The sequence below is a fragment of the Mesoplodon bidens genome (assembly GCF_964165515.1).
Source record: "Mesoplodon bidens genome assembly, chromosome: 3".
Classification (NCBI taxonomy): domain Eukaryota; kingdom Metazoa; phylum Chordata; class Mammalia; order Artiodactyla; family Ziphiidae; genus Mesoplodon; species Mesoplodon bidens.
Window position 1 is genome coordinate 152,606,057 of NC_138178.1, and position 142,943 is coordinate 152,748,999.

A 142,943-nucleotide genomic window follows, 5' to 3' on the forward strand; every position below is an offset into this window, starting at 1 on the left:
TGCTTGCTGCTGATGCTGCTCAGAGAGGGCAGCTACCCCACGTTCATGTTCGCTCTCCCTGCTGACCAGAGACACACGAGGAACTCCCTGCAGTTGCTGAGACACCAGAGGGGGTGGAGTGGAATAGAAATAGTGCAATTCTCAGCCTGCCAGGGAGATGGATTGTGCCTGAGAAGCAAAGAAAGGGAGAGAGGGAGACAGGATGTGTTTGCTGACGCAAGTGCCCGCCAGGGAAGGCACCAGGCTAGCAGCTCTTCACACCAGCAGCTCTCGGCCCAGAGGGAAGCCGGCTGCTCAGTCCCCTGGGGTTCTCATGGGTCACTGGGCCCTGGGGAGGCGCCTAACCTGTCCCCTGGGCTACACCCCAGCCAGACCAATCGGAGGGCCACTGTGAGTTCTTAACTCACTATCCCATCCCATCACAGTTTTCAGGGAGAGGGGTGGTGGGTCCCCACGTTCACACATTCGCCTGAGGCAGAGATGGATCCGTTTGGGATGCGTGAGGCTGAAAGTGAGGCCTTTTGTGGGTCTGGATGTGGGTGCCTTGTGCAGGCCGCTCATCGGCAGACACCCCAGATGCCCCTGTGGACCACAGGGCTTGAGGGTGAGACGTGAGGGAGCCGCTTCTGGCATGGGAGCCCAGCAGGGTGCTCTGACCCTCTGGCTCCTTCCCGAGCCCTTTGGGGAGAAGGAAGCAGGACGAAGCCCCAACCCCTACTGCTGTCTTCCAGGGAGGGAGCCGACCACCCACAGCTGATAACCCCCTAGCACTCCCCCTTCCTCGCTCAGACCTCGGGCCTGTGGACACCCACAGGATACAGCGGTGCTTTTTAATTTAACAGTTTCACAGATGTAGCAACCCCTCCTCCCCTCCTGGGCGTGTTTACACAGGCTGTGCTCCCCAGGGCTGGCCTGGCTGCAGTTTCTGGGGAGGCAGAGGCAGGGACTTCAGGGCCTTAGTCACCATCCTCAGCATCACCTCATCTCAATTCCTGTGAGGGACCGGGCCTAGCTCCTCCCGACTCAGGACTGCCTTCCAGCTCTCAGCGTGGGTTCCTCGGGGGTAGGGGCTGCTGGCTGGGGAGGGGTCAAGGGGAGGGCAGAGAAAGCTGCTTGATGAAGGGGGGTCAGCAAGGGCGGGCAGTGATTGCTCCCCAAGGCCTGGCTGCCTTTGCTCTGTGCTGGGTGCCGGGTCGGAACACTGGGAAACTGGGTTTCAAGCCTTCCCACCCACCTACCTGCCAGTCCTCCCTCCCGTGGCCTCATTACAGTCATGGTCCCCTTGCCCATCTCGCCAGCCACCCCATCCTTCCTAGGCGTGGCCAAGTGGGGAGAGCGGCGCCCCCGGCCCCCAGGTGCCATGATGAAGCCTAGGGCCGGGGTTCTGAGCAGCAGAAGGAGCCTGGAGGTTGACCGTATCTGGTTTCTGGCCCGCTCTGTCATCTTATGCCCCCCACCGCTTCCAGCTCGGACTGGACTTCCCGGCCCAGGGACGGGGTCTAATTCTGGCTGGTGGCACCCAGAGGCCTGTGTGCCCGTGCGTGCCTCGGTCTCCTGCCTGGGTGGTTTCCGGCTTAGCTACAGCGGCTTCCCCAGGCACCGTCCCCCGGCGTCCGAGTACAGGGAGGTGTGAGCTGGGCCCGGCGTATCGACCGCGTTGTGTGTGCCAGAAGCGGGCTGTGTTGAAATCCCCATTTCCCTTGCTCCACTGAGAAACCAGTGTGAAGGGCAGGGAGGTCCTCTGGGGGAGCGTGGGGTGGGAGGGGAGGTCTGCCCCCGGCCGGGCAGCGCTGCCACGGTGCTAGCTCCAAGTCCATCAGTATTGACCCGCTCGCCCCATCTTGGTGCTCCAGAGTCCCAAGTTTCCCTTTTTCTTCAAGTTGGATGAGAGAAGAAATCGGGTGCGCTTGGCCTGGGGCCTAGTCATGGTGGACGGCCCCTCCCTCGAGCTCTGTGTTGGCTGCCATGTTGTACTGGACTTTGTTCCCCCTCTTCTTCTCATATCAGTGTTGCCCCTCCCCCTTTGACTTTTACACTGCGTCTCATTCCTGTTCTCACTTTTTCCTTGAAATGAATAAAGTCTCCCCAGCTCAGCTGTGTGGGCTGGGAGGAAGCCCCAGTTTGTAAACCTTGTCTTCTTCCCTCCGGGAGCTGAGGCTGGAGCTGCCCCACCCACCAGTGTCAGCCTCAGCAGCTCCGAGAGAACCTGCCCGGAGGTGAGCAGAGCCCCAAACAAGCCAACAGGACACCTCACAGCCCCTGCAGTTAAGATAAAACTTCTGGGGTCCCAGACTGTCACCCTCAGCCTGCTGAAGCCACTCAGCTCTTGCTAATCCTAATCTGGGAGATCTTTCCTGCTGGCTGTAAATGAACCCCCTCTCCCTCACACAGCCAGTTCAGCCCCCAGAGGTGCAGGATGCATTCCAGAGCCCTGCTCTTCCTGTCCTAGTCCCCAGCAGTCCATCGGGGACAGAAGAGGAAGGCTGGGTGTTCTCCTGGGAGATGAGGCTAGTTCAGAAAACCATAGCAACAGGGATCTGCAGTCCCTTCTCATCACAGTTGCCAGTGCAGAATCTATGGTGGTTAAAGCCACAGCTTTGGAAAACACCGCTGGCTCCACCCTTCGTCCTCTACACTGTCCCTCCAGCTCTGGACCTCTTCCCAATGCTTTAAGGCAAGTCCAAACAATTACAACCAGACCTGCACAGAAATATCTTTTAGACCCCGCAGCATTTTTCACCTTTAACCCTTCCTCCCTGTTTCTCTGGTCTCCTTTCATTCAGCTTGGGAGTAAAACCTAGACTTACAAGAGCAGGGAGTATATTTCCTACTTCTTATCCCAGCCAATCCCCATAAGGTCCTAACTAGAAGTGTCGCTTAGCACAGCAAGAGTCCCTCACTTTCAGTAGCGTGGTGGTGAGGCACGGCCACTGGGAAGAGGAGGGGTGGTCCGTTGGAATCCATGAACGTCTTAGACTGTACGCCATTAAAAAGAGGCAGTTATGTTAATTACAGGTTCATTTAAATCCAGCTTAAACGATAACGAAAAGGAGCCTTTCAATAAACTAGAGTTTGTGAATAACTTGGATTATACACCTTTACACAAAGGCAGTGTTGAAATTTACACATTCAAGTCCAGCTAAAGTACCAAGTAAAGGGCCCTGTGGGTGGACTTCAATGACATGGGCTCATACACAGTAGGCCCCTGGAGTGCCCTCGTGAAAGGAGGGCTGGGTTAAGTGCAGTGAGTCTGTATGAGTCAACCAGGCACACCATGGACACTGCCTGGCCACTTTCTTAGAATTGACGCAGAGGTAAGTGCCAACTGTGGACTCCCAAGAGGACCAGAACCCAACTTGCTGGGGGGATTACCGTATTTCCTTCTGCTCCCTTTCTTTCAAGCTCACAGCATGTGCCTGCCTAGTTTAGGCACATGACTAAAGTGGGTTGGACCTTTAAATGCAGGTGGCACTTCTCAGAGCCCTGGACATGAAGAGATTGAAGCTCTGCACCCACATCTGCCAGGATCTGACATCTTGACCACGACTGTGGAGGGCAGTGGTGACAGGAAGTGCTGGTCATACCAAAGACCAAGCCGACTGGGCCACATGCAGGCTGCCTGGTAACCCTTAGAGTGTTCGCCAAGGGGGTGAGGGGCCCGCTGAGGCCTGGCAGGTGGTTGGAGATGGGCCACCTCAGGTGGGCTGAGGGACAGCACTCTGAGCAGCCCACATGGGAATGTGCACTCCCTCCAACCCCCAGCCAGAAAGGACTTGGTCACGGGAGAGACAAAACCTCCAAGAATGTTAAGTGTGGAGATTCCACTCTTCTCTCCGCAGCTGTGTGAGGCCTCTGGCCTTACGGGCACAGGAACTGACTAGGGATGGGCAAGAAGGCAGAGTTCCCAATTCAGGTCACATTCTCCTAACCTGGGAGAGATCACCCTACCAGGTTCTCATCTGGCTGGCTGGCCCTTGCCTGGGACAGTTTTGTTTTGCTCGCTCTCCCCGGGTGGAAACTAGAGGAGGTGGGCCCCTCCTGCTCCCAGAAGACAGGAAGCCATGCTTTGCCTTATGTAACCAATCAGAAAACAATCCTCTAGTCCAGTAGCTCCACCAGGGCAAGAACTGGGGAGAAAAAACAGGGTTTAAAAACAAGCCAGCAGGGCTTCCCTGGTGGCACAGTGGTTGAGAGTCCGCCTGCCGATGCAGGGGACACGGGTTCGTGCCCCGGTCCGGGAAGATCCCACATGCCGTGGAGCGGCTGGGCCCGTGAGCCATGGCCGCTGAGCCTGCGCTTCCGGAGCCTGTGCTCCGCAACGGGAGAGGCCACAACAGGGAGAGGCCCGCGTACCGCAAAAAAAAAAAAAAAAAAAAAAAAAAAAAAAATTTAAAAACAAGCCAGCAGAGGGCTGGTTGGTCACTTCCCTTCTCCCAGCCCCAGCCCCATGTATCTGCCTTACAAGACAACCTGTCTCTTCTCCTCCCAGGAAAGGCTGTGTTCTGAGGAGTTGGGTGGCAAGAAATAAAGGAGATTCTCAGTTTACCTCTTTGGGATCTCTGTTTCCTTGGATATAAAGGTAAGATATGCACACCTGAACTGCCACCTTGTAGTGCAGCTGTCTACGGATCATGGAAGTGGAAGCACTCTGGAGACTGTGAATCAAAGTGCCGTGCAGATGCTACCTGACTCACCTCACCAGGGGGAAGCCCTCCAGGCCAGGAAAGGGGTCTCTGGGGACATACCTCAACGCTTAGGAGCTATAAAATAATTCCAAGCCCCCAGGGCCAATTGTCCAGGCTGACTAGGGAGAACTACCCACCCTCAATTCCAATTGTAACCAGTAATTACCAATTATTGTAATTACCAATAATACTCTGGGATTTCTAGCATCCCTTCAAATAACGTAATTTCAGATCTGAAAATTCCTCACACATGGAAAAGAATATTACTTTAATTTCTATTTCACCAAGATATGTGCAACATAGGGAGGGGTTAACTTACCCACAGTCACCAAGTGACCAGGCCAAGATGACAAGTGGTGTTCCTAATCCCTGGCTAAATCCCAACCCAGGTGGTTCAACTGGTACCCAGGTAGCTTTAAATAACCCAGATTCTCAGGTACTGATTCAGAGGTGTGGGGTCTGGGATTCTGTTCAGGTAAGGCAGAAAACCACACCTGTCTCAGGGCTTCTTCCCACGGGCACAGGGGCTGGTGGACCTGCTGCACAGGAAGGCCGGAGGAAGACGAAGTCCCAGCACAGTGAGGCCCGGGAAAGATGAGAAACCTTGCCAGCAACAGGTGGCTCACAGCTCAGCCCTGGCTCCTGAACACAGAAGAGATGATCAAAAATAGAAGCACAGCAAGAGCCATCTGCCACATGCATCATGCCTCATGCAGCTGCCATAGCTTTGACCAGGAAAACACTTCTCATCCTGCTTTCGCGACAGATCCTCCTCTTCTTGGACTAGGCGGAGGTACGGGAGGTACAGGGGCAGCAGATGGAATAAGAATGAGAGCAGCTGAAAGCAGTATTCTCCTCTAGCTTGGCGAGGACGGACAAGAGAGCTGCACCCCACGAAAGTCCGGGCAGGAGGCTGCGCCCAAGCCGTTCCTCCCAGGCCTCAGAATAGTGGGCATCTGCTCAGTTACCAGAGGGAGATGATAACGCTTTTCTCTGGTCTAGATCTCAGGTTTGAGGCCCCACCCCAGGATCAGTCTCTTCCTCTCTGCCCACCTCATTCCCCAGGCCTTCCCTCCCCCATGCCTTTCAGGATCCTAATAAAATAACCACCAGTAGGGGGGAAAGGTAAACCTTTATTTGGAAAAGAGAGTTAAAATGACCATTTAAAACCCCCTTTCATTTCCAAAACAGAAACAAATAAGAAAACAAGGAAAAGATCATCTATCAAGCTCCTGCCCTCTGCCATCTTTAGCCATTTTTAAACTACATTTCCTGGCAGAAAAAAACAGTGATGGGCCCTAGTCCTACAAACCAATAGGGCACTGTCTTGAGACCATCTCAGGAGATGCCCAGGGAGAGACAGAGTGGATGGTGGAGTGTGGACAGATAGGCCTGGGGCTCAGACAGGCACATGCCCAGTACCCAGGAAATAATGTTTAAAAATATACATGAATAGATAAATTCCCCAGAACCCAGGCATGGAAAGCTTATAACCATGAACGCAGCAGCAGAATTATTCAAGCTGGGTCTTTGGCTCTCAAAAAAAAAAAAAAAAGGAGAAAGCATTAACCTCTAGCTAACTGTCCCGAACTCCAGCCTCTCAGCTATATCCTCCAGTCCCATTCTGGAGGCCAAGTGGGCCAACAGCAAGTCAAGTCTGCAGGGCCAGCAGCTACACCCAGCAATGCAGGATTCAGGCATGCAGGTGACTCATGTGGGCAAGGGAGCACCCCCTGAAGGGGTCAGGGTGCCCCTGCACCAGGAGAGGGAAAGCAGAGGCCATGAGCCACCACCTCCAGTTCTTGGGCCAGTTTTGCCCAGGGCCACCTTTCTGCTGAGAAGTTCTGGCCTGAGCTAAATACCAGGCTTTTCTAGGGGAAAAAAGGAAGGGGATGGGGGAGGCAGCAAAGAGTAAAAAGCAGTGGGAGGAGAGGAACAGAGAACTGCAGCTTAGCTGTGCAGAGGGAAGGGGACAAGTCCCTGAGGTCTTGCGTCCCAGCTGGGGCAGCTGCAGAAGCTGCCGGCGCTCTCCCCCTGGGACTCGCACCCTCGCCGCAGTCCTCCAGTGAGATAGGAGTCTCCTGACAGTTCTTCCTCCTCATGCTTAAAGAGTTTGGCACCTCAATCCACTACCCCTGCCCACTGACCCCGCGCAGGGGTTCAAACTTTGGCCTCCCACAGGGCAGCCTGGGGAAAGGGATGAGCCCTAGAGGAAACATGCCAGGCCTGTGGGGAGCTCTGGGTCGAGGGCATCCCTGAATCCGCTGCTCCAGCTCGTGGGGCCCACTTGTTACCAGAGCCCGGACAATGAGGGTGCCCTGGTTGGCAGGATGGACACCTAACGAAACACAGATGATAAAAGGAGACGGGCCCACGCTCCTGCCGCTGGCAGCCAGGTGCCCATGTGCCTGGCAGCACACAGCTACCCGGTCACGCCCTCCACCTGCCCCTAGGCTGACAGCCCCAGTGTGGAAAGTGAGCTAGTCAGAGACAGGCATGGCTACGCAGAGCAGTCCCACCCCGAGAGGATGCACACACAACACACATCTCACGTGTGTGTGTCTGGCAAGAGGGCTGGGCCCAGGGGTCTCAGGCAGGGAGAAGGTCAGGTCAGAAGGCACCCCACCATGAAACGGCCTGAAAACAAATAACCAATGAGATCAATAGCTCCCGCAACCCTGGTAATTAAAATCAAGGGAGAGCACTGGATACATGGAAGGAAGGGGGAACCCCCCCTTCTGCCTCTCCCAGGGCCACCCAGTATGTGGCACAGGTTTAGGAAGAGGCTGGGGCGGGGCAGGGACCACAGGCAGAGAATGTGGACAGGCCTGGAGGAAATGTAGCCATGGGAGAAAGGGAACGGGGAGGGGAGGGGAGGGGACGTAAGTTTCTTGGATCTAAGTTTCCAGAAGCATGGGATATTTCCACAGTCTCTGATCCAGGTGGCTCTTCTGGAAGAGAAGTTCTCTTCCCCTGGGAGACCGTCATAGGGCAGTGACTTCCATCTCAAAGCTGGCCAGTAGGCAGAGGTGGTCTGAAGAGCAGAAGGGGTTGGGTAAGCCACTGGCAGCCCAGAGAATCTCTTCAGAGAGGAGGGAGAGCCGGCCCAGGAGCTTGAGAGTTCCATCCCGACAAAGCCTGCGATCTGGAGCACAAAGCAGAGGCCGGTGGGTAAGGCAGCCGCAGCCACACTGCACGGGGTGGGGGAGCCCGTGGGAGCTACACCTTAGCAGCCTGTGTCTCCTCGACGGCCCTATCCTCCCTCACCTCCTGCCGCCTCTGGAGGAGGCCTCATTTTCTCAGATATGCCATGATATGTCAATGAACGAAGCCGGGTGGCTTCGGTGGGACTGCGGCAAACTAGAGTGCACGTCCAAGCCCAGCATTACAAGATCTTCTGATTTTCCAAGAGAAGCCGAAGTCCAGATTTGCTATATAAAATTTGATTTCTCAACAGAAAATCTAAACATTTTAAAAGACATGCTTTAAACAAAACAGGCATGGGGCTAATAGACTGCTATACTGTGACTGTTGTGAGGGGTGAGAAGACAGGAAATGGGGTTTCTAACCTAACCAAGTCCCTTACTAACCAGCTGCCACTGAACAAATCCAATAGAGCACCTCCTGGTGCTCTATTTTCATCTTTAAAATGGAGGGACGGGGCTTCCCTGGTGGCACAGTGGTTGAGAGTCTGCCTGCCGATGCAGGGGACACGGGTTCATGCCCTGGTCCGGGAGGATCCCACATGCCACGGAGAGGCTGGGCCTGTGAGCCATGGCTGCTGAGCCTGCGCGTCCGGAGCCTGTGCTCCGCAACGGGAGAGGCCACAACAGTGAGAGGCCCGCGTACTGCAAAAAAAACCAAAAAAAACAAAAAAAACGGAGGGACGGCTTGTTCTGCCCACATCTCTCTAATGCTACAAGGATAAAAAGAGAAGGCGGGCAAATGGCCTAAGGGAAGTATGATGAGGATGACCAGTGTCAGGTAGGTATGAGATCTGCTCCTTTGCTGGTCAGGTCCCAGCAGCCCAAGCCATGTGATCAAATGCCTGACCTACCATCAGTTCCCAGGGACTCTTGGGGGTGGCTTCTAGGAATCCAGGATCCACCAAGCTTACCAGTTCTGTTCCCATTCTCGCAGGACTCAGCTGAGAAGAAGATGTAATCTACTGTCATTCCAAGACCCAAGGGCATTGTGGTGACCTCTGGGCGGCCATGCTGGGGCAGGAAATGAGTATATACCGAGGTCAGGTGGAGGCAGTGCTGGATGGTGCCTACAGTCCTTTGGGGATGGAGGGGAAGATGTCAGTCAACAAACATTACTGAACTTTTCCCAAGGTCACTTCTCTGTGGGTTTTATCAAGTTTTTTAAGGGATGATCCCAAATAACTCAACCTCAGCAAATGCCTTCCCATGCTAATTACGAGGCTGAGAGTCTTAGCTAAAATTAGCCTAGAAACAGACACATTTATATACAGTCCTGCTGACATTTCTCACCCCCCACTCTCCTCTTGCTACCTGGTGAAGTATACCTAATGTACCCTTGTCCATGGGTCAGCAAGCTCTTCTGTGAGGCCTTACTCCCAAAGGAAAAGGGCAGGGGCTTTTCATCTGCAAGAACCTAGGTGGGTCACCTCTGGCCTCTGCACACCAGTTTGTTCCTCCATAAACTTAGCACACACAAGGGGAAGAGAGAGCTCAGCAAAATGTGTTCCCCCAAATCAGCCCCAGGAAAGCCAACAGGAATCTCTCGAATACACCTCGATGGGGCTGGAATGCAAGCAGAAGGGAACTGGAAGAAGATTACCTGGGGAAGTCAGGCTCAGGCTCAGATATGTCTTCCTCAATGACAGACTCGGCCCAGCCAGGAGGTCGCTCTGTAGAAGACCAGAGAGAAAGGGTTTTATCACAGACAGTGAAGCAGGGTTAGAACCTTGCACCCTGAAATCCCACTCAAATCCTTGACTAGATTGTTCCAGAAGGGAAAAGGGAAAGAGAAAAGGTGAGGAGAGGAAGAAAACAATGGACCAAAGTCAAGAACCTCAGGAAGCAGACAGACAGAGGTCTCTAACACAGACATCTCTTCCCTGGCTCAGCAACTTTTTAAAAAATTTAAATTCATTCTTTAGAATAGGTAATACAGTCACATGGTACAAAAATCAAAATGTAGAGAAAAATATCAGTGAAAAGGCTCCCTCCCACTCTGGGACCTTGCCACTCAATTCCTCTCTCCAGAGGCAACCAATGTTAACAAATTCCTGGTGTATTCCTCCAGAGATTTTCTATCACCCACCATCCATTGTGTGCATATATGTATCTGTGTATGTATGTGTATACATATGTATGCACACATACGTGTCCATACTTATACACACCTATACATGTACACACACATACACGAAGAAAAAAGACACACATTACCAATATCAGGAGAGAAAGAGGGAATATTATTACAGATCTTACTGACATTCATAGGTATTATGAACTGAATGTTTGTCTCTCCCCAAAATTATGTTGAAATCTTAACCCCCAGTGTGATGGCATTAGGAGGTGGGGCCTTTAGGAGGTAATTTGGCCTTGAGGGTGAAGCCCTCATGAACAGGATTAATGCCCTTATAAAAGGGATCCCAGAGAGCTGTCCTTTCTGCCATGTATGGATGCAACAGTAAGTTGGCAATCAGCAACCCAGAGGAGGGTCCTCACCGAAACTGGACCATGCTGGCACCCTGACCTCGAACTTCCAGCCTCCAGAACTGTGAGAAATAAATTTCTGTTGTTTATAAACTACTCAGGCTGTGGTGTTTTGTTATAACAACCCAAACTAAGAAAAAGGATAACAAGGATCAACAAAATTGACAAACCCTTAGCTAGACTGACCAAGAAAAAAAGAGAAAACTCAAATTGCTAAAACCAGGAATGAAAGAGGGGGCCATCACCACCAACCTTAAGAAATAAAATTATAGGGATACAATAAACAATTGTATACCAACAAATTAGATGACTTAGGTAAAATGGACAAATTCCTAAAAAGACAAAAACTACACAAACTGACTCAAAAAAAAGAAAATCTGAATAGTTCTATAACAATTAAAGAGACTGAATTAGCAATTTAAAAATTCTCACAAAGAAAAGCCCAGGCTCACATAGCTTTACTAGTGAATTCTGCTAAACATTAAAAAAAAAGTAATATGAATCCTTCACAAATACTTCCAAAATATAAAAGAGGGGACACTTACCAACTCATGCTACGAGGTATTACTCTGATATCAAAAGTAGACAAAAACATCACAAAGAATGAAAACTACAGACTAATATCGCCTATGAATGTAGATGCAAAATGCCTCAACAATTACAGTTCTGTGATTTATAAAAAATGTATATTTGGTCATTCAGATGACCAAATATATATATCTCATATATAGTCAGTCTTCATATACAGTCTTAGTCCACAGTTGCTGGTTCAAAGCTCTCCAAACCCTTAGAATTTCCTGAGCGTTGAGAGTGAGCAAGGTGCCTTTTGTTATGTTCATGAGGCAATTTTGGAAAATACCTAAGGTTGGGGGCTGGTTGCCAATGGAATCAACCATGTGATGAGAGGAACTTGCAGTCCCACCCTATGACCTCTGGGGAGCAGAGAGAGGTTGGAGGTGGAATCAGTCACCAATGACTAAGGATTTAATAAATCATGCCCATGTAAAGAAGCCTTCATAAAACCCAAAAAGGACAGGGTTTGGAAAGCTTCCAGGTTGGTGAACTTATGGAGATTCGAGGGAGAATGGTGCACCCAGAGAGGGCATGGAAGCTCCACATCCCTTCCTACATACCTTGCCCTATGCATCTCTTCTGTACAGCTGTTCCTGAGTTACACCCTTTTATAATAAACCAATGACCTAGCAAGTGAAATGTTTCTCTAAGTTCTGTGAACCACTCTAGCAAATTAATCTAACCCAAGGAAGGAGGGGATAGTGGGAACCTCTGATTTATAGCCAGTAGGTCAGAAGAAGCACAGGGAACAACCTGGTCTTTTGACAGGCACCTGAAGTGTTGGAGGGGTGGGTCTTGTAGAACTGAGCCCTTAACCTGTGGAATCTGATGCTATCGCTGGGGAGACAGTGCCAGAACTGAGTTGAATTGTTTGTTGGCATTGGGGGAAAACTCCTCCTCCCCCATGTTGGAAAATGAGTCTCAGAACAATATACTGGCAAACTAAATCCAGCAAAATAGAAAAATGACTATATACTATGACCAAATACGATTTATCCTAAAAATGTAAGGTTGGTTTAACATCTGAAAATCAATTAATATAATACATCATATTAATAGAATACTGAAGAACAAAAACCACATGATTATCTGAATAGTCACAGAAAAAATTTCTGACAGAATCCACTCCTTTATGACAAAAAACAAACCCACAACACTTAAAAAACAAGGAATAAAAGAGAACTTCCTCAATCTGGTGAAGGGAATCCACAAAACACAAACAAACAAAAAACAAACAAAAAAATCTCATGACTAACATCATACTCAATGCTAAAAGACTGAAAACTTTACCCCTAAGATCAGGAATAAGACAAGAATATTTGCTGTCACCACTCAACACTGTAATGAGAGTTCTAGCCAGGACAATTATGGAAGAAATAAAACGCATCCAAATTGGAATGGAAAAAAGTAATACTATTTCTATTCGCAAGATGACATGATCTTATATATAGAAAATCCTAAGAAATGTACTAAAAAACTACTAGAACTAATAAATGAGTTTGAGGGACTTCCCTGGTGGTGCAGTGGTTAAGAATCTGCCTGCCAATGCAGGGGACGTGGGTTCGAGCCCTGGTCGGGGAAGATCCCACATGCTGCGGAGCAACTAAGCCCGTGAGCCACAGCTACTGAGCCTGCGCTCTACAGCCCAAGAGCTGCAACTACTGAGCCCACGTGCTGCAACTACTGAGCCCACGTGCCACAACTACTGAGCCCGCGAGCCACAACTACTGAAGCCCGTGCGCCTAGAGTCCCTGCTCCACAACAAGAGAAGCCACCGCAATGAGAAGCCCGTGCGCCGCAACGAAGAGTAATCCCCACTCATCACAACTAGAGAAAGCCCACACACAGCAATGGAGACCCAACGCAGCCAAAAATAAATAAATAAATAAATAAATAAATTTATATAAAAAAATTGAGTTTGAAAGATTGCAAGATACAAGACTGATATACAAAAACTGCATCTCTATACACTAGCAATGAATAATCCAAAAATGAAATTCAGAAAATATTTCCATTTATAAAAGTAACAAAAGGAATTTTAAATAGTTACAAGTAAATTTAACAAAAGAAGTATAAGACACACTGAAAGCTATAAAACATGGAAAGAAATTAAAGATCTAAATAAATGGGAAAACTTCCATGTTCACTGATCATAAGCTAATACTGTTAAAATGGCAACATTTCCCAAACTGATCTACAGATCTGTAAATCCCTACCAAAATCCCAACTAACTTTTTTGCACAAATTGACATGGTGATCCTAAAATCCACATAGAAATGTATAAGAGACCCAGAATAGCCAAAATAATCTTGAAAAACAACAATGAAGTTACAAGATTTACACTTCTCTATTTCAAACTTATACAAAGCTAAAATAATCAAGGCAGAGTGGTACTGGCATAAGGATAGGCATATAGATGAATGGAATAGAACTGAGAGTCCAGAAACCCATACGTCCACTGTTGATTTTTTACAAGGGGAGGGATAAAGGGAAAATAACTGCTAATGAATATGGGATTCCTTTTGGGGGTGATGAAAATGTTGTAAAATTAGATTGTGATGATGGTTCCGCAACTCTGAATATACTAAAAGCCACTGATTTGTACACTTTAAATGGGTGAATTTTATGGTATGTGAATTCCACCTCAATAAAGTTATTTCTTAAAAAAGGTAAGAGAATGTTATGGACAACTTCATGCCAATAAATTTGTTAATTTATATGAAATGAAATATTCCTACATTTTCCCTGTTGTTTTCTCTTTTTGTTGCTATTATAAATAGGGTCTTCTTAAAATTACATCTTTTAACAAATATATCATTATTTTATTATATGAATACTATTGATTTCTGCATATTAATAGTCTACCCAGATACTTTCCAGAATTAACGCTAATAATAGCTGTTAGTTCACTCTCTTGGATAACCAGTTATATAACCATATTAACAGCTAGTAATAGTTTACCCCCTCCTTTCCATTGTTTACTTCTATTTTCTTGTCTATATTTCTATGTTCTATTTCTAAATCTGTGGCTGGTGTCTCTCACAGTTGAATGACAGTAGTCATCCCTATCTTGTTCCCAACTTTGACAGGAATGCCACTAGATTGTCTTCTTTAAGCAAGATGCTCATTTTTGGATTGAGATAAATGCTTTTGTTTTTTTTTTCTTTTTCAGGCACCTGGTGGCTCCACGCCCCTTCCTCCATGGTGCACCAAAGCACTGACTGACCAAGATAAATGTATTTTAAGGGTATAAGGGATTATCTATTTTTTCCTTAAGAAGGTTCTTTTTAAAAGAATCTGGAATAGATGTTGAATTTTAACAAATGTCTCTGACATCTACAGGATGACATACATTTCTATATTTTAATAGATTTCATATATTTATTAGCATGATAAATACATGAATAGATTTCCCAATATTGAACTACCTTCATATTTCTGATAAACTCCATTTGGCCATAGTATATTGCTCTTTCAGTGTGATGTTAGATTCTGTTTCCTGATCGTCTATGTACATTTTTTGCATCAATATTCATAAGTGGGGAATATGAAGGTCTGTAGTTTTCTTTTCCTGTGTAACTGTTGTCAGGTGTTGGTGTCAAATACTTCTTTTGTAAAAATAACTTGGCCCCCTTCTGCTGTGCTCTTTAACAATTTAAACAATAATGGAATTACAAGTTCTTTAAAGGTTTGATGATGTTCTCCTATCAACATGAACATGGTGTTTTTGTGGGACTGTATCTCAGAACTGTCGCTACTTTTTCACCCTGTGGTAATCTATTTATGTTATGTCTTTCACAATCAGTTTTAGTAAATTACATTTCCTAAAATTAACATAGGCCATCAAAGTTTTCAATTTCTTTTGCACTCGGTTGAGAAAAGGACCCCCTTATAATCCTCTTAATTCTTCTGCATCTGAATACTTTTACCTGCTCCTCCCCTGCCCCCTTAAATAGGTTAGCTAATCTGACAGCTGTTTTTCACTCAAAAAACCAACTGATTTTTAGAGCTTACTAGTCCTACTGTTTTTCTGTTCTCTAAATTATTTTCATTTTCATCTTCTGCTTTCTTTCAGCTTGTTCTCTTTTCTAACTTGGGGGATACTTAATTTACTTACTTTAATCTTTTCTTATCAGTATAATTCTCTGATTCAAGATATTCTATATAATTCTATGAATTTTTCACTGAAAGCTATTTTAGCTATATACCACAAATATATGGTATTTTCATTATTGTTATTTTCTACACACTCTGCAGTTTCAGTTTAAATTTCATCTTTGACCCAAAAGTTGTTTGAAATTTTTTAAATGTCCAGATGACAGCATTCTTTTAACTTCTATTTTTAATGCATGTGTGATCACGGAAAGTTGGCTATACTATTTCTACTGTTTGAAATTTACTGATTATTTTTGTGGTAGTCTAATATATGGCCAATTCTCAGGAACTTCCTGTGGATATTTTAAAAGATGTCTTTGCTCTGCTTTCAGTGTTCAGAGTTTGATATGTATCCATCAGATTTACCATACAACATGTTATTTAAGTCTTCTCAGTTATTTTTTATCTACTTGAACTATTGTGAACTGAGAAAGATGAATTAAAACCTTCAACCATTAGTTATTTTCTGACTATTATTCCTTGTTAAATACTGCAGTTTCACTTTGTGATGACTGATGTGATGTTATTTGGAACATAAATGTTCCTAACACTAATATCTTCATTTTGAATCAGAAAAATCACAGTGACCAGCAGGATATTGAAAATGGTTTTCTCTTCAGCAAGAGGCAAGCTAATTTAGGCTTCTGAATCACGTAAGAGGTCAGGAATCAGAGGTACCATTACTCCAGAAAAGAGGTGGGAGGTGAAAATCAAAACTGTCACAATGAACTCACCAGTCAATTAGAACCATCCCTTACAGAGCCATTACGTTTTCATGTCTCATTCCTAAATGTGAATGGACACCTGCTGGAATCTTTGGGAACAAACAGTGGGGTAGGAAGAAACTAACTCTCAATTAAAAGAACCTTGGAAGGAACAGATGGAATTTTAAAAATTATCATCCTCAGTAGTAGAAAGGCAATATTGCATTCATTAAAAAAAAAATGGGGGCCTCCCTGGTGGCGCAGTGGTTGAGAGTCCGCCTGCCGATGCAGGGGATACGGGTTCATGCCCCGGTCTGGGAGGATCCCATATGCCGCGGAGCGGCTGGGCCCGTGAGCCATGGCCGCTGGGCCTGCGCGTCCGGAGCCTGTGCTCCGCAACGGGAGAGGCCACAACAGTGAGAGGCCCGCATACCGCAAAAAGAGAAAAAAAAAAAAAAAAAAAAAAAAAAAAAAAAAAAAAAGGTATAAAAAAGAAGGAACTTTAAAAAAGAGATTTGGAAATTAAAAATATAATGGCAGGGCTTCCATGGTGGCGCAGTGGTTGAGAGTCCGCCTGCCGATGCAGGGGACACGGGTTTGTGCCCCAGTCCGGGAAGATCCCACTATGCCACGGAGCAACTAGGCCTGTGAGCCACACTACTGAGCCTGTGCGTCTGGAGCTTGTGCTCCGCAACAAGAGAGGCCGCGACAGTGAGAGATCCGCGCACTGTGATGAAGAGTGGCCCCCGCTTGCTGCAACTAGAGAAAGCCCTCGCACAGAAATGAAGACCCAACACAGCCAAAAATAAATAAATAAATATATATATATATATATAATGGCAGAAATTTAAAATCACTAGAAGGAATGAACAAGCTGAGAGCATCTCACAGATGGTAGATTCTAATATCCAATTAACAGTAATTCCAAAAAGAGAAAGCAGAAGGTAGGAAATTATTGAAGAAATATTACCAGCAAAATTATGTGACTCGAAATAAATTAGTTTCCATTTGAAAGGGCCGTGGAGTATCCAAAACAATGAATGAAACCAACACCCTGAGTAGGGTAAACCATCATGAGATTTCAGAAATCAAGAGATTAGAGATAAGAACCAGAAAGCCTCAGAGAGGCAAAATAGGTGATATACAAAGAAAGGATCAAGAATCAAAATGGCAGCAGACTTCTCATTAGCAATGCTGGAACCTGCAAGACAATGGACTGATTTCCAAACTAGATATTTACACTTCGCAAATTTTCATATTGGTGTGAGGATTAAAAAAATCAAGTCTTTTTTTAGTACATGAAAAGAAAAACAAAAAAGAAAGAAGACTGCTTCTCTCAACACCAGGTTCTACCCATGCAGCACTATGTACAAGCAGCACTGCTCCAGCAGTTACATGGGACTCAAGGCCTCTGCCTGTCCCACCAGGCCACATGAGCACATGGGCCACAACTGCCTCTACCTGAGCTGCAACATCTTCCTGGACCATTCAGCAATGGCAGCAGCCAAGCAAGTAAGTGCAAGTACTTGGGAAGAGGATAATAAGTTGTGCAGGGATGGGCCAGTGGAGGAGCTGGATTCAGAACTTTCCTGGTTCAAAAACTGATCAGATAGCCTTTCCTCTGTGGCCATCTGGTCGGTTTGTTAATAATAGTTTACGGAAGTCATTTATTAGCAACTGTTTTTTCCTAGAATGCACTTAATTGGGCACATGGTTTATTTTTACATGTTAAAAGACCTGAAGCTCCGGAGATAAATGGAAATGTGCAAGTGCTCATGAAAAAGAAAACAGAGTAACCCCTTTCAGTGTCTTTAAGAACCATACTGGAAAGAATAAACCACTAATAATTAAAAATATTTACAAGAGGGGGACTTAGGGCTTCCCTGGTGGTGCAGTGGTTGAGAGTCCACCTGCCGATGCAGGGGACACGGGTTCGTGCCCCGGTCTGGGAAGATCCCACCTGCCGCGGAGCGGCTGGGCCCGTGAGCCATGGTCGCTGAGCCTGTGCGTCCGGAGCCTGTGCTCTGCAACGGGAGAGGCCACAACAGTGAGAGGCCCGCGTACCGCAAAAAAAAAAAAAAATGAGGGGGACTTAAAATTTAGATTTCCATCTTATGAATTATTCCTTCACAAAGGGAGTTGGGGAGAGTGAGAATCACAATTTTTTTTTATTATACACCTTGTGTGATGTAGAACTCTCCAGCACAATGCAACGGCAACTTGTTGGAAAGTTAGACCATCACTCCCTGGCACTGTAGCTACTTTGGCAACTCAGATGCTTCCCATTAAAGTCAGTGTCACAGTCAACTTGGCAAGTTTGAATGTCTACAGTTGAGTTGGATGACTCTGGTATTGGACTGGAAATATTATTTGTTAGCACATCTAAACAAATCCTCTAGAAAAAAAGATCACACACTATGATCTCCTTGTACTGCACTTAAGTCTTTCTACTCATGGTCTAAAACTGGTGGTAGGTTTTTAGATCTGGAGTCCTTAAAAGAGATTCATCAGGACCCTATTCGGCCCTGGGTGGGGATACTAAGCAAACGGAAGGGTACGTTCACAGTATGTGGAGGATGGGTGTGTTTACCCAAATTTAATCTCAATTTTGAAAATACTGCTATTATTGGGTACTGTTAGTGAACTGGATATTTTCCCCCATATAATGATTCTACTTACAAAGTGATTGTCAGTGTATTTTTTTTTTTTTTTTTTTTTTTTTTTTTGCTGTACGCGGGCCTCTCACTGCTGTGGCCTCTCCCGTTGCGGAGCACAGGCTCCGGACACACAGGCTCCGCGGCCATGGCTCGCGGGCCCAGCCGCTCTGCGGCATGTGGGATCTTCCGGGATAGGGGCACGAACCCGTGTCCCCTGCATCGGCAGGCGGACTCTCAACCACTGCGCCACCAGGGAAGCCCTGTCAGTGTATTTTAAAGGTTCTTATTTTGTTATTAAATTGAAATGCTTATGTTATGTTTCAAGTACAGTACTGAGTTTTTAAAAATAACCTATTCTTAACATGGAATTACCTATGTGGGATCCTACTACTGTTTAACTTTAGGATTTTGTATTCTTAAAACATTGAGCCACTGCTTCCCTGCCTGAGCCCAACTGATCCAAGCACTTATCCCAGTTCCTAGCACACGCCAGTCGCTCTGTGCATGGTGGCCACCACTATTATTATTGCTATCACCACAGCTGTAATAACACATTAGCTTTGCAATTAAAAAAAAAAAAAAAACCAAGCCATTGAAATGTTCACTGCTCTGTGCAAAATGCCAATTCAAGTTAAATTCCTTCAAGAAAAAAATGAATTCATTGCTTACCACCAGTCCTTTTACTATAGTTTTTTCAGTCATTGCTTGGTTGTCTTAAGCTATTCTTCTAGCAGTTTCTTCATGAAAGGCTTTGGGTTGAGTATAAAATTTTTGACCACACCATCTTTCTTTGAAACCTTGCTCTCCTGTGTTCCAGAGTCGAATGTTAATGTTAAGAAATCTGAAGCTTACCTGATTATTTTTACCTTTAAAAATAGCCCAATATTTTTGGTTCTGCCCAAAGGATTCTTTTATCTTTGACTTTTGTTAACTTCACTAGGATGTCTTACTGTTGACTCTCCTGTGTCATTTTTTACTGAGACATGGTATATCCTTCTCAATGTGGAGAGTCAGGTTTCTTGATTTTGGGAAAATCTTCCCTGAATCATCCCTTTAAATATTCCCTTTGTGCTATTATACTGGGTTTCTTCTTTGTGAACTCGAACTATGTGTATGTTGAATCTCTTTAACTTCCACTACTGTTATTTTCTTTCTAGTGCTTTTTATCCTTCCTGGCCTCTGCCTCTTGCTTGTTTTCAGCAGTGCCTATTCTCTCTTAGACTGCTTCTAATTTTGTATTCATTATGTGATTCTTAAATTTTTTATTCCACTTCTTTCCTGAGCTCTGCAGTTTACATTTCATCTACTGATGTCTTGCCACGTGCTTGAACTCATTTTATAAAAGCAATTATTTTATTTTTGCACTCTTATGTTATAAAGACAATTGCTTAATTTTTTTATTCATGGGGAAATAATCATAATTTTCATATGTTCCATGGCAACAGTTTTTATCTCCGAAGTATTCTTTATCTGCCTTTTATTTTTCCTGTTCTTCCACCTTTTTTTCTTATAGTATTTTAGTACAGATCTCACGCTGGCTCCTTTTGGGCAGCCCAGCTTGGAATTAGTTGAGGTTTTTATGTACAAGCTACTGGTACAAAGCTTATATAAGCGCAGACCTGGGTACGCATTCCAGGTAACAGGCATTTTTCCTTATGACACAGGGCTGTGTGTGAGTCCTGTTCATCTTTATTTCCCCCTAGCCAAAAGAAATATGCAGTTTAAGTATTACACCTCCCCCCACCACTTAAACAGACTGCTTCGTGCAAATTTGGCTTGATTCCTTGATCAGTCTTTCCTCTACTGCCTCTTTGGACCAAAAGAGGTTAAGACAATATCCTTTCACAACCTGTGCATCCTATTCTTGTCGACGAAACAAGGGATTTTGATTTCGTGCCTCAGGATACGCTCCTCACCTTGGAGAAGGGCACCCTGCTGGCTCTTCTGGAGATCCATATGGCCCCACAGACCAGTCTCACCATACCTGCTCCAGCACCCCTGCATGACCTCCAGTGCTTCTTGCAACCATTCCACCTGTGCTGTGGTTCATGATTTCAAATATCTTCAGGTCTCCTAGCTTTCTCAAAGATGGAGTTTGCATTTCTCTTTTTCATTCTCCTTGTTGCTTTGGAGTGTTTTCAGAGACAAGAAGGGGAGAACATCAAGCATACTCTGCGACTTACAATCTGGAAGTTCTCAGTAGGAGTAACTTGTTATTACAACCAGGAGTACTGTCACCTTATGATTTTCAAAGCCCCATCAAGTGTATTTTCTCTCTTAAACATGCTGTATACATGCTAGTTATTAGCAACTTAATACTAAAAAGCTTGTGGCTTACTCAAGGTCTCAGAGCTAGTTAGAACCCAGGTCTCTTGATTCCTGGTCCATGTTCTCAACACACTGCACACGGCCAGTGAACTCCACTGACCTTCCTCCTAAGCATACTTATTACCAGAAGCTGATCTCTAAGAATTATACCTAGAAAAGACTAAGAAACCACATAACTGACAAATATCAGAGGTGCAGAGGAAAGAAGACCAAGCTTAGTTGGAACAAGTTAGGGAACAAGCTTAGTTCCCATTACCTGGCTTAGTATCTGTCACTCCTTCCATAAGAACCAGTCCTACAGGTCGCTGACAGGCGATGCTGCAGAAGCGGAAACGTAGCAGGAAGTCTCGGCTATACTTACGTCTCTCTGTAAACCAGGAAAAGCCATACAGTGAAAGACAGTAAGAGGAGCCACATGCTGAGACTTCCTTAATACCAAGAAGCTTACAGGTAGGGACACAGAGGAAGTCTGGCTCTGAAGACAAGGAGATTTTCCAATGGCTATGACTTAAAGTTGTCCATTTCATTAGGTGACCATGAGGAGGACAATGAAAAAAACAAAGGAACGTGCTAAGAGAATTGAGGGAATTACACTTTCTCTTGTCACTGAGGTGCCAGCTTTCTCCCAAAATGGGTGTGGAGGGACAACCAACCAAGAATGTGGCATGTGCTCACCTGATCTCTTGGGGTGACAGGAGGTGACATACTGACAGCAATCAGTGATGCCCAGGGAGCTGGGCCATAGTGGGGCCTGCAGCTTCCTCTGATAAAGCTGATGGGAGAAGTCTTCCTGTCCAGATACCTACAAGGAAAGAGCAGATGGGAATAAGGAATCTGAGATGGAAAAAGGAAATAGCCCATGTTTTGGGACATGCAGACAAACATACATACACACACACACACACACACAGAGTCACATACTATGTACGTAACACAAGCAAAACACATACGTCTCAGGGGAAAGTTAAAAATAAGGAGCTATTTAAAACCATTATTTTATTTTTTTTACTAGAAACACTGAAATGTCCATGAGACAGGAATAAGGGGTTAAGAGAGTGAGGTATGCGAGTCAAAGAGAACAGAACTATATGAACATAGGGTCCCCTAAATTTCAGCTCAGAAAAATCTACACTACTCTGCCCAGGGAATGTCAACTTTCAGGGGCTTTAATCTGCAGTGGGAAAAGGTTTATCCTGATCTTTGGATCTTCTGGATCAACGTCTAGCATCTTAAGCCTATTACTGGGAAACCACGGGGTCAAACCAAATGGGAAATTCACCAAAGCACTTTACCGTATCTACGTCACCATCCTCGGTCAAAGCCCATGAGCAGCCTGGGAACGGACAGAACGTAGTAGGGGAAACATTCGGCAACATCAGTCATCTGCGTATCTCCAACGTGTGTAGCAAAATCCCCTTTATTTCATTTAACAACAACAAATATTTGAATGCCAACTATGTGCAAAACACTAGCTAAGTGCTGGGGAGAGAGCAGTGATAGACGCAATCTCTCTGCCCCTAAAGGACATACATTTTCAGTATGCCATCAGAAGTAAAACACACCTTCAGTTGAATGGCCATTTACTAACTGTGTGACTTTGGGCAAGTTAGTTAACTCTCTTGGGTTCAATACGCTCTACTGTTGAGTGGGATAGTAATACCACATACAATTAAGAATCTGGGTAACCATAACTACCAATTACTGACTGCTTCCTTTGAAGCAGAAACTGGAAAACACTGTGTGCATTATTTTATGTAATCCACCAAAGAAAACCCTCTGAAGTAGGTCCCATCATATCCCCAGTGTATGACGAGGCAAATGGGGCTTACGGAAGTGAAGTAACTTGCCCAAGGCGGCAGAGCGGGGATCTGAACACAGGACCGTCTGGCTTCAAAAGGAGAGCTCTTAATCACTGTGCTTAACAGCAGCTGTCACATGGTAGGCACTGAGTAAATTCTTCTTCCCATTCCCTGAGCCCCTTGATTATAGCAGCTTCCTGGCAGGATAATGCCTTTCTCTGCGCATGTGGCAACCAGGACATCGCTGGCACTTGAGGAACCTCGTTAAAATAAAAGCCCAAAGTGCTCCACAATAATTCAGTCATTTTATGTCTTTTCTCCCCTGTGCCTTGCCAAAAGTTAAGCAACAAGTTGGATCAGCAGGGGCAAAAGAGAGGAACAAGGAGATTAAGTGACATGTAAAGAAATCAGCACAAGCTGAATGCTCCTCGGTAGGGCTAAATAAACTACAATAAAACTATAAGATACCTAGGTTATAAACATTCAGCAGTTAAAAGGAATGAGATAGATACATATGTACATTGTTGAGTGAAGAAGCTACAAAATGAAATATACATAATCTATCACATTTATAAATACACACAGTACATTATATACCAGCTGTTAGAAGCAATCACAGCATAGTATTGGAGGGCAAGAGCTCTGGGGCCAGGCTACCTGGTTACAAATCCTGGCTCCACCACTCACTACCTGCAAAAACTAGAGTAAGCAAATTACCTAACTTCTCTACACCTTAGCTTTTTCATTTATAAAATGGAAGCAATGATAGAAATCGTGAAAATTAATGAGTTAATACATGTAAAGTGCTTAAAATAGCACCTGGCACACAGTAAGTGCTTAATAAATGTAGATTATGATTACATCATCACAACAGCTTAGATACTACTGCAAATGCATAGAAAATGACCTGGAAGAACACCACCAAACTTTGAACAGTTATTACTTGACTCTAAGTGGAGACGTGGGAAATGTAGGTAATAAAGGGGACTTTGGTCTTATTTTAAAATGTCTGAATCCTTAAAGGGATGTACTTGTGTACTTACATGCACTTACATATATACTTATGTACCTGTAAACTAAACATAAATTAATGATAAAAACTGAAAGGATTCCAATATACCAAAGGCACTCACGAGCTCCTAACTTCCAGGATTGGGTACCAGATATCAATAGAACAAGAAAAAGCCAGAGGAAGCCAGAACAGGTGTAACTGAAGTCCCTGCCACAGAAGCAACACCAGGTGCCAACACCAAAATCTCTCCCTAAGCCAACCCCGCAGTGGCCTCTCCCATTTCACCTTCCAGGCCGGCATCCCACGGTACTGGAGTTCTCCATCCCTGATGAAGTTGTAAAGAGGTGAACCAGGGACAGAATTCAGGTCCCCACACAAGATGATGGGGCAGTGGCTGCCATCTGACAACCTGGCCACCTTGTCCACTTCAGCCAAGAAAATGGCCATCTGGGCTAGCTTGACATCGCCCCGACGTGGGTTGTACAGGATGTGAGTATTTGCCACACATAACGGGGCCACTGAGACTTGCCCCAGGCCTTCTGGGACTAGTGGCTGCAGCAGCAACACTAAGCCCACGTTGTCCCGATTGAGGAGCTCCAAGCCAGGCCGGAAGTACTCCACAGGGCTGGCGCAGAGCAGACGGAATCGCGTGGGCTTGTAGCAGACAGCACAGCCATCTGTCTTATGCCCGGTCCTCCTCTTGTAGAAACAGGTAAAGCCTGCAACGAACACCCCACCAAGGAGATGGGTCAGAGTCCTTGAAGATGGGTTAGGGTCCCTCTACCCAGTGGCAGTAGCCCAGGCATGTGTGCCTAATGCCTTGCTCCTGCAGTCCAGTAAGGGGAGTCCTTGCCCTTGCCAATTCCTTGGTTCTGCAGAGGCTCCCTTACAGCTGTAACCAGATGACTGAGTGGCTAGAAGGGGAAGGAGGGACAGAAGGGTATGAAGCAATAACCTGACAGGAAAAGCATGGACTCTAGGGTCAGACAAGCCGGAGTCCAGGCTCCACAACCTATGAGTTGTATGTTTATAGCTTTGTGACCTTGAGCTAGTCACACAAATTTTCTGAACCTCAGTTTCTGCACTGTAAAATGGGGATAATAATATTCAGCCTCACAGCGTTGGTTACTTCAAGGATTAAATGGCAATATATGTCAGAATTGCTTTAAAACTTCAGGACTCTCCTTCTCACCCACACAAAGGAGCTAGCTCGCAGATGAGACTGAGGGTTTACTGAGATGAAAGAAAGATACAGTGCTTTCAGGAGAGAGCAGACAGGGCTGTAGGAAGAAAGACTGGCAAACGTGCCAGGGAGCGGCATTACCCATCATTCTCAGAGAGGGCTCCAGCTGCTCCCAGTAATGATCTTCCTGGACTTCCTGGAGACACAAGATCTGGGAAAATGACAAGGACTCCAATCACTCCAGAGTAATGGAGGGCCCTGGAGTACGACTCCCACCCCAGGAGCAGGCACTGAAGCCACATGGGAAGCTGCTGTGGGTCTCAGGCTGGGTCACACTGAAACGTCCCCTGGGTGCTGACTCTTCCCTGATAGCCACTACCAGCAAGAACAGGCCCAGAGTTACGCTGAGATCAGATACATGTGCTGGCTCTTCCTGCTCCTTGAATCCCTCACGTCTCCCTGCCTGCACAAAGGTGCTAGAAAGCGTGCACCACGGACAGTCTTCTCAGCATCTGCCCCAAACTCATTACACCAGGAAGACAAGCACCAGTCCTAGGCAGGAGGCCAATCATATGAACAACTATGGGGTTCAATTCATTTTCTAAGAGCATTGGGAAACAGCCAGGGTCCAGAGCAAATGCAGGATGGAACATCTCCCCATCTTCACTCACATCGGGATCCCAGTGCTGGAATTCCTGCATGAGATTCGCAAAGCGGTAGTTCCAACTGAGGATGTCTGGATGGCAATGCAGGTAGAGCTCTGAGCTCTGCTGCATCAGGTCCTGAGCCAGGATGTTATAGGACATCAGAGTGAACTGGAACTGAGGGCCATCCCCTGCCTCCAGGCCCTGAGCATCTGGCTGAGTGGAGAAATCCTCCCATTCTCGCCACAAGATTTCTGCAAAGGTGTCGGGAAGAAGAGGTCCATGGTAAGTCCATTTTATTCACAGGGCCCACCATCTCCACTCCTGACTCCATGATACTGTGACGAGTTCCTTTTTTCATTTTCCCTGTCATTCATCCCTTTCTGTGGTGATTTGAACAACACTCTAAGGACATTCTCAGACAAGACAATAAGCTCCACAAAGCCAAAGATAATCTTGGCCTGTTCATCACCGTATCCCTAGTACCTAGCATAGCACCTGGCACCTAGTACAAGTTCACTAAATATGGCCGACAATTTCTCACTTCTGATAAATCCATGGGTCTCTGGAGAATCACTCAGAATGTGCTTAACAGTCATCTGAGATTAAAGACATTTCTAGAGTAATCTCACCCTTGGGTGTTTTCTGACCTCTAACCCTGAAAATGCCTACAGAGCCAGAAACCATAATGTGTCTCCCATGTGCCCTCGAGCAGGGAGCTGCAGAGTGGATTTCAAACCTATGTGAGCCACAGCACTCATTCTCCAAAGTTGAATGGAAGCCCGATCTATAACACAGATAAAAATGGAGTTATCTGGGCTTCCCTGGTGGCGCAGCGGTTGAGAGTCCGCCTGCCGATGCAGGGGACACGGGTTCGTGCCCCAGTCCGGGAAGATCCCACATGCCGCGGAGCGGCTGGGCCCGTGAGCCATGGCTGCTGAGCCTGCGCGTCCGGAGCCTGTGCTCCGCAACGGGAGAGGCCACAACAGTGAGAGGCCCAAGTACCGCAAGAAAAAAAAAAAAAAAAGGAGTTATCCTGGTTGAGGCAGAGAGCGGAGCCCTGAGAGCTCTCCACCGCTGCCCCAGGTCACCTCCAGAGAACCAATAATGTCGAGAATCAGAACTATGGTCTGCTTTCAGTTCTGCCACCACCTAGCTATGTGACGTTAGGCATGTCCTGCCACCTCTCCGTGCCGTGATCACTGCATCTGAAAGGCCACGGGGCTGGATGAAATGCTCTCTAAGGCCCCTCTGGATCTGCCACTGCAGGAGTCTCAGAAAAACAGAATGCAGCAGCAGAGCTCCACACAAGGGAACTTTAGAAGCGACTGTGTGCACATCCGAGACAACCTGCTGCCCCGGCTCACTCAGCCGGTTGCCAGACTCACCGTGATATGGGATTTCCACTGGGGGAGGCTGCAACTGCCCCAGGCCCTCAAAGGGCCAGATGGGAGCCTCTTCCTGGGGCACAGGCTCCGGTGCTATGCTCCAGGCCACCACTGCGGGGTCCTCTTCCCACTGCTCTGCAGCCAGGGCACCCACTGGGAGGACAGCACAGTCTGAATACTGGGGGCCGGTCTGCACCGGGACTGCTGCCCACGTTGGGCCCTCGACCTCTGGCAGTGGCTCCTCTCCTAGCACCTCAGGGAGAGGCTCCTCCAGGTTCTCTGCTGCCCACAGGTCACTCAGCTGCCTGCTGGACCACTTGTCTTCTGCAGCAGCATCCTGTTCTCCAGGATTATCCATCAGGAGTGCCAGGCTGCTCTGGGCTACTCCCTTATCTACAAGCAGACCCTCGCTCACAGTAGAGAGTGGCTGGCTTGACCCTTCTTCTTGCCACTGCTGCAGCAGGCCCTCACACTCCTCCTGGTCGGGGCCCCGAGGGGCCATGGCAAAGTCGCCGTCTACCCGGGGGGACGAGCTCTTCGCCAGGAGGGCATTTTTTCGACATGTGAAGAAAGCATCTAAGAAGAAAGCCAAAATACCATGTTATGACAGCATTACCCAACCCACGCTCTTCTCCCAACTTCTACTAAGTCCCATACAAGCAAGAATCATATCCACCTTGCTCATCACTGTACCATCACTGGGCCTACCCATTTTAGTGCCTGGAACATCATCATCACCAGAGCCAAGTGCTTACTATGTGCCAGGCACTGTTCTAAATGCTTTACAAGTAGTAACTAATTCATATGGTAGGGATCTGATAAATATTCAGTGTGTGAATGAAAGAATGGCTATCCCACATAATCTAGGACAGAGATGGTCACATACAACCACACTCCTTTTATCTGGAGGTTAAGACTCCTATTAACATCAACTCTCTGGTTCTAAGAGCCACATTACACTGGAACCAGCACTTGACCATGAGTCAGAACTGTGGGTCATGGGCTAGCACTGAAATTAACAAAGCTATGTGACCTTGGACAATGCCCCTAGTGAGATGGACTCACTCTTGACTGTAAAATGAGGACAAGGGAAGTTTGAACTAGATAATCCCCAAGAGCTTTTCTAGTTCTATAAATCCACTAATCTATGAATGCATTCTAAAAGAAAAAGGCCTAAAGTAGACAAAAAGGGTGTCTCAAAATCTGTACAATCTCTCTCTTAGCAAAGGCCCTGGGTCCTCTTCTCAAATCTATTTATTCTACTCATAAATCTTCACAAACTTCATTATCCCATCCAAACTTCATCTTTCCCATTCCATAGTACTCTAGCGGCTGTAAATCAGACGGTGCCAACAACTGACAGCAACAGACAGCTGCCTCCTCTCTGCTAACGGCAGCCAGTGACAGCCAACAGGAAAAAGCAGGTGGGAAAAACTATAAAATTGGAGCCCCCAAAATCCAAGCACAGTATTTTGGTGCAAACAAAACCTCCCCCCACCAACACACGCTAAGTCACTTATTTATAGCATAGGACAAGTGACATGTATGATGATGACCCTCAATCACCAGAGATTTATTTTATCGGCTCCATTTTTTTTTAAAAGGCAAGAAAAACTTCAAAATGGTTCAAACGTTGAAAGACACTATCTTATTTAGGGTCTATGTGGATTTACGTCCCTCAAACCAGTGGTTTTTCAACCAGGGGTGATTTTGCCCTCAGGGAACATTTCTGCATTGTCTGGAGACACAGTGGTTGTCACAACTGTGGGGATGCTACTGGCATCTAGTGGTTATAGGATGAAGATACTGCTGAATATCCTACAGTGCAAGAGACACCTCCACAACGAACTACCCAGGCCCAGACGTCAACAGTACTGAGACTGGGAAACCCTGCTCTAAACCCATGGGCCGAGTTGCTGACCTTAGTCTCAGCAACTTATTAATTCCCTGCCCTTTGAAACATCCTCTATGTATATCGGATGGCAGAAGTTCTTTGATTTATATGTGTGAGGTTATTAGTTTTCAAACTCAGCAGGTTTTGGTTGGTGGTGGTGGTTTGTTTTTCAACAGCAGAATCCTTTTATTAAAAGAAAATCTGTAGAAACCAAATGTACAAATACAAATGGGGCTACTTTAATAGGTGTGTGCAAGTGAGTGGGGGGAGGTGGCCCTTCCTCTGAGATACCTGAAACTCTGACTACTGGTCTAGAAACCTCTGGACTAGTATATGTCACTAAGGCTGCCATTATGGACACTGGCAGAGCTCCAGAAATGACAGCAACGTGGTTAGAAGAATATGCATTAGTTCTCTGAAAACTTCTGTGGAGTTCCTCATTTCTGAGGAGTATGTACACATAAGACATTCCCGAACTGAGTGCCTACTGCATTCTGGGCAGTATGCTAGCACTAGATACAGCGAGCAAAACAGACATGGCCCTGCCCTCCTGGAGCCCGCATTCTAGTAGCAGATACAAACATACACATACATACATTAAGTGTTTTATATGAAATATATAGGAACAGAAATTACACACACACACACACATATTGTGTAAAGTTCCAGAAAGGAAAAGCAAAGAATGCACACAGTTGGACCTCTTATTTCTAAAAGTCTTTCTTGGTCTGTCCTGTCCCCTAAAATGCCAGAGAAAAGTCTGGGGGTTCTGTGGGATCTCCCAGAGGAACTGATGGTCTCATAAGAGCCTCGGGAACGTCAAAGACCAGGAGTGGGGAGCGCAGGCAGATCATGGCAAAGTTAAACAATAACTCTTCTCTAAGTACCCGCTGGGCATTGCCTCCACCCCACTACATCTCTAAACGCACGGGACATTGCTTCAAAGCTGAGGTTTCAATGTGTCTCTGGATTCTGAGCGTCCGTTTTTTCAACCAGACTCCGCTGAGAGGCGGCTGGGAAAAGTGAGTGTGGAGTTGACCCAGGGGAAAAACAGGAACGTCTAGGTCTTCAGTCCACAGATCCACCCCCAGGGCCGACTGGCCCCTGTCCACAGAGAATTCGGACATTCGCCTCGGCCCCAAGCGGCCAACCCTCCCCGACCCCCAGGGCAGTGACTCAGCGGGACCCGGAACCTCTCCGCAACCCCGGGGCCAGAGAAGAGCAGCTCTGGCCCCTCCCCCAGCCCCCTCCACGTTAACTGTGGCCCGACACCTCCAGGTCACAGGCGTGAGGAGGGGGCTGCCCACGAGGCTCGCCGGCCAGGCCCGGGCCTCGTTTAGTCCAGGACGGCACGGCGGGGCCGAGGGCGGCCTCCCCACATGTTGGCACTGCCGGGGGAAAGTGGTTGTGAGGCCGTCCGCGACGCACGCCGCCCCACGCCCCGCGGGGCCCCGGCGAGGCAGGCCCGGGCCTGGCACCCGCCCGTCAGGACACGGGGCCGGTACCTGAGAGGGCGCGGAAAACGCGTGCGGCCGGCAGCAGCAGGTAACACAGGCACGACGCGATCATGGCCGGCCGCCTGCGCCCGCTCCCGCGCCCGCTCCAGTGCCCGCCTCCCTTCCTTGCCGCCGCCCGCCGGGTCTCCCTCCGTTCGGCCCCGCCCCCGGCTCGCCCCACCCCCGGCTCCACCCCCGGGACGGCTCACATGGTACCACTGCGCTTCAACAACAACTTTATTGGGAGCGCAGGGCCAAGCGGGCTCCCGCTGTGCGGGGAAGCCAGTTCCCAAGGCAATGGAGCGGAGCGGGCGGGGCCTGGCTCTCAGCTGCGGCAGAAGCGCCGGGATTTGAAATTAAACCCCTCCTGGAGGCACCATGGTTGTTTTTTTTTTTGGCCGTACGCGGGCCTCTCACTGTTGCGGCCTCTCCCGTTGCGGAGCACAGGCTCCGGACGCGCAGGCTCAGCGGCCATGGCTCACGGGCCCAGCCGCTCCACGGCATGTGGGATCTTCCCGGACCGGGGAACGAACCCGTGTCCCCTGCATCGGCAGGCGGTCTGTGAACCACTGCGCCACCAGGTAAGTCCCATAATATTATTTAAAGTCCACAGTTTTATTCCCGCTTCTGCCGCCTCACTACGGCTCCACCTTGGGTCCACCACGTAACTTCTCCGCCCCTCAGTTCCCTCATCTGTAAAATGAGGTGCTGGACCTTGTCTAAGGCTTCACCCAGCTCTGACTTCTATGATCTTGACCGGCTTAGCCCAGACTGGAGAGAGCCAGCTCTTTCCCATTTTTCTCCTTTTCCTAACTCACTTCCCCAGCTCAGATTTAGGTCAAACATTGAGTCCACACCTTGCTTCAGCACATAAGATTTTATCTCCTTCATCATCCTGTTCCAAATGGGCCCTTTTCCCCCTAATCTGGAAAAAAGGGGTGTCCCATTGATAAGGGGGCCAAAAACGGGAGGGGGTGAACCCTCCACAAGGGCAACAGGACCAAGTCTGTTTGGTTGGTTGGTTTTCCTTGAGGTATCTCTTCCCTCCAGTGTCTATGACAGTGTCAGGCACATAGTAGGGACCAAATAAACCTTTGTTGACTGAACAAAATATATGTCACTAAAAGAAGGCCAGTTCTTCCATCAACTCTGTGCTACCCAGACCTCTTTAATTCTCTCCTCCCCTTTCCCACTCTCAATCTTCTGCCGCTGTAAAGAAGGAGGGACCACTTAATACTCCCAGTTTCAGTACCCAGTGTATGAGTTGTGTGATTTCCAATTTGTGGCTGGAGCCTCGGTTGTTCGGGGAAGCCCTCTGCGGAGTCACCAGATCCGGGACCAGCTGAGTACATCATAACACTGAAAGGCGGAAGGGAGGAAGAAGGAGAGAGTCAGTACTGTGGCCTTCCCACTCTATCCCCTTAGCTCTAGAGGCAGTGTATGCCTTCAGGCAACAGCGCTCTTGCCCTTGCCAGAGATGAGGCAGAGGTTCCAGGGGCAATCTGAAGGTTGGGAAGCCTCTTAGAAACTAGCACACAAACGTTAACTCTACCTAAGGAGGCTCCAAAGTCAGATCACTTCCTTGATATGGCTTAAATAAACCTTCCTGGTATGCCCTTCCATGTTGTCCCAATAAGTACCCAGAAGTCCAAGTTCCAAATCAGATCCTAAATCAAGGCACGTATCTAGAGACTAGGTTTTGTAAAATGATGGTTCCCTTAACACTTGCAAATATTTTTACTTATTTTTTTAATTTAATTTAATTAATTTTTTTATACAGCAGGTTCTTATTAGTCATCCATTTTATACATATCAGTGTATACATGTCAATCCCAATCGCCCAATTCATCACACCACCACCACCACCCCCCGCCGCTTTCCCCCCTTGGTGTCCATACGTTTGTCCTCTACATCTGTGTCTCACTTTCTGCCCTGCAAACTGGTTCATCTGTACCATTTTTCTACGTTCCACATATATGTGTTAATATACAATATTTTTCTCTTTCTGACTTACTCTGTATGAGAGTCTATAGATCCATCCACATCTCCACAAATGACCCAATTTTGTTCCTTCTTGTGGCTGAGTAATATTCCATTGTATATATGTACTACATCTTCTTTATCCATTCATCTGTCGATGGGCATTTAGGTTGCTTCCGTGACCTGGCTATTGTAAATAGTGCTGCAATGAACATTGGGGTGCATGTCTCTTTTGGAATTATGGTTTTCTCTGGGTATATGCCCAGTAGTGGGATTGCTGGATCATATGGTAATTCTATTTTTAGTTTTTTAAGGAACCTCCATACTGTTCTCCATAGTGGCTGTATCAATTTACATTCCCACCAACAGTGCAAGAGGGTTCCCTTTTCTCCACACCCTCTCCAGCATTTGTTGTTTGTAGACTTTCTGATGATGCCCATTCTAACTGGTGTGAGGTGATACCTCATTGTAGTTTTGACTTGCATTTCTCTAATAGTTAGTGAGGTTGAGCAGCTTTTCATGTGCTTCTTGGCCATCTGTATGTCTTCTTTGGAGAAATGTCTATTTAGGTCTTCTGCCCATTTTTGGATTGGGTTGTTTGTTTTTTTAATATTGAGCTGCATGAGCTGTTTATATATTTTGGAGACTAATCCTTTGTCCGTTGATTCATTTGCAAATATTTTCTCCCATTCTGAGGGTTGTCTTTTCGTCTTGTTTATGGTTTCCTTTGCTGTGCAAAAGCTTTAAAGTTTCATTAAGTCCCATTTGTTTATTTTTGTTTTTATTTCCATTACTCTAGGAGATGGATCAAAAAAGATCTTGCTGTGATTTATGTCAAAGAGTGTTCTTCCTATGTTTTCCTCTAAGAGTTTTATAGTGTCCGGTCTTACATTTAGGTCTCTAATCCGTTTTGAGTTTATTTTTGTGTATGTTGTTAGGGAGTGTTCTAATTTCATTCTTTTACATGGAGCTGTCCAGTTTTCCCAGCACCACCTATTGAAGAGACTGTCTTTTCTCCATTGTATATCTTTGCCTCCTTTGTCATAGGTGCATGGGTTTATCTCTGGGCTTTCTATCTTGCTCCATTTATCTATATTTCTATTTTTGTGCCAGTACCATATTGTCTTGATTACTGTAGCTTTGTAGTATAGTCTGAAGTCAGGGAGTCTGATTCCTCCAGCTTCATTTTTTTCCCTCAAGACTGCTTTGGCTATTCAGGGTCTTTTGTGTCTCCATACAAATTTTAAGATTTTTTGTTCTAGTTCTGTAAAAAATGACATTGGTAATTTGATAGGGATTGCATTGAGTCTGTAGATTGCTTTGGGTAGTATAGTCATTTTCACAATATTGATTCTTCCAATTCAAGAACATGGTATATCTCTCCATCTGTTGGTATCATCTTTAATTTCTTTCATCAGTGTCTTACAGTTTTCTGCATACAGGTCTTTTGTCTCCCTAGGTAGGTTTATTCCTAGGTATTTTATTCTTTTTGTTGCAGTGGTAAATGGGAGTGTTTCTTTAATTTCTCTTTCAGATTTTTCATCATTAGTGTATAGGAATGCAAGAGATTTCTGTGCATTAATTTTGTATCCTGCAACTTTACCAAATTCATTGATTAGCTCTAGTTGTTTTCTGATGGCATCTTTAGGATTCTCTGTGTATAGTATCATGTCATCTGCAAACAGTGACAGTTTTACTTCTTCTTTTCCAATTTGGATTCCTTTTATTTCTTTTTCTTCTCTGATTGCCATGGCTAGGACTTCCAAAGCTGTGTTGAATAATAGTGGTGAGAGTGGACATCCTTGTCTTGTTTCTGATCTTAGCGGAAATGCTTTCAGTTTTTCACCATTGAGAATGACGTTTGCTGTGGGTTTGTCATATATGGCCCTTATTATGTTGAGGTAGTTTCCTCCTATGCCCACTTTCTGGAGAGTTTTTATCATAAAAGGGTGTTGAATTTTGGCAAAAGCTTTTTCTGTATCTATTGAGATGATCATATGGTTTTTATTCTTCAATTTGTTAATATGGTGTATCATATTGATTTGCATATATTGAAGAATCCTTGCATCCCTGGGATAAATCCCACTTGATCATGGTGTGTGATCCTTTTAATGTGTTGTTGGATTCTGCCTGGTAGTATTTTGTTGAGGATTTTTGCATCTATATTCATTGGTGATACTGGTCTGTAATTTTCTTTTTTTTTTTTTTGTAGTATCTTTGTCTGGTTTTGATATCAAGGTGATGGTAGCCTCATAGAATGAGTTTGGGAGTGTTCCTTCATCTGCAATTTTTTGGAAGAGTTTGAGGAGGATGGGTGTTAGCTCTTCTCTAAATGTTTGGTAGAATTCGCCTGTGAAGCCATCTGGTCCTGGGCTTTTGTTTGTTGGAAGATTTTTAATGACAGTTTCAATTTCATTACTTGTGCCTGGTCTGTTCTTTCTTCCTGGTTCAGTCTTGGAAAGTTATACCTTTCTAAGAATTTGTCCATTTCTTCCAGGTTGTCCATTTTATTGGCATAGAGTTGCTTGTAGTAGTCTTTTAGGATGCTTTGTATTTCTGCAGTGTCGTAACTTTTCATTTCTAATTTTGTTGATTTGAATCCTCTCCCTCTTTTTCTTGATGAGTCTGGCTAATGGTTTATCAATTTTGTTTATCTTCACAAAGAACCAGCTTTTAGTTTTATTGATCTTTGCTTTTGTTTTCTTTGTTTCTATTTCATTTATTTCTGCTCTGATATTTATGATTTCTTTCTTTCTGCTAACTTTGGGTTTTGATTGTTCTTCTTTGTCTATTTTCTTTAGGTGTAGGTTTAGATTGTTTATTTGAGATTTTTCTTGTTTCTTGAGGTAGGCTTGTATAGCTATAAACTTCCCTCTTAGAAATGCTTTTGCTGCATCCCATAGGTTTTGGATCGTCGTGTTTTCATTGTCATTTGTCTCTAGGTAATTTTTGATTTCCTCTTTGATTTCTTCAGTGATCTCTTGGTTATTTAGTATCATATTGTTTAGCCACCATGTGTTTGTGTTTTTTCCTTTTTTTCCCCCTGAAATTGACTTCTAATCTCATAGTGTTGTGGTCAGAAAAGATGCTTGATATGATTTCAATTGTCTTAAATTTACTGAGGCTTGATTTGTGACCCAAGATGTGATCTATCCTGGAGAATGTTCCATGCACACTTGAGAAGAAAGTGTAATCTGCTGTTTTTGGATGGAATGTCCTATAAATATCAATTAAATCTATCTGGTCTATTGTGTCATTTAAATTAATAAGTTTCCTTATTAATTTTCTGTTTGGATGATCTGTCCATTGGTGTAAGTGAGGTGTTAAAGTCCCCCACTATTATTGTGTTACTGTCGATTTCCTCTTTTATAGCTGTTAGCAGTTGCCTTATGTATTGAGGTGCTCCTATGTTGGGTGCATATGTATTTATAATTGTTATATCTTCTTCTTGGATTGATCCCTTGATCATTATGTAGTGTCCTTCTTTGTCTCTTGTAATAGTCTTTGTTTTAAAATCTATTTTGTCTGATATGAGAATTGCTACTCCAGCTTTCTTTTGATTTCCATTTGCATGGAACATCTTTTTCCATCCCCTCAATTTCAGTCTGTATGTGTCCCTAGGTCTGAAGTGGGTCTCTTGTAGACAGCATATATATGGGTCTTATCTTTGTATCCATTCAGCCAATCTATGTCTTTTGGTTGGAGCATTTAATCCATTTACATTTAAGGTAATTATCAATATGTATGTTCCTATTACCATTTTGTTAATTGTTCTGTGTTTGTTTTTGTAGGTCCTTTTCTTCTGTTGTGTTTCCCACTTAGAGAAGTTCCTTTAGCATTTGCTGTAGAGCTGGTTTGGTGGTGCTGAATTCTCTTAGCTTTTGCTTGTCCGTAAAGCTTTTGATTTCTCCATTGAATCTAAATGAGATCCTTGCCGGGTAGAGTAATCTTGGTTGTATGTTCTTCCCTTTCAACACTTTAAGTATATCATACCACTCCCTTCTCGTTTGTAGGGTTTCTGTTGAGAAATCAGCTGTTAACCTTATGGGAGTTTCCTTGTGTGTTATTTGTCATTTTTCCCTTTCTGCTTTCAATAATTTTTCTTTGTCTTTAATTTTTGCCAATTTGATTACTATGTGTCTCGGTGTGTTTCTCCTTGGGTTTATCCTGTACGGGACTCTCTGTGCTTCCTGGACTTCGGTGGCTATTTCCTTTCCCATGTTAGGGAAGTTTTCGACTATAATCACTTCAAATATTTTCTCGGGTCCTTTCTCTCCCTCTTCTCCTTCTGGCACCCCTATAATGCGAATGTTGTTGCATTTAATATTGTCCCAGAGGTCTCTTAGGCTGTCTTCATTTCTTTTCATTCTTTTTTCTTTATTCTGTTCCACAGCAGTGAATTCCACCATTCTGTTTTCCAGGTCACTTATTCATTCTTCTGCCTCAGTTATTCTGCTATTGATTACTTCTAGTGTATTTTTCATTTCAGTTATTGTATTGTTCATCTCTGTTTGTTTGTTCTTCAATTCTTCTAGGTCTTTGTTAAACATTTCTTGCATCTTCTCAATCTTTGCCTCCATTCTTTTTCTGAGGTCCTGGATCATCTTCACTATCATTATTCTGAACTCTTTTTCTGGAAGGTTGCCTATCTCCACTTCATTTAGTTGTTTTTCTGTTTTGTTTTTTGTTTGTTTGTTTTTTGGCTGCATTAGATCTTTGTTGCTGCGCGTGGGCTTTCTCTAGTTGTGGCGAGCAGGGGCTACTCTTCATTGCGGTGCACGGGCTTCTCATTGCAGGGGCTTCTCTTGTTGTGGAGCACGGGCTCTAGGAGCGTGGGCTTCAGTAGTTGTAGCACGCAGGTTCAGGAGTTGTGGCTCGTGGGCTCTAGAGCGCAGGCTCAGTAGTTGGGGCACACGGGCTTAGTTGCTCTGCAGCATGTGGGATATTCCCGGACCAGGGCCTGGACCCATGTCCCCTGCGTTGGCAGGTGGATTCTTAACCACTGTGCCACCAGGGAAGCCCGTTTTTCTGGGGTTTTATCTTGTTCCTTCATCTGGTACATAGCCCTCTGCCTTTTCATCTTGTTTATCTTTCTGTGAATGTGGTTTTTGTTCCACAGGCTGCAGGACTGTAGTTCTTCTTGCTTCTGCTGTCTGCCCTCTGCTGCCAATGTTTTTAAAATACAACTTCCTAGGCCCTAGTCCCAGGGTTCTGATTTAACAGGTCAGGGATGGGGCCCTTAAACACTCACCAAGTTATCCTGATGTACAGTCCTCTACTAAAGGACCTACCCTCAGCTGGGCTGTTCAATGAACATGTGGACAAAATGTGTCAGGCCGACTGATGCCATGTTCTTTCAGAGCCTTTTCCTGAGGCCAATTAAGCAAGGCTGGCTTCTTTTTGTTTCCTGATCCATTATCAGCTATGCTGGAAAGGATCACAAGCTTTGGAGTTAGACCACCTGGGTTCAGATCCTGACTCTGCCACTTCCTAGCTTAGGAATTACCTAACCTCTTGGAGCTTCAGTTTCCTGACCTTGCCCAACACAGGGTAAGCTCTCAATGTTTACTATGACATTTTTTAAATTTAGGCCCAAAACAACTCTGGCTACTGCTAATGTAGGGTCATCTTCCACAATTCTAGGCAGAAATAAGGGCCTTCCAAACTGTAATGTGGCACTGCTAAGCAAGCCATAACAGCAGATCCAAGGAAACTTGTTCAGAAGAAGTGCAGCCTCACGAATCCCCAGTCAAAGGAAAATTACGAGTATAATCTGCACCATCTGCAGCCTCATCATGTCAGAAATATTCCAAGAAGAGGGACCACATGAGCCCCTCAATTCATCCCAACTGCGACCACAGCGCAGGCAATGATAAATATCTGCCTCCACCACTGAGTGTTTTCAAGGAGCCAGAACCTACCTAATGGGGCAGGTGGGAGGTTTCTCAATACTTTCAGGGATTTAAAATGTTCTTTTAGAGGGAAATTTCCTGTATATAGGATAAGCCCTCAACTATTCATATTTTACTTATGCTAACAGACATGTATGGAAGTTCAACATGGTGGCTGCTTTTATTAATTTATTGGTTGAACTGTGCAATACACAGGGTGGCATAACGCTTCCTTCAGGATTGCAGAGGCTACTGACCAAAGCCTAGAGCAGTGCTGCCCAAGACAATTATCATGTCAACCACATATGTGCTTTAACATTTTCTAATAGCCTCATATAAAAGGTTGGAAAAAAAGCATGTGAGGGCTTCCCTAATGGCGCAGTGGTTGAGAGTCCGCCTGCCGATGCAGGGGACACGGGTTCGTGCCTGGTCTGGGAAGATCCCACATGCCGTGGAGCGGCTAGGCCCGTGAGCCATGGCTGCTGAGCCTGCGCATCCGGAACCTGTGCTCCGCAACGGTAGAGGCCACAGCAGTGAGAAGCCTGCGTACAGCAAAAAAAAAAAAAAAAAAAAAAAGCATGTGAAATTAATTTTAATAATGTTTTATTTAATCACACTTAAAAAATTTAGCGTTTTCACGTCATCAGTTTTTTAAAATGAGATATTTTGTGGGTTTTTTCCTTTTTTTTCTACTAAGTCTTTGAAATCCAGTGTGTGTTTCATGTGGACAGCCCATCTCAATTCATACTAGCCACATTTCAAGGGCTCAGTAGCTATAAGATGGTAGTGGCTACTGTACTGAATCCATGCAGGTGTAAAGGCCTCAAACAGCCTGTCAGATAGGATAGGCTGAAAAGAATTGTCTATGCTCAACTTTTACGATAATCTGAGACCCATACACTCCTAGTAATTGGTTACTAGGAACTCCTAGTAACCATACACTCCTAGTAACATTCTTCTGGGAAGAATGTGACGGATTGGTGTGAGTTGATGCATTCATTCTTTCACTCTTTCCGATTCATGCATTCATGTATTCCTTAGAGATTTATCAAGCACTCATCAGTATTTACCCCAGCTTCACCCTGGTCTTATCTTGACCTCAGGTCCACTCCTCCCCTTTCATTGAAGACTCTAGCCCTGGACTCCCAGTCTTCCCTACCTCAAGTCCTCACATCATTATTGTGGGTAAGCCATCCCAAATCCTAGAAGCTCATTGTCACCACCTCCTTATGACCTAATTCCTACTGTACTTCAGACACCCTTGATGTGTCATTACAGGGTACTGCTCCACCTCTAGAATCATAAACTCACACCCCCACTCTAATGGATCCCCTCATGGCTTTCTGCCTCTCTCACTTTCACTCCTGCATCATCTGTTCTTTAACTCCATTGAACCCATGAGCCATTTTTTAAATCACTCTCTTCCTAATATCTACTCTCTTGCCCACTGTTCTCTGACAACACCTGCCTAGGTTAGTAAAAGCCATTCTCCTTCTTGGCTCTTACATCTGGGCTGCTGAGCACCAATGAAAAAATTACTAGCCGCACAGATTGGAGCTATTAGTGTGCTGGTCTGCAACCTCGCTTTAGCCCTCAACCTTCCCCAGCCATCCTGTGTTCTTCATTAGCTCTCTCTCCTATTTCCACAATGACCATTCTTTTCAAACTTGCTGTTCTGTTGCCTCCCTTCCTGCTCTGAAGATCAACTTTAGAGAAAAAATAGAACCACCCAGTGAAAACTCTCTGCTCCCCGTTGCCACACCAACACGCTGGCCAGCATCAGTAGCCACCTTTTCCTCTTGGCTGACCGCTCCGCCGTGCTTGGGATCGCCCACTCTTTCCTCCTCAGGGACTGTGCCCCTTCTGCTCATCCCTCTCCTTTTCTTCCCTGACTCCTTCCCATCAACATGTAATCATGCTCAAATCACTCCTATATTATGAGAGTCAGGCGATGTCCCCCTCCAGCCATTCCTCCATCTCCCCACATCTCCTTCAAAGCCAAGCTTCTTGAAAGACTTGTCTCCTCCTCTGTCTCCTTCCTCACCCCTCATTCATCTTCATTCCACTGAGGTATAGCTTCCACCCTCATCACTCCACTGACTCCCCACCAAAGTTCCCAATGCCTTCCTTGTGGATAAATTCAATAGACACTCTCCAAGCTTTATTATTTCTTGAATATTCTGTAAATTTGCATAACTCCCCCTTCTTAGAAGATTCTCTTCCCTCAAGTTATGTGACATTCTCATTTTCCTTCCAACTCTGTGGACATTTTGTCCTAGTACCTTTTATTTCTGTTCCATCCTTTCAGTGATGGTATTTCTAGGATTTCATCCTTGGCCCCTCTCCTTTAAAGTGCCTCTTTGTGAAACTTTCACCACTCCAATGGCTTCAGATAGCATCCATATACAGATAACTCACACATCTACATTTTTAACCCTTTTCTTGGGCCATAGACTCATAAATCCTTCTGCCTATAGATTTCTCCAGCAGACGTCTCAGAAGCACCTCAAAGACCCAACACACAAAGTTGCACTCATTTCCTTCCCCCACCATCTGCTAAAAATCCACTTCCCCAGCTTCTCAGTCCTCTTCTTTGTGAGTGGCACAATCGTCTATCGAGTTATCCTGGCTTCCTGCTTTTTCCCCATCTTTTACTTTCATATCTGATCTATCCCCAAGCCCAGGTGGCTTGGCCTTCTTTATATTTATTTAGTCAGTCCACTTCCTCCCCGCAGCCACTCCTAACTGCTGTTGATCCTCCTCCTACTGTCCATCCACTTTCCACACTGCGGCCGGCCGGAACAGTCTTTCTACCATGCAAATCACGTCTTTCTACCATGCAAATCACGTCGGCTCATACCGCTGGTTAAAAACCTCTTTGCAAACCCTCACTATCTTCAAAATTCAGTCAAACTCCATTAGCATAGCATTGAAGGCCCTTCATTATTGCCCTCTGCTCACTTCCCATCTCATCTCTTAGCTCTTCCTTCCTATCACAACTCTCCCTGGAGGCGAGAAGCACACTGCTAAACTGCCTGAGACTCTAACATGCTGTTGGGACGTTTATATGCTTTTTTCTCTGCCTCAAATACCTCTCCTTCCCCACCAGGTCTACCCCATCCCTCTGCCTTCACCCAATTACTGCCTAACAGACTTTCAAGTCTCAGCCTAGACATTCCTTCCTCAAGGAAGCTTTCCCAGATCTCCTACACCTACCCACCCACAGACACACCACTGCCCACACCCCCAGTCTGGGCCAGAAGCCTCCTCCTATTTGCTTCTGAAACATCCTCGCTTACTTTGGGCTCAACACTGTCACTGTCTGTTTACTCATCAGTATCTCAGTAAGTTGTATACTTCATGAGGTTCACCACTCTAACCCCATCACCCAGCCCAGTGCCAGGGCATTCAACACATTCATTCATTCATTCATTCATTAGTAATTAATTAATGAAAAATCCTTCTTTCTGAAGAGCTTTGGTTTCATAAGGAAACCAAGCATAATAAAATCCAGACTTGCAAAGGTGGACACACAATGGGAACTTCTCTGTATTTTCCAAAGATTTTTTTTGCTTTACAAGATAATTCTGAAAGTACTTTTCTTTCAAAGTCCCCCGCATATTTGAAATCTGACTTGATTTACAGTTACCATTTAAAGAAAAACAGCCCTTGCATAAAATTGGATATTATTACACCTAATAATGAAGCATCTGTTTCCTTCTGTGGCTGTGCTCCCTCACCCTGCCTCCTCACATGGCTCCTGCTAGCCTTCTTTCTTTGATTCTTTTCTCTCCATTCCTTCCCTTGGAGTACTCGGGCCTTCCGTAATTATCCCATGCTAATGGCCATCAAATACAACAACAAACTTTCTCCCAAAGGACCAGATAGAAAATGTTTTTGGCTTTGCAGGCCATTGCGTCTCTGGAGCAACTGCTTGACTTTGCCATTGTAGCATGAAAGCAGCCACAGAAATACCTAAATGAGTGATTCTGGCTGTGTTTCAACAAAACTTTATTACAGAAACAAGCAATGGACCCGACTTGGTCCTCAGACTGTAGTTTGCCAACTCCCGAAATACATAACCTGAGCACAGACCCTTTTGAACCATGAACAACAGTTGCCCTGAGTGGGGAACAACCTTGTCATGTTCAAGGAATAGCAAAGGGGTCAATGTAGAAAAGCAGCAGCCAGACCGACTTCACTTATATCGCAGATCTACCACTTTCTCACTGTTCGACCTTGGGCCAGTAACTTAACCTCTCTGTGCTCAGTTTTCTCCTCTATAAAATGGGAATAAAAATAGCATCTCATAATAGTTGTTAGACAGTTTAAATGTGTTAATACATGTAATGACCATCGAACAATGCCTGCACTTATAAGTGCTATATAAATGGTTATAGGATAGTAAAGGGTCCCTCTGCCATGATCCCCACTAAAAGATAGATTGTAACAAGAATATTGGCAATAAAGAAGAACATGGTCATTCTCTTAGTATTTGGCCATACCTTGCTCTGGGTGACATTCTCTTGGACTCATTTCCAGTCAAAATCACAGCTCCCTCCTCTCCTGAGACTGTCTCTTTTGCCCTGCTCTGTGGATAGCCTGTAGTCAGTCCACCTCCCACCTCTAAATGCCTTAGGCCCACCTCCCAGCACCACGGGGGCTTATCTCACAAACTAGTGGTTTAAAGTACATTTTGATTAGATGGTCCATCGCATGCTGGTTATGTGGTTTTGGAAATACTAACCCTGCAAAAAGATACATATTTTTGACAGTGGTGAAAAGGTAATACATGGAGAAAGGACAGTCTTTTCAACAAATGGTGCTGGATCATGTGAACATCCATGTGCATATATAGGTATATTGTATACTTCACACCTTATCCAAAAATTAACTCCAAGTGGATCATAGAAAAAGTTCTGGAAATGGATAGTGGTGTTGGTTGTGCAACATTGTGAATATAATTAATGCCATTGGATTGCACACTTAAAAGGGTTAAAATGGTAAATTTTATGTTAGCATATTTTATTATGACAAAAAAGATAATGCATCATAGACCTAAATGTAAAAGCTAAAACGGTAAAACTTCTAGCATAAAACAGGAGAAAATCTACATGACCTTGGGTTAGGCAGAGTGTTTAGACATGACACAAAAACATGATCCATAAAAGAAAAAAATTGATAATTTTGATAAAATTTGACTTCATCAAAATTGAAATTTGTACTCTGTGAAAGACATTGTTAAGAGTAAGAAGCTAAACCATAGACTGAGAGAAAATATTTGCAAATCACATTTCTAACAAAGGACTTATCTCCAGAACACATTAAGAACTCTCAAAACTCAGCAGGAAAATAAACAATCCAATTTTAAAATGGGCAGAAGATCTGAACAAACAACAAAGAAGATATAGGAATGGCCAATAAACATATGAAAGGATGCTCAACATCATTAGTCATTAGGGAAATTCAAATTAAAACCACCATGAGATACCACTACACACTTATTAGACTGGCAAAACCAAAACAAAACTGGCAATATCAAGGATTGGTGAGAATGTGAAGCACTGATGCTCTCATATATTCCTAGTGGGAATTCAGAATGGTACAGCTGCTTTGAATAACAACTTGTCACATTCCCAGAAATGCCTTTTCCCCGCACCTTACTTGTCCAGAGCCCACAAATAATAGGGACTCCTAGATGTCTATTTTATTCTTTGGGTTACAGTACAATACCATTGTTTATTTTGTTGTTCAAGTTCCAACCCTGGCTATGGGAGCTCATTCAAGTTGGCTCCTGGGCCTTTTCAACATGCCCCCTCTTTTTTTTTTTTCTTTTGCAGTATGCGGGCCTCTCACTGTTGTGGCCTCTCCCGTTGCAGAGCACAGGCTCTGAACGCACAGACTCAGCGGCCACGGCTCACGAGCCCAGCCGCTCCATGGCATGTGGGATCTTCCCGGACCGGGGCACGAACCCATGTCCCCTGCCTTGGCAGGCGGACCCTCAACCACTGCACCACCAGGGAAGCCCCACCCCCTCTTTTTTATTTTTGTTTTTGATCCCTTCCTTCTTTTCTGGCACCACAGTAATTAACCACCTTTCCAAGGAAAATGGAAACCTAGACCTGGGCACTGCCATGCTCATCACCACTGGGTTGTCACTGCTTCTGGTCCATTTCAGTGGATAAAGCTAGGAAATATATGTATGTATAACAACCCATGCATAACCCATATCTATATTTATTTCTATACCCATCTATCTGTGTATGTATATTAAGCAAAACCCAAACCCATGAATCTACATGGAAACCTCTGACTCCAATCCAGCATCACTCTTTGTGAACCCATGAATGCTCCCCAGCATGACCCTTATCAATTTCCAGTACTGCCCTTAGACCCAGGCAGGCAGTGTCGCTGCCCAGTGGCTATTTGGAGTGCCTTCCTCCAAATTTTCTAATTTGCCCTTGGTACCTGAGACCACATGGTACTTTGTCCAGGATCTCGACTTAGACCAAAACTTAGACCAGGATCTACATACTCTCCGGTCACCATTTTTCCCCTTTAAGTACACTTTCTTATCCTCTGCACCAGCATGGGGTTGACCAGATAAACCAAGGGTCTCCAGGACTTGTGCCTACCGAGTCATCCTAGGAGTTGATCACTCCCTCTGGCTTGTTCAGTATCTCTCTCACAGAACCACATGAGATTGGACCACTAGAATGACGTTGTCATGCTGATTTAGGATGACTCAAATTGTTTATTTGAACAGGAGCTCTGCCAACAGTATTTATTTTCCCAGGACCCTCACAACCTAGGCGTGGCCCTGTCAGTTTCTATCTTGTTTTATACATGTGTTGAAAGGTCCAAATCTTAATCATATCTGCATTCCCCTCCCCACGATGGGGCCTATCTTAGTGCCTTGTATGTAATAGATGCTCCATAAATATTTTTCAGAAAGGATGCCTGGAGGAATGAGTAATATCTCAGATTTACATATTTCTTTTGGTCCAAGGTTCTAACTGTTTTTCCTACACAAATTCCCAGATCGTCCTCATTCTTCTGAGTGGCAAAGAGGGATTTTCATGTCCCCAAGCCCTCCAGTCACTGACCTGCCCGTTGATGTGCTGATAGTGTATCAGGAAGGAACAAACACGCCTCCAGGTTCTCTTGACAGTAAACTGCAAGTGAACTTCAACTCCAAGACACGTGAAAACAGCCAGGGGTGGGAATGATGGTTGAGTGGTTCCAAGCTTGGCAGCCTGGTAGTTTGAACAGTGCTTTGGCTGCAACAAATTGTAGTGATAGAACATGTGTTTGTCGTGCTTTGCTTTTGATCTGCTGCTCCAAGGTTGAGGATACTCTCCCAAGGGGTAAAGAAAAAAGCAAGGAGAGCTGGGAAGAAGAAAACTGACCTCACCCGTCACTGAAATATTTCGTACCTGAAGCACCTTGAGAGAAGAACATGGTGGCAGCTCAAAGCAGTCACCTGATTAAGGGGCTTGGGTTTGGTCCTGACTCAGAGGGAAATACAACTCCACCTAGAGGCCCCCGCACAGCACCTGCACACTCACAGCCAAGCCTGGGCTTGGCCCCAGGGATATAAGAGAAAAGATGACTACCAGAGCCACCAGGAGGGTGGGAGGCTTGCTGTTGCTAGGTCCACCCACGTGGATCACAATGACTGCATGAGGTCATGGAATGTTGAAGATGAAATTAAAGTGGGTCCTAAGTCATAAAGTTGCAGGTGGGTGGGCATCCTTTCAACAGGGCTCCCAGGAATAGAGCTGTACCTCTCTCCTTGATGATCCGGGGAAGTAGCTACCTCTCCCAGACAGAGTTGGGGTCAAATCCAGACATGTCCCACCAAAACCCACTCTCCCCAGGGCTTGCTGGGATGGAAGGATAACTACAGCCCCCAACCCCCAGGATCTGTCTAGGTGAGGGCGGGGTATGCAAAGTTTGAGACAGAGGTGAACCGACAGGTAGCTTCCTAGGGAAGCAGCAGAAAGGTGGCAAGAAGCTGGCAGCAGCCCCTGAGAGGGCCCCAGCACCATGGACAATGATGACCCTCTTGAGCCTGAGACAAAAGGTGAAAGAAAATGCATCCCATTTCTCACCACTCAGGCGCTTCTGGCTGCCTCAGTGTAATGCCTAGTGACCACGTAGACCCGGAAGCCCCCTTCCCTCCTCTCCTGGGACCCTCTAGAATTGGGGTGATGTGTGACATTGACTTGACTTCGGGGCTTGCCAACCAGGGAGTGAGAAAGTTGGATGCAATGCTGTGCTGGAACTGGCTCATACCAGCTCTGGCTGACTTTAATTTTCATTCTGTGAGCTGGCCGATGTCATGTTGGTAGTTGGAAATCAGCCATGTTAGGAATATTTACACCACCTGAATTGGCTAACATTACAAAGCAGGATTTTTTTTTTTTTCTGGAGAGCCAGTTAAAGAGTTACCAACATTCCACTGGTTGGATGGAATTCTAAAATGGTTTATCTAAAGAGGAAATTAAGAAATCATCACTTTTTGAGGGCTACGTCTGATGGCTAAGCTGCTGTATGTCTTCTAAATGTCTGACCACTGCTACTTCCACCCCTTGTCACACAGACCTTGTCTTATAGGCTGGGAAATAAATGTTGGAGCTTGGGTCTACGGACAAGGGCTGAGAAGGACACAAACCTGCATGGAATCATTAGGAACTCCACTATCTTAGAAACTGGGTGGTCAAAACTTACGACCCATGCCATGAATGCTCAGCCCACCTGAAGAGAGAAGGTTGGCTGAGTTCTGACAGGCCATCCAGTGGTGCAGCCTGGCTTCCTGAAACCATTGCATCCTGCTGACATGGGAGGACTAGCCCTGGACTTTGTGTGGCTTTCAGGAGCCCAGGGCTGGTTCCAGATCAGTGGCCCAATGGCAGAAAAATCACATCTAGCAAGTGCAGGGGACTAGTGTGAGGGAAGCCGAGGACACTTGTATTTAATCATAGCAATTAGTTTCAATCCCAGGGAGATTTGCAAGCCCTTCCTCCTGCATGGTCATAAATTTGGACTGGAAGGAAGAAGCTAGGTCAGATCCTAGGAATCAAGTTATCCCTTTCACTCTCTGGAACTGCTTCTGTTCCACTTTATTTTACACTTGACCCAAGTCACCTGCCCTGCCCCTTGCCCTCCCAGCGTCATCTGTGCCTGCCAATGAGGAAGTCTAGGCATCACCACACGTTCTTCCCCTGAAAGAGTAAAGCAGACCCTGAACCCCACCCGAGCTAATAAGAAGGAAAAGAAGGAGCAAGCAGGGCTTCCCTGGTGGCGCAGTGGTTGAGAGTCCGCCTGCCGATGCAGGGGACACGGGTTGGTGCCCAGGTCCGGGAGGATCCCACATGCCGCGGAGCGGCTGGGCCCATGCGCCATGGCCGCTGAGCCTGCGCGTCCGGAGCCTGTGCTCCGCAACGGGAGAGGCCACAGCAGTGAGAGGGCCGCGTACCGCAAAAAAAAAAAAGAAGGAGCAAGCAGCCAACGTCCAAGGCTGGCCCAACACACGGGGTGGGACAGGAGTGAGGCCTCCAGAGAACACGAAGGGCGTTTAGCACAGACAATTCAGCCAGGAGGCAGCTCTGTGTCAGGGAAAGAGGGCTCGTAGAGGGGAGCCCCCCTGGCAGGGCTGAAGGCAGGCTGTAGTCCCTTGGCACCTTGAGCCACGTGAGGCTGAGGGACAAAGGCTGCAGCCAGGACTCGGGTTGCAGATGAGAGAGACAGAGGCGCAGGGTGGCCAGTGGTGAGCTCCACCTGAAAGGCCAGCGGGTTTCGTTTCCAGAATCAAGGAGATGAGTTTCTCTTCCAGATGAGAGTGACACCGTGTCGGCACGGCAGAGCAGTGATGAAACACTCTACTGTGAGGCTGAAGCCCCCACGGCTGTCGAAAAAGAGAAACCAGCCCGGGAGAGCTCAGAAAGAGACCTTGAGATTGAAGGTGAGCGAGCATGGGCCCTTGGTGGGTGAGGGGTGGCTTGCCTCCTTCCTCAGAAGCTGGAGAAATCGGTTTCCCAGTTGGCCAAGGCTCTGCCCGGTGGGACGTGCTGCAGAGGGAACGGGCCAGAAACACCTGTGCTCAGTATTATGCCACGACCTCCCCGAGGCTGGCCCGGGGGCAGCAGTCTCTGCTGCCCCATGCTCGTGACTGGACTCATGAGCAGAGGGGTCCCATCAGCTTGCTGAAAGCTGGAGCGATAAGTGAACAGGGGCTTCTGGTTTTCTGAACATTTCCACATGTGGCATCTTATGTCACCTTTGCAATAGTCCCGGGAGGTAGGCATTATTACCTGCCCTTTACAGAGGGGGGAACTGAGGTTTAGAAGGATTGTGTGAGTTGCCCAAGGCCACCGAGAGTTTGCTAATGTCTGCCGACCCCATGTTCCCCCCACCTTGTCGATCTACCTTCCCTATTCCATATTCCAGGGGCCCCTGGAGGATTTATGGCCCATCTTGCATCCTGGCGACGTTCCTCTACTCACATTAGAGTTCTTGTTTCCCCAGCTTGAGAGCCCCGTGTTTTCCCTCCCCGTGTTTGTTCCCTCCAACAAATCCAAGCATGTCTGGGTATGGGGAGGGGTGCAAGCTGAGTTGGAGCAAAGACTCTGTTATTGCAAACAACACCTCCACCCTCTTCTCCTTTCCAGTTTCCCCAAGGAAGGAAGTGCCTGCCAAAAAGGACACTTGGGAAGCAGGGCCAGAACAGTGCTGGCTCCACCTGATGGGCTGGCCCCAAACTTCCCGGGCTGAGGCCAGCTGGCCCAGTGGCCCTTTCCCTCCCGTGTCCCAGCGCTAGGTGGTAGGCTGTGATCAGTGGCAGCAGAGATGCAGGGAGGCTGCTCTGCCAAATTCAGTTGTGTTGCTCGTCTCCATGGTCACCGCGCCCCCAGGGTCCACACACAACTTCACCCTCAACACAGACCTCCTCCCTGCCACTGCCCGGGGAGCCTGTTGTTGCCTTCCTAACTTCTTTTCCGCTTCAAGGCTGCTGCTGAGACACTGAATTTTACCTGGTTGGCAGGGTGGCAGATGGAAACACTGGATGTTTAGTCCCAGACTCCAGCTTCTAGCTCATTGCCCCTCCCCACCGCCACTCCCCCAAGTGATAATATTGTTGCAAGCTGCCTCTAAAACGTAACCTAGGGGGCTTCCCTGGTGGTGCAGTGGTTGAGAGTCCGCCTGCCAATGCAGGGGACACGGGTTCGTGCCCCGGTCCTGGAAGATCCCACATGCCGCAGAGTGGCTGGGCCCGTGAGCCATGGCCGCTGAGCCTGCGCGTCCGGAGACTGTGCTCCGCAACGGGAGAGGCCACAATAGTGAGAGGCCCGCGTACCGCAAAAAAAAAAAAAAAAAAAAAAAACGTAACCTAGGGAATACAGCTAGAAGGCGTCCACAGAATCAACCGGAGCAGAGTGAGTGCCAAGGACAAAGCTGGGGGTTACCTACTCTGCTTTAGCAAACAGGAGCCTCTAACAACTGAATCTGGCACCAACTATTCTGTGCCGGACAGACACTCAGGGCTCAGCTCCTCCAGCTTCTGGTGCTCCTACAGCTGGTGCTGAGATGCTGGGAATGGGGCAGGAAGGGCTTCCTGGGATGAACTGAGACATAAGCCAGGTGGGAATAGCAAGCTGGTGGTGAGGCTACGGAAGAGGGGAAGTTGCTCGCCCACCACATGCTGCTCTTCCTGTACAACAGGCGGTTTTGCACCCCAGGGGACACTTGGCAAACTGGGGGTGGGGTGAGGGGTGGGGGGATGCCACTAGAATCTCATGGGCAGAGGCCAAGAATCCTGCCAAATATCTTACACTGCGTGGAACAGCCCCTCACAGCAGAGAATTATCCAACTCAAAATGTCCTTAGTGCTGAGGCTGAAAAATCCTGGTCTGCAACCACCGGGAAAAGAAGGCCAATTTGTAGCTGTGCCTGCAAAATCAACTTCCTTGCAAAGACCTTGTCCTTTCACCAACAAAGCTTTCATTGTCCATCTTAGAAATGTCTGGGGTGGGTTGGCCAAAGACTCTTGAGATCTGAAGGGAAAAAACAGATGCTGGCTTAGACCCCCACTGGCCATGGAAAGCCCTGTGTCAACAGAGCTTGCTTAATGAGGACAGGGCTGTGTGGCATCCAGAACCCAGGAAGGCCCTCTGCCCACCGACCACAAGTCAGGATGGTCTAAAGCCCAAGGAACAAAAGCCCCCAAGAGGTTAGAATGGAGAGGAGCGGCCCCCATTCTGTTTGCTGGTTTAAGCACTTATCAGCTGTGTGTGATTTGGGGCTAGATCTGTCATTGGTAAAGTAGGTGACAGTCCTTTTTGTGAGGAAAAATGACATGCAAGTCTTTGAAAGAAGCAAACCCACTCAAATGCAAGTTTGTTTCCCACGGATTTGGGGGTCTCTCCATCTTGCACTGATCTGCCACCTTCAGAAGCCCACTGTCCTACTTGGGCTTTTTCTAGTTGGTACTTCTCTAAATCTTTAGTAAAACTTTGTTTGTGGCTCACATTTTTACAGTGGTAGTGAAACTAAAACTGCAATGGAGACTCCCTCAACCATCACAAATCACCAGCTTTTTGTCTGGTTGGCCTTTCAAAGCTGTCCTGAGGTGGGCAAGGATGCGCTCACACATCCTTGTGCTCAGTCACTAGATGCAGTCAACCTGGGAAGGTGGGGACGGAGCATATTGTTTCTCCTAGGTAGCGTGGAACCTAAAACCAGGGGCCTTGTCTCTTACCCAAAGGGAGATGTCCACATGGGGCTTTCTGGATTTAGGGTCTCCCATCACTGGCTGACTTTCCAGTTGGAGCTGGAACATACACCCATAGGGACAGAGCCTCAGACAAGAGGGGACGCCAGTCAGAATCGAATGTGGTCTGGGTCAACAGGGAGATAAGGCAAAGGTAGAAGAGAAACTCTACTTCATCCACTTGCATCTTTTTCTGCAGATACGGAGAAATTTTTCACCACCGGACAAAGAGAGCTGTACCTGGAGGCCTGCAGACTTGTGGGCGTAGTGCCCGTCTCCTACTTCATCCGGAACATGGAGGAGTCCTATGTGAACCTCAACCACTATGGACTGGGCCCCAGGGGTACCAAGGCTATTGCTATAGCCCTGGTGGTGAGCGTACCAGTGCGGGCACGTGAAGGCTGGCGGAAGTGGGGACTTGACAGGGTGGTAGGCCCAAGAGTCAGAGAGCCCCACCTTGGGACCCTGCATTGCAACCTCTATGCCCGCCTTGCCCTAGACTCTGCATGACTACCAGTTGCTTTCCCCAAAAGGCATGGATGCCCAATAGCTCCTGGGAAGGAGGCTGCTAGAGACCTGGGCCTTGGAAGTCTATGCTGTTTCCTATTCAGAAAGCAAAGGCACCAGCCTGTGGGCCCTGGAAAAGCAACTGGTCTGGGCTTGGGCCCAAACGCTAATGTGAGAACACAATGCAAAATGTCAGCCAGATCTCAATTCCAGAGCTCACCTTTGCCTTAAATGAGTTCACTACTGAGCCATTCCATTTGATGTCTGCCTTTTGCAATATTTTATGTAAATCTTCAAGCCCACACTGTAGAGTGGATCATGTTTTTCCACAGGAAGAATGTTCTCTCCCGGCTTGGCTTGAATGATAAGACTTGTCCTTGAACTCATCATAGCTTTCTATAATTATAATTGATTATATACAAAACTGACTCCATCCCAGGAAAACAGAAAATGTAACAGGTGTATGTCAGCACAACACTGTTTGTTCACTTAGGACAGTAAAGAAAAATTGCAATTTTTAAAAAAAGCACCCATTTTTGGAACCATAACTGCATTCGCACTTAGCGCATGCCCATTAAGAAGTCACATGACGTGAGATTGTGCTGCTCTCCGGGGAGGGGGAGGGAAGGGAGGAAGGGCAGAGAAAGAAGAAAGCCATCTTGAAATTTATGGAGCGTTGAAAGACTGATTAATGAAGTGTTAGGAATTCACCATTACCTCATGAGCGTCATGGAAATAACAAAATCCACTCAGGACTTGGGCCACTTGTCTCTCAGTAACAGCAGTTGCTGTTTAGGGGGAGGTTTTCTTCTCTGATTCTTTGTATCATCCATTTGACAATCATTGTGACATTCCAATGGACTGAACTTTTATTTACTTTTATTTATCTTTGGTACTGTTTAACTTCTCACATGTGCTTCCCTGGCTTAGAGGAAGAGTATTCCAATAGGGCTCATTTTCATACTTCTCTGGGTCTGTCCCTCCTCCATCTATCTCCATGCCGTTGGACTTGGTGGGCTATGAGCCCCTCGAGAGGAGGAATGGTCTCTGTTCATCCCTGTTTCCTCGGCAGTTAGCACAGAGGGTGACAAATAGATACTCACCCGTGTGAAATGAATGTGAATGGATTTGGTGATCAGGCCACCTGCTACACCACATACTGTGTTGGTCCCCAGGATGACTCTAAAAGTGGTCCTTCAGCCCCCATTTCTGCTAAATGACACCTAGACTGGGAGACTCCCTGAGCCATCTCGCTTGCCTTTGAGCACGACTGAATTTTCCCACCCCGGCAAGAGAGCGGAGGCTTCATGAAGGCCCTGGGGGGCCATTCTGCCTCGCAGTAATTCACACTATCACACTTTCCCTTTGCCTGAAAGGAGAGCTACTTCTCTCACTGCTTTGTGTGCTTTGAAAATCGCTCAAATTCAAAGACATGCCTGTTCTCTGTGCTTTTCTGCACAGGGAACGAGGTGGGGAAGGGAAGGGCAAAAGTTCTGGTTTGAGCTAACCCCAGTCCCTCATGCTGCAAGGCCAGTCATTTCCACTTGTCTTGCTCCCTGTGGGAATGCAGACTAACTTGGATGTAGATATTTATTTAAGATTTAAGTTCCAGCTCCTTCTAAACAGCCTTGAGGCAACATCCTGACTATCAGAGAGTACCAGACAACCCTTAAGCCTAAACTAGAGGAAAGGCCTCTGAAGGAAGCAGGCACAATAAAGGCGTTATGCTTAAATACCCTTCTTAAATAATAGCACATTCTCCTTAAACTTGGAGTAGGTCACAGGCCTCTCTCCTTAAAGCTAAATAGTTAAAATCTGTCCAGCTCTCCCTTGTGCCTCATCTTTTTCAGGACTTTATTTTAACGTCCCTTTTCTAAATCCCCCTTGGTACCCCTTTTGGGGAGGGAGGTGCTCAGAATAAGCATGTCATCCTAGCAAAACTCACTGGGATGGCTTGTCCCCTGCGCTATTCTCCTGTTCCTAGCCACTCCTCCAGAATTGCTAGCCTGCCTCTCTGTACCCTCTGACGTGGCTGGGATGTTCGAGAGGGGTGATGGGCTCTGGGCAAGGGCAGGGAACTGACTAGGTCACCAACCACCTCTGTCTCTCTCCCCCTCCCCTTGTGGTGGCTGAAGTCCAACACAACTGTTCTCAGGCTGGAGCTGGCAGACAGTGGTATCACAGAGGAGGGCATCTTGAGCCTGGTGGAGATGCTACAGGAGAACTACTACCTGCAGGAGATGGTACTGTGCCCTGTTCTACCAGTTCCTACAACCATGCTTAGAGTCTCAGAACCCACTTCAGAGAAGCCAGAGTCCCCTGCCCAAGCCCAGGCCAGCCTCCAGGCTTTCTGCAGTCAGTCTGGGGCCTCCCCTCCCCTGGAAGTGACTTCTCAGAGGAGGTTCCGCACATGAGAGCCTGGCCAGGGGCACTGTGTTCCCTGTGGCCGTAGGAAACCCTGAGAAACCATTTCCGTCTGGATCTCATAAGCCCCTAAATGGACAAACTTACTTCTTTAGAGTGGCCTTAATGTAAACTTTCTTAAAGAAAATAAAGCCATGAAATAATTTCATAAAATACAGTGTTCCCTGGCGACAGATGGTGGTGATCGTTGCACAACAATGTGAACGTACTTCAGCCCATTGAATTGTATACTTAAAAACGGTTAGGATGGTAAATGTTGTGTTACGTCTATTTTACCACAATTTTAAAAATTAAAAAAAGAAGGGGAAAGACAATTGAGATGATAATGGCTGGCTTATATAAAGTCCCTGCCACTTGCCTGAAAGGACTATGTCCGTTTATACCCCTGCTACTTCTGAGCATAGTGATTCATGCTCGTGAACCAATGAAGGGAATTACAATGATCGCTTACTCTAAATTCATTTTTCAATTGTTGCATGCCAAACCCTCCAAATAAAGTTGTCTTAGGTTTCAAAAAAAATAATAATACAATGTGCTTATCTAAAATACCAGGGCTAAACTGGGGAGGTGGGGAGTCACTGAGGTCAACTTCAGAGAACTGAGATCAGCCTGAGAGCTTCACGGTGAAGCATCAGAAAAGCCAGGGTTCCTCTCCTCCTCCTCTTCCCCTTTGCACCACCCTAACCCTTCCCATCCTTTCACCCCAGCCCTGCTCTCCCCACCCCACCCCTACTCCCTCAGTATAGGCCTCAAGTAAGCCCCCACCCCCATCATTTGTTAATGAGGGCCCTTTGGTGGGAATGTCACATACTTAAGTGTTCTCTTGCCTTTTAGAATATTTCCGACAATGATCTTGGTGTGGAGGGGGCCAGAATCCTCTCTGAGTTCCTCCAGAAAAACACCTCTTCGCTCTTTAGTCTTCAGCTTTCAGGTGAGCCTATGAAGGAGAATGGGGAGGACATTGGGAATGTAATGGAGAGAAGGGTCAGAGCAGAGAGATCCAGGGTCTAACTGAGCCAGACCAGGTCCTGCTGATTTCAGAGACCAGAACACTGCGTCTACACCCTGCTAGATTCTTCCAACCATTCTCGTCCCCTCTCCACAACCACACTGGCTTCACGGCTGTCCTGGACAAGTGACTTCTGATTCACTTTGCAATATTCCCACCTCTGCTGGAAAGTCTCTACCCCAGACACCTGCACAGCTCCCGCTCCCACTTCATTCCTGCCTCCGCTCACAGGTCATCTCCTTAAGGGGACTTCTCTGACCTATCAAAGCAGCACCTCTCCGTCACCATCACTCTCTAACCTGTTTCTCTTCCTGGTTTTTCTTAACAGCACTTATTACTACCTGACCCCCTGTAGTATAACTAATTTTTAGTTAGTTTATTATCAGTCTTGCTCACAGAAAAAAAAAAAAAAGTCACTTGAGAACTCTATTACCCACAGACCTGCCCTCACTCAGGTTTATGGTTTGCATTTATACTATCTGCAGGGTCCTGGAATCCCTATGGCAGGAAATGAACATGCAAAGTGGTCCTATGTTGGTAATACCTTGGGGCACCCAACAGAAACAAACATAAACCTTTGTCAGGCTCCAGGCTGTTGGGGATTCCCACAGATAAAGCTCCGCTAAATATGGGTGCACAGTCCAAAATTGCAAAAGAAGGAAACACCATGAGAGCTGTCAGACTCAACAAGTAATAGCATGGGACCCTTGAGAACTTCAGGAAATAGCATTATCCTATATAGGCTGTAAATTGAGTGACCATAAAATTTATCCATCAAACTGCACAGGAGCACTATCAATTAACTGAAACTTCTAATAAATAGATATCTTGCACCCAACTCTAAATCAAGTTTGATATGATTAAGAACATAAAACATACAAGAACAAATCACTATTTTTTAATAGGTCCCCCCCAAAATAGAACTTCTACAAATGAAAAATATATAATTATTGAAATTAAAGACTCAATGGATAAATTCAACAGCAAATTAGATACAGTGAATAAAATTAGTGACCTGGAGGGGCTTCCCTGGTGGTGCAGTGGTTGAGAGTCCGCCTGCCGATGCAGGGGACACGGGTTCGTGCCCCGGTCCTGGAAGATCCCACATGCCGCAGAGTGGCTGGGCCCGTGAGCCATGGCCGCTGAGCCTGCGCGTCCGGAGACTGTGCTCCGCAACGGGAGAGGCCACAACAGTGAGAGGCCCGCATACCGCAAAAAAAAAAAAAATTAGTGACCTGGAAAATAGATAAAAGGATATTTTATCTGTCTTTGCAGTATAGAAAGATAAAGATATAGAGAATATAAAAGATAAAAATATAAAGGAATGAATAGACTCAATATAGCTAATAGGCAGTCCAGAAGAAGCGAATGGGTGAACAACAATATATGAGCAAATAATAGCCGACATGTTTCCTGAACTGATGAATTCTCAGATACAGGAATCCTAGTAAGTCCTGAGTACAGTAAAGTAAAAAGAAATCCACACCTGAGTATATCATAGTAAAAGCACCTAAGATAAAAAGATCTTAAAAGTATCCAGAGAGAAAATACAGAAACAGAGGTTATGTATTTTTTAATATAAATTTTACTACATATTAGATATTATTCTCCAATTTTCCTTTTTTCCCCTCTAAATATATCTTGGATTTCTTTCTATGGCAGAACCGATAGATTTATCTCATTGTTTTGAACTCCTGGGTAGTTTTTCATGGTATGACTATAGCATAATTTATCTAATATCCCCCTTTTTGAAGGGGAGTGCATTTAGGTCATTTCTAGTTTTTCAATCTTCCAGATAATTTTTAAAGTATTTTCTTATCCATGCATCTTTTGAGCACATGTTCTAGTATCTCTACAGACACCCAGGAGCAGAATTATTCAATATAAGGTATACCCGTTTTAGTGAAGTTAAAAATTAATTTCCAAATTTCCCTTAAGAAGACTATACCAGGGGCTTCCCTGGTGGCACAGTGGTTGAGAGTCCGCCTGCCGATGCAGGGGACATGGGTTCGTGCCCCGGTCTGGGAAGATCCCACATGCCGCGGAGTGTCTAGGCCCGTGAGCCATGGCCACTGAGCCTGCGCGTCCGGAGCCTGTGCTCCGCAACGGGAGAGGCCACAACAGTGACAGGCCCGCGTTCCGCAAAAAAAAAAAAAAAAGAAGACTATACCAGGTTATAATTCCACCAGTGGAATGTCTGTTTCCCCCATATCTCCACCAGAAGGGTTATTCCCAAACTGTTTGTGAACCAGACAGTTAAGTGTGTTGAAGTCACAGTACTTGGGTTCAGATCCCAGCTTTGACACTAGGCAATTTATTTAACCCTTCTGTGACTCACTTTTCTCATTTATAAACTAGGGACAATTATATTACCTATCTCAGGCAGTGATTGTGAGGATTACATTAATAAAAATCTGAATCACCTAGAACAGTACATAGGACGCAAGTATTCAATAACTGTTCACCACTATTATTATCTTTATTACAGTCCCACATTACTATTGAAATAGAACATCTTTTCAGATGCTTATTTTCATTTTAATTTCTTCTTCTAAGAAATGGCCAATTGTTATATGGGGTTGTTTGTATTCTTAAGTGTTAGGCACTCTTTATATACTACAGATACTCATACCTGAATGTTACATATGGCTTTCTTCATGGTGTTTTCTTACATGAAAGTTTGTATACTTACTGTTGTCAAGTTCATCAGTCTTTTCTTTTATGGATTTAATTTTTGTAGTCTTGCTTAAAAAATGGTTTCCTACTTCAGATTTAAAAATATTTTTCTTTACTTTCTTCAAATATTTTTGTAATTTTGTTTTTTTCCACGTAGATCTTCAATATACCTAGAACTTATTCTTGTTCATGGCATTAGGTAGGAGTCAAACATTCTATTTCCAAAACTCATAGCCAGGTTCCCCAGCATCATTAGTTGAATAATCTACCCTTAACTAATTTGAATGTCATCATCTATTAAATTCCCATATAAGTATAAGTTCCTTTCTAGAGTCTCTATCCCACTTCATTAATCTATTTCTATGCCAACACTGTACTGTTTCAGTATGATTAGAATGTTAAAATTATAATATGCTATATAATATAATAATTAGTTGTAATTAAAATGATATATCAAGTATGTAATATTCAATATATTAGTTTTATAATTATATGATATGCTATAATATTTTTTATGTTTCAGTGGACAAAGTCTGACCTTTTCCAAAGTAATCTTGGCTATTCTTGTGTGGTTTCTCCTCCAGTTGAATTTTAGAATCATTTTGTCAAGTTCCATTAAAAAGAAAACTTACTGGGATTTTGGCTGGGGTTATATTTAATATTCTAGGTAAATTCAGGAAAGAATTGACATATTTAAAGTATTGAATATCTTCATTTAAGAACATGGTTTCTTCAGGTCTTTTTTATGTTCTTCAATAAATTTTATAGTTTTACTTCATTATGAGTCATGCATATTTCATATTAGCTTTATGTCTAGGTCTTTTATCATTTTATTCTTATGAGAAGAGAATGTTTTTCTATCACATTTTCTAATTATCAATACTTATTATTGGTATGTTTTAGAGCTATTAATTTTTGTACACTGAGCCTATTACCAATCACTTGATTGAATTATCTTACTAGCTCTAATATTTTGTTAATTTTCTTGGATTATTTAGGTAGGTGATCATGTCTTCAAACAATGGAAGTTTCTGTCCCTTCTTTCCAATATTTATAGCTCTTAGAGAGGTTTCTGGTTGTATTGGCTAAGACCTCTAATATAACATTAATACAGAAAGTTCTTTGCAAAACTACAAATTTCCCAGCCCTATCCCAGGCTGCTGAATCAGAATCTTTAGGGAGAGGGGTCTAAGAATCTGTATTTTATCAAGCTTCCCAAATGATTTCTTATAACCAATGCACTGTTGGTAACCAATGGTATAAACACAACAATTTGAATAATAGATTGCCTAATTTTATACATTGACTAGATTATTATCTCATTTTATTGCACTGGTACCAGAAACAGCCAAAGAAGTACTTGTGTTTCAGTGGGTTCATTCATTTGTTCATTCAGTAAGGGTTTACTGAGCACCTGTTATGTGCCAAGCACTTTTTAGGTGCTAGAGACATAGAGCTTATTAAGGTTTCAAAGGAGAAATTTGGGGGTAAGGGTTTGTGTCATTTATTCTCCGGAAATCACCAATGTTTTAGATTGCTTAGCAATCTAGGGCTAGGGTAAGATAAGGGAGGCACTCACCTCAGCCACAAAACTTAAGGGGCAACAAAAAAACTCAGTAACCAAATAAGTAATATCATAATGCAACATTTTTGAAACTGAAAATTAATGCAAAAACAAATCCATGATGAAAAAAAAATCAAATAAATAAATAAATAAATAAATAAATAAAAATAAATTTAAAAAATCAAATAAATAAAAAACAGGATCCAACAGGGACAGATTGGGATGAAGTGAGTGAGGCCTGGCCATGCAAATACAGGGTCAGATCCTGCTTTTATTTAAAATTTGGTTCATCATAGATGTTTTTGCATTGATTTGGATTTTAAAATATTAAGATATTACCCATCGTGATTACTGAGATTTTCAAGTGCCTCATTCATCCCTCTAGTCCCAACCCTGCTGCTCAGACTTGGATTAGCATTTTTATAATGTTACACATTTTAGGCACTAGGCTAGGGGTTGATGCTGTCAATGGATGCACAGGGTATGGTGTACCAACCCCTGGAACTCCCTGGACAGTCATGGCAGAGAGAGAAGGGAAGGACTGTTAAAGAGATGGTAACTGGTTGCCTTTTTTCCCCTGTGTTCGCCTATGCCCAAACATTTGCTTTAAGTACTTGCCACCTTTTCTACGTCTGATTGTTCCAAAGGCAAGAGACTAGCAGGGCTAGGATATGGAGAGTAAGGGAGCCTTAGTCTGGAGAACATTGCTAATGCTCCCCTTCACTACAGGAAATAACTTCAAGGAAGAATCCGCAGAGCTGTTTTGCCAAGCCCTGTCGGTAAGAAGCAAGGGGTGGGTGCAGCCAGCCATGTGAGAGATGCCCTGGGAGATGGGTGGCTCTGAGCACAGGGAGGTGAGGCTACTTGCCTGATTTAGGGAGTTGGCGAGTATTTAGACTCTGCCAATCCTATCAAAAACCTCAGCAAGTGGTAGGACTGTTTGGATGGTGCTAAATTCTCGCAGCAGTCATCAACAGTTCAGCAGGAAATGAACAAGAAATTGTCCTCAGTCTAAGAACACTAGTCTACTTAATTTTTGGCATATGGGGGCCCACACTGTTCTAAGAGAGGTATTTGCAGTCACAAAGAAGACAAAAATTACCTTTCTCTGCACTGTTTCTTTCTCTAGACCAATTACAGAATTAAGTCGCTGGATCTCAGTCACAACCAATTCTCTGATAAGGCAGGAGAGTACCTGGGGAAGATGCTGGGTGAGTCTTCCGCGGAGGGAGGAACCAGCAAGGGGGAGGGACATGGGGTGTGATGGCTTGTCAGAGCTGCATCTCCGGTTTCTTATTGTTATTGAACGTTCTGATTATAAAAAGTGATGCACACCACACCCGAAGTACACTTTGAATGGAGCAGACACCTGAATATGGGAAGTAAACTTTAAAATGATTAGAAGAACGTAGAGAGAAGTAACTTTCTGACTTCAGGGAGACTACGGATTATTAAACAGAAATGGGCAGAAACTGTAACAAAATAGTGGCAGAAACTGTAACAGAAACGATTCATATATTTGACAACAGTAAGTTTAAAACTTGCTTGTGATAAAAGACATTGTGGGGGCTTCCCTGGTGGCGCAGTGGTTGAGAGTCCGCCTGCCGATGCCGGGGACATGGGTTCGTGCCCCGGTCTGGGAAGGTCCCACATGCCGCGGAGTGGCTGGGCCCGTGAGCCATGGCCACTGAGCCTGCGCGTCCGGAGCCTGTGCTCCGCAACGGGAGAAGCCACAACAGTGAGAGGCCCACATACTGCAAAAAAAAAAAAAAAAAAAAAAAAGACATTGTGGGGCAATGATAGAAAACAAACAATAGTTAAGGAGTAGAAATGTGCAGCATTTGTATAATATAGAAGAGTACTCTTCAGAATATTGATAAAAGTTCCTATAGCTCCATTAGGCAGTGATAAATACTCCCAATAAAACAATGGTCAAAGCATATGGACAGTGACCAAAGAAAGCCAAGTGCCCACACTCTTTAGTAGTTAGAAGCATGCAAAATAAAACAACAAAAAGATCTCCCTTGTCATCTAGCAGAGCTGTAAAAATTTCCCATCAGAGAATATCAAGGGCTAATACAAGCAAGAAATAGGAACACTCACAAGTCTACTATGTAAAGGCACTTTGGAGAACAATTTGACAGTGTTTACTATCGTCAAAAATGTATATATTTTCTATGACGCAGTTCCCCTCTATACGTGTCTCAGAGACGCTCTCACACATACACAGCAAGAGATGTCTGCAGAGGTTTCACTGCAAAAGTGTTACAAAGGAAAGAAAACCTAAATGCTCATTCCTGGGGGAATGAGTAGAAAAGGAAAGGACTCCTAGCAGTGGGGACGGGACGCTCATCTAGATGGAGGGGTGAGGGAAGCCCCACAGGGAAGGTGGCTCTTTGTTGAAACCTGAATATCAAAGAAGAGCCGTGCTAGGGTCTGGACACACAGGGCTCCAGGCAGAAAGAATGGAGCGTGTCCCCTGTTTGAGGAACTGGGGGGTCAGTGTGGCTGGAGCAGAGGGGACAGGGGAGGAGGATGGAAGGAGAAGAGGTTGTTGCCTGCAGCCCCTGACGTCGGGCCGCGGGAGCCATGGGATGTGAGGAGCCTGGGATCCACGCGGCGCACGACCAAGAGTCGTGGAGGATGTGAGCGTGGGGCGACACGGTGCGGCGTGCAGGGGCAGATGTGCCGTGTGAAGCCCGCAGCTGACGAGGACAGCAATGGAAGAGGGAGGCCGGTCAGGAGGCTGGTGTGGGGGTGCAGGCAAAACAGGACCACAGCGTGAGCTCAGGGAGGAGGTAGTGCCTGAGCAGTGGATGGATTCAGAATATACTTTGCAAGTAAAGCCGAAAGGACTTGCTGATGTGAAGGAGGAGGGAAGGGAGAGATAGACTCACGACTCTTTTGTTTCAGTTACTGGTTAGAGGCAGGTGTCATTTACTTAGAGGGGAAAACTCAGGGAGTAACAGTATGGGGGCGGGCGGCAGGAGTTAGGAGTCGAGTTTTCCGTTTTGGCCGTGGAGGACTTTTGATGCCCATTCGACGCCTACACAGAGATATCAGGCTGTGTGAGTTTAGAGCTTGGTGAACAGGTCAGGACTAGAAACGTATATTTGTGAGTCATAGGCACAGGGAAGTATTTAAAGCCATGTGTCAAGATGGGGTCATCCAGACGAGTGCAGATAGAGTTGAGTAGGTGGCCATCCCTCTGGCCCCTGGGCCGCTCCGACATTTTTAGGGTTTGCAGAGGAGGGGGAGCTGGAGACGGAGTCGCGAGTCAAATAGGAAAAGTCAGGAGCCAAGGAGCCATATGAGGACGTATTTTCAAGAAGGGGTAAGTGGTCAGCTGGGTCAAGTAATGCTTAGAGGTCAAATAAGATGAGGACAGAAAAGCGACCACAGCGCTTAGCAACATGGAGATAATTGGTGACCTTGACAGGTGCCATGTTCGTGAAGTGGGTGAGTATGGAAACCCAGCTGGAGTGGGTTGAGTTGAAAATGGGATGCAAAGAAGTGGAAATGACCACATAAGCAACTCCAGACGTTCCACTGAGACAAGGTTTGAACAGAAGGATGGGTGGCATATAGAGTCCAGGAAGGTTTTTTTTTTTTTTTTTTTAATGCGGTACGCGGGCCTCTCACTGCTGTGGCCTCTCCCGTTGCGGAGCACAGGCTCCGGACGCGCAGGCCCAGTGGCCATGGCTCACGGACCCAGCCGCTCCGCGGCATGTGGGATCTTCCCGGACCGGGGCACGAACCCACGTCCCCTGCATCGGCAGGCGGACTCTCAACCACTGCACCACCAGGGAAGCCCTATATGCAGTTTTTAAAAGAATCTTTATTATTATTAAAGCTACCAAAAATAAGATGATTACTATGTGACAGGCATCATACTAGGCTTTTTACATCAATCCTCACAAAAAAAAACCTTGTACAGGTTAACATCTCTATTTTATAGATAAGAAAACAGAAGGACGGGAAGGATAAGTAACCTGTTTAAGGTCACAAAGCTAGTAAGTGTTGAGAACAGAATTAAAATTTTAATTTTGTGGCCATTTAAGAGAGGCAGGCTTGCAAGGTTTAACTTAAGGGACTTCCCTGGTGGTCCCGTAGTTAAGACTTTGCCTTCCAATGCAAAGGGGACACGTTCGATCCCTGGTCGGGGAGCTAGGATCCCATATGCCTCGTGGCCAAAAAAGCAAAACACAAAACAGAAGCAATATTGTAACAAATTCAATAAAGACTTTAAAAATGGTCCACATCAAAAAAAAATAATATTAAAAAAAAAGGTTTAACTTCAGTGAGGGACTTGGCACAGAAGAGGAGAGAAAAATAAGACTAGGATGAGGGAGACAGGCAGGGAGAGAGAATGAAGGCAGGACAAAAGTTTGTTCTCGATATAATAGAAGGTATTGTGCACTTCCTGAAAGTCTGTCCTGGTGGTTGACACAAGAGAAAGACGCGATCAGTACAGAGTGCTCTGTCCATAGAAAATAAAACAGGGGCTTCCCTGGTGGCGCAGTGGTTAAGAATCCGCCTGCCAATGCAGGGGACACAGGTTCGAGCCCTGGTCCGGGAAGATCCCACATGCCGTGGAGTAACTAAGCCCGTGCGCCACAGCTACTGAGCCTGCGCTCTAGAGCCCGCAAGCCACAACTACTGAAGCCCGTGTGCCTAGAGCCCGTGCTCTGCAACAAGAGAAGCCACCGCAGTGAGAAGCCCGCGCATAGCAATGAAGAGTAGCCCCCGCTCGCTGCAACTAGAGAAAAGCCCGCTTTCAACAACGAAAACCCAATGCAGCCAAAAATTTTTTTTTAATATAAGAAAATAAATAAAACAGAATAACACATTTTTCCTGGGCCTGAAGGCGATTCCTCCCACTCAGTAATCCTTCAAGAGCACTTTATTCTCTCCTTCCAATGGTGTCCTCGGCACATCCACCCTCCCCAGATAAAAATAACAATGATGAAGTGTTTAAATAGGATGCTTTCCCAGCCCTATGTAGCACATGAGCAAAAGCAACTTTAAGTTAAAAAAATGTGCAATTTCTGTGCAAACCCAACTTCTAGACAAGCCTGATGCCCCCACACTTCCACCTGGCTGTATCCCTAAAGCTCTCCTGGATGGAAATTCTGGAGCCTCCACTGCTCCCGTAGGTCTCCATGAAAAAGACATCACGCGATACCACACGCTATGCCCATCATAGTGTCCCTATGTAAATACAAGGTTTGCCGTGCTCTCTCCATCTGTTTTAATGGTTGTGTAACTTTCCACCAGATGGATATTTATGTTATGCTTTACCCTTCCCCTGTGAGTCACAAACCTTACTTTTATAAGTGATGCCAGGGAAAACATCTACAAGCATGTTGCTCTTCTTAAATCCTGTACTGTCTCCTTAGGAAGAGTCTCAGGGGTGATATTGCTGTGAGATAGAGTAAACAGATTTTAACAGGAAAATGTCTGTGACCAGATAGTATTTGCCAAATAGAGCATACCATTTGCTTGCCACCTGCAATGTATGAGTATTTTACTACGTTGTTGCCAGCCTTGGGAATCATCTTAGAATTTTGTGTTTAAATGAATAACTGACGAATTATTACCTCCGTGTTTTGCTTTGCATGAGGATTGAGCGATCCTTATTCCCAATATGATGGACCTCTCTGTGGTGTGGTGGACACTGAGATGACTCCTTCCCTCCCACAGCCCTCAACGTGGGGCTCCAGTCGCTGGACCTGAGCTGGAACCACCTCTACATCCAGGGAGCGGTGGCCTTGTGCAGCGGTCTCCGGGTAAGCCCTCCGGGAGTGGTGCGTTAAGCCCCAGTGAGGACGGCCAAGCCCTGAGTCAGCCACCTTGAACCCTTCCCCATGGGTAAATCCACCCTGCTGAAACCTAGCTGGCATCTTTGGGGGTACTTCACGGCAGCAGTTTAACTAGGGGGTAGGGAATGACCTCAGCCCAAAGGGAATGAGCCTCAAGAGTACTTGAGACTCTGAGCCCAGCTGGGAGGGATCTGGAAAGATCTGGCTGATCTCCCTCCTGGGGACCACTGAGCACCCTGTCTGGATGACAGCAGGGGACAAAAATTGGGGCCCGTTGGCTGGATGAGTTGCATGCAGTCTTCATGCTGGTGCTGTTCTCCCTTCTCCCTGCAGGCTAATGTGTCCCTGAAGAAACTGGATCTCTCCATGAACAGCTTTGGGAACGAGGGGGCTGCAGCCTTAGGGGAGGTCCTCAGAGTCAACAACTCCCTGGCCTACCTAGACCTCAGCAGCAACAACATCAGCAATGAAGGGCTGTCCAAATTCAGCAAAGGATTGGAGTTGAACGAAAGCCTCAAAGTTCTGAAGGTAGTCTTCACCCGAGCTGGGAACGGGACATCTTGTGCCTGCATTTGTGTGTGTGTGTGTGTGTGTGTGTGTCCGTGCATTCATGTGTGTGTCCATGCTTCCATGTGTGTGCATCCATGTGCGTATACCTGTGCATCTGTGTGTCTCTGCACCCATGTATGTGTGCACGTGTATGTATGTGTCTGTGCATTCATGAGTGTGTCCATGCTTCCATGTGTGTGCATCTGTGTATGTGTCCGTGTGTCCATGTGTGTGCATGCATGTGTGTGTCTGCGTGTATTGGCGTGGGGTCAGCTGTACGATGGAGCTGGATGTTGCTGGAGAGAAAATCTACCCTGTGCTTCATATGTGTGTACGTTCTTGGCTGTCTCTCTGCTGTAAACCCAGTGTCACCCTCTGCTCTCACCTGGCACAGGGTTGGGTCTTCCTTGCTCCCATCTGGGTCTCCTCCAGTTTCTTTGTTTTTCTTTGCTGATAGGCCTGCGAGATCTTAGTTCCCAGACCAGGGATTGAACCCCGGCCCTGTCAGTGAAAGTGCCGAGTCCTAGCCACTGGACCACCAGGGAATTCCCTCCTCCAGGTTTTCTCCACACTGCGGCAAGAGTGTGCATTCTGAGCATAAATCTGACTTCCATCCCCACCCACACCTACTCTCCTCCCACTTAGGCCCCCCCGACCATGGCCTCCGTTGCTCAAATCCCATTCTCTCACCCTGTGTGCTTCTCCAGCCTCAGTTTACCCCCCACTCTCCCCCGCACTCCAGCCATGGCCTCAGGGTCTTTTTTCATCTCCCTTCCCGCAGGGCCTGTAGTGCTCCCTCCACTGGCCTCAATTGCTGGTCTGCCTCAGAGCACAGCTGAAGCAGCAATTCCCCCAGGGACCCTGCAGGAACACTCAGATCCTGTTTGCCCCTTCACACAGAACTCACCAGAGTTTTTCCTTATACTCTCATTTGAGTGACTATTTGACTGTCACCACTAGTTCGAAAGTTTCCTGAGGACAAAGACATGTTTGGCTTTGCCCATTACTATATCCCCCGTACCTAGCAGAGTCCTGGGCATAGAGTAGATACCCACTGAATATTTATTAAGTGAATGAATGAATACATATTTCATTTTAAATCAATTTGCTCATAGATGCTAATTTATAACATAGAAGCTCATGGGAAGTTGGGAACTGATGTCAGATGTGGACTTCTATTAATAGGTCCCCTTTCTGGGACTCCTACCACAAGCCAGGTACTATATCAAGTGCTTTGCCTCCTTCTTCATAGCCCAGCCCTACCAAGCAGGCTCCAGTAGCCCCATTTGTTAGATGAGAAGACTGAGGCTGTGTGACTTGTCAGGCCGTGCAGCTAGCAAGAGGCAGAGGGATGTCAGCTCTACCTGGCTTTCCACTGCAGCTCCAACTCCCGCAAGATGTGGAGGTGACTCGGGGGGACCAAAGACATGGGGGTGCTGGTGGAAGAAGAATGGGAGTTAGGAATCAGTGAAGATGAGCCACCATCTGAGAGGACAGCCACCTTAGAGCTGCTGAGGTGACAACAGGGAGTCAGATTCCAACCTGTGGAGGGAGCGTGGTGACTGCAGACCAGACCAGGTGGCCGTCTAGTGACTGCGGGAGCTCAGAGGCTGGCCTGGCTGGAGGGGCACCAAGTGTGACTCAGAGAAGAGAGACTGACCCAGCCTGCAAAGGACTGAGCCTCGGTCGGTGGCCAATGAAGCCAAGGAAAGTGCAGAGAATCTGAATTTTAAGACTAAAATGCTGCCTCAGCAAAATGGCAACAGGGATTTTCTCTGGTTAGTGGGATATAGGCAATTTTAACATTTTTTTCTACTGCTTTTTAAATTTTTTCTACGGTGACCAAATATTTTATTTTAATTTTTTAAATTGTTTTTAAAGCGAAAGAAAAAGAGCTTAAAATATACCTTTTAGTTTGGTCGTATGTGGAGGCCACATCAGTTTTGCCTCAGGAATTATCTGTTGCTCTCCACAGCCAGCCCCAGCCCTCCTTTTCTTAATCTTGGAAGAATAAGGAATTCCCCCTGCACGTGAGTCAAACCAAAGATTCTGGATGCTAAGCCCTATGAGGGCAGGGCTCCAGGCTGTCTTTTCTCACTGGAGTACTGAAAGAGCCTGGGAACCCCCTGACATAGAGTTTTGGTCAGCCTCATCAGGAAACCATCAGCTGAAAGCCTTCAATAATAATAAGTAACATTCATTGGCTGCTTACTATGTACCATGCACTCTTTTGAATGCTTTACCTGAAGTTATGTATTGACTCCTCTGTGCAGCCCTAGGCCATAGGTACACAGTAGTCAGGGAACTAACACAAGACCAGAAAACTAGTAAGCAGAGCCAATGGGCTCCGTGCACCCTGCTGTTAACCTCCATACCACGCTGCAGTGGCTCACAGTACTGTGGAGATAAGGCCCTGAGTACTTAGCTAAGCCCCCAAGGTCCTGTGCAATCTGACCCATCACAGCTCTGTGGCCTCACGCTCTCTGCTCCTGCTCATGAAACGTTTACTTTTCCCCACACACCTCTGCACCTTTGCACTTGCCTTCCCTTGTCTTCTTTGGTGCACCTTATTCCCTCCTCTGGTCCTGTCTGCCTTCTTCATCCCTAGCTAATCCCCATTAGCTCTGCAAGGCTTAGCTCAAGTGTCCCCTCCACCATACTGGATGCCCCTTTCCTCGTTTTCTACGGTACCAGTGGGTACCTCTGTCATTGCCATCATCGCACTTCAGATGTCATTTGCTTGTTTGCCTGTGTCCCCCTCTAGAGTGTAAGCTACCTGAGGGCAGAGATCTTGTCATGTTTGCCTGTGCATCCCTCAGCACTTAACCCAGTGACTGGCACGTGGATGTTTGTTGGATGGATATTTGGATGGATGGATGGATGATGGATGGATGGATGGATAGATGGATGGATGGATGGATGGATAGATGGATGGATGGATGGATGGACGGATGGATGGATGATGGATGGATGGATGGATGGATGGATGGATGGATGGATGAGCAGTGAGATGGACAAGTGAATGGATGACAAATAGACAGGGAGATGGGTGCTTACAGAGAAGTCTGGGAGGAAGACAGAGATTGGGATTTGATGGGAGGAAATGGAAACCGTGCTCTGAGCCAGCCTCTCCTGTCCTCATCTCTGCCTCCTTCTGCCTTGCCCTTCCTCCCACAGCTTTACCTGAACCCTCTAAGTATGGATGGGGCTGTGTTACTTATCCTGTCCATCAAGAGGAACCCCAAATCCAAGATGGAGGATATTGACATTTCTGTAAGTGATCAAATTGTTTGCTTGCACTTGGGAGCAAGCCAGTTACCATGGCCACTGTGCCAGCTCTAGCCCTCAGGGCCCTCACAGAACTGCTCCATGAAAAGGCTACTCCTTTTAGAGAACAACTCCGCCCCTTCCAGAGGTCCTTTCCGTAGGAGTAGCCATTCGGTCAAAAACATCATGGTGTGAAATTATTTACCAGATCCTGGGAACCCAGGACCTGCACCCCCAACAGTGGCCCTGAGGGCAGAGAGGAGGAACACCAGAAGCAAAGGCAGGGGGACCCCCAGAACAGACTTGTCTACCGTCAGCTTTGTCGATGGATGGCTTTGGGCCTTAGAATGCTTCCAGAATCACAGGATTTTTAGACTCTGAGTATTAAAACATGTGCAGACCTGTGTTTTCTTTTCATGACTCAGCCTACTCAGAGTAGTATTTGAGTGTAAAAAAACCTTGATGGAGGAGGGAAGCCTGAGGAGGTGACTCCACTCTGCCAGCTACTCTCGCCGGAATCATCCTAGAGGTGGGAGCTGGTGCCAACAATATCCTATACTTGTCTACCATTCTATACTCTTTTTTTCATTTTCATTTTTTCATTTACTCCTACCCTGGGAGGTAGGTAGAGTGTATCCATGACCTAGGGCCGCCATGGCAAAGTACACAAACCAAGTGGCTGAAATTTATTGTCTCACAGTTCTGGAGGCTAGGAATCCAAGATCAAGGTGTTGGTAGGGTTGGTTCCTCCAGAGGACTGTGAGGAAGAATCTATTCCTGCTTCTCTCCTAGCTTCTGGTAGTTTGCTGGCAATCTTTGCTGTCCCTTGGCTTGTAAAAATATCACCCTAATCTCTGTCTTCAGCCTCAGTGGCTTCTCCCTGTGGGCGTGTCTGTCTCCATATCCCAGTGTTCCCTTTTTTATAAGGACACCAGTCATATCAGATTAGGGCGCACCCTAATGACCTCATTTTAACTTGATCACCTGCCAAGACCCTATTTCCCAATAAGGTCACATTCACAGGTACTGGAGGTTAGGATTTCAACATTTTTTTTGGGTTGCGGGGGATACAATTCAACCCACAACAAGTACATTTCCTCATTTTCCCATTTTACATGTAAGGAAACTGAAACAGAGAGGTTAGGTCACTTGCTCAGGACCACACAGCAAGTGAGAAACACAGCAAGGAGTCAACGCAGGGCTTCTGCCTCCTATTCTAGAGTTCTGTAAAGGTACAGTGTTAAAGTCCTTTTACATTTGTTTAATGCCACAGTAATGTGATGTTTTGTTAAGATTTTAATAACTTACAATTCTATCAGTGATGATGTTTTGAATTTGAAACCCAAGCTTTTTGGAACTGAATAATAAGTAAAATTTGCCACCGATTACAAAAACATACCTGCTTTTCTTTTCAGTTTGTTCCCTTGCCCCTTCCTTCCCGCCCCAGGCTCCTTCCTGCGCTCATGGGTCTTCCTCTTCAGAGGTTCTCTCCACCTTCATCCTACAGCTCTGACCTGCACCCCGTGAAACTGCCTCTGAATCTCAACCACAGGTCCCCAGTTTGTTAGCATTTGGCCCCGCCCCCCCGCAGTGCAGGTTGGAAGGTATGAACCCCAGCACTGCCTGTCTGCGGAAACGTTAGAAATGGTGCTGTTTACGCCCCAAGACGGCATATAAACCCATGAGCTGGGATCTCACTGCCACTCCACCAGCCTTCCAGAACAAATAGGTTTCAATTGGATTTTTCCTTCCCTTTTGTCAATGATGACGCCATAACTCTAAGTGGTGTTGGAATCCCTTCATTGTAGATGCTTCTAGAACTTTCTCTAGAATGTCTCTAAAGGGGAGGGAGTAAGTCTTCAGCCCTTAAGCATGGATCTAATTCTTTGAAATGGCAAAAGATACTGAGAACCACATCTGAGGAATGAAGCAGGTCAGTCACACTGAGGGAGGCCAGGTTTGATCGAACACCGTTTCACAGACCACATGTTCTCCTGCGGCCTCCGACCCGGCTCAGAGGCCACTTCCACAGGGGGGCGTCCCCAGGGCGTTTTGAGCCATGACGGGATGGTTGGAATGAGGGGTGCTCTCTGCCACGGCACCTGCTCTGAAGGCCGACACTGGTGTAGAAATGGGCTTTTCGGGGCCTGTCTGGGGACCACAGCTGTGTCTCGTCTGTCACACACAGACACTAATGCTCACCTTGTGAGAGCAGAGTGAGTTGACAGTCTGTGACAGGCCAGCAGCACCCAACTAAGACATCCGATCAAAACCACGTGGGAGACCTACAAGTCAGACCACAAGCTCTAAGCAAGGTGAACCATCCCGGTCTAGGAGCAGTACCGCAGAACCAACTAGGAAAGACAACACACTGTCTTTGCTTGGGAGAGTCCGCTGGTCTGGGAGATGGCACGATGGCAGTGCCCTCCCCCTGACGGGTCCCCTCTCTCCCTGCTTCAGAATGTGCTGGTGTCGGAGCAGTTTGTGAAAATATTGGATGGAGTGTGTGCTGTCCACCCCCAGCTGGACGTGATGTACAAAGCAGTGCAAGGCGACTCTAACAAGACAAACCTCTTCACGCGGACGAGCCCTGTGAAACTGATCCAGGTGAGCCCTGCTTTCCTCTAAGAGCCCCCAGGGACCCCTGGAAAGAGCTGACCTTTGGCTCAGCTTCCTAGAGTTTCTCCTCCCCCAGAGCGTCTGCACAGTCCTGGCTGTGCAGACATCTCAGCTGTGGAATATTCCTTTTGGCTCCCAGAGGAAGGACTGAGAACTGGCTGAAGTGGGAGGGCCTTGCAATAGGATGGTTTCTACCAGCCAGGCTCCTCCACTGCAACCAAAGACAAGTGACTGAGGTGCTCTGTACTTCAGTCTCTTCACCTGTAAAATGGGCATAATAGCACCCACCCCAGCAGGGCTGCTGTGAAGATTCAATTCTATACTACACCTGACCGAGAACAATGCTTGGCAGACAATAAGCACACAATTCATGCAGGCTCTTCCCAATAGCTGGTAAGGATGCCAAGACGTCCTGACCCTGTGGTCAGGATGGCTATTTGGTGGCTTCAGCTAACAAGGAACCCTCAAGTGTTTTATACCTAATGGTCACCTTGCCCCTGGCTCAAGTCTTAGATTGTGTCTCACAGTCACAGGAGGCAGTGGAAATAAAAACTCAGAGAATGTTAGAGCTGGAAGGGATGTTATGGCTCCTCTGGTCGGACAGCCTCACAGAGCAGTGACTGCCCAGGCCTGGTGTTTCTACCACCAGCTCTCACCTGCTGCTGGGTGCAGGGCCATTACCACCTGAGGCGGCAGGAGCTGGGAAGGTGCCCTGTAAACACGGTTCTTCATGGTGTTTGCCACTGGGGCTGCTTCCTGCCCCTGGTTGGTCTGCTCTGTGCCTTAGTTTCCAGAACCAAAGAGGAGAGCTCTGGCATGAAAACTATCATTGTATGAAAAGTTTTAGAAGGCAAAGCGGTATCAAGTATCTTTATATCTTTTCAAGTAAGATGATGTCAGGTGGAACTGAGGGGAAACCTGTTTTGCAAGAAGAGGGGGAATAGAGTTATCCGATGCAAAGTGGGAGCTTGCTCCTTGTTTTAAAACAGTGTAGGGCTTCCCTGGTGGCGCAGTGGTTGAGAGTCCGCCTGCCGATGCAGGGGACGCGGGTTCGTGCCCTGGTCCGGGAAGATCCCACATGCCGCGGAGCGGCTGGTCCCGTGAGCCATGGCCGCTGAGCCTGCGCGTCCGGAGCCTGTGCTCCCCAACGGGAGAGGCCACAGTGGTGAGAGGCCCGCGTACTGCAAAAAAAAAAAACAAAACAGTGTAGAAAAGGGATCCCAGAGGAGAGCCTCAACACATACAATGTAAACCACAGTCCTTCCCCTCGGGGCCCGACAATCGGGTTGGGAAGATGGGACAGATACAGTCGTTTCTAATAGAAAGTGTCATATGATAAATAATAAACAAGTGACAAAGGTAGCAAATACAATCCAAACTAGAGTTCACTGCAGGCAAACAGAAAAGGATGCTTCCTGGCAGAGATGGGGCTGGGCAAGGGCCTTGATAAGCGGAAAAGATGCAGGTGAGCAACAGAGAGAGGGAGGGAAGAGGATGCCAACCAGCAAAGGAGCGGAGCGGGAGTCGCTCGCAGTGTGTCTGGGGCGTGGGAACCGGACCGCGTGGCTCTGGCCTCACAGGGAAGCCTGGGAGTCGAGGCTGCAAAGAGAGGCTAGAGCTGGATGCAGCAGTCCTCAGGGTTTAGGCTCAGAGGGAGGTTTGAGTCCACAGGGAGCAGGGAGCCAGTGCGAGTTTTTGAGCAGAGGCTGTGATGTAAATCCAGCAGGACTGAGGGGTAATTTTTCTGGCAACGGGGAGGGAAATGAACTGGGGGTAAATATGAGACTGGGAAAACCAGTGAGGACACTAGTGTAGTATTCCAGATCTAGAACGGTAACTTGGCTGAAAATGACAGTGAGAGGGGAGGGACAGATGTAGGAGATATCTTTATGGAGCATCTCCAGGACTTGGTGAGTGGTTGTGTGTTGGGAGAAGGGAGGTGTGTGGGGAGAGGGGAGAGCCAAAGATAACCCCCAACTTTTAAGCCCAGTGGACTAAAAGAACAATGGTAACATTGCCAGCGGTAGGGAAGTCCTGTGGGGAAAAGGGACCGCCCCCTGGCCCCGCCTCCCGCTCTGGCCTCATCCCTCCCATCCTCCCCCCTCTCCTCTACATTTCAGCCCCACTGGATTTCTCCCCATTCCTTTTTTATTTATTTATTTATTTTTGACTGCATTGGGTCTTCGTTGCTGCACACAGGCTTTCTCTAGTTGCGGCGAGCGGGGGCTACTCTCCCTTGCGGTGCGCAGGCTTCTCATTGTGGTGGCTTCTCTTGTTGCAGAGCACGGGCTCTAGGCGTGCAGGCTTTAGTAGTTGTGGGACGTGGGCTCAGTAGTTGTGGCTCGTGGGCTCTAGAGCGCAGGCTCAGTAGCTGTGGTGCACAGGCTTAGTTGCTCCGCAGCATGTGGGATCTTCCCGGGCCAGGGCTCGAACCCGTGTCTCCTGCATCGGCAGGCGAATTCTTAACCACTGCGCCACCGGAGAAGTCCCTCCCCATTCCTTATTGCATCAGTTCTCTCTTGACGTTAACTCTGAGTCCCTCTGCCTAAACACCCTTCCTCTGTGTCTCACTCACTCCTCCTCATTCTCTAGGTCTGTACCGGAGTGTCACGTCCTCGGGCAACCCTTCTCAGGTTTCCTGGTCCAGAGTATATACCCTTGCCACACGCTCCTGCAGCCCTCTCCTTCACCCTTTCACCGCAAGACTCTGAACTCCTCCAGGGCAGGAGCTACATTGGGTCTTATCAAAAGCACCTACCAACGTACAGGTCCTTATGCCCATCAAGGCTCTTAGTTGCTGACCACAGAATCCACTCCGCTAGGTTAAGCAAAGAGGGATCTATTACCAGCGATAGACCCCAGAGACATTAGGAGGGCTGAAGAAAGACTCTACGTTTAGATTCCAGAAATGGCTCGCCAGACACCCCAACTGGCTAGCCAGGATGGCTGCTGCTTCTGCCTAGGTCAGGAGGCCGCCCAATCAGGAATCGCCCACTGAATTGGGAAGCCACCCCCAAGGCTGCCGGCAGCCTGCTCTCTCCAGATCACATGGGTCACACATACGCATCACCCAAGGGCTTGGCGAAACCCATCCCATTCTGACCCGTAGCTTCAAGGGGGCTTGGGGAATGCTGGTTTTTAGTTTTCCAGCCTCTGTGTTATAGAGAGGCGGGCTGTGAAGGAAGCGGAGTGGGTGTTGAGAGCCCGCCCATGGTATCTGCCGCAGCGCTCAGTAACAGATTGCAGAATTCAGCTAACTGAGGTTTGCTTTAGACGTGTAGGATTGAGGTGTCGATGGGGTTCAGCATGGACTTGCGAGCAGCTGCTGGGGACGCAGAACTGGAAGCGTAGGTGGGATTCACCCCGGGGTGGGCTGGTGTAGGCAGCGCACACTAGAGAGGGAAGTGTGGGGAGAGGAGAGCAGGGACCAGGGACCGATCCCCAAGGAATTCCTCTGCGAGCAGGGTGTCTGCAGAAATATCTATCGAGAAAGCTGGGCCTTGCCTATGGCCTTTTGAGAGTCGGAGGGGAAAAGAAACAAAAAGATACTAAAAAAGGACCCAAAAGAATATTTTAATGGTATTGGAAAGTTCACAATATATTAATACAGTGCATTTTATAAAACAGTATGTTTAGTAGATAGGTAGATAGATGGATAGATAGATAGATAGATAGATAGACAGGTAGATGAAAAAATATACATCAAGGTGTTACCTCTGGATGGTGGGACTGGATTTATGGGTTATTTTTAATTTTCTTCTTTCTATTAATCTATACTTTCCTTAAAATGTGAGTAGGTAATATCTTTGAATTGAAACAGTGAAATATTATTTTTAAATACTCTAACACAGTACGTCTCTATATGAGTATTTGTATAAAACGATGAGAATTCTGTGAACACCAGGAGCCTGTCCCACTACCTGGCTGCGGTTCAGTCTTTTGGTCTCTGAGTTAACAACAGCCCACCCACGTACATAGAGCACCATCTTTGCTAGTCTTAGCAGGACAACTTCAAAACTAAATAATACGTGTAAACATGATCACTGCCCCATTCCCTCCAAACTGTGGGAGCTCAGCAGTGTCGACTCCAGTGCTTCCACCTGTGGAACGTGGAATGGCAGGAGAGCCTGCTCAGTGTAGGTGGGGCAGACACAGAAGCATTGTGGCGTGTGGCTCTGCCTGACCTCAGACCTCGGTCTGGGCGGGCAGGGGTGGGAAGCAGCGGTGGGGGGTGGGGGCAGGGGAAGTTGGTATAGATATTACAAGGCTCCTGGTGTCTCCTGCTTCTCTCAGATCTATGCAGACCAACACAAAATCTCGGTCCTGGACTTCTTCAGGAGCTTGAACCCCAGTGGAGAGACGACGATGCCTGTGGGCGAGTTCCGGAAAGCTATGATACAGGTGTGTGGATTCCTAGTGGACGCAGGCACTATGTGTGCACGCGCAGGGGTGTGTGTGTGAGAGAGAGACAGACAGGACACAGCATGAGCACCTCAAAGAGCTCCTTGGGATTGGCTGTGAGAAGCCAACTTATCCACTGCTTTATCTAGACCCAGAGGGACACCTAAGGCCTCCTTCCACTGCCTGCTGAAGTCAGTCTCTGTACTGCACGTCTGGGTGCCACTGGTGACCCAAGATGTTGCCTGAAAACACACATTCTTCATCTTCTGGGTCTTTCTCCCATTGCATGTGGCTACTGGGCAGATTTTAAAAGGGAGCGAGAGAAGAGACCACATCCCGAAACCGCAGTATTTCGCCTTTGGCCCTATCATCTTGCCTGAAATCCCACACCTTCACATGTGGGATATGATGGAGGTGCTGAGGGCCCCCTGAAATGCAAGCATGAAGAGGTCTGCCACCAGGGAAGCCCTAGGAAGGACAGGCCCTGCAAGAATAGGACTTCATGGGAACCCAGGTTGGGGGATAAGGCCCTGGGTGCCAGGCCCGTGGTGAAGAGGGCCGGCCAGACTCACCACCTACTCCAGCTGGATCCCTATCTCCTTCACCCCTATTGCTCCCCAGAGAAAAGAGAGGCTCTGGAATCTGGGCAGTGACCCACGGACATGGGCGGGGATGCTTATTCCTGCCCTGCATGGTGTGGGTTCAGTTTCTTCTGAACTGAGGAAACTGTTGCCAGCCGTGGTCCCAAGGGCAGTGAGGCATTGTGGTGTATGTGTGTGTGTGTGTGTGTGTGTGTGTGTGTGTGTGTGAGACGGGAGAGGTCTGGGGGCAGCAGAGAGCTCCACTGACCTTGCTTGTTCTATCTGCTTCCTCAGCAGAACAAGGTCCCCATAAACCGGTACCAAGTCAGGGAGCTGATAAAGAAGCTGGGTGAGAAGACAGATATGGTGGACTTCAGGTCAGCCCAGCCCCGCCGTCCGGCCCTATCTGGGCTACCCTTCTGCCCTGGGCAGGCCCCCGGTTCCCTCTAAGGCATCCTGGCTCCTGGGGCCACCCTGGAGCAGACAGGAGGTGACACAAGCAGCAAATGGTTAGGCCCTGGTGAGGTGAGAGGGGCAGTTGGGGGCATGTACAGGTATCACAGTGGCCCAAAGAGGAGGTATCACTGGAGGGAAAGGGGTGTCACACAGACAGACAAGAGGACAGAGGACGGCGAGTACCAAGCCCAAAGTGTGGGCCAGCATGGTGCACTGAGGAACTGCAGGTCCTTCAACGCTGCTGGAGTTTAGGCAACCAGGCAGGTTATGACTTAGGCTGAACTCCTTGAAGAGATCGGAAAGGACCATGATAATGGTCATAACAGCAACCAACATCCATGAGCCCTTACCACGTGCCAAGTGCTCCACCGGTCACCAGATGGGTGCCTGAATTCTCACAGCGCCCAACGGGCACTAGCATCACGCCCATGCTGTGAATAATGAGCGGAGCTTTAGAGAAGGAAAGCACAGAGCCAAGTGCTTGTGGCCGGAAAGGGGCAGCTGTGGCCTTAGCACCCCAGTCTGCATGGTCCCAGGACCCCGCTGGTCTGCAGGTTGGTCCATAAGGCCCTGCGGCTTGTTGTCTCATGGAATCCCTAAGGAGTCTGTCAGAGGAGGCCCCCATCTGGTCCTGCCCCACAGCCTTCCTCCACTACCTCCGTCCTTGCCCCCATCAGCATCTCTCATGTGTGGAGAAGCCACCACACAGACTGACCCAGCTGCAGCCCTGCTCTAGCTAGTAAGGGTGCGGCCGTCCACAGAGCTCTCAGCCTCCAAGTCTTTAGAATGGGGTGATAACCACAGCACCCGAGAGAGTTTCAAAAGAATCAAGTGGAGACACCGCACATAAGGGGCTGGCACATGGTGCTGTCATCCAGGAACGACACCATCATCCGGCAAGCACCCCCGACACCCGCAGGGTGGCTCAGGCTTGCACTCCACCCGGGCCCCCCTACTCTGTGCCTGTGTCCTGGACCTCCCCGCCTGCCCTCCCTGAAGTACGGCCTCCTGTTCCTTGGGACGCTGGTGGGGAAGAGCACAAGGCAGAGGTCAGGAGACCGGGTCCGGGTCCAGGTCCAGCAACCCTCCGGCTTTGCAGATGAGGGCACGTGGCCATGGAGAGGCAGAACTGGGGTCTCAGGACCCAGGTGGGGAGCTCTTGTGGGCACCTCAGGTTCCCCTCAGGTCACACACTGCAGCTCTGTTGGCTCCAGTTGAAGAGCAGGGTGGTCATTTTTACTGTTGCATGATTTTTTCATTGTCATTTTTTGGTACAAATAATGTCTACCTGTAAAAATTCTAAATCCACAGAAGTATACTAGGGAGAAAGTGAAGGGCCTCTGTTACCTGCCCCCACAGCCCCTACTACCTCCCAGAGGGCGCTCGTGAACAATCCCAGGTGCACGTTTCCATAGCTTTTCCCACGTACTTGCAATCAAGTGTGTGTGTGTGTGTGTGTGTGTGTGTGTGTGTGTGTGAGTGCGTGTTCTCTAAGTGTTAAAAACAGGGACTCTGGGACCAGGCCACCTGAGTTCCAATCCCAGCTCCACTCCTGTGGAACCTTGGGCAATTTACCCAACCTCCCTGTGCCTCAGTTTACCCATCTGTATATGGGGCTAATAATAGTACCTATGGTGCTGGGAGCTTTTAAGGATTAAATGAGTTAATGCCTATGAAGCACTTAGAACACTACCTGGCAGGTGGTAGGCTCAGAGTACACATGTGTTTTACTATTATAACATTTTACCCTCACACACACGCACGTGCGCACACACACACAGCTTCTTATTTATCATAAATAGAATCATACTGTCACATTCCTCTGAATTTGCTTTGCCTTACAATGTGTCTTGGTGAACTGTCCATGTTGGCATGTTTAGATCTATCTCAGCCTTTTTAACTGCTACATGGTATTTCATAGTGCAGAAAGAGACTTTCCTTTTATGGACATTTAAGTGATTGCCAGTGTTTTGCTACTACACATAATCATCAGTCGCCAACATTCTTTTGCATGTTGTGTTTGCACACATGTGTTTCTCTAACATGGGCTGGGTGGCTCAGACCCAGGATGAGCGTGTGCACATTCTAAACTTAAATCTGCTACCGAAGCCCTGCCGACAGCGTAAACCCATCCCCATCCCTGTGCCCACGCCGAACCTCTCCACGTTCAACACTGCCGAGATGAGAGATGGGTTTACACATGGTCTCGCTTGGGCTCGAGCCTGTCCAAACACTCTCGTCGATCAGCCACGAGGCTACGTTGGTGCTCAGCATTATCCCCTTACCTTTCAAACCAGTTTCTTGAAAATGACGAAGCCATAGCAATGCGTCTGGTCTGGAAAGAAGTCTCAGTGACAGAGAACTCCTGGCACGTTGGCTGGTGGCTGGGACGAGGCGGAGAGCTGGCTGAAACCTCGGCAGAAGGACACCAAGGCTGTGAGCGAGGCAATAAAGTCTAGCTTGGGTCTCCGGGCTGCTGGTGGCATGCCCTTCCCCCCAGGGAGCACTCTCCTGTTTTAGGGGGCATGTCCTTGGTGGCCTCGTTAAGCGCCAAAAGAACAAATTGGGAGAGCGTGGGGTTGCTAGGTGGTGGAAGAGAGCAGTGGGGAGAAGGTCAGTGCACAAAAGCAGTCATCACAGTGCTCGTAAACGGTGTCAAGTGGAGATTGCTGAGATTCAGGAGGCAGTGGCAGAGGGAACAGATGCTCAGGAAATGAGGACAGGGGCTTTTAGAAGCAAATGCCAGGGGGTCACGTGGAGAGAGCCCAGGGCAAGAGACAGAGAGAACTGGCATCTAGCCGTGGCCCGGCATGAGCTGGCCACCTGAACTTGGATCCTCATGGTTCCACCCGAAAAGTGGGACAGCTGAAAAAAGGGATCCCCGTCTGTTCTAGGGATCTGCCATTCTGCATTTCTTTGTAAAATTCCTTGGAAAACTGGGGAGGCATGAGGAGCTTAGCAAAATATGAGAAGGTTTAGCCAAGAACAGCATATGATGAGCAGGTGGGGGGAATGGGTACCATCAGGATTTTGATTAACCTCGCCAGTCATCCTTGGGATGGACAAGGGCAGGAACGGTCTTGTGCGCCTCCTTTGCACCTGCACAGTGCCTGCTCATAGTAAGTGCTCAATAAGAAAAATACCTGTGAAATGAAAAACCTCATTCACTTGGCAATTGTTTGGGGCAAGTGGTGGAAAGCTGGGAGAGTTTGGGGGTGCCCAGGAACCCACACTTTGGAACACCAGTGAAGTGCTGGAGTGGCATCTGGGAATCAAGGCACCAGCCCTCAGGTTTCATTTTGTTTCTTCATCGAGGGTGGAGGTGATGCTAAGACTTCTCACTCCTGGCAGAATTATTATTTGAAATAATCTGTGTCCCCTCCCCACAGCATATTTCCCCTCCCTTCCCTTATTCAAAGTCTTAACTTGAAGTTGAATTTTCATTGGACGGTTGTAGGGACTCTGTCAAAATTAAGATGATGAAAAGAAAATAAAGAAATGCAATAAAGAGTTTGTGAGCTGAAACTCACGTCCACCCTACTCATCAGCGTATGTAGATGTCTTTGCTCTGACTCCCCAAATAAATCAAATCCCCTTGAAGTCAGGGAGCCTGTCTTTTAAGTTTATTATAATCTATAAAATTCTCCATCAAGTCCATGCTCATAACTGAGCATTCAGTAATTACTGGTGTCTGGGTGGAACCCTGAAGAATATTATGCTATGAAGCATCAAAATTTGTTATGGACTGTAGATTAGGGATCAATAAAAACAGCAAGTTTTCTCAAGATGCTTTTATTCATCTTTAATAGAAAATAGAAAAAGCAGCACATTTTCTCATCAAATGTTATTTTTTGTTTGGGTAGCTTTGAGGGAATGATGGAGATATGGGGAAGCCACCATCCCCGAACCTCCAGGCCACCCCTTGACACTTGCCACCCCCCATCACGTAGGCCCAGCCAAAACCCTGCCTGTCTGCGGGTTGCCCTGGACCCTGCCCAACTGTGGAGTAGTTTCTACTTGTGGCCACTAGGTGTCACGTCAGCTCCAAAATCCACCTGAAGGTTATGCTCCCATCAGACAGCTTTGCAGTCCTTCCTATGCACTTTCCCTGATCTCCCAAACTTCTGCCCCCACGGGACCTGACATGAAATCAGAGCCCCAAAGGGTCTAGCAGCCTGACACCTGGGCAGACCTGTCCAAGGCTTGGTGTCCTCATTATGAATCAAAGTTACTCACAGCTACACCGCACGCCGGTACTTAGCACAATCTCCACAAACATTCAGTCCCCTCCCTCAGCCAGCCCACCCTGGGGCTGGGCCAGACTACAGAGGAGGCCTGCTCCATCGGGTGAGGGGACTGCACAAGGAACACGCCCCCTGACAATGGGCTGAGTCGTGCTTTATCAGCTTGCCATGTCAGGAGGCTGCAGGCAGGAGGACCCCAGCAGGAGCTGAAGACCAAGGCGGAGCGAGAGGGGCCTTGAAGGAGGAGGAGGGGCTGTCAGGTCAAAGATGGCCCAGAGGTGCTGGCCCATGAGCCCAGCACCAAAGGGGGTCAGCTGCAGTGCAGGGGAATGGTACCCTGGGCATGCCCTCCTTCCATGCCCAGCTCAGTTTGGCTTTGTGCACTAACTCTTTGTTTTGTTTTAATTTTTATTGGAGTTTAGTTGATTTACAGTGTTGTGTTAGTTTCAGGTGTACAGCAAAGTGAATCTGTTACATATATACATATACATATCCACATATACATATATCCACTCTTTTTTAGATTCTTTTCCCATACAGGTCATTACAGAGTATTGAGTAGAGTTCCCTGTGCTATACAGCAGGTCCTTATGAGTTACCTATTTTATATACAGTAATGTGTATATGTCAATCCCAATCTCCCAATTTATCCCTCTCCCCTCCCTTTCTCCCCTGGTTTTCTACATCTGTGAGTCTATTTCTGTTTTGTAAATAAGTTCATTTGTACCATTTTTTTAAGATTCCACACACAAGTGATATCATACGTTATTTGTTTTTCTTTGTCTGACTGACTTCACTTAGTATGACAATCTCTAGATCCATCCAAGTTGCTGCAAATGGCAATATTTTATTCTTTTTTATGGCTGAGTAATATTCCATTGTGTATATATATACCACATCTTCTTTATCCACTCCTCTGTCAATGGATATTTAGGTTGCTTCCATGTCTTGGCTATTGTAAATAGTGCTGCAATGAACATTGGGGTGCATGTATCTTTTCGAATTATGGTTTTCTCCTGATATATGTGCACTAACTCTATGCATCCTCACAGGGACCCTATGCAGTGAGGTATGTAATCATCCCCATTTTACAGCTGGGGAAACGCAGGCATGGAGAAGTTAAGCATCTCGCCCAAAGTCTTCTGCTAGTAAGCAGCAAGGCTGAGATGCAGACCCAGGCAATATGACCCTGGTTCCCTGAGGTCTTAACCACTGTGCTCCCCTGCCCCTCTGTGGCTTCTGTGCAGCTTTGTATCTACAAGGAGAAGTTTAAATGCACTTTCTCTGTTTACATCGTTTCTGTAAGAAACAGAAAAATGACTCAGTTGATAAGCAAGCATGAGCTCCAGGCCAGGCTGGACTGGCCAGTGGGGAGGGAAGCGAAGGCAGAGTTGATGATGCTCTGTGACTGAATTCTCAAGGTCAGGTTGCTGTGCCCTCCCTGCCCCCTGTGTTGCTCAGAAATTGAGCCAGGGGAGGTAAGATGGGAGATGAGAAGGAAGAGTGTGGAATATCTCTGTGTGCCAGAACCATAAAGTGGTTAAGCATGCAAATTCTGTCATTCGACAGTTCTCGGTTTAATTCTGTCTGGCTCCACCAGTGATCAGCTCTGTGACCTTGAGCTAGTCACTCAACCTCCCTGAATCTCAATTTCCTTATCTGTATATATTGATGATAATGGTACCCCTGCCCCCTCAGAATTGCATGTGAAACACTGAGCCCCAAGCCTGGCACACAGTAAGTGCTTAATGTAAGCATGACCTCACGCCAGTGGAGTTCCTCTCCTATGAGGGAGAAGTGCGGGGAGATTGAGGTCCAGGAGGGCGTTAGGGGCCAAACTGAGCAGCCATCTTTTTTTTTTTTTTTTTAAGCGGTATGCGGGCCTCTCACTGTTGTGGCCTCTCCCGTTGCGGAGCACAGGCTCCGGACGCACAGCCTCAGCAGCCATGGCTCACGGGCTCAGCTGCTCCGCAGCATGTGGGATCCTCCCAGACCAGGGCACGAACCCGTGTCCCCTGCATCGGCAGGCGGACTCTCAACCACTGCGCCACCAGGGAAGCCCTTAGCAGCCATCTTTGAAACACCCAACTACTGGGTCTTTGAAACACCGTGGGAGGCATTCCAACCTTGGGCTTTGGCTTAAAACTTGCATGAAATCGAAAGAATTTGCCCAGAATCGTAATCGGAGGGAGGTGGGAGGGCCAGGGTCCAGCAGCACTCTGTGGGCAATGCCGGGGGTGCAGTGGACATCTGGCCTTTTTCTTGGCTCCTGAGGTCTGAATCCCCTTCCTGGGCTGGGAGTGCCCCAGCTTACAGGTCCTGAGAGGGGCAGCTGGGACTTGCAGCTGGGACGTAAGCTCATGCCTACACCAGACACACAGTCTCTGGGCTCAGTTCAGGAGCCAGCCTCCAAAGAAGCAAGGACCACGGAGAACTTCCTCCAGCAGCTGTGGCTTTGCAGCTGGATGGAGTCCCTGAGCAGTGGCAGCGGTGACGCTGGTGGGCGTGGTTCTGGTTGCCAGACCTGCAGGTCATCGTTGCACGCTTCAGCCTCTGGTATGTGGCTGCAGTGGCAGCTGCAGTGTCCTCAGGGGACCAGACTGCCTTGCCAAGCAGGGGCTTGGGATTGATTTTGCTTGGTTTGGTTCTAAACAAAAGAAAACAATGATTGGCAAGGCAAGCCTGTGTCCTAAACACTGGCTGCCAACCAGTGGCCTTGAACTAGAGGAAAGAAACAGCTCTCCTCCAGGAAGCAGACATCCTGGAGGGGAAGGGAAACCGAGGGTGGTGTGGGATGGAGGGGGCTTCTCTGGGGCTCAGCAGGGCCTTTTAAGAAGGGACAGTGGTGTGACCCCTGGGGGGGGCTGCTGTGTTGTTTTGCCACCTCTTAGGGGGTCTATGGATGATCTGGGGTGGGGCTGACTTGTTTCTGTGTGCCCAGGATGAATGAGACTAGCCCCTGTGCCTGCGTCCACGTGCTACCGTATAATCAAGAGCATAACAGGTCTTTTTCCCAGTTCCTGGCATGTGCCTCAAAACCCTCGGGATTTCCTGAGTGACAGGAGTGTCTTCGCGATGCTAACGAGGTGATCCAGGGTGGGCCCCTACCTAGACAGCTTCCTGGAAACACCAACCATGTAAGCAGATGTTGGGACTTTCAGCCAATAGAAGGACAGGGAGCTGGAGACTGAGCTCACTCCCTAGCCAGTGTGCAATCAGTCATGCCTGCGTAATGAAAAGTAATGAAACCCCAAGGAAAACGCTGGGCACCAGGGCCCAGGCGAGCTTCCTGGGAGGCGACTTGCCTCGACTCCACAGGCAGAGGGCACAGAAGTTCTGCCTCCCTCCAAGATCTTGCCCTGCATGTCTCTTCATGTGGCTGCTCCTGAGTCATAACCTTTATAATAAAACTGCCGGCATCCGTATAGCACTTCCAGTGAGTTCTGTGAGTCATTGCAGTGAATTACCAAACCTGAGGAGTGTGATGGGAACCCCCTACTTTGTAGCTGGCTAGTCAGGAGTGCAGGTGTCCTGGGGGAACCCCACTTGCAGCTGGCAGCAAAGTGGGAGCAGTCTGTGGGGGACCGAGCCCTTAACCCGTGGAGTCAGATGCTGCCTCCGGGAGGTTAGGGTCAGGATGGCACTGCAGCCGACCCCAGGTGGTGTTACCCCAGGTGCAGTGGAAATGGAACACGTGTACACAAAAGCATGCTCACATTTGAATTACAGGACGCGGCGTGTGTACGTGAACGTGTCCATGCCCAACAGGAGGGGCTTGCCTGCGTACTAACCCCCAGACCCGCCTGCTTTCTTGCCAGAATCCTAACAGTGGGGTTTCAATACAGCCACTCCTGGCGTGTACCGCTCTCCCGGCTGTACCTTGATTTTTACAGCAGAGGGCGCTCCAATCCTACAAGTCCTCTGACTCCACACAGCGGCTTCAGCTCTAAGAAAACACGACTCCAAACTGGCTCAGGGAAATCGAATTATTGGGTACCTGAAAAAGGCAGCAATGCAGCTGGCTTCAGCGACACCAGGGGAGCCCGGACCAGAAGCCTCAATCTGCCCCCTCAGGGGAAGATGCAGGTTCTTGGAGCCTGAGCTTATACAATCTGGGGACCCTCTTTTAAAAAAAAAATATATATATATATATATATATATATATATATAAATTTACAAATATAATGTTAGGTATAGAAAGTGGATGTATATTTAGAATGAAGAAAAAAATCACAATAAATGATACATTTAAAAAAGCTGACAATGGCATAAACATCAAATCCACCCCGTGGCCTTGCAAGGGGGCCCCTCTGAGTAGCTTCTGCAGGTCGTCCCGCAGAGAACAGACTCCTTGCTGATGCAGAGTCCGGTTTGCTTCCTGGGCCCATCTGGCCATGAAAACGGGCTGGAGGACTCAACCCCGAGGACCCGCCCTTGTCTGGTTCTCTGCACCTCCCTCCTCACCGCTGTCCTTGGAGCAACCACTTGTAGTCGCACCATGAACACGCGTGAGGCGCTGTCGCTTTTCTCTGTCACACCCAAGAGGCTGCCACCTCCACACCCTGCCTTTTGGGAGGCGGCAGGCAGCTCTCCCGGCTTCTCCTTCCATGAGTCCTGGCTCCACCGTGGGTCCTCCATCCACTCAGGGTCATTTCAAGACCATAAAACTCACAGCCCCCCCACCCCCGACAAATACTTTTCCCAAGAGTGCTGTGATGCAGGGGAAAAACCCGTCTTGGATTAGTGGGGAAAAACTTACAGTGTAAGGGGGAGGGAAAACATGTACATTTATTTACACTAAAGTGTAAGTGACTTCAATTAAATTCAATAAACATTTATTAAGGGCTTACTATGTGTCTGGTGCTGTTGTGGGTATGTTTGGGATACATCAATGAATAAAAACGATAAAACCCATCCTTTACACAGCGTTTACATTCTAGCAGGAAGAGACTGCCCACAAGTAATAAATACAATAAATAAGTGAATCATATACAGTGTTAGAAGATAATAGTACTATGGGCGAAAAAATAGAGCGGCGTATGGTGGTTCAGGAGGGTCATTGCTAGGGGTGGGGGAAGTTATGATTTTAAACGGGTGAGGGGCGGTATCTGAGCAACAGCTTGAAGGCAGTGAGGGAGAGCCATGTGGATATGGGGGAAGAGCTCTTCAGGCTGAGCACAGGCCCCAGGACAGGAGCCAGCCTGGGGCCTCTGAGGGTCGGTAAGGCAGCCCAAGGCTGGAACAGAGAGGGAAGGAGAGCATGGCGGGAGGTGAGATTGGAGCAGGGCCCGATCAAGTGGGGCCTTGAGGCCTGTGGGCAACGTGGGTGTGAGTGAGATGGGCCCTTGCAGGGTTTGGGGCAGAGGAGGGCCAGACTCCGACATCTTTGAAAAGGGTGTTCTGGCTGCTGTGTTAAGAATAGGCTTCAGGTGGGACTTCCCTGGTGGCGCAGTGGTTGGGAATCCGTCTGACGATGCAGGGGACACAGGTTCGATCCCTGGTCTGGGAAGATCCCACATGCCGTGGAGCGGCTAAGCCCATGCGCCGCAACTACTGAGCGTGCATGCCACGACTACTGAAGCCTGTGTGCCTAGAGCCTGTGTTCTGCAACAAGAGAAGCCACCACAATGAGAAGCCAGAGCACCACCATGAAGAGTAGCCCCCCCAGCGCACAGCAGCGAAGACCCAATGCAGCCAAAAATAGATAATTAATTAATTAAAACAAAACCCAAAAAAAAAACAACCACAAATTAAAAAAAAAAAAAAAAAGAATAGGCTTTAGGGATTGAAAGGCGGGATCAGGAAAATCCACTGAGAGACGATTGCAATGATGGAGGCAAGAGCTGAAGGAGGAAGTGGTGGGGTGATGGGTGTGGGCGGACCCTGGATGTGTCTAAAGGTGGCACCAACCATGCTCCCCATCAGGTGGGGCACTGGCTGTGCGAGAAAGAGAGGCATCACGTGGCCCCCAGGCTCAGGCCCCCAGCAGCTGGAGGAATGAAGTCTCATCACTGAGCTGGCTGAGGGGAACTCTGCTGGAGTAGATTTGGGTGTCGGGGGTGGAGAGAGAGAAAACTGGGAATTAGTTTAGGGATGTCTATTAGACATTGCAGAGGGGAGTGGAGCCGGTGTTGGAGTCCAAGCCTGGACTTGGAGGAGGGGTCTGGACGGGGGTGTGTTTGCAGGTCCTGGACGTTATATAGATAATATTGAACGTCACAAGACCAGATGAGGTCCCTGAGGGTCTGAGTGCAGAGGGAAGTGAAGGGACAAAGGCCTGAGTCCTGGGGGGCTCCAGAATCCTTAGCGAGGTCTGTGAGAAGAAGAACCAGCAGAGGGGACCAAGGGGGAGAGACCGGTGAGGAAGAGGGGGCCCCAGAATGGGGGTTTCTGGAAGGCAGTTGAGGAAAGTGGCCAAGCCAAAAAGACTCACCCCCAAGCCTTTCCCGAGAACAGTGTGTGGAGGTGGGCGGGACGAGGGGAGCACAGGTGGGCTGAGGGCAAAGGTGACAGAAGAAAGGGATGGGGGCGTGGCTACTAAATATCCAACCTCTCAGCAGGGCTCCACCCTCTGAGGTATGTGCAACCCAAAGCCTCCTGGGAGGTACCGGCCACCCTCCCCAGATTCCCTGCGCTCGCCATCACTCTGCAGGTCCACTGGTGACACATGGCCCTCCCCAACTGGACTGTCAGCCCCTGGAGTCTGGGCTGAGCTGTCCACGCATGGCTCTCCATGCTTAGCACCGTGCCTGGGGCAGAGTTGGGGGGGACCTCAGAGATATTGAGTGGATCCAGTCAAAGGATGGGAGAAAGAGTGAACAGATCCTTGCTCTCAGCGGCCCAGCCGTGGGGTTTCCCGAGAACGGTTCCAGCAGACACACCGCCCGGCAGCCTGGCAGCGCCCACTGCAAACACGTCTACGGTGAATACCCATAGATGCTCCAGACGGCAGGAGTACTGGCCCCGAGGCTGCGGCTCCAGCCAAACTCTGGAATCAGAAAGAACCCTATGGTGTTCCAAGGGCATCGGGAAAGCTGAGGACTGGATTGCTCACCGGGAGATCAACACAGGTGTTTCTTCCAGAAGAGGCCTCCCTGGTGACACACTCCCTGCCACCCAGCCTCACAGGGCTGGGGAGGCAGTAAATCTGTCAGGAACCAGCCAGCCCAGTGGGGTGTCCCATGAAGGAGAGCCTCCCCAGAGCCTCAGTGGTCAGGACCCCTGATGGGGCGTGGACAGGGTGACTCCTTTCACGGAGCCAAACTCAGTCCCGCCCCCTTCCCAGCCTGGGAGGATGCAGGGCCCCTTCCGGCCCTACTCTGGCCCAGCAGAAGTATGTCAAGGGAGAGCGGGTTAGACGGAGGCAGTGCAGCCACGTGGTGGGGGTGTGGGCTGGACGTCAGGCCAACCTGTGTTGCCATCCTGACTCAACCCCCTGCTTCCTTCCTTCCCTTGTTCTTTATGGGGGTCTTACTATGTGCCAGGCCCTGTGTGTGCCATGGGCCACATGTGAATTCAAAGGGCAGCGCTACTCAGTGACGTGGAGCTTAAGCCCGATCAGAGAGGCGCACGTTGAACAGACAGACACCCAGACGTTGCCACCACGATGACTTCCACAAAGGAAGGGCAGCACGGGGGGAAACGGGGCAGCGCGGGGGGAAACGGGGCAGCCCTGTGGCCGGGAACCTGCTTCCCAGCTAGTCCAACTCTCACTTATAATAATAGCACCTACCTCCTATGGCTTTTGTGAGAATCCATGGGAACCAGCACACCGACTGCTTGGGCCCCTCGCCAAGCCCTAAGTGCACCCTAACTGCAGGGTGGTGGGCTTTCTCGTCCCTGAGACTGGCGGGAGCCTGGGGATGAGGCTACAGGCAGGAGTGTCTCGCCCAGGCTGTGGGCTGAGGGGCTGCCAGGGCACAGCCGTGGTCCCTCTGGACCTGGCCTTTCCCCGTGACTGGAGGTGGGGTTTTCTTTTTTATTTATTTATTTATTTATTTATTTAGTGTTATGCGGGCCTCTCACTGTTGTGGCTTCTCCCGCTGCGGAGCACAGGCCCCGGACGCGCAGGCTCAGCGGCCATGGCTCACGGGCCCAGCCGCTCCGCGGCATGTGGGATCCTCCCGGACCGGGGCACGAACCCGCGTCCCCTGCATCGGCAGGCGGACTCTCAACCACTGCGCCACCAGGGAGGCCCGAGGTGGGGTTTTCTGCCTCTCCTCCCTGACCTCAGCCTGGCTGCTGCTAGCAGAGCCCCGCGCAGTTCCCAAGCAGGACACTCCTGGACCCAGGCCCCACTGTCCCCCACGGCAGTCACCCTGCCAGGTGATGGCTGAGCCAGCCGCTGTGCGGTGGAGGACAAAGCAACGGGGCCTGGCTGTGCGGACGCCTGGTCTGGAGCCGGCAAAGCAGCCCTGAATGTCCCCACGCCCGCCCGCCCGCCCCTCGGGGAGGATGGCACTGATGGGAACAGAAGGCCGGGGGCGGAGCTTCTCGAGCCCCACCCAGAACCCTGGGGTTGGCACACCATGGGCTGCTGAGGGGAGCCCCGGACTCAGCCGCCACCACCGTCCCTCCCCAGTCGTCTGGGATGGGTGGCAGGACACAGGATGGTGAGGCCCCAGGCCTTCCTGATGCCTCAGTTTCCCTGGGAGGAAGGTCAGGGTGGGGCATCAGACATGGCCACTGAGGACAGTGTCAGACGTGAAGTAGCAGAACTGGCGGATGTCTGCTCAGACCTGCCTTCCAGCCACGTTCTCAAAGACGTGGTCCGGGAGAGAGATGGGGTGGGGCTGAGGAGGGCCAAGGGTTTTCTGGGAGCAGGGCTGGTGTCATGGGTGCAGCCTGTGCAGTCACACAGGGCCGGACTTAGAAGGGCCTGGGGCTTGGTTTCATGCTCTGCTATCACTCTCTTAAAATTCTTAACAATTTTTTAACAAAAACCCCACGGACTATGTGGCCCGTCCTGTCGGAGGGAGAGGACATTTACGCACAAAGGGCCTTCCTGTCTGGGGGACAGAACTGGGGGGGGAGCTGCAGCAGCCAACCCATCACCTCCCGGCAGCAGCTCCAGTGGAGGTGAGACTAGAGGCCTCCTCTTGACTTTGGCCAGATGGAATCTGGGATTCTGGAAGAAAGGAGAGATGAAGAACAGCCCTGACCTCAAAAGCTTGCAGGTGAGGGCAAGGGTCAGGGAAGGACACGTCCCTCCCCCTTAGGCCCTGGTTGTCTCCCCAGGAGAGGGGAGGGGGAGCACGGACCCCCCCCCCTTCGGGTTGGAGTTCTCACGCCGCGGTTCGGAGGCAGGCGAGCAGAGACGCAGGCGGGAGGCGGTGAGGCCTCAGAGCCAGGAAGAAGACTCTACAGGGGCCTCGGCCAGCTGGGCCAGCCCAGGCCCGCTCTGGCCTCTGGGCTCCAGCCAGTAGGTAATTCAGAAATTCCTCCAGAATGCTGCCCCGCCTGCTTGCCTCTCTGTCCCAGCCTGAGCCAGCCTGCCGGGGCCGCCGACGCCTGGTTTCCACCTCCCAGAGGCTGGCCAGCCGCTCCTGCACCCACACACACAGAGAGCCTCCTCGCTCCCAGCTGGTCCAGGGGCAGATGGTGCCGGGAAATGAGCTAGCAGGAGGGGAGCTGGCCGTGGGTCCCCAGCCAGGGCCAGGCTCCATGGAAGAGGGTGGAGAGGAGGCCCAGCCCTGTGTGTGTCATGGGGGAAGCGGCGAGGCTTGAGCCTTGGGGATCTGCTGAGGCCCAGCCTGGAGCCTGGCCCAGTTCTCAGAAGCCAGCCCAGCGGAGTCTGCCCTCCCTGGCAGAGTCGGCCAGGCATGAGCCAGGAGCCCCGGGCAGGGCCTGCCCCAGCACCCCCATCTTCTGTCCCCAAGGCTGAGAACTGGGCCACCAGAGACTCCTTCCCCGGCATCTCCCAGGATCCCAGGCTGCTAATCCCCTCTCCATTAAGATGCAAATTTTCTCAGAGGCCGGGAGAGGCTGGGACTCATGGCAGCCTTTCATTTTTCACATCTGTGGGAAGCTGTGGCCAGCTGACCTCAAGTAAAACCCAGAGAAAAGGGCGAGGGAGGGAATTCGGTCAAACTGCTGGCAGCAAGACTTGCTTCTGCAGGGGAGGGAGGAAGGGGGCAAAAAGGGTAGGTGAACTCTGCTCACAGGACAGTTTCAAAACCACGTCCCGGGTGGGCTTTGCTACCAGGGCCTCCAGCTCTGCGAGGCCCATCCCGGCGCAAAGCGGGTCCGGAGTCAGAGCCCTTGCTCTTGCTCTTTGCAAGAGCAAAGCTTGCCCCTGACTGGCTGCAGGACCCTGGTCAGAACGTGACATGTAAACGGGGAGCTGATCGCCCCCTCCCAGGGTCGCTGTGAACGCGGTCGTCCCCAGGGACTCGGAGGGGCTTGGCGCCACGCCTGGCTGCAAGGATGCACTCCCGATGCCGACTCTGCCCTTTTCCACGGCGGTAACTCTGCCCACCCCTGGCCCGAGCTGCATTCCCCCACGTTCCCACGGCCCAGCAGCAATTCCAGGCCTGGTTCTCAGACTCGGGGTGTTAGCAAGCTGCATGTGGACGTGTCCTGGGAAGAGCTCCCCAGGCCCCCAGCACGGTGGAACCAGCCTTCTTCCCTCGGCTTTCTCGGTACCATGTCTTCACCACATTCCCAGAGGCCAGGTGAACCTTTGCTGAAGGACCCTGATTCCAGGTGCCTAACGTTGTCAAAAGAGTCCAGGAATACCCTGACCCACCTCCAGGTTTACCAAGTGTACAAACCTGCAGAACACCAGTCTTCATTCCTCATCTCCTTGAAGAATAAGAGGGTCTCCCAGAAGGGCCTCTACGTCCACAGGGCCTTTAAAGTCTGAAAGCCAAGCACAGTCCTCTCTGCCTTCCCTGGAGGGCGACTCTGCCAGCCACTCCTGCCTGACCAGACGACACTCCGCCCTCCACTGCCCCCCCCATTGCCTGCTTCTCAGAAACTCCTGACTCAGTTTTCCCTGAGCATAGCCTCCCCACAACTGTACTCCCCTCCTATCTTGACCTCTGTTCCTGCCTGAGGCCTGACCCTTGGCCCCAGACCTTCAGCTATGAGCTCTACACCTTTGACCGCTGATCACTCCCACCTGTCACCTGGTCTCCCTGACACCAGCCAGTGCTAGTCTCCTTGTGTGTTAAGCTTAGAAACAGCTGATAAAAATGGGTGTTGCCGGGACTGCCCTAGTGGTCCGGTGGTAAAGAATCCACCTCCCAATGCAGGGGACCCAGGTTCGATCCCTGGTTGGGGAACTAAGATCCCACATGCCGCAGGGCAACTAAGCCCACGCGTCACAACTACTGAGCTCGCACCTCAACTAGAGAGTCCGCGTGCCGCAACTACAGAGCCCACGCCCTCTGGAACCCACGTGCCGCAACTAGAGAGAAGCCCACACGCTTCAAGGAAGACCCTGCGTAGCGCAACTAAGACCCGACGCAGACGAAAAAATAAAGAATATTTAAGAAATGGGGGTCATCATCCCCCCGGGGGTCACAGCATTCACACTTGGCTGCTGGAGGGTACAGAGTGACCCCGCGCTGGTTCCTTGCTTCCCTGGCTCTGCAGGGTCTCCCGGAGGCTGGGGGGAGGGGGGACCAGCTCAGCCTCCGAGCTCCGGGGTCCCTCCTGGCTCTGTGATTAGCTGAATGCAGGCGCCTCCGAGTGGGGTGAGTCTACAGCCCTAAGGATGAGAGCACAGGGGGACTGGCTGGGTGGGGAACTCTGACCCTGAATGAGAGCCGAGGAAAGAGAGGGCAGGGTGTTTGGTGTCAGACCAACAGGGTAAATCTTAACTCAGCTGGTCCATGACCTTGACCTCACTGGCATTCGTTTCTTCCTCTGTAAACCGGGAACAATCACACCTCACAGGCTGCGGTAAGGAGTGAGTGCCGTGTGAAGTCCTTGAGCGCCAGCGGGTTCAAGCACGGTCAGTTGTCAATTACGCTTCATCACTTTTATGTTCTTCATGCGGAATTGAGCTGACGGGTGCGTGTCTAACAAGGCTCGGAAACATAGCAGATGTTCGATATGTGTTAGGTTTCCCTGCACCGGGTGCCATGAGGACATACGTCCCCCATGGGCTTGTCTCTCTCTCCATCCCCCAGAAGGAGCCAGAAAGAACACCCTGTACTTAGCAGGGAAGAACCATGAAGGTGAATCTTAGATTGTCACCCCGTAAGGTCCCTTTGCTTCAGGAGATCCGTGAAGATCCCAGGGTGGTCATCCTGGGATGGGCAGGAAGGCTGAGCCTCCCGGGATCCTTAGCGCAGAAATTCCAGGGGAAGGCTGGACTCAGTTTTCCAAGAACATTATTCCACATTCCTTATACTCTGACACACAAACATGTAAATTTTCTTTTTCCTATTACTAAGCTTAATTTTTGTCATAAGTCATATTCACCTCTCTATCATCTCAGATAACATAGAATTTAATTCAGTAACTTCCAGATAAACTTCCAGTCACTGCAGTGGTTTCTAAATTGTTTCATGCTGAAACTCCATTAAATCAGGATATCCCTCCTTATCCTCATCCTCTCCAGGGCTGGCTCTAACGCTGGGGGTCCAGGCAGTTTCCCAGGATGGGTGTGTTGGGGTCCATGGCTCAGTTTTGATCTACCCCATGCGGTCCACACTCTGTCCTTTGGCCTGCCTCCCATGTCAGGCTCCACCAGCCCTTAGCCTCACCTCTGCATCATCCTTGCTCCTGCAGAAAGACCTAGGGGTGCATCCCATGGAGGGGTCTGGGGACTCCCAGTGGGGCTGCACAGGACCCCATGGAACCATCTCTAAATTTCTGACACTGTCTGTCTTCCCAGAGCTACAGCCAGAAAGCAGGGTGTTGGTCCCTATACTCTTAGTTGTTCAAACATAACTGGGGCTTCTAGTGTCTGGCCCCCAATGATTCAGCCCAGCCAATGGGGAGGTGAGAAGATCCACACCAAGTTCCCCACCTCGTACCCAGCCTTCTTCCTCCCTGACCCAGTGACCTTCTCTGTCCTGGGGTTGATGGGGAAAGGGGGCAAAGGAAGGCGGTAATTAGTCTCACCTGATCATATGCCCCATCTTTAACCTTTAAAACAATATAAAAGCTTCAAGCCTGCGTCGATATTCATCATCTTGCAGCTCGAATGTTGAGGAGTGTCCTAGGGCTCATTGGTCAGCTAGTGCTTGACTGTTGACTCACGGCCCCAGGGAGAGAGTGGAGTGTCAAACCCTCCCCCAGGAGCCAGTGCTGAGGTCATAACCTTCAGTGTCCTCTGCTGCGAGCTGGGGCCCAGAGCTGAGGACGGGAGAGCCTGAGAGATGCCTCCTTCCTCTTCCAAGGAAACAGAGCAGATGATGATTGCTCTCAGCCCCAACTTCTCCCCATAGACCAGAAAGAGCTGCCCAGCTGCCCAGCAGCCTGGCTTTCTTCACTGTCCCTGGCCCAGCCCCTTTCAGAGAAGCTCACGTGCAGCCTCTGCTCTGGCTCTTCCTCCTCCCTGCTCACTCCAGGCCTCCACACCCTGGTCCAGAAGGGGAGCTTAGAGTCGGGTAGAACTGGCTTTACCTGCCTCTACCGCGGACCACCTGTATGACTTCAGCAGGCCACTTAAAACTTTGGGCCTCAGCTTGCTTGTCTGTACAATGGGAATAATACTCTTCCTTCCAAGGGTTATGAGAATTAGATAAGAGGATGGGTGTCGAGTGCTGAGCTCAGTGCCTGGTTCAGAGTCAAGAGAGGGTAGTTATTTTTATTCTTACTGTCATTGTCCCCATCATAGCAGGGAAACAAGGTAAGAAACTGTTCCCTAACAGAGCCAGTTAAGGGAGGCCTGTTGGGCAGCTGTCCAGGTACTAACCCAGGAGGAGACTCAAATGCTGGGTGTTATAACATCACTGGTCCTATAACTGGACTGGATAGCTGTGCTCTCCAGCACTTCCCAGTAAGAGGACCCACTTTGACAAGCTGCTTGGGGGCTGGAGAGAGACCCTCGCCAAGGAATATGCTCAATACAAGAGCTGTTTACTAAAGCACCTTCCAAAGAGGACGGGCTGGTGACTGGCAGAATGTTTGTTGGTGGAGAGGGGTCAGCAACTCGGGGCAGGGCTGAATTTCCCCGGAGAGTAAAGGAGAACAGGCTACCGCCAGCTTCCCCTCCTCTACCCTGCACCCGCCACTCAGGGCCCTGCCTCTCCTTCAGACTAACGTCAAAACTATTTAAATAACACAGTGTGAAGGCACTCGGAATTATTAACAGGCCGGGATGCCACACAGCCCTGCCTGGGCCTCCTGTCTCCCCAGGGGCTGCTCCCAGCAGAAGTGTAGTCAGTTGGGGGAGGGCTTCCCTGGTGGCGCAGTGGGACGCGGGTTCGTGCCCCGGTCCGGGAGGATCCCACATGCCGCGGAGCGGCTGGGCCCGTGAACCATGGCCGCTGGGCCTGTGCGTCCGGAGCCTGTGCTCTGCAACGGGAGGGGCCCCGGCAGTGAGAGGCCCGCGTACCACAAAAATAAAAAATAAAATGTTGGGGGAGAAGCCCGGAAGTGGGAGGGGCAGGAGGGGGGCTGGGAAGCCATGTCTTCCAGGTCCCACCCTGTGGCCATCTTCTCTGAAGGTTTCCCCCTCTTGCCCTGTGAGACCCTCTCTGGAGCAGGGCTGCTCAAAGTGCCATCGGGGGCCCTTCTGCAAACCGCTTGCTCAGATCCAGGGACAAGTACAGAAAGTGTCTGTAAGCATTTAGATACTTTCCTAGCAAGTCGACTGTCAATTTATGTCAGTTGAATCCAATTTTAAAAAATTGTATTTCTTGTTCATTTCATTTTTTTCAGCAATTCTTTCGTGTTATATTTTACAAAGAAGACAGCCGTCATTTTTAAAAACTTTTATTGAAGTATAGTTGATTGACAATGTTGCGTTAATTTCTGCTGTACAGCAAAATGACACAGTTATACACATATATATTCTTTTTCATATTCTTTCCATTATGGTTTATCACAGGATACTGAACATAGTTCCCTGAGCTATACAGTAGGATCTTGTTGTTTATCCATCCTATATATACTAGTTTGCATCTGCTAATCCCACACTCCCAGTCCTTCCCTCCCCCACCCTCTCCCCCTTGGCAACCACTAGTCTGTTCTCTATATCGGTGTCTGTTTTTGTTTCGTAGATATGTTCATTTGTGTCGTATTTTAGATTCCACATATAAGTGATATCACATGATATTTGTCTTTCTCTTTCTTACTTCACTTAGCATCATAATCTCCAGGTCCATCCATGTTTCTGCAAATGGCGTTATTTCATTCTTTTTTATGGCTAAGTAGTATTCCATTGTGTATATATACCACATCTTTATGCATTCATCTGTCGATGGACATTTAGGTTGTTTCCATGTCTTGGCTATTATAAATAGTGCTGCTATGGACATAGGGGTGCCTTCCTTATCTTTTTGAATTAGAGTTTTGTCTGGGTATACGCACAGGAGTACAATTGCTGGATCATATGGGAACTCTATTTTTAGCTTTTTGAGGAACCTCCGTACTGTTTTCCACAGTGGCTGCACCAATCTACATTCCCACCAGCAGTGCGGGAGGGTTCCCTTTTCTCCACACCCTCTCCAGCATTTATTATCTGTAGACTTTTACGTGATGGCCATTCTGATAGGGGCCCATCGTTGATTAGAAATTACAAAGAAAACAATTGGCTCTTGACCACAAAGAGCTGGAGAAGCTCCGCTCCAGATGTCTTTTCGTCTTGGTCTTCGCAACCATCACGTCAACATATTACATTAAAATCTGCCGCTTAGAAAGACCGTGCACAGGAGGCGCCAAACGCCCCCTTCCCTGGTCAGCTCCCCGACCTTAGCGGTCCAGCTTGGAACCTCCCTCCTCCTCCATCAAGCCCTCCCTGCCATCCAGTTCACAGCTCTCTCTCCTCTCCTGGAATCCATAGGTCTTTCTGTCTCCACCACGCATTTGGCACTTTAGCTCATAAAAATAATTAATACGAATTGCGTGCAAGGCTTTGCACTGTCACATTAAACGTGCACCTCCATTGTGTTGTCTCTCGGGGCTACTTTTCAGCCTCTGCTGCAGACACTTGACCGCTGTGTGTGGAATCCTCCACTCCTAGCTTTGAGGATCCCGGGCAGCAAGCCCAACCTCCTGGGACCCCCCCGCCCCCGCTGGACACAGGGCACCGAGGCGGCAGACAAACAAACAGACAAATACACAAGTAGACAAATACACAAATAGACCCAGTGGCAGAACTGCTGCCGGGGAGCTGGCAGTGAGTGGGGAAAGGGAGGAGCAAAGGAACGCCTTTCTCTTTCTTCAACATTTATTTCCAAGCACCAGGGTTTTTTTCTTTTTGTTTTAAAACATACTTGATTCTTTTTTAAGTCATACGTTCACAAGGTAAAAAAAAATGTGAAACCTACAGACAGTAGACATCAGATAGGGTGTGTGCCACCCACCAGACCCCTAGGAAACCCCACCCCCACCCCACTTTGGAGACAACCACTCCTCCCCTCCCTTTGAAGATGTCTGTGCATCTGCGGGTATTTTGTATCCCTCTCTGCCATCATTTTCACGTCTGTGAGAACGCACCACACTTAGCCTCTTCTGTTTCAACAGCAGATTTGCAGGCAGCCACCCACCCTCATGGACTTCTCTCAGAATCTTCTTTCTCATAGATCCAGAGCTGGAAGTTTCCTCAGAAACCTGCTCTTCCAGGGATGCCCAAATGGGGACTCAGGTGCGGGTGCCTGCCTGCTGGGTCAGAGTTACCTGACATGTGACCACACCTTGGCAGGGGTCCGTGGGAGGGCACCTGGGAATCCGTATTTCTTTAAATAAATTGAATAAATTCAGCTTGGTAATCTCAGGTGAGCCTTGTGCCCTGGCAGGTTGTTTACTCCTCTCTAGTTACAAGTGAGGAAACTGAGGCTCAGGGAGGAAAAACAATTGCCAAGGTCACACAAGAAGTGAGTGTCAGGGAAACTCCTAGCCTGGGGTTGGCAGGGTGGTGCATTTCCCACTGCACCAGATCTTAGTTTCCAAGGACTACCCTAACTAATTACCACAAGCTGGGTGGCTTAGGACAACAGAAATTTATTCTCCCCAAGTGCAGGAAGCCAGAAGTCTGTAATCAAGGTGCCCACAGGGCCCCACTCCTTCCGAAGCCTCCAGGGGAGAATCTTTCCTTGCCTCTTCCAGCTGCTGGAGGCTCCTGGTGTTCCTTGCCTTGTAGACACATCCCTCCTATCTCTGCCTCTGTCAACACACGGCCTTCTGCTCTGTGTGTCTCTGTGTCCTGTCCTCCTCTTATAAGGACACTAGTCATTGGATTTAGGGCCCACCCTAAATCTAGGATAATTATACCTTGAGATCCTCAACTTACTGCATCTGCAAAGACCTTATTTCCAAATAAGGTCACATTCTCAGGTTCCAGATGGACATGAGGGGAGCAGGTGGTTATTCAACCCACTACAAACCTTCCTCATAAACAGCTCCATAGGCGGACTGGAGGCCTGCTTTGGGCTCCCAAGCCCCAGCCTCAGAGGTTTCAGGCAGCCTTAAACCTTGGGGCCAGTGGACCCAGAGGGGCAGCTTCAGGCCAGGAGCTGCACATCCAAGTTGCTGGGCATAGTGCCCCAGCTTCCCTGTGCCAGGTACCCACCCCCAGCTGCTGTTAGTGTGAGTTGCTCTCAGCTGACTCCTTCTCTGAGAATTGCCCCAGCCTATTGGAGATGCCTGGCTGGAAATGCTGGTTGTTTCCAGACAGAAGCAACAATCAAATGATACTGGGGTACAATAAGCCAATCTCCGTGTTTCAGGAAGGGACAAACTTTGCAGTACCATTCATATTCCAGAGCTCCTCATGGGACCAGCTGAAGCGAGACCTCTGCTGAACCCACATGTTTGCCAAGCATCCTTCCTGCCCCCTCCTGCTTCTCTCATTCCCTTACAATTTCACCTGACAGCCCTGCTTCGAAACTTCACTTGCACAGGAATCCCTGCCTCGGGCTCTGCTTCTAGGCAATCTGACCTAAAATAGTGGGGGAGGAAGGCCGTGTGTAACAGGTGGGGGAACAGACACAAGGGCTCTCCTGCTTGAGCCAGCAAACCACCCAGCCCTCCCGCTCACTCAGCCCTCCCTGTCATTCATTGGGTGAGCACACAGTGGGCACCAGGCACCCTCAGGGAGGAGGGGGTGGAGTGGGCATGCGGAGGAGGAAGAGATAAAATAAATAGGTATCTCCATGGAGCTTGTATTATGGAAAGAAGATGCACAGTCATGAGCTGACTTGAGAGCGATTGCAGAGGGCTGTGTCAGCATGCCAAAACCAGCCAGAAGCTCTTGGTTATCTGGGGAACAAGTCATAAATGGTTTCTGAGCAGGAATTCATTTCTAGGTACCCTCACTACCCCCCACCCCCGACTTGGCCATATTCTCTTGGCTAAGATACTGGGAGGTGAAGGTCAACAGGGCCAACTAGAGTCCATCTGCCACAGACCCCAAGGGCTGGCAGGACTCAGGATCCACAAGTGCCTAAGCCATTCTTGCTAGTTAATTGGTTGGTTGGTTAGTTAGTTAGCTAGATAAAGAAAGAGAAAAATTGGGGGCAACCCAGGCAGAGAGAACAACATGGACTAGGGCTAAAGAGAACGTGGCCTGGTTAAGGGAGTACTGTATCAGGAGGAGTGCTATATGCAGGAGGGTGAGGAGGACTGTTGGCAATGAAGCCCAGGAGCTGGGCAGAGAGACCACAGTGATGTGGAGGGCCTTGAGCACTAAGCACAGGAGTTAGGGCTTCACCTTGAAAGTTGTGGGTAGCCACAGAAGGATTTTAAAAGGAAAATTATTTGATCAGATTTTCATTTTTGAAAGATTACTTTGACAGTGGTTTAGAGGGTAATTTGGGAAGTGGTGTATTAGTTATTTACTGCCGCATAATATGTTACTGTAAAACTTAGCAGCTTAAAACAAAGAACATTTATTATCTGACATGGTTTCTGAGGGTCAGAAATCTGGGAGCAGCCTAAGTGGTGGTTCTTGGATCAGGGTCTCTCCTGAGGTTCTAGTCAAGCTGTCTGAAGGCTTGACTGGGGCTGGAAGATTTGTTTCAAGATGGCTCACTCACATGCTTTTGGCAGAAAGCCTCAGTTCCTCCCAACATGGGCCTCTCCTTGGGGCTACTCACAACGTGGCAGCCAACATCAGAGCCAGACACCCAAGAGAGGATGAAAAGGAAGCCACAGGGACTTAATCCCATGAGTCACTTCCACCATATTCTATTTGTTAGAAGTGAGTCAGTAAGGCCAGCCTACACTCAAGGGGTGGGGGCGGGGGTGGAACAATTAGCCTCCACCTTTTGGAAGGAGGAATGTCAAAGATATGTGGACATGTTTTAAAACTGCCGTACGTGGTTGGTTAGCCTATAGGGAGAGAGATGAGTTAGGAGACCACAAGAGTATTCCAGGAGAGAAACGTCAAGGTCTGAACCGAGGCAGAGGCAGCGGGGATGGAGAGGAGGGGGCAACTTACAGAGATAGCTTATGTAGCGTGGGGAACCATGATGGGTCAGGAGCCAGCCTGTGGAGCACACCCCCTTGAACACCAGAGCCCTGGCACACAGGGACAGCTTGAATGGCCTCCACCTGCAAATAGGAAGAGTGGTGGGAACTAACAACCTCCAAGAGTGTTTGAATGGTAGTAGTTTTCTGTAGCAGCTTGAGGGATGGAATCAGCACTAACCAGGCTGATAGCTTCCCGGAGCCCAGTGGTGAGAGTCTTTTGAATCTATCCCTCCAGAATAAGATTAGGAAGAGAGCGCCCCCACCCCTTATAGAAGATAGAAACCATAGGTGGACAATGATAATGGCAGAGCAACACGCTCTGAGTCAGTATGTCAAGTACTACAACTTTACCAACCATCCTGGATGTGACAAGCATGTGTTCATTCGACAAAGTTTGCTGAATGTCACCATGTCCCAGGCATTCGGCTAGGCCCTGCAGAGAAAAACGAGGAATTTAAATGGCATCAGACTTCTCAACAGTGACACAGTGTCTTCTGGAAGCTAGAAGACAAAGAAGCAATGCTTTCAAAGTTCTGAAAGAAAAGTATGTCCAACCTGAATTCTATATCTGGCCAAACTATCAATCAGTATGTGGAGAGAATGAAAATGTTTCAGACAAGCAAGGCCTCAAAAATCTTTATTTCTAATGCACACTTTCTCAGGAAGATACAGAAGGTTTGTGCCACCAAAAAGAGAGAGAGAAAGAAAGAAAGAACTCCCAGGATAGTGGAGGAAAGGAAGACTCCAAGATGACACTGGAGACACAAGTTCAGTTTGAAGCAGAAGCAGGACAGGGCTCCAGGAGACAGACAAGAAAGGAAAGGAAAGAAGAAAGAGAGAAAGAGGGAAAGAGAGAAAGAGAGAGAGAAAGAAAGAAAGAACGAAAGAAAGAAAGAAAGATAGAGAGAAAGGAAGGAAGGAAGGAAGGAAGGAAGAAAGACTACCACTGGCATTTTTCACAGAACTAGAACAAAAAATTTCACAATTTGTATGGAAACACAAAAGACCCCGAATAGCCAAAGAAATCTTAAGAAAGAAAAACAGAGCTTGAAGAATCAGGCTCCCTGGCTTCAGACTATACTACAAAGCTACAGTAATCAAGACAGTATGGTACTGGCACAAAAACAGAAATATAGATCAATGGAACAGGATAGAAAGCCCAGAGATAAACCCACACACATATGGTCACCTTATTTTTTTTATTTTTTTATTTTTTTGCGGTACGCGGATCTCTCACTGTTGTGGCCTCTCCCGTTGCGGAGCACAGGCTCCAGACGCTCAGTCTCAGCGGCCATGGCTCACAGGCCCAGCCACTCCGTGGCATGTGGGATCTTCCCGGACCGGGGCACGAACCCCTGTCCCCTGCATTGGCAGGCAGACTCTCAACCACTGCACCACCAGGGAAGCCCCAGTCACCTTATTTTTGATAAACGAGGCAAGCATATACAATGGAGAAAAGACAGCCTCTTCAATAAGTGGTGCTTGGAAAACTGGACAGCTACATGTAAAAGAATGAAATTAGAGCACTCCCTAACACCATACACAAAAATAAACTCTAAATGGATTAAAGACCTAAATGTAAGGCCAGACTCAAACTCTTAGAGGAAAACATAGGCAGAACACTCTATGACATAAATCACAGCAAGATCCTTTTTGACCCACCTCCTAGAGAAATGGAAATAAAAACAAAAATAAACAAATGGGACCTAATGAAACTTCAAAGCTTTTGCACAGCAAAGGAAACCATAAACAAGATGAAAAGACAACCCTCAGAATGGGAGAAAATATTTGCAAATGAAACAACTGACAAAGGATTAATCTCCAAAACATACAAGCAACTCATGCAGCTCAATATCAAAAAAACAAACAACCCAATCCAAAAATGGGCAGAAGACCTAAATAGACATTTCTCCAAAGAAGATATACAGATTGCCAACAAACACATGAAAGAATGTTCAACATCATTAATCATTAGAGAAATGCAAATCAAAACCACAATGAGGGGCTTCCCTGGTGGCGCAGTGGTTGAGAGTCTGCCTGCCGATGCAGGGGATACGGGTTCGGGCCCCAGTCTGGGAAGATCCCACATGCCGCAGAGCGGCTGGACCCGTGAGCCATGGCCGCTGAGCCTGCGCGTCCGGAGCCTGTGCTCCGCAATGGGAGAGGCCACAACAGTGAGAGGCCCGTGTACTGCAAAAGAAAAAAAAAAAGAAAGAAAAAAACCGCAATGAGGTATCACCTCACACTGGTCAGAATGGCCAACATCAAAACATCTACAAACAATAAATGCTGGAGGGGGTGTGGAGAAAAGGGAAACCTCTTGCACTGTTGGTGGGAATGTGGATTGATACAGCTACTATGGAGAACAGTATGGAGGTTCCTTAGAAAATTAAAAATAGAACTACCATATGACCCAGCAATACCACTACTGGGCATATACCCTGAGAAAACCATAATTCAAAAAGAGACATGTACCAAAATGTTCATTGCAGCTCTATTTACAATAGCCAGGACATGGAAGTGACCTAAGTGTCCATCAACAGATGAGTGGATAAAGAAGATGTGGCACATATATACAATGGAACATTACTCAGCCATAAAAAGGAACGAAACTGAGTTATTTGTAGTGAGGTGGATGGACCTAGAGACTGTCATACAGAGTGAAGTAAGTCAGAAAGAGAATAACAAATACTGTATGTTAACACATATATATGGAATCTAAAAAAAAAAAAAGAAAAAGAAAATGGTCAGAAGTACTTAGGGGCAAGACGGGAATAAAGATGCAGACCTACTAGAGAATGGACTTGAGGATACGGGGAGGGGGAAGGGTAAGCTGGGACAAAGTGAGAGAGTGGCATGGACATATATACACTACAAAACGTAAAATAGATAGCTAGTGGGAAGCAGCCGCATAGCACAGGGAGATCAGCTCTGTGCTTTGTGACCACCTAGAGGGGTGGGATAGGGAGGGTGGGAAGGAGGGAGATGCAAGAGGGAAGAGATATGGGGACAAATGTATATGTATAATGGATTCACTTTGTTATAAAGCAGAAACTGATGCACCATTGTAAAGCAATTATACTCTAATAAAGATGTTAAAAAAAAAGAAAGAAAGAGAGAGAAAGAAAGAAACAAACAAACAAAGGAAGGAAGGAAGGGAGAAAGAATGGAAGGAAGGAAGGAAGGAAAGAAAGAGAGAGAGGGAGAAAGAAGGAGGGAGGGAGGAAGGAAGGAAAGAAGGAAGGGAGGGAGGGAGGGAAGGAAGAGGGAGGGAGAGAGGGAAAATTAGTAACTCCAAGTAGTATAAGAGAGGAAGTATAACCATAGTACACTATAGGGCTCATCTAGGAACAAGTTTTACATACACATAATAATCTAAACACTAAATAATGGTTTAACCAAAAATGGACAGGTGTATAGGAAATGTGTTTGGATGAGGAATAGGGGATGTGGTTAGAGAGCTAAATCCCAAGATTCCACTAATAGGAAACCACTTGATAATATCTAAAATTATATACATATGATAAAATTTCTAATACTTAGAAATCTGGAGGTAATTAGCTTAAAAAGTTAAATGCAGTTGCCTCTGGGGAAGAGAAATTGGGGTAGGGAAGTTACATTATAAGCCTTCTAGTACATTTGATTTTTTAAGACACATACACCTATTAGTTTGATTAAAACAATAAAAGTGAGTAAATAAAAACAGAATGGCTAGTTGGTGAGGGAAGTCGAGCTAGCATATATAGATAACTCTGTCCTTCTCCATGAAGGGAATAGAGAGGTAGTGGTCTCCAGAGCCTGGTGAGTGGGCTTGAAGTGGATGGTAGTGTTAGAAGCCTTCTTGGCTGAGTCACAACAAATCCAGATGGCAAAAGTTCTAGCCCCTTTATTTTGGATCAGTGCCCTCTAGGTAGCAGCAGGTGACGAATAAGAGCAAAGGAAGCCAGGTAAGGATCTTGCAAAGCAGTAGCCAATCCCAGTTGAATTGAATACTGAAGTCATAAACTTTTACTTGGTAAGCCAAACTGAGTTTATGCTTTCTCAGGAGTCCTAAAAAGGTCCCCCTTTTCTCCCTTAGACATAGAACAGTCTTGGAAAGACTTAGATGGTTTTGACCATGTAAATGGGCACTCTCTTCAGCCAGAGAGTGAAACGGGGAGCAGCACCCCTAAAGTAGAGAGTGTCTGTTGTTTTAGCCAGTCCAGCATCTAATTCTTCCTGGTGGAGCTGCACCCCCTCTTTCAGTTCATGAAAGACTGAGGGGTCAGCCAGGCTCCATGGGGGAGCACATGACTCAGGGCTAACCAATGAGGGTTAGCTGAGTGTCCTTGACCACCATGATTGGTCAGAAGTGGGCATGTGACCTAAGCGGGGCCAATGACAGACCTCCTCAGCATTTTTGCTGACTGGAGAAATAGTACTATCTCACTGCATGGGTTGCTATGATATAAGTCTGATGTTGCTGATAACTATCTGGCCACCACCAGGCAAAAACTGCTTGAGAATGAAGCCTGCTCAGGGATAAGCAACAGGGAGGGAAGGAAGGAACAGGCTCCTGATATCATCATCTGTGCGCCTGATCCAGTCACACCTGAAACAGCAACCCCTAAGACTTTTAGTTAATTGAGTCAAGAAATTTCCTTGGGCTTCCCTGGTCGCGCAGTGGTTGGGAGTCCACCTGCCGATGCAGGGGACACGGGTTCGTGCCCCGGTCCGCGAAGATCCCACAGGCCGCGGAGTGGCTAGGCCCGTGAGCCATGGCCGCTGAGCCTGCGCTTCCGGAGCCTGTGCTCCGCAACGGGAGAGGCCACAACAGTGAGAGGCCCGTGTACCGCAAAAAAAAAAAGAAAGAAAGAAAGAAAAGAAATTCCCCTTTTGGGACTTTATGCCACTTACAACTGAGAAACTTCTGAGTGATACACCTCTCCAGAGACAACATGATGTGAAGTGGGAGACCTGGAGGGATAGGTAAAACACAAAGTCAGCATAACCAGATTATCTAATCCAGCCATCTAATCACAGCCAACCTCTGTAATTCTCCTTCCAAGGCTAACCCAGTGCTGGGAGTTGTTTTATCAAGGGAGGCTTATTCCCTTACCTGTGCATGTGGCAAAAGGCCCACTGCACAATCCTGCAAAGACTCATAATTAGGAGGGTCATGTGATGGTATAGCTGAGCGTCTCACATGCTCAGATATGCAGACCTCATCTAGTTTAGCCCTTATCTGATCAAAACATTGTTCCTTCAGTCGGCCCAGCTTAGGGCCATCCAGTTTCTTCTGAAACTCCCAAGGGTGAGGACTGCCCCGTCTCCCTGTCAACTTTTCCACTGAGGCCAAGAACAAACAGCATAGCTCGAAGATTCTTTCTCCATCTTACTGAGCCAGTTTCTGTTTCTCTGAACCTTCCACAGTCCCTAGCAACACAGGAAAAGTCCAAACCCACTTCCAAAGGCAGTCCTTCAGGCATGTAAGGAGAGCTGCAGTGTCCGTTTTACTAACAGGGATTGAGTTCAACTGCCTGAAACAGAAACCAGACTACAGCGGCTTAACCGAATGCAGAGATAGATATTTCTTCACATTACAATAGGGCTGGGCAGCCCAGAGCTGGTGTAACAACTCTGTGAGGTTCTCAGTGTCCCCATTCTATCCCTCTACCTCGCCACCCTTAATAAGTAGCTTTCATCCTCGCGGTTGCCTCAGAGTTGCAAGATGCCTGCTCCATCTCCAGACCCCAATCCACATTCCAAGCAGGAAGGAAAAAAAAGGAAAGCAACAAGAAAACAAAACTTTCCCAGAAATACCTAGCAGACTTCTGCTTTTGTCACATCGGCCAAAATTGTGTTGCATGGACTACGCTAGTTGTGAAGAAGTATAGGATGTCTTTTGTTTATCTGTTGAAATCTGGACTTGCTGCTGCTTCAGGTAAAATGATGGTGCTATTGGTAAAAAAAAAAAAAAAAAAAAAAAAAAAAGCGAGAATGGGCATTGGGTAGGCAACTAGCCGTTGCTTCAAAAGCTTTCTCCAGACAAAATTCTTTTATAGAGAAGCAACATTGGAGCAAGGCTGACACCCTGACTTGAGGGAGGGGGGTCAGTTAGACCCCCAACTCCAAGTCCAACCCCACCCCTTCCTTTCCTGTGTGACTCTAGGGGATATTCTTAAGTAATCTAAGTTCCTGTTTGCTTGTTTCTTAAAGAGGATAAATGTGTTTTCTCAAGGGTTTCTGGAGTGATTAGAGCATCTCCATGCAAAATATCTTAACAATGAGACACTCAACAAACGGTAATTCTCCTACTTCCTATAATTGCTCATCACGTGACATGTTTCTAATCCTTTCCTCCTGGACATGCTCCCAGGATCTGCTCTAATGTCTTTTTCGAAATGCAGCCCCAGTATGGAACACAAAACTCCACTGTGCCCCCACACTGTGGAGGACGATGGGGACGTTTACCCTCCTTGCTCTGGGCATCGTACTTCTTTCTCACACCACCCAGCATCTTTGGGGTTCTCATGAGCACATGATAACAGCAGGCCTGGGGAGCTCTACATTCACTTCTCCTCCCCTTGGGCTCTTGGCCCATCAAGAACAGAGTGGAAGGAGCTAAGCAGGGACCTGCACTCAGCTTTATTAATGCACAGTTGGGTGCAGAATCGGCAGGACCTCCAACTTCCCTCCTCAAATCTAGACCCTACACAATCCTGATGAAACCTGCAGTCACAGCCAGAGAAACTGGAACCCAGGGAGCAAGGGCCTGGCTGGGCCTGGCCACGGACGAAGGCCTGCTCGGTCTGCTTAATCCAGCGCAGCCCAAACTGGAGCTGCTCCCGCACCACAGCTGACCCGCTGCCCAGCCCAGCAGTGTCATGCCCTCCCCAGACTACCCAATCACATTGGAGGAGAGTGAGAAGGGTGGGGAAGGAAGCTGTGGTAGGCCAAATAATGGCCTCCCCAAAGGTGTCCATATCCTAATCCTTGGAACCTGTGAATAGGTTACCTTATGTAGCAAAAGGGATTCTGCTGGTGTGATTAAGGATCTGGAGATGAGAAGATTATCCTGGATGATTCAGGCAGGCCCTATGTAATCACAAGGGTCCTTCTAAGAGGAAGTCAAGAAGGTCAAAGGCTGAAGACAGAGATGGGATGATGGAAGCAGAGGTTGGAGGGATGTACCTTGAAGACAGAGGAAGGGGCCATGAGCCAAGGAATGCAGGTGGTCTCTAGAAGCTGGAAAAGGCAAGGACACTGATTCTTCCCTGGCCAAATGGATTCTTCCTCTTGACTTTAGCCTCTTAAAACTCATATCAGACTGCTGGACTCCAGAAAATTAAGAGAATACGTTTGTGTTGTGTTAAGCCACTAAGTCGGTGGTAATTTGTTACAGAAGTGATAGAAAATTACTATGGGTGAGACAGGCGGGGACCTGGGACCCTTTGCTGCAGTGCTGGCACCTGGTCATACCTCTCCTCTCCTCGAGCTACAAAATACAAAGAACATGTATGGGACTAAAAATAACCGTGTGCCTGCACACAGTTGGGGCAAATTCTGGACCCAAAAGATACCAAGAGACCAAAAACCCAACTGCCACTTTTGAAGAGCCTGGAGCAAAAACTGGGTGTCAGGAGCAAAAGCAGGGTACTGGGTATGCCCCCTGCACTCAACACCAACAGAGGGGTGGGCAAAACCCCTAAGCTACCCCTGCGGCCTGACCTCTAGACTCACCCCTACCCCCACCCCGTATAAGGAACAAGCTTGCCCCCCTCAGCGAGCAAGCAAGGGAACCTGTTTTTTGTTCTTGCTCCCCCCTGCTTCAGGAGGGGCCCCAATAAAGCCTTACCTGAATTTCTTGTCTGGCCCCTGATCAATTTCTATTGATTGGGGAAGGCCAAGACCCCTGGTCGGTAATATGGGGACTGAAAGAGAGAGGACTGTAAGAAAAGGAGCATTGGGAATCACCCAGGACTCCAAGGCTTTCCACAAGCTCAGTCATGGGTTTCTTCACTGTGTCTGCCAACCAGATGCTTCCTTCATCCTTCAAGCCTCGGTTCAAAGGTCGTTCCCTTGTGGAGCTTTTCCTGGCTAACATGACCTGGAGGGGTTGGAGTGATGTGATTTGAAGATGGAGGAAGGGGCCACAGCCAAGGAATGCAGGTGGTCTCTAGCACGCACAGGGCACTCTGTCTTCACCGCTGTTCTGGACATCGCAACTCGGTATGTAGTTTTCTGTCTGTGTGTCTGTCTGACTTTCTCATCAGAGGGGGAGCTCCTTGGGGATTGAAGCTATAGTAATTTCTCCTAAAAGCATATTGGATTGAGTAGAATTAAGCCACGCCCTCCCCAACCCAGACTTGCAGTATTGAGTGTCTCTGCTTTCATTTCGACCCAACCCAGCCATTCACAGCTCATCACCCCAAATAGGAGCACTCCCTCTGCATCTTTGACAAGCTCTCTTTCAGTGTCCTGTCTTGGCATCAATATAAACGTTACCATGGATACCTAGTGTTTTATTTGCATACCTACAATCCAAGTCCTTCCCCAGGAGTTTTGAATCAGAACCAAGAGGTTCCAGCCCAGACCGGTTGCTCCTTTGAATAGAGGACTTGTTAACCCAGCTGCCATTGTTTTCATTGGAAATTTTCTCCTCCCAAGTTCTGTACAGATGGGGAGGGAGAAGCAGGAAGCAGAGGGCAGAGAGGGGAGGAAAGACCTTCTGTGCTTCCACACTGCCCCGTCCCTGGTTTCAGTGCATCCCTGAGGCCTAACAGCAGGCCTACCCTGGAATTCTGGAGATACCTTTGGGGCCTTTCCAATAGATTTCCTGTTTTGCTTAGCTCAGCTAGAGTTCATTTCCATCCCTCACAACGAAAGCAGTCCTAAACAATGTGGAATGGAGTGAACAGAGTGTTGACGCATCATATCTATGGTACATTCCCAAACCAAATATGGCAAAGCCTCACTTACCCAGAGGTCATGAGTGTGTCCCCTTGCCCACGCAGAACGCTATGGAAAACCCAGAAGGAAGAAAGAGTGCCTCTTGTTCTATCTGCCTGACTGCAGGGCGAGGCCAGGAGGAGACAAATCATGGAGCAGAGTGAAGATCAGGAGATGAACATGGATTGGAGCTTTGGGAGCAGAAACCAAAGATGCCAGGATCCAGTGGTCAAATAGAGTAGACAGAAAGCAAAGAGGAGTGGGCCAGGGTCCAAGCAGGTGGGAGGAAGCCACCCTTTGGGCACCAGAGAGCCCTGATGAATGTTCTCTGTGAATGGACACCCCTCTTGAAGGCCAGGACCATTGTCACTGGCACCTCCCATCTTTGCTAGAGCCACTGAGTCCTGAGGCCAGTTCCTGAGGCCCGGTCAGGCTTAAGTCAGGCTCACAAAGCTCATGCACTGGTTCTATGATGAGTCCATGGAGCTGGATTCCACACTTCTTCACTCTTATTTGGGAAGCAGTCTTAGCAAGCTTGATTAACCAGTTTCCCAGCCCACGATGGATTGGAAATCCCACATTAGAAATGGGGAGAGGTTCTATTGAAGAATCACAGTGATAGTGGCGGGAACTGATAAGCCACCACAGGGCTTCTCCACCTCAGCACAAATGACGTTTGGGGTCAGTTAACTCTTTGCTGCAGGGAGCTGTCCTGTGCATTGCAGAATGTTTACCAGCATCCTGCCCACTAGATGCCAGTAGCACTCCCTCTATTCATGTCAAACAAAAATGTCCCCAACATTGCCACAAGTCCCTGAAGGACAAAATCATGCCAGGTGGAGAACGACTGTGGTATAAGAAGAGAGTGACAAACAGTTTTAAAATATTCACAAGAACAGCAACAAAACTGCAACAGCCCAGGCCAGTTAGTTAGAGGGGCAGAGCCCAGCATCAATCCCTGGCCCTCAAGGCTGAGTCGTTTATGGCAGAGTCACACCATGCTTTCCACTGACCCAGAGCTTCCCTGGCTGGCTCTCCTGCCCCTCTATCACGCTGATGGAAATCCTGCCAAAGTGGCAGAGTTGTGCTGGCCATCACATTTAAGAAGGCCCCTTCTCAGAAAGGAAGTGGGGAGAAATGTGCTCCCAGAGGGTGGCAGCACTTCCCTGGGGAGGATGGAACAATGGGAATTTTTTTTCCCTCTCTTTAGCATCCTTTGACAGTGGCTGGCACGTAGCAGACCCTCACTAAGTTGAGTTGAGTTCAATGCAATTTTAAAGGTTTCTACACTGACTCCATATTGTTTTGGGACTCATTGGAGGCTGAGATCCTCTCAATACTTGGAGGCCCATCTGCAATTCTGCCTCCCTGCCCTGGGGCCTCTCTCCCATGACCCTTCCCACCTCTCCCAGAACCTTGACCTCCCCGCCATCACCCCACCGCCCCAGCCCCACCTCCACCCTGCCCCATACTTATCATGTAAGTCAAGAGGAGGTAAGAGGCTCTTAGCCCAGTCAGAGCCCTGCTGTGGTGCAGACAGTCAGATACATGGGGTGTTCGAGGTGGGCAGCGCAGGCCCCTTCTCCCTCCCCTCAAGGGGTGTGGAGCATTGAGAGCTGGCCCACGGAGTCTTGATGTATAAAGAGGTGCTGCGGTCGACATCTGGGGTCTCTCAAATCCTAGTCTCCTCGTTTTCTTCAGAACGTCAGAAACCTGAGCTGAGTCAGATTAACTGCTGTCTGGCCCCTGAACAGGATGGTTGTGTGTGCACACATGTATGAAAATGTGTGGGTGACTGTGGGCGTGCTTGGGAGAGGGAGGGAGGATGTGGGACGATGTTCATGTGTGCACAGGCGCTTGCAGGGCCCAAACACAAGGTTTCAGCTTCAGGTTATTCAGGGCCTGGATTCGGTTGCTGGAAGTAGGTATTGGGTTGGCCAAAAGGTTCGTTCAGTTTTTTCGGTAAGATGACTCTAGTAGCACTTAGTTGTCTTTAACTTCATTCGAAACCATTTGGTTAGATTGTATGTGACAGCTGTCCTATCAGCCTGCATTTAAAAAATGACATCAAAATTGGTGAATTTTTGTGTAGCCATTTTAATATGGAAGAAAAAAAGCAACATTTTCGGCATATTATGCTTTATTGTTTCAAGAAAGGTAAAAACGCAACCAAAATGCAAAAAAAGATTTGTGCAGTGTATGGAGAAGGTGCTGGGACTGAGCGAACATGTCAAAAGGGGTTTGCGAAGTTTCGTGCTGGAGATTTCTCACTGGACGATGCTCCATGGTCGGGTAGACCAGTTGAAGTTGATAGCGATCAAATCGAGACATTAATTGAGAACAATCAACGTTACACCACGTGGGAGATAGCCAACATACTCAAAATATCCAAATCAAGCATTGAAAATCATTTGCACCAGCTTGGATATGTCAATCGCTTTGATGTTTGGGTTCCACATAAGCGAAGAAAACCTCCTTGACCGTATTTCCGCGTGCGATTCTCTCCTTAAACGTAATGAAAATGTTCCGTTTTTAAAACAAATTGTGACAAGCGATAAAAAGTGGATACTGTACAATAATATGGAACGGAAGAGATCGTGGGGCAAGAGAAATGAAGCACCACCAACCACCCCAAAGGCCGGTCTTCATCCAAAGAAGGTGATGTTGTGTATATGGTGGGATTGGAAGAGAGTCCTCTATTATGAGCTCCTTCCGGAAAACCAAACGATTAATTCCAACAAGCACTGCTCCCAATTAGACCCGCTGGAAGCAGCACTCGTCGAAAATCGTCCAGAATTAGTCAACACATATGCGTTAGAAAACACATAATCTTCCATCAGGATAACACAAGACTGCTTGTTTCTTTGATGACCAGGCAAAAGCTGTTAGAGCTTGGCTGGGAAGTTCTGATTCATCTGCTGTATTCACCAGACATTGAACCTTCGGATTTCCATTTAATTCGGTTTTTACAAAATTCTCTTAATGGAAAAAGTTTCAATTCCCTGGAAGACTGTAAAAGGCACCTGGAACAGTTCTTTGCTCAAAAAGATAAGTTTTGGGAAGATGGAATTATGAAGTTGCCTGAAAAATGGCAGAAGGTAGTGGAACCAAAGGCTGAATACATTGTTCGATAAAGTTCTTGGTGAAAATGAAAAATGTGTCTTTTATTTTTACTTAAAAACCAAAGGTACTTTTTGGCCAGCCCAATACCTCAGCTGGAGGCCTCTTTCATCCCAGCGGCCTGGGCCTGGGCGTTTCCTTCTGCACTAGAAACGGGTGCTGCTGTTAGTCATGCAAGTGACTGGACAGTGGGGAGGCCGGGCTGGAGAGCCAAGGCTCCCTCCGAGCTGGTAAAGGGCCACACCGTCAGACTTTCGTCAGGGACAGTCCAGGAAAGAATGGCCCATGGCAGGCATACAAGGCTCCTGGACCATAGCCACTGGACAGGAGGGTCACATTGCTGGACGTTAAGGTTGACGCACACAGCCTGGCATGGGCCCCAGGACCTGAGCAGATCTTTACAATCACCTTGGAAGAGGTCGAGGGGCAGGGAAATTTGCATCATGGGAGTTCCCAACGGCTCTGTCCTAAGAGATCTGATCTGAAATCCAGGGTTAGCCGTGGAAGAAGTTGGCCTGGTCATGAGTCCAGTCCCCACTGGGTGCTAGTTTCCAGTGCAGGGTCCATGACAAACTCTTGTTCCTGCAGCCAGGAGCCAGAGACACTGAGAATGACAGTTGCAGGAAGACCCTGGGACAATCCTTCAGGGTGGCCAAGATGAACTGGGAGTTGCAGAATCAGCAGCAGGAGGTGCAGCAGAGAAAAGAATGAGGATTCACACTGAGAACACACTTTGGGGGGTGTGTCCCAGGCACCTTGCCAAGTGCTGCATCATATACCAGCTCGGGGATCTTCAAAGCAAAGCCCAGGGGCACTGGGGCGCTAGACGATTCAATGGACAGATGAGCAAACCGAGGCTCAGAAAGAGGAGATGATTTTCCTGATATCACACAGCCATTAAGAGCAGAGCCAGCATTCAAGCAAGGTCAAGAATGAGGCACAGAATGTCCAGCAATCAATAGACTCGTTAAATAAATAATGGTTTATTTATGGAATACTAAGCAGCCATTGACATTTCTTGGTAGAAGAATATTTAATGACCTGGAAAGATGTTCAAGATATACAGTTGAGTGGGGAAAAAAGCAGGTTACAAAACAGCATGTGCAAATGGGTTGTTAAAAAATAAAATACAGAGGTGTGATTTCCAATTAAAAAAATCAAAATATTAGCAGAGACTATCTCTGGATAACAGGAGTAGGTGTGATTTCTATTCTATGTCTTCATCCATTTTTTCTTACAAGGATCATTTTGTAACAAGGACAAACCTGACAGAAGGAGCCCAGGTTGTGTTTTGTGGGGGGGTGAAGGGAGGGGCTGGATTCCAGGGCTGAATGGACCGGAGGGTGTGGTAGGAAGCAACACCCTCCTTAGAACACTTGGACTTTTTCTGGATCAGGCAGCTGGCAGAGTTGGGTGCCTGACTCTGCTAGGGGAAGCCCGGCCTGGCTCTGCGTGCACCCGTGATTGAGTTCCACCCCTTTGGGCCTGTACTCGCAGGGCAGGTGGGCGTGGGGAGAGGGCAGCGTTGGACTGGGTTTATCCTAGGTGTGCGTCGTCGTGGGGAGAGCCGGGGAGAGTTGTTTAAATGCGTGCCTTTTTGCCAAGTCTTCAGTTTAGGGGCGGCAGGGGGCTCGCTCACAAGTCACGAGTGGCCGTGTGAGCTCAGTCCTCTGGAACCGTGGCTCTCAAACTTCTGAGACCCAACGACAAGCCTGAAAACATTTACAAATATTTTATAATACTTTAATAACCTGAAAGTAAATTTGTTGATAATATAACCTACCTACAGGCATAATATATATTGTCAGTCAATCTGATGCCCTAACTGTATTAGAAAGGAAAGAAATAGTTTCTCATAAAACAACAAGTATTTCAATATGTAAATGCTCAGGCAAGACTATACAGTACAAGACAGCATCCCCTCAGCTCCACCACTGCCACCAAAGGCACACACAGATTTCCAAAACTCTCCCTGGGGGAGATTCAAGCCAGAGGACCACTGATTAGAGTAATCATCCCTGGTGTATAGTGAATGCTTTCTCAGAGCCAGGCTCTCTTTCTCTCTCTCTCTCTCTCTCTCTCTCTCTCTCTCTCTCTCTCTCTATATATATATATATATATATATATATATATATATATATATATATATAAAGTCATCTAATCTTCACAACACTATGAGGTAGATGCTCTTATAAGACCCATTTTACAGATGAGAAACAGAGGCCCAGAGAGGTTGACTTACTTGCCCAAGGTTGCACAGCAAGTGAGCCGGGGAGCTGGGATTTGAACGCAGGCACACTGGCTTTCCTGGGGGAGGAGGCTCAGCCTGAGGGAACTGGGTCAAATCTGAGGAGCATGGCCCCAGGCCCTCTGAGCTGTAGTGTTTCTCAACCTCAGCACAATTCATATTACGGGCTAGATAACTCTTTGTCGCGGGGGCTGTCCTGGGCAGAGTGAGATGTTTAGCAGCATCCCTGGCTTCCACCCGTCAGATGCCATTACACCCCCTGCATCGGCAACGACCAAAATGTCGCCAGACATACTTAGAGAGCTACTGGGTTAGAGAATCAAGGCAGAGTCTAGAGGAGGCACAACCTGAGCCAGGTCTGCAGATACGGGAGAATTTCTGGAACTAGAGAAAAGCGGGGCAATGCCCTGGGGGAGGGATGGGAATGACACGGGTATGGCAGGAGTGGGTGGTTGTATGGAGGACATGGGAAAGCGAGTCTGGGTGGCCATGTGCACAGAGATAAAGAGAAAAATTGAGATCATGTGGCCAGAAGGAGGGGCAGTCCTCTCCTGACTTCACATCCTGCCCTGGGAGAGGACCCCTGATGAAGACAGCACCGGAAAATGATTTTGGTTGAGAATCCCACATTGATCAGAATTTACTTGGCTTTTCCAAGCCCACTGCATCCCCCTCTAAAGGTTTGCATGACTTACTGACCCTCAGATGAATCACTCCCACACGTGGAGATCCATCTCCCTGTTTTGTAACCTCCCCTCATTCTTAGCCAGTATCCCAGCCACACCTTCTTGGGCCCTGAGAACCATCTGCAGTCTCCTTGGCAGGCGGGCTGAGAAGGGGTCGGGGGGGCTCCTGGCCTGTAACCCTGAGAAGGGCAAGGAGCAGGGGAGACAAATGCCTTGGGCTGCTCAGTGAGGAGCCCCCTGCAAAACCCCCTTCACCTCTTGGCTCTCAGCTGAGTCCCTCTGGGGGAAGAGGCGATTCTCAGACAACCCTTTGGCCACTACACTTGGCTCTTGACTGGAATAACTAGATCTGGAGCCAGGAATGATGTCATGCCTCTGCAGGAGACTAGAGGATGACTTTGAGCGAGGCACTCATTGTGGCCTCAGCTCTCTTCTTTGTCTAGTGAACTGGGGTGGACTTGGTAATTTTTAACACTCTTGCACTGACATTCTGCTTTGAAGATGAAAGCCTAGGCAAGTCCCCCTTGGAAGGGTGTGGCAGCCATGGCTTTGCATACCCAACTCACTTCCCCTCCTTCTTCCTCTAGTTTCCCTGAGAGCCTCGCTCCTTCCCCAGGTGGTACTGATGCGGCTGTCAATATGATGCCCTACCTTATTCCAAGAGTGTAAGGGTGGGCGAGTGTCCCAGGCAGAGGACCCTCCCTGTGTTGATTGGTTCATTAATGGACATGCTCCTGTGTGAGCCACTTAAGACTCTTCCCTGGGATATGGAAGACAGAAATGATGTTTAAAGGGACTTAATAGGCTAGAAAGGTGTGAGTCTAAGGCTACCAGCTGTCATCTTCCTGACACAAGAAGAAAGCTCACCTATAGAATAAAGCCAGGATACAGAGCACAACAAAGCTGAGAGCCCAAGAGACAGATAAAGCCTTGATGACATTGTTTGAATCCCTGGATCAAACTGTGCCTGACAGTGATGCCCAGTTGTGAGTTAATTCTCTTTTTGCTTAAGCTAGGTTAATTTAGGTTTCTGTAACTCACAACTGAACCAGTCCTAACTAATACAGCCCTTCAGCAGTAGGGCTATGCGAGGGGGTATTGAGTATATGGAGGGGTAGAATCTGCCAGCTTATACCTCCAGCCCAAGGCAACACACCTCAGAACCGCCCCACAAATCTCTCCTGCCATGTGCTTTGACAGTCCCTTAGCTTCAGCCTTATGGAGGGGCACTCTTCTAACCTAACCCATGACCCAGTGCCATCATGCATGTTTTTCAAGCCCAAAGCTTGAGAGCAGCTTTGAAAAAGGATGCCCTTGCCCCAAGTCACATAGCACCCAGGAAGACAGGCAAGTGGAATCTGTAATGCACAGCTTTGCTATGGACTGAACTGTTTCCTCTCAAAATTCGTATGCTGAAGCCCTAACCCCCAATATGACTATATTTGGAGACAAGGCTTTTAGGAAGCAATTAAGATTAAATGAGATGATACAGGTGGGGTCCTGACCAATAGACTTGGTGTCCTTTTAAGAAGAGGAAAAGATAAATCTCTCTGCAAGCACGGGCTCCAAGGAAAGGCCACATGAGCACAAAGCTAGCAGGCAGCCGTCTGCTCACAAGGAAGAGGGCCCTCACCAGAACCTGACCATGCTGGAGCCCTAATCTCAGACTTGCAGCCTCCAGAACAGTGAGAAAATAAATGTCTGCTGTTTAAGCCACTCAGTCTATGGTATTTTGTTATGACAGCCAGAGCTGACTGAGGCACACTCCTCCCCACCCCCACCAGAAGGCCCCATGTGGTGGTGAAGACATAATTCTTAGCCAAGAGTTCTCAGCAGTTACCACATGCCAGGCTGTTCTAAGCGCTTTCATACCTTAACTCACTGAGTCCTCATAACAATACTGTGAAATAGGCAACATTACAGGTTTCCCCTGATATCTGAAAGCAGAGAGTTCCTATGAAAGCTTTTGTAAGCTGAAATGGCATAAGCAAAGGATTTACCTTAGGAGATGAAGCACAGATGCTCAGACACAGTTCAAAGCTATTAACTTGATGCTGAGATGCTCACTGTAATTCCTGGGAAGGAGCTTGGTGCGCCACCCTCACTGCTTGGGGTGCACGCTGCCTCTATAATGCTTGCTGCAAAACTAACGCTCAGGGCTTCCCTGGTGGTGCAGTGGTTGAGAGTCCGCCTGCCGATGCAGGGGACACAGGTTTGTGACCCGGTATGGGAAGATCCCATATGCCGTGGAGCGGCTGGGTCTGTGAGCCATGCCGCTGAGCCTGCGCGTCTGGAGCCTGTACTCCGCAACGGGAGAGGCCACAACAGTGAGAGACCCGTGTACTGCAAACAAACAAACAAACAAAAAAACTAACGCTGAACTCTATCTTCACTTTACGCCTTTTCTTCGTAAAAGCAAAAATCCTCTTTGGATTTCAGTTAGCGAAAACAGGTACTAATGTAGGTCTTTTGTAAACGTGAAGTGGCATAAAGCAAACTTTCAAAAAGTGGGAGATACCTGTATAACCATTATACAGATGAGGCAACTGAGGCACAGAGAGGTTTGGGAAACAAGGTCACACGGTAATACTGTAAAACCGGATTCTAACCCGGCAATCTAAATCCAGCACTCCTCAACCCTGAGAAACTGAGGAAGGAGAGAAAGGCAAGACTGCCCACGACTACCTGAGAGAATCAGCAGAAATGGAAGGCCCTGCATTCAGACACCGGACAGTGCTGTGTGGGAGAAAAAACTTGGTTTCCAGCTTGGCATAGTCCACAGGACGTGACCTGCCACTGCGTGCCCTCCAGGGAGGTGCCATAAGGCCCATTCTCCATTCAGTAGCCCTGTGACCTAGCCTAAGTCATGTGAAAAATAGGAGGTAGACAACAGGATGCTCAAAGCCCTTCCCATTCATTCTGTGGTTCTAAAAGCACACAGGCGCAGCCCCTTGGCATGGGGGGTGCTGCCAGAGAAACTGTATGGAATCAGATCACCCTGCATGTCCCCACTGGGGTCTGTTAATTCTGGCTCAGGGCCTGGCACGGATTCCAACTCACCCCTGAGGGTAGCAGAATCTGCTTTGCCCCCCAAACATCCCCAAGCGCTGGAGCTGAGGGCTTACCCCAGGCCCACTCCCTCTGAGACCTTTCTGGAAGCCTCATCCAACCCTAGTGGCCAAGTGCCACGACATCACGACCTGGCCAGGCCCCCAAAAATCCTTGTGTGATGGGGCATGGAATCCTTCCAAGATTCATCTCCTTGTCTCCAGTGGTCCCCAGTGCCTGGGACCCTGGGATGGTGTAAAATGGTGGGTTGCAACCCCTTGTAGGAATGGACTCAGACGCCACCCCCGTGCTCAGATGCCCTGTGGGATGCTGGAACAGGAACTCGGCCCATAAAGGACCTCTGGGGTCTCCTTGTAATGGCGCCCAAGATCCACCAGGTGTCGCTGTGTAGCCGGCGCGATGAAGGGTGATGGCGGGAGGATTTTCTCCACCACCGACACTAGGGATTGGGGGAGCAAAGGCAGGAGGCCCGGGTGGAGCACAGCGGTGGCCCTGTCCTCCGGCCTGCAGGCCAGCGGAAGCACCCCCTTCGAAGCCACATGTCGTGATCCGTGAGTCTGGGGACAGCAGAGGTCTCCGTCCAAGGCCTGAAATGAGATAAGGCGGAGGTGGGAGAGCAATTTCCGATCTGTCTGCCAGGCCACGTTTCCCCATCCCAGCAAGCCCGCCCTGGGACTGGAGGTGCCCTCCCACCCGCTCCAGGAGCTCCCCTCAGCTTCCTGGGGCCCTGCCTGGGGCTACTCCAGCCCCCACCCACAGGGGCCAGTGAGCCATGTAGACTGCATGCATCTCTTCGGTGCCAGAGAGCAGAGCCCCTGATCTCACCCCCAAGCAAAGCTGGTTCGAAGTCAGGCAGGGCTGGGAGACTCAGACTGGTCACTTCCAGCCTAACCAGAGCCCCAAAGGCTTGTCACCCAGAAGCCAGCAGGCCCCGACACTGGCTTCCGTCCCATCCTCCTCCGGTCATGGAGGGAGACGGGGGAGGGAGATGTCCTCACCTATTCCAGCCTCTAAATCCTGAGGCTCCACGCACTGGAGGCCCTGGGTATTGCAGTGGAAGGACTTGGAGCATTTTAATTTCCTCAGGCTCCACCCACCTGAGGACAGCTGTGGGCTCACTCTGCAGCTCCCAGAGGTCGAGTTACAGTTCCGGCACTTCTGGTTCCCCAGGTGGGCCTCAAGGGAGGGAATGTCAAAATGAAGACGGGTGGGTGTCCCCCACAGGCCTGGGGCTCAGCCCCTCCAGCTCCAAGCCCTTCTGTCTCTGACAGCCACGCAGAGGCCACCACCTAGCTCTTCCCTGGAAAGGGAAATCAAAGGAGTTGGGGCGGGGGGGGAAGGCAGTAGCTCTGTGAGTGACTCAGAGCCCCATGGGTGAGATGGAAAAGGAAGGTAGGGGATGGGAAGAGGCCCAAGAAAAGCAGGGGATGCAGGATGCACCCTCTGCAGGTGTTGGGAGGCAGCGGTGGAACAGCCAAGTGAGGACCCGCCTGAGATAGGGGGTTGAGGGGTTTGGTCTGGGTAATGGCTACTGAAGGTATCACGGGGGTGGTGGGTGCATCTAACTAAAAAATTCTGTTAGCATAAATCACCCACTGTCCTTCCTTTATGCATCAAAGCACAAATACAAACTGATCACCCACTGGAGGCTGCACTGTGCCAGGCAATATAAGGGAGACACCAGAAGCGTCCTGTTCCCACATGCGTTACGGTCTAGGTCTAGGCAGGAAGACAAGACTTAAGAACAAGAACACTTGTGTGTGTGTGTGCATAGCATGCAACATTGGCTGAGAAAGCTCATGATAACTGTACAAGTGTGTGAGACCCCAGCTATTAAATATTTGCTCATGGCTGCTCCCTGATCATTCCTAGCATAAAAAATACAACAAACATACAAGACTCTCAGAAGCCCTGCCTGATTTCCAGTGTCCGCTCAAGATTTTGCACCTATATATGTCTGTGCATGTGTGTGTGTGTATGTGTGTTTGCATGTGTGAGACCAGGCATATCAGTAGCATCTGTAGCTTTGTGCCTGGGAGTCCTAGATGAAGGAGTTTCTAAGAATTGTTGCATGTCAGAGCAGCAAAGGAATGCAGGGGTCCCATAGGCCTCTCACTATACAGAAGGGGAGGAGAAAAGTCCAAGGGGCTAAATCATATTCCTCGGGTCACTCAGCAGTGAACAAGGTAATAAAATTGGCCATGAAGCTTATCTCATGTAAGGCTGACACGTGGGCTCACTGGAGGGCAGAGGTGGAAGCGGTGTTGGAAGTGGACTACAGGAACACTTGTTTCCCCTACGGCCTATGACAGAGGGGAAGGTGGGGACACGTGGTGTCGCTGTGCCAACCTGGGACACGACAGTCATGGGGAGACAATGAAGGAACGTAGTTAAGGGCCAGGCTCTGGAGACAAACTTCTGTGGCTGGAATCCTGGCCCTATTACTTACTAGATGCTTCTTAACATCTCTGCACCTCCGTTTCCTTATCTGGAAAATAGCCCGCCCATGCCCCCGACTCCAGCCATGGGACAAAGCCGGCACCCCTCAACCTGCCTGCTTTCAGCCTGCCTTACTTTCACCAGGAGGAGGCTAGAGCTTCTATCTGTGTTGTCAGGTTTGGGAATTACAGGGTAAATCAATGAAAAAGGAAGCTCATGAGCTGGGAAGCTCAGAGGGTAAACTCTGGGTCCCAGCAGCGGTCTCCGGCCGAGGTGGGCTTGCTGGAATCCTGCTGGCCAGCAGCACTAGGCAACAGACTGATGCAGCTCCTTTTAACTTTTATCATTTGCTTTACTCTCTTCATTTCCACCCCTGCCCTACATCATCATATGTCAAAATCAGCAGGAACCATGGAGCCGGCCTTGTCTTCATTTTAGGACAGAGGACCCTGAGCTCAGACGAGAATATTTTTCCTGTGGCTGGTGGGAGCCTCGCCAAGCCTGCCGAATCCAGGCTGGCCACAGCTCAACCCTCTAGGCCGGGTACCAGGCCTTCCTTAGCAACCGCCCCTGAATCTCGGCAGAGAGCACTCGCTCGTGGGATCTGGCCCCCAGGGTGGGTCCCTGTAAAGAAGCCACACTTGAGCCTGAGCCGGGCAGAGCTGGCGAGAGGAAGCGCGTGGGCTCCGCGCTGGCACGGGGCCGCCTGCCCCTCCACCCCTGCAAGAACCCGTGACAAACAGCCTTGCCTGGTGCCCGAGCGCCTGCCAAGCCCTGTCGCAGTAAAACCCTGGCAGACTCTGCAAGGAGTCCAATTTCAGCCCAGCGGGTGGGGAAACCAAGGCAGCGAGAGCCCAATGTGACCAAGCTCACACACAGTGCTGGCAACCAGAGGCGGGGCATCCAGGGCTTCAGGCTGACCCCTGAGCCATGGGGCCACTCCAGCCAAGGCTCTGGGCCTGGCACAGAGCAGGAAAGAACATTGCCTGGATTCCTGTCAGCAGCAGAGCCCAGAGAAAGACCCAGCGCGTTCCATCCAGCAGTCCTCACTGCGGTCCCCTCTCTCCTGGGGTAAAAGAGCCACTGGGGACCCCCAGGAGCTCCCTGGGGCATCAAAGTCCAGGCCAGGAATCCAGCTCTGGAGCATTCCAGCTCCCAGCTGAGTGCCTGGAACAGCAGACATCAAAATCCTGGCAGGCAGAGGGAGAAGGGAAGATTAGATCATTACAGCAGAATGAAGGCAACCAAGAAACCCAGGGAGGGGAGGAGGGACAGGGGCCAAGAATGTGTTCAAGGCAACCTGAAAACTCCTTCAGATGAAAGCTGGCCCAGACACTGGCGGCTTCCCCACTGCCTGAGTTACTGGCCGAGGAAGACCTGGTGCGTCTCCGCCCTTTTGGGGGCCCAGAGGTGGTCCACACACGCGTGTGGCATCGGCACCTAAGTGTCACGAAGGCACTGGGAACAGTAAGCAAGTTCGGTGCTCCGTGTGCAGACGCACATTTGGGCATAAAACACACATGTGCAGGTATACACAGTAGTGGGTGCGTGTGTTTGTGTGCAGTCTACAAACATGTTTTCACCAAGCTCAACGAGAAGCAATCAGTCATCTCCGTGGAATCTTAGCAACCGCCATCCCCAGAAAAGGCTCCTGCCAGCTGGAGCTGCGATGAGTCAGCAGAGGCGGCTGGGGTGGGGGAAGGAGGCGAGCTCTCGCCCTGAAGCCGGCCTCTCCCTTCTCCCGGCCTGGCTGCCTCGCCTGGGTCACTGCTTTGGCACCGATGTCCGAGAACACATTCCTGGAACTGGCCAGCACAGGCCGCTCAAGGGTTTTCCCCTCCTCCTCCCTTTCCTCTCCCCTCCCCACACCCGCCCTTCAGTTTTTCCTTCTTGCTGCAAAACCAAAACACTGCACTCACGAGTTCAGGAGCTGCGGCCAAATGGCAGGAGCCAGCGGTGGAGGGGTTGGGACATAGGAGCTGCCCAGGCCCAGGGAGGCCAGGGGCTGAGGACACCTCCCGCCCACCCAACCCCCCCTTCCAGGGCCCTGCTGGGGACTGCTGAATTCGGCTTAAGTCCTACTGGTGCTAAAGTGTCATTGCCTGGGGCTCCAGGGAACAGGAGTTCAAGGTGGCTCCCAGGGAAACGGACTGTGTCTGCCTCTGCCCCATAGCAGAGCCTGAGGTTGCTACCACGGACGAAGGGCGGGAGGCTGAGAAGAGGAAGAGAAAGGCACCGTGATTAATCAGGGCTCTATTGCCTGAGTGCATGTTCATTTTATCTTCACAGCAACCCTCAGGGTGGTAGAATTATCTCCTTTTACAGGTGGGGAGATGGAGGTGTAGACAGATAAAGGGATTTGGCCCAAGGTCACGCAGCTATTAGCAATGGAGCTGGATGGAATTAAACCAGGCTGGAGCCGCCTTGAGGGTTTTTACCGAAGGACCACACATCCTTTCTTCCTGGGCTGCACCCACCCTGCGCGAGCGTGCCAGGATCACTGCACCTACATAAAATAAATACAATAAAAACCAAAATGGCTAGTGCTGTCCCTTATCCCTCTCCCCTCCCGAGAGCGAACAGATCTGGGTGAAAAGCCATCTGCAACCTCAGCAACAGTGGCGGCGGAGGCAGGGGCGGGAACAGCCTGGCCCAGCCTGAATCCCTGGCCTCTTTACTGGAGGCAGGAAATGAATAAAAGCTAAATGAGTCTGAAAATGCCAGGAGGCAGTGTTTATCCCCTTCTCCCTCCCCCTCCCCCTGGCAAGGACCGTGTATAGTTACAGTTTAATCTTGGAAATGCCAGACAGCTGTTCCCCGTTGCTAAGAGACTGGCCCACATTATGCAGATGTCAGGGACCTCAAATGTCTGCCGGAAATTACAGATCATGTTGGAGGAGCAGAAGGGCCTCCTCTCCGCTGGGGAAGCGCAGCAGGAGACACCCCCCCAGGGTGGGGGTGGTTTGTAGACGGCAGAAATAAGGGGTCCACCCCTTCCCGGGTCTTCCCCTCTGAGGATCTGGATCCTTCACTGTGCCCACTCTGCCGCCCTGGCTCCCTCCTTCCTGCATATCCCACTCCACATCCATCCAGGCCTTCCACCTTGGACAACTGTACAGATGCCCATCTCTACCCTTCCCCTCCAGCTTTCCTTCTGGAGCATCCTTCTTCCCTCCAGCGTCCTCTGCCTGTCATGCATTCTTCCTTGCCACCGGGATGCAGCTGAGCTGGCTGGGACTGAGCTGAGAGGAGAGACGGGCCCCACCCAAGGTGGAGGGGATCCCAATCCCTGAGCCCCCCTCACCTGGAGCTGAAAATGGATGCACATGCGTGCGCGCACGCACCCTCCATGACATCCTCCCTCACCGCCCCCACGGAAACCTAAGGGAAGTCCATTGCCATGGTAACCACAGGCTACAAGAGCTGCTGCATCCCTGGTCCCTGGGGAAGGGGAGCTGCCATCTGGGCAGAGGGCGGGGGAGGAGGAGGGGAAGCCCTTTTCCAAACCCGCACTGTAACATGGACCCTGACTGAAAGTGACAGAGGAATCTATCAGGGCCCTGGAGTGGGAGGGGGCAGGCACAGCTCTTCACTCAGATTGGAGAGGGGCTCAGAGAGGCTGCCGGGTGGTGCCAGGGAGCAATGGCACCCGCAGGGTCTGAGGGATGACTGCTGGGCATTGTGGAGGTGGGAGATGGGATGGGGCCTGGGTGCAGAGTGGGCGCTGAGTGCCTGCTGTTCCCCTGAGAGTCCACTGGGTACCTTGAGGGCAGATCCTTTATCGCACTGCCCTTGCATCCAGGCGGTATCTGCTCTCCCTGCTGCCAGCTGAGTGACCTTGGCTTCCTCCAGTCTCATAAAATAAAGCCAGGAGTACTTTATGTGTCATGGAAGGTGGCTGTGAAGATAAGAATGGCGGGCGCGCGTGCGCGTGTGTGTATGTGTATGTGTATGTGTGTGTGCCCATAGATCAAAGTGCTTTAGAGAAAGGTTCCTAGAAGCCCCATGAAAGCAGGGCCATATTAACACCCAACCAGCCTTCCCTGGAGATGCTGGTGAGGCTGGTGGGAAGGCGATGCTATTTACACAGCTTTCCTTCCACATGGCCAGATCTTCCTCCCTCAAAGTGGACACCACCCTCAAAGAGTGCCTCACTGACTTTGTGCCCTGGCTCCTCTAGCCAGCTCCTCCCCTTGCATGTTCCTACAGCAATGGTGATGTCAGTTGGGGAAACTGAGGAACAGAGACTTCCAAGACCTGCCCGAACCATCACAGACCATTAGCTCCTCCACGGCCCCTCAGAGCTGCCAACCCTGTACCCGTGTCCTCCAGCCTCAGCCCCTGCCCTGGATTTAAACCCCAGGAGGGCCATGACCTCTGTCCCCACCAGTTAGATGCCCCAGGTCCCTCCCCAGTGTGAGCTGGGCAAATAACCAGACCTCCTTAGCTCTCCCTTCTCCTTCTGGAAAATATAATAGTACGGACGTCTTAGGGTTGCTGTGAGGATTGGATGAGATAAAACATGTAACCTGGGCTTCCCTGGTGGTGCAGCGGTTGAGAGTCCGCCTGCCGATGCAGGGGATGCGGGTTCGTGCCCCGGTCCGGGAGGATCCCGCATGCCGCGGAGCGGCTGGGCCCGTGAGCCATGGCCGCTGAGCCTGCGCGTCCGGAGCCTGTGCTCCGCGGCGGGAGAGGCCACAACAGTGAGAGGCCCGCGTACCGCAAAAAACAAAACAGAACAAAACATGTAACCTGGGCTTCCCTGGTGGCACAGCTGTTAAGAATCCGCCTGCCAATGCAGGGGACACAGGTTCGTACCCTCACCCGGGAAGATCCCACATGCCATGAAGCAAGTAAGCCCGTGCGCCACAACTATTGAGCCTGCGCTCTAGAGCCCGTGGGCCTCAACTACTGAAGCCCGTACGTCTAGAGCCCATGCTCCACAACAAGAGAAGCCCCGCAATGAGAAGCCTGCGCACCGCAGGGAAGAGTAACCCCTGCTCGCCGCAACTAGAGAAGGCCCACACGCAGCAACAAAGACCCAACTCAGCCAAAGATTAATTAATTAATTTTTTTAAGTATATAAAAAAACACGTAACCTGCTGAGTTCCGGCTAAGATGGTAGTACATTTCAGTTCTTTTATTAAAGTGGAGCCAGTCGCTGGGCACTGCCTCCTAAAGTGTCAGGTTTCAGCAGTGAGAGAAGGGGGAACTCCTTGGGCTGCACGCACACCTGCTCTCCCCTCAGCACAGCAACCGGTTTCTGCCTCTTTGGAAGGTTCTAGAAGGGTTGTCCACGACAGAACACCTGGGAGAACTCTGAGGACAGGCACCAGCCATAAAGACCTGGGAGGTTCTTTGGGACCTCAGAGAAGATGCTGCTCCAGAAAAGGAGTGGATGGTGGAGGATGGTGTGCCGCCGCCCCGCCGCCCCCCCCCTTTCAGGCCGTGGAAACTGCTGAAACTGCTGAGCCAGGAAGAATTTGGTGCCGAGCAGGAGCCACCGAGACCGAGTATGGCTGGCTCCCAGTTCATTCAGCCACTCGCAGCCCTCTGAGGCCTTCACTTGGCAGGAGGGAGGACGGGGCAGCTGCTCAGTCTCATCTTTGTTCATCTTTCTCTCTCCCCTCGGCCTCTCCCCATCCTTTCATTTCCTTCCCCCCAGCTTTCTCTCTCCCTCATTCACTTTCTCGCCCTTTCTCTGTTCCCTCCCCCTTTCATCCTTCCCTTGAAGCTGATTTCTTGCTTTCTCATCCTTTCTTCTTCCTCCGAGCTCAGAATCACACTTGGCAGGCAGTCCTCCCTCCCACCTCCCTCCCTCCCCCGTGTCCTTCCCTCCACCCTCTCCTCCAGCAGCTTCTCTTCCCTCCCCCTCTCCATTTCCTCCCTCCTCCTCCTTCCCTCCTGTTTCTCCTTTCTCTCCCCTCTTATCCTCCACCTTCTCTCTCTCTAGCTCTTCTTCACTTAAAGGAGACACTCTGAGTCCCCAGACAGACAAAGCCAGGTCAAGGTCATCCATCAAGCCCTCCCCAGCCCTGATCTGGGAGACTGGGGTCCAGAGACCAAGGTCAGAGCTGAGCAGAAAATCAGAGTAGGTTGGAGAGAGTCTGTCTCGGCGTCCAGACAACCCCTAGGGCACCTGGAACCCTCTCCCTACCTGGGGTTCCTATGCCAGGCCACCTGCTTCTTACAAACGCCCACCTGGCTCCCGGCTCCCTGCTGCGTATGCTGCCAGTGGAGCAGGGAATGTCTGAATCCTGACCCTCCCTGGCTCTGCTTACCTCCTTACTCTCTGCCCTGGTGAGTACAGGTGAGAAGGCAAGAAAGAAATCAGAAGGGATAATAACCTGCTTCGAACTGGAAGGAAATGGCTGCGGGAGGGTTGTTCCATATATGAGGGGCACGTTGTAGTAGGAAAAGCATGAGGCTTTGAAACCAGACAGGCTGAGCTTGAATGTTGACCCTACTTCTTAGTAGCCAATGACCTTGAGCAATCCACTCTCTGCACCCCAGTGTCCACCTCTGTACAATGGGGATAGTAAAAGAGCACCTCCCTCCCAGGGCAGTGGTGAGAACGCAGGGAGTGCTCCTACCTAAGCGCCAGTTTTCTCTCCTTAGAGAAGGAAGAATCCGTGGAGGAGATGGGTTTGTTCTGGGTGTTGAGGGATGATTAATAATAATAATCATACTTCTATTTTTGTTGACACCAGGTGCTATGCTAAGCACTTTGAATGCATTGTCTCCTTTAATCCCCAGCAACCTTATGAGGCAGTTCTTTTTTTTTAATCTCTGTGGCTGGAAGTTGAGGCTCAGCCAGGCTAGGCAATTTGCCCCAAGTCACACAGCAAGGTGGAGAAGCAAAATTCTTAACTCCTCAGCTATCACTTGGGGTGGGGGGTGCGGCATAGCAGAGTGACAGCTGGCAAGACCAAGCCAACCTGCAAACCAGGCACGAGCAGGGAACAGAGAGGGCCTGGGTGTGGCTAGGGGGAAATTCTAAGGCCACCGCAGGCCCACTGCTCCCCCTTGGGTCCGACTCTGAGCCTTCCTGGTTCCCGGGTCGGCGCTCAGCCAGCGCCAGAATTCTTGCTGTTGAACCAGGTGGGGAAGGGAGGGATGGGGTCCGGGTTCCCACCTCTGGAGCACCACGTCCCGGACACTCCCCCTCCTTCCCACACACACCCCCTGCAATGCTGATAATCCCCGAGGTTCCGTCCCGCCCCTTGTATGGCAAAAATGATCTCTCTTGTGTTTTTGCCACCCTGTGTTGTACAACGGGGATAATCGGCTCCTTCTCTGGGGAATCAGGGCAGGCCCTGTGGGGCTACTGCCTGAGATTACAAACGGGCGTGGGGAAAGAGGGCAGTGGCCGCGGGACCGAGGGCGGCAGGTAATTTACGGGAAAGAGCCGGTGGTGAAACCTTAAAACAGTTCCTGGTGAGAAGAGGGGAGCCAGGAGGACATCAGCCAAACAGGTGTAGTTGCCCCACCTTGGTACCCAGCCCCACCGCCCTTCCCCACCCCCCCAGCTCAGATTACACCACGCCTGGCTTTCAAATAGAACTCCGCAGTTTCCATGGCAACTCACCCACGTGGTCTCCGCCTTAGAGGCTGACGGCGCGGGGCGGGTGGGGGGGAGTTGTGAAGGGCCGCTGACAGGAGGCAAGAGGCTCTCCGGGAGGGTGAGGGCAGAGTCCCACCCTCCCAGGCCCTGCCGCCCCTCCGACCTTCACCCTTCCTTCCGGGGCCCCCGGCTGAGGCCCCACAAAGACCCCAAGGAGGGAGGAGAGGGAGCTCCACGACAAAGAGGCTACAAGATCACTTCCCCCAAATGTGTCCTTGACCTGAGCCTTCCTGTGCCACTGCCATGGGCCCTGGGACAGCATCTCGTCATCGTCTGGCCTCTGTTCTCTTTAAGGGGAGGTCAGGGCAGAGCCTGAGTAGGAACGTGCCTTCTGTTGTGTCTCATCGTCCCTTCCTGTGAAACGGGGTCGGCGTCCTGTTCTGGAGCTGGGGTTTGAATTCTTGCTCCGCTCCTCTGAGCTGTGTGACCTTGGGAGAGGGGCTTGACCTCTCTGAGACTGTGTCCTCTTTACAAGGGGGATGGGCACATCCACTTCTCCGTGTTGTCAGAGGGGAGCACATGAGACAACATTTGGGAAAGTACTATGTGAAAAAAGAAACATGTAAAAGAGCAGCAGAGAAGCTCCAGGTGAAATAGGAGGGCACTCAGAGCCCACCCTTTGCCTCTCTCTGTGGCCAGGGGCTGGGCTGTACTACAAAGAACCTGCAGTTCAGAAACCCTTGTATTAAAGCCCTGATTTATTTTTAAGCCCTCACCTTCCTGTACTGTGTCTTGACTGATCTTCCCAGGACTTGCCCCTTTACCAACAGCATCTCCTTCTGGCCAAAACTCTAGTGTAGAACCAAGTGCCCCGTGACCGTGCCTCGCTGCCCTGCCTCCGTCATTCCGACGCTTTGGGCCGGTGAGGCTTTCCCTGGTGAGGACAACAGCACATCCTTCTCTGCGTGTTTCCGCCCTTTCTCCCCTCCTGGCTTTAGACTAGGAGGCTCCCTTGTGGTCTCTGGCTGGCAATGTCTCTCCAGCCCTGCTTGTGGGGACTCACTGGGGCTTGGTCCCCTGAGAGACAGCCAAAACCCTGGGAAGCCGAGCTTGGCAGGGAATGCCAAGGACAGGGAGAGGAAGAAAGAGGCCTGCCACACTCCCTACCCCAGCAAAAGGGACTTGAACTTGGCCATTTGTGTCTCTCTTCCCCCCAGTCTCCAGGCACTGGCTCAAGAGGAGCCCCACAGGCTACATACAGTCAGCCACCTGCTGGAGCCAGCATGTCCCTTCTCTTCTCCCAAGAGGCCCTGGGTTTCCCTGAGCTGCTTCCTCGTGCCCTGGGACCCTGAGTGGGCTTCCTGTCTCCCTCCCTGGGCCTCTCTCCCTCATCCGTCAAGTGGGGGGGTGATCTCCAAGGGCCCCCTTGGCTCTAAAACACTGACTCGGCAACTCCCTGCAGCTGGCAGAAGCGCCTGGCCTGCAGCCCCCTGCCCCACAGCCCAGCCCCCTCCTTTCCTTTGTCACCTCATTCGGCAGTGCCCCCAATCCCCGAGAGGGTGGCTTTCATTGTTTTTTCTTTATTTTTATCAAAGGGTATTTTTGGTCAAAAATTGTGTCTCCCCTGAGACAACGCAGCCTCTGCGCAGGCTCCCCTTGTTTCCATGGTGACAGCAGCTGGCTCACATGTGTGGTTGCTGTAGAAACAAGGCTGGTGGTTCTCCTCCCCTCCTCCCCTCCCGTCTCACTGTCCCTGCCTTCCTCGTCACCTCCTTCTCCTTCACACCACAAATATTAGCGAGAGAAAATGGAAAGCTTCACACCACCTGGGAGGCAAGAAAGAGCAATGGAAGTTCCCCACCCCTGCCCGGCACCTTGGGAGCCAACTGGGTCCTGGCCTCTGGCGGGGCCATCGCCATGACTGGGCCCACGGGGCGCATCTGCAGGGGCCCTTCCTTCCCCATGCTGCGATGTAGCTGTTCTGATCCCCAGTGGCATGGGGTACAAGCAGCCTTGAGCGCTCTAGACAAGAAGCCAGGCGAATCCTGCCTCGGAAGGGGTGGGGGCCTGCGTTCTCCCCGCCCAGGACAGAACCTACCCCAGATGTGTGTCCGCCACCTCAATTACATACCCTCTTCCTGCCACAGAGTAGATGTGTGAAAGAAAAGGAAGGCTTGTGGGGAGGAAATCAATGGCAGTAGAGATGCAGGCAGAGGAGAGAGGGAGCATACGGGAGAGTTCTGTCTTGCTCGTCAGTAGATGTTATGTAGGTTATGTGTAATTGTTCCCACTGGCATGTAAGCTCTTAAAGGGTGGGAGCCCTACCTGACTTGTCACTGATGAATCCTCAGTGTCTGGGGGGAGAGAGAAAAAACAGTATACACCAAAATGTTCATAGTGACTTTTCTAGGTGGTGATCTTATTAGAGCCTTTTTGCTTCTTTTCTTCAGCCAACGTGTATGAAATGTATAAAAAGAATAAACAACAGGTTTATTTGTTTGATCTTGGAGAAAAAAGGGAAGGGAACTTGAAAGAGGCCAGAGACTGGAGCAAGTCGGAGGCTCTTCTCCCTAAAGGCTGCAGCAGGTGGTGTCATGACTACCTGACCCGGCCTCTCATGTCACGCGCTGGGGCCAAGAGAGGTGAGGCGATGCTCCACTGTGGCCTAAAAGAGGCGCCAGGAATCTTAAGTTAGAGCAGGAGAGAAAGGCTGTCGGCCCAGGGAAGGGCAGGCGGGGTGAGACTCTGGCATCTGCGCGTATCGAGGTGAGAGAAGTGGGGCTCTGAGGCCCAGGACACAGGAGCAGCCCAGGCAGGGCTCACCCCGCTGTATGAACTCCAGCCCAAGGTGGGTGCTGGCACTCCCTCCCCATGCCCCCGTCCCCACCCTGTCTCTCAGGCCTCAGGCAGGGAATTTGGCTCCACTGTGCTAGAGCATGTGTGAAAGCTGCCTGCAGGCTGACACTGCCAAAGGGGCAAGTTCCAGATCTCCTGAGAGGCAGGGCGGGGAAGGCCTTCTCAAGGTCAAAGAAAGTGTCACGCAGATTCTTGTCCTCAGCCAAGGGCACACCCGTCTCTGTCTCCTTCCCCCCACCTGCAGTCAACACACTGGGAGCGGACCCAGGCGTGCCTCGGAAATCCGAGCACCCTTGGGGGGGGGGCGGTGGGGGGATATAGGGGCCTGAGAGATCATGCGAATGTTCTCACCGTCCCCCCATTCGATGGACAGACAGACGACAGGGGAGGCGAGGGCTGGCCTTGGCTCGTCCCTGTCAGCTAATCCTGCCAGGCTTAAAGGCAGAGAGAGGGACAGGAGGAGAACAAAGGAGAGGCAGAGGAGGGAGGGAAAGCAGGAGAAAGAGGACACCGGCTCTCCCTGCCACCCAGCCAGCCACCGGGGAGAGAGCCTTGCCTTGCTCCGCTGTGCTCCCCGGTGAGGCCACCAAGAACAGACTGGGAGGTGCTGAAGGTCAGGGATGGGGGGGGCAGGAAATGCGGGAGGGTCAGGATTTTTTGTGATGGGGGGTTGCATTCCGTGCTTGGTCATTTAAAAAGCTGAAAAGTCAGGTTTGTACTTTTCAGGTCACAAAACCTTCATAGCAAGAAAACCACCACATCACAAGGCTCCGATTTGCCTGGTACTCACGACCCAGTCTGAGCCAAGGCCCTGAAGCAATGCCGTCCTTCTGCTGTTTCCTCACCAAAGCTCAGTACAAGTGCCTCTAGGGTACCGTCCAGCTTCCCTTCTCTCTGGTGTGGGAGGACCAAGGGTCAGAAGGCCTGGCAGTGAGCCGTGTCCACGATAAAGTCTCAGAGAAATTGCCTCTACAACACCCCGGATGAGAGCTTCCTCCACCCTCTGCTTGAATGCCTCCTGTGACGGGGATCTCATCTTATAGATACGTCCTCTCCCTAATCCTGGGTTTCAGTTTTCTCTCGCTAATACTTATGCTACCCTTTTCATTTAAAAAGAAAAAAAAAAAAAAAAAGCTGTGCTTTCTATTCCATTATCTTTACAGAGAAGATCAATGACAAACAGCATCTGGGTCTATCTGTCATCCATGAAGGCTAAACTAGCCCTCACCCCAAGCAGGGTTTCCTGATTCTAGCCAAACTTTGAAAACTCCCTACTTTCCCTTCCCCCCGCCCTCTGAAACACTGTTTTGCAATTGGCCCTTTCTGCAAGCCTGAGCCCCATGCAGGGGGCGGCAGGCTGGGTTCTATTTTTGCCGTCTCGGACGCTCCTTTATTCTTGCCCTTGGTTCTGCGTCCTTCCTCCAGCTTTGAATGTGTCCTTCTCCAGCCTGAGGTCATCCGCCAGCTCTGTGATGATGCACTTCATCTCTTAGGCTCCGCCCCTTCTCCTTCTCATCAGGACCTTTCACGGTTATACAGTCAGAATTTTGTTTTCGAGAGCCTCCCAGACCAGCTCAGCATTCTTCTTTTAAGGCTCACCTAGAGGATCATGGCTGTCTTTTCCTTCTGTGTTTGGAATGTTACCTGACCAAGTTAGGTATGCTAGTGTCCTCCTCTCAGTTTCTTCGAAGTGGGAGAGTGTATTCGTTTCCCAAGGCTGCAGTAACAAATTACCACAGACTGGGTGCCTTAAAACAACAGACATTTATTCTCTCACAGTCTGGGGGCTAGAAGTCTGACATCAGGTGCCAGCAGGGCTGTGCTCCCTCTGAAGGCTCTAGGGGAGGATCCTTCCTTGCCTCTTCCAGGTTCTGATGTTAGCCAGCAATCCCTGGCGTTCCTTGGCTTGTAGGCTGATTACTCCGATTGCTGCATCCATCATCACATAGCTTTCCTTGTAGGTCTCTCTGCGCCCGTGTCCATATTTCCTTCTTCTTATAAGGATACTAGTCTTTGGACTTACGGTCCACACTACTACTCCAGTATGGCCTCATCTTAACTTGATTATAACTGCAAAGACCCTATTTCTAAATAAGGTCACATTTGCAGGCTCCTGGTACATGTGACTCTTGGGCGGGGGACACTGTTTGACCCAGTGGGCTCCCTCACCCTCATCTTTCACTTCTCTCTCCCTCTCCTACACCCACCACCCTCAAAAGCTTTTTCCAGTCAGCCCCGGCTCTTCCTTCTTCACATCCTGCCAGTCCGCCCCATTTCACCATCCTGACAGACGGGCCCTTTCCATTCAGCGCCGACTCTGGGGCCAGTCTGAGTCCTGGCTTCCCTGTTTCAATATGGGAACTTGAGAATGTTACTTCACCCCTCTGGGCCTCACTTGCCTGGCCTGCAAAGTGGGGATAATAGAACCTACTTTATAGGATTGTTGCAGTTATCAAGTGAATTCCTCTTTGCAAAGAGAAGAGCAATGCCTGGCACGGACAAGGCCGCAGAAGTGTGAGGTAGCATTTCAGGCCTTCGTCATTTCAAACATGGATCACTGCGGCAGCTCCCGAGCCAACTGCTTTCCCGCTCCAGTCTGTCCTCGAAACACAAATCCTACCACGTCACTCCGTGTCATCTACATGTGTTCCCCTGCCTTCAAGTCAGGTCCAAAAAATTGCAGTGGAGAACACAGGACCTTTGGCAAGGTGGCTCTGACCTACTTGTGCCCCCCCATCTCATCGCTTGCAGTCCTGTGCGTGTACACACACACACACACAAACACACAAACCACACTGTGACCTAAACGTAGCTCTTGGGAAGCCCCAGGCTCTTTCCTGCCTCTCGGCCTTTGTACCGCTGCTCCTCTCCCCGGACATCTGCTCCGTGTCCCTCGAGATAGATTAAGCTGGGTCCACCGTCTCCAGGACACTGACCCCTGCCCCCAGAGCCTTCCAGTCTGCATCTGGGCTCTGTCATCTGGGGCCCTGCCCTGTGTCTGCCCCTCACAGCTGTGAACTGCTCCAGGACCAGGACTGTGTCCTTTCTCTGCATCTTGGGAACATTCCCTGGGACACAGCAGGTGTGGATGTGAATGAAGCACACGTAAGGAAATGATACCTTATCGTCCAGACCCTGCAGGACTCCTTTGATCTGCCTTCCTCGGGTTCCCTTTTTTTTTTTTTTTTTGCGGTACGCGGGCCTCTCACTGTTGTGGCCTCTCCCGTTGCGGAGCACAGGCTCTGGACGTGCAGGTTCAGCGGCCATGGCTCACGGGCCTAGCCGCTCCTTGGCATGTGGGATCCTCCCGGACCAGGGCACGAACCCACATCCCCTGCATCGGCAGGCGGACTCTCAACCACTGCGCCACCAGGGAAGCCCTCCTCGGGTTCCCATTTGACGTGACACCCACCAGTCTTCACCAGGTCCCTGGGACCCTCTGTCTCCTGCCAGCCCCCGAGCTTCCTCCTCTCCAACTTCCTGCTGTTCTGCGGCCTTTCCTGGCATTCTGGGCCTTGCCAAACAGCCTGCTAGAGACTCCACCCCTCCAGTTTCAGCTGAACTCTGTTCCTTTCTTCCCTCGCCTGGGCCACTCATGGGTTATCTGTCCTTCTCTCCAGGCTGCTGTTTGCCCCTGTAATCGGATTGTTTGCATGCACATGCTGTCTGGGGACTCGTTCGTGGGAAAGCCTTTCCTAGCGCAGTTGTGCGGGGTCGGGTGCCAGCAGGAGAAGGCCCAGGAGCCCCTGGTTGGGGGAGGGCGATACTGGGAGGCAACAGAGAGTGTAAACACTCACCCCCGGGGGGGTGGGGGTGGGGAGGGCTCAAACTCAACACCCACCACCCCAGGGCACCACCCCAGGGCACCTGGGCCCCCCGGGGCGCCTTGCTGGCAGAGGAGGAGGTGGTGGAGGAGGAAGCCTTTCTCCTGGGATGTTGCCCATGGGAAAGAGCCTCATGGGGCTGCTCCGGGGCCCGGACTGCAGGCAGAGGGAAGAAAGGCCTCGAGGTGCCCTGGGCTGCGGAGGAGCAAAGGTCCCCTTCTGGAAGGGAGGCTGCTCGGCGCGACAGAATTGCCCCTAGCCCCAGGCCCCAGTCAGAAGGGCTTTAATAGAGCCTCGCCTGACCCCTTTCTTCCTGTGGGTGTGCGGCGGCCTGGGGGGCGCGCAGGAGCAGGGCTGCCTGCGTGCAGTCAGCTGGCCCATCGCAGCAGCAAGGCCGACCCGGTTTTCAGCTGCCAGCTGGTGGTCTCACAGGGATCTTAAACTCGCTGTCTTCCCCCTACCTCCCAGCCCCAGAGCCTCAGGGCTTCTCTTCTGGATACAAGGCAGCCCCATGCCCCCAGCACCTAACTGCCTGAGCCAGAAGCCAGGAATTTCTTTTGAGGCCTCTCTCCCCACCACGTACATTGAGCTAGTCACCAAGAATGGTCATTTGTACCCCGAACGCTGCTCCGCGGCTGCCGCCCAAGCCCTCGGCCACACCAGACTGTGACACTGGACAGCTCTGATGGTCCCTTCACTCGTCCCTGCGTTCCCTCTCTCCCAAATCACAGTGGGACCACCCAGGCTGGAGGCCAAGGTGAATATACAATAAATGGCTTGTTGATCTCGCAGGACGACATAGGACACAATCATATGATCCATGTCTTCAGGTTTCCTGACCACCCTACCGTCTCCACTAGCAGCCCGAGCGGATTTGCTCATTCACATCTGATCTTGTCTCTGTTCTGTTCATAGATTTCCTCTGATCTCAGAAAAAAAAAAGTCCAGACGTGTAACTTGAAGGTCTCCTGGGGCAAGATGGCGCTGCATGGGAGGAGAGCTGGGGGCCTCTTCCACCCAGACCTACTCCAGACCCTTCCTGATGGGATTCACTTTCTTCTCTTGACTCTTAAGCAGCACCCCTCCCTTAGAATTTCCCCAATTCCCAAGCTGCTGGAAGTGAGCCCCCATCTCTGGAAGTTTCCCTGAGTAAGTTTACCTCTAACGGGTGGGCACTGCCCCCTTCTGCCCTAACCAGCTGGACGGCCGACCGTGCAAAACACCTGGGCCCAACCGAGGGACGGCAAGTCTCTCAGCCCAGAGCCCCGAGGGCGGCACCGAGCTCTCCCTTCTCGCTCCAGCCCCCAGTCTCCCCTCCATTTTGTATTCGAGGCCCATGCCCTGCTTTGATGGACTGGTAACCGTTTCCTAGCTGCCCCAAGCGCTTCTCTGCATTATTGATGGGCTCCACTTGCTTTACTACTGACACAGACTGATCTCCTGCTCCATTCAGAGAGTGAGAAAGTCAAGGCCCTGGTGAAATCGTGCCCCTTCTTTGCCCCTCCCACCATCCCTTTTCTTCTCTGCCCTTTTCTTAAGTCAAGAGGGTCAAGAAGAGGGTCTGTGATGGCCACACACACCTCCGGGGTCACTGGGGCCCTTTAGCCGTTTGCCGCTTCTCATCCAGACCCGCTGCCCGCTCTGTGGGCCTGGCTCTATGGAAGGTTTTGGGAGAGATGAGGGGTGAGCTAGGAAAATCCTTCCTGCGGTGCGGATTTAGGTTTCTCCCATCCTGCTCACAGCCCTGGGCTCTGCCTTTCAAGTGAAGCAGGTCCCTTGGGGACCACTGGACCTAAGGTGACAGGAGAACAGGTCTTCTTGGTCATGTCCCTGCCCCCATGGCTTTGCTCTCCTCTGCCCTCACCCCCAGGGCTGGTGACAGGCCACCTTGGGCTACTCCCACCACTGGTCTGTGCTCACCCCACTCCCAGTACCTGTTCTCCTGTCCAGTCTTCCCTATTCCATCCCCAGGCCCGCCTCCCCAGCCCCAGCTGCACACTGGGGGCACCAGGCAGGTGTGGCACACCCTGCCCCTGAAGCAAGGAGGCAGGAGCTGGGCCACCTCCTCCAAGGCTCCACAGCTGCCTGCCCTGGGGACCCCACATGGCTTCCCTGGAGGACGCAGACAGACGACAGGGTCTAGAGGGGCCCTACCGTGTCAGGTGGGGGCAATGGGTTAAAATCACCAGATCACTGTGCTCTGAGCACTCACCTAGTCATCATATTTACTCTGTAAACAACTCTTTGAAGCAGGGAAACAAGCTCAGAGATGTTAATGTGACCAAAGTCACACAGCCAGCAAGGCCCAGATTCTCTGATTCTAAAGCACCGCTTTGAGCCAACTCCTGGCAAAGGGGGTCTTTTTCTAAGCATTCCCCATGCCCGCCCAAATCCTCCCTTGCCACCTTTCCAAGGGCCGGTTCAGCAGAGCCTGGGGACGCCACGCCCAGCTGGCTGGGGATGCGGCAGTTCCGCCTGCCCCAGAAGGACCCAACTGCTAATCAGAAGCACTGGTATCCAGGCAACCAACCTCCCTGGCTTCAGATAAGCAGAAACAGCTGGGAGCTGCCCAGGCTGGGAAGCTGTCAGTGGGGAGGGAGATGGGGGAGTCAGCCAGCCAGGCGGCCTTATTTTGAGCCTGCTATTCTCACCTGCCCTCCCAGGCCACGGTGTGAGAGAGGGCCATTCCCCCAAGCTTGTCCTTGCCACTGCTGCAGGGGAGGGGTCTCCTGGGGCTCTGCCCAGCCCTGAGCCCAGCACAATTTGGAGGAAGGGGGCGGGGGGGTGGGTGGGGACTGCTGACCCTCCCTCTTTCTGTGAGGAAGGGAGGGAAGAAAAGTTGGTCCCCGGCGGCCAAAGTAAAGGGGCTCTGGGGTCACCTAATACACAGCACCAGTTGAGGTTCACTTTTCAGGGCCTCTAGGCCTCATTGAGAGGATGTCCTCTTCCCCCACGTCAGGCCAGCAGCAAGCATCCGTTCAGCTGTATCCTCACCCCACCTGTGATGGCAGCAGTGATTGGCAGTGGGAGGCGGGCCTACAGGCAATGTGGTCTACCAGACCAGCTGGGCTTGGCTCAGTCTCAACTCTGCTGGTTACCAGCCTGGCCACACCCCTCTGAGCCTCAGTTTTCTCATCTGTGAAATGGGGATGCTAATACACACCCCGCAGGCCGGAGGTGGGAAATAAGTGAAAGTACATGAAATGCCCAGCACAGTGTACGGAGCTGTCGGTACCAGTAGGGCTTTCTTCCCATCCTCATGTTTGGGCCTGCCCCTGCCCAGCCTGGGACATCTCTCCCACACAGGTTCTGTCCTCTCCCCAGCTATTTCTGTCTCCTGTTCTAAAGGTCAGTGCCTTTCCTGGGATTTGGCAGCTGCTGCTCCCTCTTCTCTTCCTCTAAGTGGTGTCAGTCCCATGCTCCAGGGACAGTGGTCACCCCAGGTGGTTCCCCCTCCCTCACCTTTACCCAGGACTGGCCTGGGCATGCCTAACCCACTTTACACACAGTTTTCCAAGGCTGCCGCTCAGCCTGGAGCATAGCCATTTTTGACTGACTCACTGACCGCAGCCAGTGGCCAGAATGCTCTTGTTGCTCCTTCAGACCCGGGACTACCGGGGCTCACTGCTGACCACAGGGCCTCTTCCCCTGAGTTCCGCCTCCAGGTGATGCCAAGCCCTCCCCAAGGGCTGATGGGCTTTCCCTATAAGGCAGCTTAAAGGAAAGAACAGGAAGAGACGGCATGCCCACCCCAGGCAGGAAATCATCACGGTAAACTGCAGGATCACACTCCCCTCCCCTTCCCACGCTGCCCCCTCTCCTCTGCTGGCGGGAGGCGTGTCATCTGGAAGCCCCCCTCCACCCCGCCCCCGCCTCAGGCAGCCAACAGGTGCCCCTCATCCCCAGCATCTTGCAGACCAGCACCCCTGCGCTGGGGGAGGCGGGAGAGGAACCAGTGGTTGAGTGATCCGCCCTTGTAACCAGAGCTTCAGCAGCCAGGCGGTGACTAAGGAAGGCTGCGGGGAGGGATGTGGCTTCCTGCCAAGTCCTGCTAAAAAGCCTCCAGGAGACTCATGCTCACCAGTCCCCGCAAGCACCCCATGGGATGTGACCGACCCCAAACCGGAGGCTCGCAGCTTCCCCGTGTCAATAGTGCTTCACATCCACCATTTCATGCAGCCCTGACGACAGGCCCCTCAGAGAGAGGACCGGTTGTCATTCCCATTTTACAGAGAATGCGACTGAGGTCCGGGTTCACCCAGTCCCCAGTCCCACCACACCTGTTCTTCATTTTCACAGAGGAGGTCCTTCAAGGGATCACAGTGCATCCTGACCGAGAGGCAGGGGTCAGGGGCTGACGCTCCCCACCCCCACCCTAGATATGACCTCACCTGAGGGCCCAGGAGAGAAGGTGAGAGGATGGGGCTGCCCAAGGCCTGGACTGGGACAGGGATGCTGACAAGAACAAAGGGGGGCTTATCAGGGGTGGTGGAGAAGGCGGAGGGGTTGCCTGGTGGCCCAAACCCAAGAAATGCAGAAAAGAGAAAGAGGCAGCCTCTGGACCTGGGGGAGGGGCAGGGTGGAGCAGCGGCCACTTCTTCCTCCAGCCTGGCCCCAGCCCATTTCTCCTATTCTTTCTGGCCCCCCGAATCTCCTCCCCCTCCCCTCCATTTATCCCGCTCCGGCTGCAGAGTTTCCTGGAGAGGAACAGAGAGAGACACAAAACCAAGATAAATAGAACTGAAGGGGGCTCGGAGAGGAGCATTCCAGAGCTAAAAATAACAGGGTCAGCTGGCTAGAAGTGCTAGGAGGCCTCCGGGCCCGCCCCACCCCTGCAGGGCGGCCCCTGCCAGCCCCCCACCCGTCCCTCAGCTCCCAGATGGGTCTCCAAATCTGAGAAGGTCAGGAATGCTAATCTGCTGTCTCCACACTGGCCCCCAGGTGTAGGGCCACAGCCAAGGCAGGCGGGAGCTCATGGCAGCTAGACCCTCCCCCTCCATGGTGGCCACTGGAAAGTCTGGGCAGCTCCAGTGGGGCCACAGCTCAGCAGCTGACCCTCCCTCCTGCCTTTTCTATTGTCGTCGTCATCATCATCATTTTGATAACAGAGGAGTTTGCAGTCCTATCAGCAAAGGACAGCTCCTTCAGGCCAGGACGGACCTTGTTCTTCCTACAAGCACAACACCCCGGCCCCCCTAGAGTGGCACCAGATGCCAACTCTCTACCCTCCAGCAGCTCAGAGGGATCCACTGCAGCAGCTGAGACCAGTCCTGGAGCAAAGCAATCACACCTGCCAGAGTTCAGAGCCTTCTGGAAGTGTTAGCCCACTCTCCGCCGCAGCTGGGACCAGGCAGCCTGTGTCTTGGCCTGTGTGGGTCCAGGTCCCTGAGGACTCCCCGGGTACAGTTCTGTCCATCTAGGGGCAGCTGCGTCTCTGCTGGGAAGAGGTCGGGGAGCTGGGGTTGGCCTGATAGCTTAGGCAGGAGAGCCCTTTCCTCATATCCATGATGCCCCTGGAGTGTCCCTGCAGGAGTCTGGACTGTGAGTGGACGAGTTTCAGGCAACCATGCCTGGCTGCAGTAGCCCCACAGACGTGAGGGCGCCCTTTCCTGAAAAGCGGGGAGGGCTTGGACCGGCCTGCGCAGCATCAGCCCAGCCCACTGCTCGGCCCACGCTGGGGTTTGCTCCTCTCCTGGCCATGGGCAGAGAGAAAACAGAGACTCTTAAATCCAGAGCAAGCAGGGCCGGCTTAGCTGTGACTTAGTCCCGTAGTCTTTAGGCAGCCGGCAGAGGGGTTTTTGAGCAGCTGTGGGAGGCGGCTGCTGTCCTCCTGAGATGCAGGGAGGCTACAGAAAAGGAGTGTTCACAATCGCAGGAACTCAGTCTCCTTTCTGACTGGCTCCTGGGTTGGGGATACCCCAGCATCCTGTCAGCCTCCGCTTGAATACAACCAGTGATGGGAGGCTCATCCCTGTGAAAAAGCTCCAGTTATTAGCAATCTCTTCCTTGTTGTGTTGAGCTAGACTCTCCATCCCTGTGCCTCTTACCATCTGGTTCTGCCCTCTGCAGCCACAAAGCTGCTCCCCTTAAGCAGGAAGGCCTTTCAGAGGTAGATCACTGCCTCTCCAACGATTGGGTCCAGGCATGCTTTCAAATGCGAGAATTGGGGAAAGAATTAGATGATTCAAAATCATGCTGCAGTGTTGAGAATAACACTTCCCAACTCTGCTCGTGACCCCGTGTCTCACGCCATGCACACGGGGGCTCTTTAGGTAGCGGGGTGGAATCGTTTGCTGCCCCGCCTGGGTAGACTCTGGAGGAAAGATTCTCACATGTCCAATAAATATTGGGTCTTTCTCTGACAGCAGCTGGACACTGCATTGTTTACCAGATTGACTGGATTCCTCAAGCCAGAGACCTGGGTGTCCTGGAGACTCATCTCATTCCCTCCCCACCCCCACCCTGAACAGGTCCTCTCAGTTCCCCATCCCACCCCATACCCCCTCCCCCCGCAGGTCTCATTTCTACCCACTTTTCTCCATCCTCATGGCCAGCGCCCTAACCTAAGTTGCCTTTACCTCTCACCTCCTCACTCTCCACTTCCAGATCCACCCCCACCCCCCCAGTTCATTCTCTACCTAGAAGCCAAAGCATGGGTCAGAGCCCATCATTCACCTGGGTAAACCTAACAGTGGTTGTCAATGTGCCTCGATAAAAAACCGAACTCCTCACCATGGGCTCTAAGGCCTTCAACACCAGGTTCTGCCCCACCTCCGTGACCAGTGGCCTTCTGGAGCCAAGTCGTTTCCTGCCGCAGGGCCTTTGCACTTGCCAGTCCCTCTCCCTGGAACATCATTCCATTAGCTCTTCACAGGCCTGGCTCCTTTTAACCTTCAGGACTCAGCTCGACTGTTACCTTCTCAGAAAGACCTCCTGTGACTACCCTACTTTAATTACAGCCTCTGTTATAGGGCTCTTTTCATTTAATCTCTGTCACTTACAATGTATTTATTTGCGTACTCATTCATTTATATTATTGTTTGTCTACCACACAAGCATATAAGCTCCATGAGAACAGGAGCCCTGTTTGTCTTGCCCTCCACTGGATCTGCTGCATCCCACATTGGGCCTGGCACGCATGGGCACAGAGGGAATATGTGTTGGATGATAAATAACACCCTTGCCCTTGCCCAGTCTACAGGGACATTTGGAATCCAGCCCTCCTTGGAAACAGAGAGATGGACATGGAAACCACCCAAGGGCCTCCTGAACTCCATCAGAGGAGGATTGCATTGAAGAAAAACTAGCCAGTTAGTAATTCCTTCAGCAAGAACTGAGCACTTCCTGGTAGCCAGAAACCATTCTAGGGACTGAAACTTTAGTGGTGAACCATACTGACAAAGTCCCTGCTTCAAGGACCGTACGCTCGCACAATAAACCTTGGGTAATAACCAAGTAAACAACAAAACAATTACAGATGGTGGTAAGGGTACAGCAAAACCGGAAACTAGGTCTTGGGAGTAGAGTTTGAGGGAGGTAGTGTGTTGGAGAAGGTGGTCAGGGGAGGTCTGAGGGCTGTGAACACAGAGCAGGTCTGTTATGCACGAACTCCCCCTCACACACCCCCATTTTCTCACCAAATA

General features: G+C 49.4%; 3 protein-coding genes across 6 annotated transcripts in view; 2 read left to right on the plus strand and 1 right to left on the minus strand.

Moving 5' to 3' along the window:
* Positions 1 to 1,078, plus strand: part of VASH1 (vasohibin 1) — a 19,864-nt gene extending 18,786 nt beyond the window's left edge. The window contains exon 7 of the mRNA XM_081229315.1: positions 1 to 1,078. This exon is cut by the window's left edge and continues 2,016 nt beyond it. The gene's annotated coding sequence lies outside the window, so the exon portion shown is untranslated.
* Positions 1,079 to 4,963: 3,885 nt separating this feature from the next.
* On the minus strand, positions 4,964 to 30,352 carry ANGEL1 (angel homolog 1). Of its 4 annotated transcripts, none has more exons than XM_081228365.1 (10): positions 30,218 to 30,352; positions 26,819 to 27,394; positions 25,458 to 25,684; positions 24,928 to 24,997; positions 23,889 to 24,322; positions 21,468 to 21,594; positions 21,049 to 21,159; positions 9,492 to 9,561; positions 8,803 to 8,966; positions 4,964 to 5,327 (listed from the first exon to the last, which is right to left on the minus strand). In XM_081228365.1, exons 1-10 carry the CDS (start codon positions 30,279 to 30,281, stop codon positions 5,308 to 5,310), a joined length of 1,863 nt encoding a protein of 620 aa, XP_081084491.1. In that variant the 5' UTR covers positions 30,282 to 30,352; the 3' UTR covers positions 4,964 to 5,307. The 4 variants fall into 4 exon arrangements, 3 of the variants coding, with proteins under 3 accessions (XP_081084491.1, XP_081084490.1, XP_081084492.1); XM_081228364.1 differs by lacking the exon at positions 4,964 to 5,327 and adding an exon at positions 5,799 to 7,830; XR_014015362.1 differs by lacking the exons at positions 4,964 to 5,327; positions 8,803 to 8,966; positions 9,492 to 9,561 and adding exons at positions 18,732 to 19,270; positions 20,381 to 20,589.
* On the plus strand, positions 30,280 to 87,906 carry LRRC74A (leucine rich repeat containing 74A; the record flags this gene model as incomplete). Its single annotated transcript, XM_081228304.1, is given in 17 exon segments — positions 30,280 to 30,589; positions 46,076 to 46,110; positions 46,114 to 46,165; positions 47,918 to 48,046; positions 51,051 to 51,223; positions 53,494 to 53,601; positions 54,617 to 54,713; positions 59,761 to 59,810; positions 60,161 to 60,242; positions 64,735 to 64,820; positions 65,187 to 65,381; positions 68,580 to 68,675; positions 71,130 to 71,276; positions 75,582 to 75,689; positions 76,565 to 76,647; positions 77,605 to 77,752; positions 87,712 to 87,906. Coding segments are annotated over 17 exon segments (2,094 nt in total).
* Positions 87,907 to 142,943: the final 55,037 nt, after the last annotated feature.

Coding starts and splice junctions, on each gene's coding strand:
- ANGEL1 (XM_081228364.1), bottom strand. CDS start 30,281: ATGATCGCGTCGTGCCTGTGTTACCTGCTGCTGCCGGCCGCACGCGTT. Junction 21,160..21,467: donor CTGTCACCCCAAGAGATCAG/GTGAGCACATGC, acceptor CCTGGTTTACAG/AGAGACGTAAGTATAGCCGA. Junction 7,831..8,802: donor CGAGAATGGGAACAGAACTG/GTAAGCTTGGTG, acceptor TTTGTGCTCCAG/ATCGCAGGCTTTGTCGGGAT.